This window comes from Adiantum capillus-veneris, chromosome 6 (assembly GCF_014529385.1).
Source record: "Adiantum capillus-veneris isolate H3 chromosome 6, ASM1452938v2, whole genome shotgun sequence".
In the NCBI taxonomy this organism is placed as follows: Eukaryota; Viridiplantae; Streptophyta; class Polypodiopsida; order Polypodiales; family Pteridaceae; genus Adiantum; species Adiantum capillus-veneris.
In genome coordinates this window covers 158,680,304-158,824,482 of record NC_140936.1, presented here as the reverse complement: position 1 = coordinate 158,824,482, position 144,179 = coordinate 158,680,304, and the positions used below count along the sequence as shown (strand labels likewise).

The 144,179-nt window shown below is 43.4% G+C and overlaps 3 protein-coding genes across 6 annotated transcripts in view; 1 reads left to right on the top strand and 2 right to left on the bottom strand.

The window, feature by feature from the left end:
• The window catches only part of LOC147456589 (Glycosyl hydrolase family 47 protein), a 141,321-nt gene extending 132,816 nt beyond the window's left edge, over positions 1-8,505 (bottom strand). Inside the window, exon 1 of one of the 3 annotated variants that reach the window (XM_086515019.1) lies at positions 8,186-8,505. In XM_086515019.1, the coding sequence (XP_086371145.1) occupies positions 8,186-8,275 (90 nt within the window). In that variant the 5' untranslated portion in view covers positions 8,276-8,505. The remainder of the gene's footprint in view (positions 1-8,185) is intronic. The other 2 variants (XM_086515018.1, XM_086515017.1) reach the window with 2 other exon arrangements.
• A 36,204-nt stretch (positions 8,506-44,709) lies between these two features.
• On the top strand, positions 44,710-52,516 carry LOC147456588 (autophagy-related protein 8-like). Of its 2 annotated transcripts, none has more exons than XM_086515015.1 (5): positions 44,710-44,866; positions 44,975-45,030; positions 51,951-52,003; positions 52,075-52,204; positions 52,280-52,422. In XM_086515015.1, the coding sequence occupies exons 1-5, from the start codon at positions 44,827-44,829 to the stop codon at positions 52,286-52,288; spliced, it is 288 nt and encodes a 95-aa protein (XP_086371141.1). In that variant the 5' UTR covers positions 44,710-44,826; the 3' UTR covers positions 52,289-52,422. The 2 variants fall into 2 exon arrangements, with proteins under 2 accessions (XP_086371141.1, XP_086371140.1); XM_086515014.1 differs by having other exon boundaries at positions 44,713-44,866; positions 52,075-52,193; positions 52,280-52,516.
• A 4,080-nt stretch (positions 52,517-56,596) lies between these two features.
• LOC147456587 (uncharacterized) lies at positions 56,597-117,432 on the bottom strand. The gene is made up of 2 exons (XM_086515013.1): positions 117,112-117,432; positions 56,597-56,969 (listed from the first exon to the last, which is right to left on the bottom strand). The coding sequence occupies exons 1-2, from the start codon at positions 117,289-117,291 to the stop codon at positions 56,742-56,744; spliced, it is 408 nt and encodes a 135-aa protein (XP_086371139.1). The 5' UTR covers positions 117,292-117,432; the 3' UTR covers positions 56,597-56,741.
• Between the last annotated feature and the right edge of the window lie 26,747 nt (positions 117,433-144,179).

Genomic DNA, 144,179 nt, shown 5'->3' with positions numbered 1-144,179 from the left:
CGACTTTTCCAGTGCCCCCAAATTGTCATACGGAAGAGCCTGCAACATGGGCATTGTAGTAGGTATCATCGGCACATCTTCGCCATTAACATTTTGCGTCAGAGGTGCCATATCTAGCTGCAGTCCAGAAAAACCAGCCATGCCAAAATGACCCTGTGGCACCCCAAACTTGCCCTGGTTGCACTGAAAACCTTGCTGCATGCCGATACTACCATACATGGGGTTTGGTATCATGCCTTGCATACCCCCAAACACTATTCCTAGCATGTACGGCTGACTTCCAGGCGCATAACCAGCCATACTTTGGGACACAGATCCACCCCCGAAATACCCAGGATGTACTGTGGGTGGTGGAAAAACTGGATGCATTGCCTGGTAGCCAGTTCCCTGTCCATTCAAGACAGCATGCGGGCTCTAAAAGGTGGCGGGCTGAACTGGCATAACCTGTGGAATAGGCGTCCTAACCACCTGTTCAAGGACGGGAGGAACCTGTTTTGGAGCCCTCGACTCCGCAACATGCGAGTGTTCCCTATCCTACTGAGTCGCATGAAGTACTTGGCTTGAGCATCAACAAGCTCCGTTCGCGGTGTAGGTTGCCTATTTTGCTGTTGCACTGGTGGCGCTTGCAAAAACTCCATAAACCTTGGATTGTGCACCAGTTGCGAAAAGACATTCACCGCGGCAACTAACTGAATCTTGGACACATCATCCTCAAGTTGCCGAGTCATAAAGCCCTGTACTACTGGAGGGACATTCACATCAACAGGAGGTACAGACTGATGTGGCCGTGCGCTCTCGCCAATCTCAAACACCATAGGGATTTCATGTCTCTCCTTCGAAGAGAAACCCTCTTCCATAATGCCTTCCCTTTGTTGGCCATAGTGTCACCCCGCGTTCCTGTACTCTGTATCTTTACCCAAAACAACCGAGGCTCACTCTTTAAGGAAAAAGTTATTGATGTCCCGCCATCGGAACCTTGAAACCGGCATGTGGGGCGGTAGGCTTTCGCTTTCACCCGAAATTCTTTACTTTACTTTAGACACAGAGAGAGAGAGAGAGAGAGAGAGAGAGAGAGAGAGAGAGAACATTTGCAAAAGAAACCTACGACGGGAATTAACACTTAAGTACACACACTGCTCGGAAGCTAGAATGCTCCGCGCAGACGCCGACAACTTGTAGGCCCCAAAATTGGCGCCCCTTTCGGTACTTCTTAAGAGGGTAAATTAAAAAGTAGAGTCCTGGGAATTCTTTACCTATATCCATCTAGATACCACCTGTTTTGGCCAAATTCCGGTAGCATAACAACCCCAAAACTTGCATAAAACCAATTTCCCTGCTGGAACTCACTTCCACTGGCATAAACCCTTTGATTCCTACCCAAAAACAATAAAGTCAGCACGCTGTATTTACTGGTTTTTGCCCTGTTTTCAGCCCTAAACAGTCCCCGACCTGTCCTCTGTCAATGGGACACTCTTCCCAATGGTCCTGCCGTCCGTACGGCTGGAACAACGTATACACAACGCTGAAAACGCACCTGTTTGGTGAGGTTATGACCCTCCCCGGTGCCTGCTTTGGAGTAGCAATTAGCTACTCCTGTTCCTGCTCAAGGAAGCTCTTGCCTCAGCACAAAAGCATGAAACCACACAGTTGTACATCAGTCAAATGAAGAGCCCTCTTGTGGGGCATCACATAACTGCACGTAGGGGAGAGAGAGAGCAATATGTAGTGTGCAGGTCATCACTCCTAACACCACACTGTACATAGAGAGGAAAGCAAGCATTCCATAGCTCTTAACCTGTGACAGGAAATTACAAAATGAGCCTCCCATCTATAACTTCAGCGCTACCTCTTCATGCATGAGGAAAGCGCATTAAAATGCGCCACTTGGCACGATTACAAGCATTTTCCCGTTTCGGGGTTGCCGCCTAAACATCTCCCGACTGGTTGCCCAGTTGACTTTGCGGCAGAGTTGTAAAATGTTCCCCTTGTCATTCCGAAGGTAATGACGCGAACACATTTCACGGCCCAAAAATGCAGTTCCCTAATTTTTAGGAGATGCTTCCGTTGGGCTCCCACAAGTCTTCTGACCACCTATCCCCATTGGGACCGCATCCACAAATGCAATGTGGCCCAACTGTCGGGTACTTTCCTTTGGTGATCCCACCTTGGCTTTGTGCCTTTATTGAGTTCACTTCCTAGAATCCACCAACTTGCTAAGTGCAACGAGGGACCTACACGATCTTGAACTGAGCCTAGACATCCTCTTACTATACGAATTCCAATGCCGACCAACTTCCCGTCTGCGGTTGAAACTACCGTTCACATTGACCTTACAATGTCCGACCATTTGCAACTTCAAAAAGAGGGTCTCAAAAATAAAACAAAAATCATTGGAAAGAAACCAATAACTAAGGTTAGCAATTGCCACATCCTCGTGACATAGTTAACAACTGCCACGTCCTCGTGACCCACAGATCATCAACTATTAAAACTGCTTCAATTCATGCCAAATTACATCGAAGTGATGGGCAAGTTGTCTTGTTGCGTGCTTTAGATATGTATTACATATTTTTTATTTTTGAAAAGGAGCAAGTAGACATTGCATGGTGTAACAGACTTCGACACCCAAGTTGGAAATCTGGCACAACACACGAGAGAATCAACACTTCAAAAACTTTATCACAATTTAATAGAATCAACACGGCCCAGCGTAGTTCCGTGCCCGGAGGTATTGGTCCCCAAAGTCTGACCCTCTATTCGGTATTTATTTTTGTATTAATGCTTTAGCAAAGTTACAAAGTCTTGAGGGTCCTCTCTGCTCAGCTGCTCATCAGCAAACTGAGGGCAGGAGGCCCTCTCAATATGTATTTAAAGGCCCCGGCCTCAAGGCCTCTCAAAAGCAGTACATGAAAAGCTTCAACTCAAAAGCATCTTTCTCAAAAGCTGGCGCAGCCCAAAAGCTACAGCGCAAATCGCGAAAATCCGTACACTCTACCACGTCAGCAGTAAAACATGGGGTTCCGTACTGTTATGCCACGTAAGCATTTTCTGGGACTACCACATCATCAGTTTGTGACATATCCCCCTCTCGAAAGAATTGTAATCGCCCTCGATTATGCCAATAAAAATAGACATAAGCCATAAACTAGTTTAGTAGACACTGACTCTAAGTACCGATGCAACGTCCGTACAGTCTACCACGTCAGTGTAAAACATGGGGTTCCGTACTGTTATGCCACGTAAGCCTTTTCTGGGACTGCCACGTCATCAGCTTGTGACATACCCCCCTCTCGAAAGAATTGTAATAGCCCTCGATTACGCCTGTAAAAATAGACATAAGCCATAAACTAGTTTAGCAAACACTGACTCTAAGTACCGATGCACTAGACGACACAAATCCAGCACTTGCACAAAGACGGCAATCACTAAACATCAAATCATATTCAAATCAAATCACATAGAACCCATCGAGATCTAGGACCATGATTCCTAGCAACGTGTTTAGTAATCACATCTAGATCCACACCGGACCTCATCAATGTGGGATTAACTAATTCTTACTGCGATCATGTCCATAGAATCTTAAGACCAAAATGCTGGCAGCTGCAATCATTTCGTCTTTCAAATATGCACTCAACACAATCATATGAGTGAGCACACATAAATCAGATTCATTTTCCAGGAATTCGCATTTCAAAGTACTTCATTCAGAAAGCCATAAAGCAGAACACTGTCAGCATATCACTATCCCTGAAATCCAAAGGAAAATCAATGACTTTATTCCATCTCGGTAATCTGTGACAAAAAAGAGAGTAACTTCCCTCTTGTGCAGTCCCATTTGCACCAGATTCAACCGTGCTGCTCTACGAGATCTTTCGAAATAGACGCAGCTAGATCAAAAGCCTCAAGGTAAAGTTCTAATATCTTGTCACGTGACACATCCAACCCTATGTGTCCATGGACAAGCTACAGCATGACCAGGGTTCAGTTCAGTCAAGTCAGTTTAGAATAGGAAGTGATCTGGCACTTTTGTGAGTCTCTTCGCAGACCGTGCATGTCCAGACACTTAGATTAGATGCATATCCTCCGGTTGCACACAGCATGACCATCAGATTCCAGTTAGAAACCATCAATAGCATTTTTACAGTGCATAGACCTATTTTTCCTATTTTTGACATTTTTCACTTATTATTTTTTAAGTGACTTTTGTTGGAGAGTAGGTAGGGCAATTTTGCTAATGAAATATATAGGCAAACCAGAGTTAGCACTTTCTAGCAGAAGAGACAGCAGGAGCACACACTCAACAGGCAACTTCTCAGCAGAACCCCCAAGAGGCCTAGCATTTTTGCTCCACAGCATAAACCTAGCGTTTTTGGACTAGATCAGCCAATGTTTTTGGATCTTGCAGATTCCTGGCAATAGCAAGAAGCAAAAGCCCCAGCGTCAGAAGATTCACCGTAGCAAGACCATTTTCAGCCTAGCGTTTTTGCCTCAACCTGAAGCCCTCAGCGTTTTTGCAGATCTTCGCGACGGAATCAGCCCTAGACTCAGTGTTTTCAGTTTTCAACAGTTAGAACCCGCAGAACAAGTCCCGAACCTCGCAGATCTCACCTTCCCGCAGCAGCAGATTCTCGCCGCATGGTCAGATCCCTCGTACTTTGCAGATTCAGCCCAGAAAATGCAGATTTCAGCATCTCCGTTTTCAGCGCATCGTCATCGACATCGAGTCAGAATTCAGCAGATAAAGAATTGCAGATTTCAGGCATTAGCATTTTCAGTTTTCAGCCCGTCTCGTCGTCGACATCGTCGGCAAGTCCACGCATTGTAGCGATTTGTGCAATCATAAGTAGACCGCTCTCGCCATAGAGAGTGGGGCCTTCGGAGGAGGGTTTGACAACATTCTGGTGTCGTATTCTTCTCTCTATCTCTCAGTCTTAGCACCTTCATTCACAGTGTTCACCACTTTGTTTGTGTCCATTGCACTCTCTCACTAAAGGAACGGAAGGCTCTCCCTTCCGTAAGTAAAAGGAACCTTGAGCACAATTCGGAGCACTCATCTTGAGCAAAGTTCAACATTCATTCCGTTGCACCTTACATTGGTATCAGAGCTATGGCAGTGTTCTGTATCACTCAAGGAAAGAACCACTTTTTTTTTTTTTTGCTTGTTGTGGTCGCACGTACCCAAGTTCGCTTGGGCATGTCAATTCATAATCGTGTTTTTGAAGAGTGACAGGAAACCGAAGAAAGAAGGGCTTGTCCAGTCTCCCCTTGTGCCTCTTTTCACTCATTAAGAGCGGACCGTGCACTTAACGGCCGGCCAATCGACGTGAGGTGGGAAAAAGCAACCTTGGTGTGAGCGCAAGCCCACCAAGGGGTGCGCCCGCGGAAAAGAGTAGAACTCGGGTGAAGAAAAGATCCTTCTCTAACACAGAATGCAAGCGAAAGAAGAACCTCAAGAACCCAAGTTCCTTGTGAACTTAAGAACCCACGACTTCAGTGGATGGTCATCACTCGAAGCGGAATGGATACTTCGCTTTTAAGGTGATGAGCATGAGAGAGGCGAAGAAGAATTTTCCCCACTAGGAGGTTTTTCCGACCCTCCCCCCTCCCCATCTACGCCGAGGATTGCACTAACTCCTATGGAGGAGTTGGAGCAAATGTTTATGGACAGGAAGTTAGAACGAGAAGCAAGAAAAGCAGAAAGAATGGCAAAATTTGATCGTGAATGCAAAGAAAGAAAAGCAGAAATGGATCGCAAACACGCAAAAAGAAAAGCAGAAAGAAAGGCAGCCATAGAGCGTGAGCATGAGCAAGCGCAACACATGCAAGAGTTGTTGCGACTCTTTTCTCAAGTGCAGGCACAAATGCAAGAGATTCGGGAAAAGGAGACTCTCTCAGTCTCTTCTTCTCCAAAGCATGACAAACAGGATTTGCATGATGATAAGCATGATGAATTGCATGATAATGATGAGCATGCTGATTTGGATGATAAGGACAAGCACGATGATTTTCATGAAGATGATGTGATTGTTCACAAGGATGATGTGTTAGTTGATACTATTTCTAGTGAAGCTAACCTTATTGCAGATTCGATCAATCACGAAGAACCGATCTTATCTCTCGAGTCAAGGTCCAAAGAACCCCCTCAGGAAGAACCGATCTTGGCTCTCGAGCCTAGGTCCATAGAACCCTTACAGGAAGTACTATGTGTTCAAATGATTTGTCAGCACGCATTGTTCGAGTGTTTCATTCGTAATCGTTTCCTGTATTTTAATCAGCGTCTTTATGTGATCCCTTTTCCTAGGCATGACATATTGTACGTTGAGTACGTTTCACTCATCAATGAGCACGGATTTATGCAGATTCTTCATGAAAAGCTGAAAAGTATGCATTCAAGGAAGTCACATTCCATGTCTCTTCCTTGGTACGACACAGTGGTAGAAAGAGCAAGAAAGTATGAGCACCAAGCATGGGCATTCCGTTGTGAATTGCCACAGTTGATTGATGTAGATCAGAAAGACAAGATTCGATCTCATTGTTTGCGTGTGTGTGGCGAATGGTTTGGCACTCCGTCTCTTTGTTCATCTACATTGCATGCACAGTCTTTGAAAAAGACAAGATTTTTTCCAATCACTTTACATGGAATAGATATGTTCATGTTTTTGTGTTGGAAGTGGTTTTAAGAATTTTCAGCCTCGGAGATTCCTAAAGAAGGTAACCGCATGACTCTAGAAACTGCAGAACGCTTGGGCCTCACATTGGCTCAGCTTGGAACTCCAGTCACTTCCGGATCGGCATTCAAGGGGTTGACCACCAATGCAAAGTCGTTTCTCTCTCTAGGAGAAGATGCACCGGAGTTATTCAAGGGTTGCATACAAAAAATAACTATAAGAAGCCGTTTCTTATCGGTACCATCGAAAGAACAAGCCGTTTCGAATTTGATAGCTTTCCCGGTCTTGTTCTATTTCCCGTTCCATGTGACTATGGCAAAAGCAGATGACACTAGCAGTGGCAGTTTTCTATGCCAAGGGGCTATCCATCGAGGGCATGTCCCATGTATGCCAGACCCATCTTGGGCACTTGTATATGCATCTTGTTATCAACATGGAGAGCCTTTCCCAAAACTCTCTCTCTCTTTCTCATTTTCAGATGTCGTGTCTCTCTCTACCTCTGTGATCTCTCGTCTCTACCATTGCCTTGTATATGTATGGCATAGCAGGTTTCTCTTGAAGCAGAGAGGTCCTACAAGAGTAGAGCCACATCAATGTCGAGGCGTATATCGGATCGGAGGCCAGTCCATGTCATCACCCCATATTCGTTGCCTAATTTGACACAACCATGATATGCAAAAGACTAGCTAGCTCCATCCGGTACCAAACTAAGGGTGTCAGATGTCATGCACAGGTGGGTAGGGAGTGGGAGTGAAGAGTCCCCATAGAATAACAGTAGGGTTTTAAAAAGCCTGCTCTAGTTCCCTCTGACTGACTAACTCATGTTGTAGTCAGATCTCACTGATCTCCCTTTGATGTACTCTTTGGCCAGGTATCCTGGTGCTTGCTCGGGATCGTTTGCTAGAGTGTACAAGTGGCTGGAGAAGAATCTATCCTTTTCTCTCGACTCCAGGGTACTCTGAGTGTGGGTTTTCCTGAGAAAAGAGCTGTGTATCGGGTCCAATGTTCTCATCTGCTGGGCATTTGCATACATAATGCTCCTCGCCCTCCACCCAACTCTACATACCCTGCAAATCCTCTGGATTCTGCTTATGTTGGGTGCTCAAAATATGGGAAAAACGAAGTTCTAACACAGCAATCTCATCATCATAATCATGATAATCGTAATGAAACTGGGTTCATTGAGGTATCATTCCTACATGTGAAGACACTGCGTGTTAAACCTGAGTAAATCAAAAATTCAGCCTGGCATAGAATGGACTGAATGTAATAATATTGATACATGCACGGAATGCAGCAATGTAGGCTGTCTATGTAACAAGAAGAATCCATGGACAGCCCAAAAAAAAAAGCAAGTGAGCCCCTGCTATGCTTATTTGACTGTACAAGAAGCAGCTTCAATGCGACGTAGGCAGACAATCAGACACTCTGTTTGCAGAATGTAATACAGCAATAAAGGCCTTGAGCATGCGTGAACAGGAAGCTTCGGTTTAATGAAGAAAGGAAAGTGATACCTCATCGCGAAGCTGCAGGGCCTCCTCGTGTGTAACACTGGCCGCGGAAGCGTGGCCTGTGAGGAGGAAGATGATCAGTAGCGGGATCATCACTTCGCACTTCGGATGGTATCAGCTACTCTCTCGTGAGTCGTTAGCGAGATCATCACTTCGCACTTCGCAATGTAAGTGATCTCCCCAATGCCGTAATGTCGGCTGGCCCACGGGCGCACTTCGCAGAGGGAATCTAGGATTCCAGAGCTCAAGGGTCGCGCGGGTTTGATCTTCGCCATCCGATTGCCACAGTGAACTAAGGACAAAAACGACGCCCCAAGTTCACCCATAGTTCTCCGGCCTTGTACATGAAAGCCCTACTCTCATGCTAGCACACGTCGGTGTCCATGTCGGCACGGGAGACATTGACATTCTAGTTTACCCACCCTTAGTTCGCCCCTAATTTATCGTTAGTTTACCCACCCCTAGTTCAACCTGGTTCAAAGCCGTTTCATGAACCCAAATTTGGGCCCTAGATCCCCTATGGGCTAGCCCCGATGTGATATAGTGGCGAGGGTCTCAGCACCCCATATGCACCGCTCAATAAACAAGGTGAAAGTTCACTATGACCTACATAAGGCTATTGAAAGGAATTCAATATTCTTTGAGAGAGAGAAAATGAGAAAGTGACACTAGCATTCTAAAACATTTCTTGTCTCAATCAAGTATTAAGTTTTTCAAAAATAAGTGTAACAATGTACGATTTAAATTACAATACATTTTAGAAGCATAAAAAATACTAACTGGAAAAAACACTTGGAAGCATTGTAAGAAATCGAGAAGAAAACAAAGTGAAAGAGGATGGGAAAGATTGGGTGTGATCCAGTGCTCAATGCCCCTCTTTAAAGAGGGAGGTAAACAAATGTCAACACCCTTTAACAAAGAACCACAAAAAATTGCTGAAAAGTAAGTTCGTCATCATTAGCTTGTTGTGTGGCACTTTGATGGTGCAACAGTGGGCAACGCTCTCTACATGCCCCCTCGCCTTCATGACATGCTTCGTCTGTGGTGATGCCTCGATCTGCCATCAGTCGCCCTGCCAATTGCCATGTTGTCCCACCATGCCTCCCTACAAGAGGTACTGCATAACATCTCGCACATATATAAGAGCGCCCACAATGCCCACGCTTGAGTACCATTGGTCGTAGTTCAACCATTAACAACATATAAGACCATGGGCTAGTGTGAAGCTAGCTCAAGGGTTGCCTATATTGGCATATGTCTAGGTGGAGAGCTAGGCTTCATTGCCCTATGCCTTCAAGTGGTAAAAGAGCTAAGAATAGGCATGGTCTTTTCATGCATGCAAGCCGTGCAGAGAAGGGCAAGGATCTCAACAAGTGTCGCCGTGGAGAACATCCCTTGGGTGTTTAACTCTCCAAATCGACAACTCCTGCTATTTACACGTTCGTGCCACCATGGGGGAGCTTTTTTAGTTTTATGGCAACGAGATCCAAGCTTTGTGGCGACCTCTCTCTCTCTCTCTCTCTCTCTCTCTCTCTCTCTCTCTCTCTCTCTCTCTCTCTCTCTCTCTCTCTCTCTCTCTCTCTCTCTGTGCAGCCTTTGTTCGATGCCATCGTTGGCCTTGAGAGATTTTTCTTCCTTGGCAAGATCAAGAATTTGACCATTGAAAATATTTAGGGGTGCATGTACACCCCGTAGTCCCAACGGTTGTGGAATGAAACCTTGCAAAATCCTCTCAAGAGATTCTTTGAATTCTCACGTCTCCAACAAAGCGACGTTTTTTTGCATAACCCAAATATTTTGAACAAAAAAATTTAATAGTGCTACAATTTGTCTGGGAGGTAATTTGGATGGTTTTCCATGATTTTTCGAAGCTTGGAAACATTTTAAGTGAAGTGCCATCCTAACATCGAAGTTATTTTGCATTTTTTGCACGAACTCTCATGATTTTTTGGCATGGTTTGTTCTTTGGCTGTCTTCGAATGTCGTAATCGACATCGAAAGCGATTACAACGAGTTATTTTGACTATTTGGGACGACCAATTGCCATCTAGTGTAGTGGTTGCTCTTCTGCTTTTGCTCTTGCATTTCATCATGCAATTCTTGGAACAAGGTATCCTTTTTCTTACTGATAACACAACACGGTTGCACTATGGATTCAGACATAGACATGTATCATAGTTTTGTTTTTGAAATCAGTGCACCCGTTTAGCCTCTTGTTGCCCCGAAGCCGGCTACCTCACAGAGGATGTCAGCTCGGCAACTAGCCTGGAAGATAGCATAGAACTGCTTGATATGCAAGAATTTAGAGCAATACAATTACACATGTCTATTTTGGAGTCTATTTTTGCATAGTTGAATGCGAATGTGAGTAAAATATATGATTTCCTTGTGCGATTCATGCAACAGTCTGCCAAGGGTCCCTATTCATGAGCAGCCTCGGGTTTCTTTGACTCTTGTGCCTGGAATAAACACCCATGGTCTGTAAGAGCAAGGCTCCAATCTGGATGGGTTGACCCTTCTCTCTCAAAAAAAGGTGGATGATTTGTTGGAAAACACTAAGCCATCGACCTTTCGAGAGGAGTAAAAGAAGTGCAACAAAGATACGGTGAATATATTCATAAGCAAATGGGATGAAATCCACGATCTTAGAAGAACTCTGCGGATGCAGTCAAGGTACTGCAAACAAGTCTAACACTTGAGGATAAAGCCTATAAATGGTGGATGTCTCTCAAGCAGAAGGGCATCATACCACATACATGGGCAGCCTTTGAGGATGTGTTTAACAAAGAATTTATGCCCACCAATGAAACAGATAGAAATCACACTGCATGGGAGAGGTGCTCTATGCGTAAGCATATGACATTGCTTGAGTACATCTCACACTATCGTGATGTGATCCTCAAGTTGAAGGGTTTAGACACCTTCTAGTAGGTGCATCAAAACAAGAAAATGTTGCTAGTAAATTAAAAGGACTTTTAATGGAATACAAAGATGTATTTTCAGAAGACTAATCATTGGGGTTACTATGGACACGTTCCATGCAACACGGCATATATGTGGTTACATGTAGCAAGCCCATTAGTAAACCATCCTACAGAATGGGTCATTCTGAGGCTATTGAGGTGGAACGTCAGTTTGATTACTACCTTGGTAGGGGGTTCATTCAACCTAGTTCTTCACCTTGGGCATTTTCATTCTCTCGGTGAAGAAAAAGGATAGTTGTATGCGCATGTGTGTAGAATATCATGGTTTAAACACGATTAGTATTAATAATAAGTATCCATTGCCATGTGTGTAGAATGGTTTAAACACGATTAGTATTAATAATAGGTATCCATTGCCATGAGTGGATAAGTTTTTTGATAAACTCACCATGTTTGTATTGTTACAAAAAAAGATTTGTGGTCAAGGTATCATTAAGTACCACTTTAGGCTTGCTGATATACCTAAAATTGCTTTCTAAACAAGGTTTGAACACTATGAGTTTTTGGTTATGCCCTTTGGGTTAACCAATCCGCCAACTACTTTCATGAAACTTATGGATAGTGTCTTGAAACTATATCTGGGAAAATTTATCATCGTTTTTCTCGATGACATTCTAGTGTACAATGCCCCTGAGAAAGAGCACTCACAACATCTGAAGCAGGTGTTTGATTTACTATGACACAACAAGTTATGTGCCAAAGAATCCAAGTGTGAATTTTTGAAAGATGAGATTCACTATTTGGGTCATGTAATTTCGGTTGACGATTGTCATATGGATAAATCCACAATGGATGTCATTCGTAAATGGCCTTCTCCCAAAAATCTAGAAGATTTGCAAATTTCTTGCGATTTGCAGGTTTTTCAGTTCGTTAAAAACTATACTTGAATTTCTCTTCCTATGATGGACCAACTAAAAGCCAAGGGAAAAAACTTTCAATGGGGAGAAGCTCAACAACAAAGTTTTGATGCACTCAAGGTTGCTCTAGCTACTACACTCATTTTAGTTATTGTGGACCCTATGAAACCTTTTGTGATCGAATAGATGCTAGTAATCGTGCTATTGGAGCAGTCCTTCTACAAGAGGAAAGGCCAATTGCATTTGAAAGCACGAAACTTAATCCTACAAAACAGAGTTATTATGTTTATGAAAGAGAATTATATGCATTGGTGTCTTCTTTAAAAACATAGCGACATTATATGTATGGGGCTCAATTTGAAATTGTGTGTGGCCATGAAAGTATAAAATGGTTTACACCAAAAACTAATTTGAAGGTTGAAAGGCCAGGTGGGCTAAGATTATTGAGGAGTATGACGCTAAGCTCTAGTATCATTAAAGACGATACAATGTGGTAGTTGATGCTCTTAGTTGTATGCCTTAGATCAACTCTCTTCTCTTTATAGAAGTTTGAATTGAGTTTTTTAAATCTTTAAAGGGTAAAATATGAGCATGATGATGCATACTCCAAGGTGTGGAGCCATATGAAAATGAGGGATCCTTCTAACTCTAATGCTGGTAGTGTGTCTATTTCCTCCAAACCCAGCTCTCCTCTTTTGAGTGATGAGCTACAAGGATGGAAGAAATTTTCCATAGATGAGGGGTACCTGCTCCAAAATGGAAGAGTTTGTGTACCCAAGGATACAAACATCCGGTGCCAAATTCTTTATGATAGTCCTAGTGCAACGCACCCAAGCATAAAGAAAACGTATGCACTCACACGACGATAGTCTCACTAGCCATGTTTACATGGGTATGTTCAAGATTATGTTTTGCATTGCCAAAAATGTCAAGTTAATAAAGAAGAGCGCCTAAAGGCAAGAGGTATCTTACATCGAATGGCCCAAAATGAGTATCTTTATTTAAGACCTGCACAAAACCTATCAAATATTACTTGCATTTTGAAAAGTGTACTAAAAAAACATACCTTTGAAATTAACAATATACTTTAATTAACATGGCACACCTTACCTGCATAATTTGGAGCATTAAAAAAATACTAAAATTTAATTACAAATAAAGCCACAATTCCAAATGAGTTATATGTGCAAATGAGGGTTTGTTGTGCCATATTTTTACTAGTAACAGAGGACTACAAAAAAAAGCATCAATCTAAGTCCTCATCTAGAGGTACATAAGTTTGATCATTATGACTGTACAAAAACCAAAATCAAATTAGATTAATCAATAACTCAAAATGATTATTACATTATCCATTAACTATACTTACCTCTTGTAGAGATCCAATTATAGAGTCAAATTGCTCACGAGAGATATGATTGTTTCCAACAACCAACGCCAAGTATCGGACTCCGTGTTGAAGGAGTACGAGCAGAAGTGCGACGCGAGAGAGAGTACGAGAAGAAGAGCACGACGATATGGTGAACTCGCTCTACTGTAATGTGTAGAGCATAGTGAGTTCTTATTAGGTTTTTACAAAAGAATATGTGTACATACCTGGCGGCCCGCCCACTTACCTGGGCGACCACATTGGGCTTTATACCCCAACAACCTCCCACTTAAAGTCCAATGTGGTACTTTAAGTGTGAGAGAAGCTACTATACAAGCTAATATACAAGAGATGTAGAGAAGTGATGTACTACCCTACACCTAACTGCTTGCGAAAATGCGCAAAGCTCTCTGAGGGAAGTCCTTTTGTAAGTAGATCAGCAGGATTTTTTGTGGTGTGAACTTTTGACAAGCTGAAGTTGCTTATCCTCAAACATTTCCCTGATGAAATGATACTTCACATCCACATGCTTTGTCTTTGAGTGATAAACTGGATTGCGAGCCAATTGTATAGCACTTTGACTATCACAATATAACACAGGCATCTCTTCTTTGATTCCCAAATCTATTACTAGTCGATTAAGCCAAATTGATTCTTTGCATGCCTCTGATGCTGCAACATATTCAGCCTCTGTAGTAGACTGATTAACACAATCTTGTAATCTAGAACGCCATGATACTGCTCCACCAGCCAATGTAAAGACATACCCTGAGTAGACCTTCGGTTGTCTAAGTCACCTGCATAATCTGAGTCTGTAAAACCCTTTACACTTAGCTCCTAACTCCCATAGCATATACGCATACTCTTTGTAGCTTTTAGGTATCTCAATATTCCTTTCACTGCCTCCCAATGTTTCTTTCCTGGGTTTGACATGTATCGACTTACTACTCCCACTGCAAATGCAATGTCTGGGCGAGTAGCAATCATTGCATACATCAAACTACCCACTACAGACGCATATGGAATCTTATCCATTTCAGCATGTTCTTCCTCAGACACAGGACAATCTTGTTTGCTAAGTTTCACATATGGTGGCAATGGAACACTCAGTGCCTTTCCCTTCTCCATATTGAAACATTGCAAAACCTTGTCAATATACTCTGTTTGAGATAACCAAATCAACTTCTTTGATCTGTCGCTCTCAATGCGCATACCAAGTATATGACTTGCCTCACCCATGTCTTTCATGTCAAACGATCTTGCCATCTTTGACTTCAAAGCTGAAATTTCTTCCAAGTGCTTGCCAACAATCAACATGTCATCCACATACAAAATAAGGATCAGCCAACTACCATCCTTAGCCTTCTTTGTATATAGACAGTGATCGAACTCACTACGTTTTTAGCCTTGAGAAAGCATAAACTTGTGGAATTTATGGTACCATGCCCTCGATGATCGTTTTAAGCCATAAAGACTCTTTAACAATTGGCATACCCAATCTTCCTTGCCTTTCTCAACAAACCCTTCTGGCTGCTGCATGTAAATTTCCACATCTAAATCACCATGCAAGAACGTTGTCTTGACATCCATTTGGTGCAACACCAAATCTAATATGGCAACCAATGGAAGAAGCATCTCAATGTAGTCATCTTGACCATCGGAGAGAAGACTTCATCAAAGTCAATGCCTTGTTCTTGCTTAAAGCCCTTGGCAACAAGCCTTGCTTTGTACTTTGGCTGACTATCATGAGCGGTGATCTTATACCTGTAAACCCATTTACAAGGTAGAGTCTTTTTGCCCTGTGGTAATTTAACTAGCTTACATGTCTTGTTTTTATGCAGAGCTGTCATCTCTGACTGCATGGCCAATTGCCAATTCCCGGAGTCCTTCATTTGCACTGCTTCCTTGTAACATGAAGGCTCATTGCAATCAGTCAACATGACATAGTTCATAGATGGAACAAACTTATCAGGAGGTCGCGTGACACGTCCAGATCTACGCACAATAGGTGGCTCAGGCTCAGCCACAACCTGTGGTTCCACTCTATCCTGTCCTTGCTCCTCTTGAGCCCTGACATTTTGTCTTGCACGTGCAGGTCCATCTTCTTGGAAGACAACTCTTCTAATCTCCTCAACCCTCTCTGGTTTAGAATGATATTTGGATTCATTAAAGTGAACATCATTGCTACGGAAAACCTTTCTGGATTCGGGATCCCAAAGTCTGTACCCCATCTCACCAGAATTACCATAGCCTAGAAAGATGCACTTTCTACTCTTTGGCTCAAGTTTGTTCCTAAATTCCTTTGGAACGTGAGTATATGCCTCACAGCCAAAGACTCTGAGATGCTTGTATGAGGGCATTTTGCCTGACCATACCATCTCTGGCACTGAATCCTTCTGCAAAACCTTGCTAGGAGATCTATTTACAAGATGAACAGCTGTTGATACAGCTTCATCCCAAAACCCATTTGGCAGCTGTGCATTAGACAACATACTTCTGACCTTCTCTTGTATGGTCCTATTCATCCTCTCAGCAACACCATTTTGAGGAGGATTGTAAGGAGCAGTAAGTTCACGTTTTATACCTTTTGACTCACAAAAGTCCTGAAAGGCCTTTGAAACATACTCTCCACCATTGTCAGTGCCTAAGCATTTAAGCTTCTTGCCACTCTGATTCTCCACAAGTGTCACAAACGTTTTGAAAACACTAAACGCTTCATCCTTGTGCTTGAGAAAGTAAACCCATACTTTCCTCGAGTAATCATCTATAAATGTCATAAAGTAAGAAGCTCCCCCTAGAGATAGGTTAGGTATAGGTCCACACAAATCACTATGAACAAGTGCCAATTGTGTATCTCTTCTACTGCTTCTATGCTTATGTGGCTGCTGTGTTTGCTTACCATACAGACAATGTTCACAGAATTTAAAATCATTAAATGAAAAGCCAGGCAAATAACCAGAACGAGACAAGATTTCCATTCCCTTCTTGGACATATGTCCTAACCGGCTATGCCACAAAGAAACGTTCGGCTGCTCGGTTACATTGATTACATTTTTAGAGACATTTGATACATAAATCATGTAAAGTCCTCCAGACTTTACTCCATGTGCTACTGTCATAGAACCCTTGGATATCTTCCACATGTTCTGTCCAAAAGTGGTGACGTAGCCAGCATCATCAAGTAAACCTGTGCTGATCAAGCTCTTTGTAATTGCGGGAACATGTCTCACATTCTTCAGCGTGAAAGAAGAGCCATTCTGAAACTTCAATTGAACATCTCCAACACCTAAGATCTCACATGTCTGCCCATTGCCTAGCCGAACATGATCTTTAGTGGTCACATAAGAGGTAAACCACTCCTTGTTTGGAGACACATGAAGTGATGCCCCTGAGTCTATAATCCAGTCACTCAGTGCATTTCCATCGGATGCTATAAGAAGAGCTGAGTCCATTGTATTCTTCAAGAAGTAGATGTCTCCTGACACTAGACTGTCATCCTCTGCAACAGTGTTTGTCACATTTATTTCTTGAATCTTCACTGAGGACTTGTTCTTCTCACCATGGTCTTTAGCTTTCTCTTTGCCTTTTTCTGCTTTCCATTCTCTGTAGTCTCTTTTCATGTGACCCTTCTTGCCACAATGGTAGCATTCTATGTCACTCTTGCCTTTAGCACTGCAGGACTTGCTACGAGACTGATTCCTCTTTCCACCTTTGTACTTTTCTTTGGTCCTTCCCCTGACAACTAAGGCTGTTCCTTTGCCTTTGTCCATTGTCTTTCTATTGGTTTCTTCAGTAAGCAGACTTCCTTCTACACCTGCTATGTTCAAACCATCTGGAGGTGCAGAATTACTCAAAGCTGTGCGAAAAGTGTCCCAACTTTCCGGCAATGTGATCAACAGGAACATAGCTCTAACAGGTTCATCAAACTTGACACCTTGAGCTGACAACTGACTATAGATTGTGTTGAATTCATTCAGATGATTGGACATAGGTGTCCCTTCTTTCATCTTCAAGTCAACAAGCTTCTTAAGCCAGTATACATGTGAAGCTGCACTCTGCTTCTCATAAAGATCACTCAGCTTTAACCATGCTTGATAAGCCGACATCTCGTCTGCTACATTGAAGTAAACGCTTTCTGCCAAAGTCAGCATATGGTAGAAAGTGCCAATTCATCCATTTCGCTCCATTCATCTTCGTCCATATCTTCTGGTTTTATCCCCTTGAGCTTTATAGGTTTTATCTGCTTCCTTTGTACCAACACGTGCCAAATCTGCTTCTTCCACAATGGGAAATTGGTTCCATCCAGCTTCTTGATATTGTAAAGAGCAGTGTCCTGTGATCCAGCCATAGCTACGCTTCACAGTAGTTTACTTTCCTTGGAAAAATTCGGCAGAGTTTCCCCTGTAAACTAACCTCTAAACCAATATCAACCTGTCAAATGAACCAAGAAAGCGTCAGATTCTGCAGAAATTTTGGCAGAGTCTCCTTTGTAAAATGGCTCCGGTGTACTAAAAACAGACCAAAAAACAGCTCAAAAAACCACTGTCTCTCTAACACTGTAAGCTGTGGGTAAACCTGTCCTGCACCTGTACTGTCTCTGACTGTCCTGTCACTGTCATGTAAGCATAGACTGCGACAATGCCTCAATGGCAGTAAAGCAAAGATGCAATCCCAACTGTCTAACTCACAGTCAATACATCCTAGGCTCTTATCTAAGGGTGCTCGAGGGATTGCTCCAAGACCTGTATCACCGAAAGGATCTCAACATTCGAGAATCCCCCAGCTCAATAAAACCTCACTCGACCCTCAACAAAGGCTGCAGTAAATCTGACAGTACATCGACTTCCCACAAAGTCATACAACCACAAATTTCCCACTGTATGATGTAACCGCTGCGGCGGTTGTTTGCTGCGTGACTCACAGCCAGCAAACCCTCAACAGACATACATCATGTTTGACAATACATCCCATGTGGAAGTACTTGCAATGTCAGGATGAAATCTCGAATATCAAGCAGCAAACACAAGCTACCTGATGAACTAGTGGATGTCACCTATTGTCTGTGTGTAGATGCGCCCGTGTCGTATGTGACACGCCTCCAAGAACTGTGAGCCGTCCTTCGATGTGTAGACAGCCACAAATCAACACTCTGGGAGTGTCGATATCCTTAGCACCTGCAGTCGTAGGCCAAAAACCCCAAATTTGCAGAGTCGGATTTGCACCCGCTGAGACCACGTAGTCAAAAATGACCTGCGCAGAACTTTGTCGAAGCCAAACGCTGACCGAGATGACCTCAGAATGAAATTCTGAGCACACTAAGCCCTACGGGTTTTCCCACAAGATTTGGGGCCGTGTCTTTGCCTGTCGCATTTCACTCCAATCTGAGCTGGTGACTCTAGCCTCTTGGAGTGCTGCCCCGAGCCTCGATCTGAGCTCTGATACCAGTTGAAGGAGTACGAGCGGAAGTGCGACGCGAGAGAGAGTGCGAGAAGAAGAGCACGACGATATGGTGAACTCGCTCTACTGTAATGTGTAGAGCATAGTGAGTTCTTATTAGGTTTTTTCAAAAGAATATGTGTACATACCTGGCGGCCCGCCCACTTACCTGGGCGACCACATTGGACTTTATACCCCAACACGTGTGTCTCTCTCAATACTTGACCATCTCTTTAGTAGGATGGGTAAGAGTGATATTTTTGTAAGTTAAAAACAACCAAAAGAATTCATACGCTGAAATATATCCTATACAAAACTTGCACAATTAAAAATTACTTACATATTTATCTTTCCAAGCTACTTTGCCTCCTGAACCATAGTGCGTGTGGGCGTTTTCCTTACCCCAGTTGTGTTGCCACCACGATAGCTCCGCTCTAGATTTGTGACATGGTTGGCCGCGGCATGTGTACACTTGATTGCTTGTCTTTTAGAAATTTCTTGATATACCCCTCCAACCATTGCATGGAGAAACCCTCATTGGAGGGGTTTCGAAAGCGAGCATGCAATGATTTTTCAAAATAGCGTGCATGATCAAGATGTTGCTCTTTGATATTAATAAAACAATTGTTATACGTCGAGTATATAAGAATCTACAAGTGGCGTCTAAATACTCTACTCTGCATAGTGCCAAAATCGACCATGCCACCAACTTGACCCTATAGTAGCATCTTTGTGTATCTGGCACGAGCACGTCACATTTCTCATCCTTTTCCATTGGAGCGGCACGCTTTGAAATATGTGACTTTGTCCTCCCCCCCCCCCCCCCCCCCCCCCCCCCGGTGCTACAACCAAAACAAGCATCCCAACAAGAGTGTCCGCCGCTCTGCCTGTCATGGCGCTTTGTACCTTGAGACAAATGCCTGCGAGTGTTGCTAGAAGATGTTCGTTGACCACTTGTGGATTGTCAACGAGGCTCGAGCAAAGCAGGAGTAGAATGGAATTGTGTAGATCCTTGCGATGAAAGGGGGGTGGATCCCTGCGATGGAAGGGGGTGGGTCGATAAGAAGGAATGGTAGAAGTGGGTGTTGTCAGTCTAAGGCTTTGGACGTATAAAGTCCCTCCTTGACTCCCCCACGGTGTGGTCTGCTGTGAAAGACCATAGGCCGCTAGCTTTTATGGAGTGTAGCACCCAAACAAACCCTGTGTCGAATGCAGGTAATCCTCTCGCAAAGAGAGTGCGCACTGTAGCTCCGGATCCATCATTGACTAGGAAACCTTAGATGGATCAGCTCCACCAAAATCGTTAGAGACCCCATGTCTACAAATTACAAGAAGATAGCTACACTCAAAGCTCGCCTTTAAGTAACTACAAATAAACATAAATCTATTGCTTTATCTTACCGACTCAAGAGCCGAATCCATTCGAGGCAACGGCCACCCTGGAGGGGGGCGAGTTACGAAGTGAACCAACCAAAGGAAGAAGACAAGGGCTGCTCCCTAGTAGGTTGTCTCTCGTCTGACATCTACAAAAGATTTGTCTATACCTAATCTGTTTCTATCTATCTACATCGCTTCTCTATCCTATACACGTAATCGACACCGTTTCTCTACACCTAATGGACATTTCCTCTCTCTCTATCTATCTATCTATCTATCTATCTATCTATCTACAACTAATCTACACCACTTTCCTATCCTCTACACAGTAATCTCTACCTAATCTACATATCTGTATCTATCTACCTAAAGCAGATAGAGAGGCAGATCTCTATTCTCTAGACCTAATCCAAGGCAAGAGAGGACATAACAAGAGGTAAATAGAGATAGATAGAGAGTGCATAGAGATAGAGGGTAAATAGAGGTAGATAGAGAGCGTAGAGAGAGAGAGAGAGGCAAATAGATTTTTATCCATCTATCTACCTCTTGATGTACACCTAAACTCTACCTATTCTACACACCTCTATCTCTCTACCTAAGGTAGATAGAGAGGGCATAGAGAAGGAGGTAAGTCAAGCTAGATAGAAGGGGCATAGAGAGAGAGGTAGATGGAGAAGGTGTAGAGAGAGAGGTAGATAGATTCAATCTATCTACCTCTCTCTCTACACCTAATATCTACCTAATCTACCTTCCTCTATCTCTTTACCTAAGATAGATAGAGAGGGCGTAGAGAGGAAGGTATATGAAAAGAGAGAGAGAGAGAGAGAGAGAGAGAGAGAGAGAGAGAGAGTAAATAGATGTATATTAGGTGTAGAGAGAGAGGTAGAGAGGTTTTTATCCATTTATCTACGTCTCTCTCTCTCTCTATGCCTAGTCTACACACCTCTACTTCTCTACCTAATCAAGGTAGATAGAGAGAGAGTAGAGAGAGAGGTAGAACATGTATAGATTAGGTGTATACACGCTCACTCTCTCATATACACATATACATATATACATGCATACATATATACTATTAGTCCTAAGTAGGGCTAGTAATGTCAATAGTCTAGTGGAACCTCTTTAAATATCATCACAATCTCAATCGTGGTAAAACCAAGGATACGTGATGGTAATCCATACATGAGTGGATCAAGGACCGCAACACCACAATTAAAAGGGGACTATACTCAAGAGGAAACGTTCAACTGTTGGGTGTTATGCTCCCTTACTTAGTGATTACATACATGCATATATCTACACACTCACATAGATACGCATATACATGCATACATATCTACACATTCACATATGGACATATGTACAAGGTTGCATATATACACTTATAACTAAATATATAGACCTAGAACATACTATTAGAGCTCTCTCTATAATCTCTCTTTTTGTCTCTCCATACCCTCTATCCCTCTTTTTGTCTCTCTACTCTCTCTATATCACTTCTCTACCTCTACCTAATCTTCTGTTAACTTCTCTCTACCTACTCTCTTAATCTATCTACCTAAACTCTAGACTCTCTCTCTTATCTCTTTTGTCTCTCTCTACACTCTCTCCTTATACCCTCTTTTCCTCTCTCTCTCTCTCTCTCTCTCTCTCTCTCTCTCTCTAAGTGCCATCTCAAGAAGAGAAGTCACTTGAGGAGGATGCAAGTCCACCCAACAAATAGGGACACGACCAACTCACGCTTGCAAATAATCTTTTGGAATTGTAACGGGTATCCATGGAATGCGGGAATTGGCATTGATGAGCTTACTGTTGAAATTAGGGTTGCAAAGAAATGCACACAGCTTGGAGAAGACGAAGTAACCAGAGTGATGCGCGTATATACAATGCCCGGGGGAAAAAACCTCCTATAGAGGGAAAAAATGCCCCGGCGGTCCTAGTGTGTTCACACACATCACTACCACATGTGTATGGTAACAAATCCCCCCTGGAGTGATGCGGTGAACGAGAGCTAGCACATGAGTAAAGGGAAGTGCCATGCCCTGTGGACATGATCAGTCCACAAAGGGGAGCAAGCCCAAAACTTTGCGGAAAGCTTCAAGCTTCTCACGAGACAATGCCTTTGTGAAAAGATCTGCAAGGTTGTCCTGTGTTGGCACATAAGCCAAGCTGATCTCTCCTGCTGAGAGCCTCTCCCTGACATAGTGGTAATTCACCTCAATGTGCTTTGTGCAAGCATGAAAAACTGGGTTCCTCGCAACTGCCAATGCGCTCTGACTGTCAGTGTAGATAGTGTTGGCAGTTTCCTGTCCAACACCCAAATCAGCCATAAGGCGTCTGAGCCATACACACTCAACCGTAGCTGTGAACACTGCCCTGTACTCATCCTCACAACTCGAAGCTCAACCATGATATACATGGACTGCCAAGCATGAAACAAAAACCACTTGTGGACACTCGCGTGTCAAAACAACCAGCCCAATTGAGTCCGAAAAAGCATGTAAGTCTGGCGGAAATGATCCCCCCTTGGGATAAAACAAGCCAAGATGTAAAGTGCCACTAAGGTAGTGGAAAATCCTCTCGACAACCTGCCAATGCTTAGACCCTGGGCTATGCATAAATCTGCTGACCTGTGAGACTGCAAACTGAATATCCGGCCTCGTGTTGCATACATAAATGAGGCAGCCAATAGCAGTTTGGTAAAGAGTGACATCAGCACGATCGCCAGCATCATGTAGACTCAACTTCAAACCTGTTTCCATGGGAGTGGCAATAGGTTTGCAATCCTCAAGTCCAAACTTACATAGCAATGTCTCTATGTAACTTTTCTGACACAAGGCAATACCACCATCACACTGCTTAAACTGTATACCCAAGTAATGATGCAACAACCCCAAATCTTTTATTTTGAAAGTAGCATTCAAATCAGCCTTAAATTCAGCAATATGTCTCTCATTTGGTCCAGTGATCAGCAAATCATCGACATAAAGAACCACAATGAGAAGTACATCACTCTCATGCTTTACATACAATGTGCTTTCTGTTGGACTGTTATTACGAAAGCCTCGTTTGACCAAATGAGTGTCAGCTTCCTCATACCAAGCAGAAGAGATTGCTTCAACCCATACAAATCCTTCTTACATCTGCACACTTTGTCCTCTTGTCTTTTTATGAAAAAACCGCGAGGCTGCGTTACATAAACTTCCTCAAATATGTCACCATTCAAGAAAGCAGTAACAATGTCTGATTGATGTACATCCCAACCAAAATGAGCTGCCAATGCAAATAGAAAACGCACAGTAGTCATACAACAAGTGGGAGCAAAAGTCTCTTCATAATCTATGCCTTTTTGTTGTGCATAACCCTTTGCAACAAGTCGAGCCTTATGGCGATCGATCTCACCATCCGGCTTGTGTTTCGACTTGTAAACCCACTTTGTACCACTGGCCTTTTTGTCAGGAGGCAAATCACATAAAGTCCATGTGTCATTTTCTATAAGTGCATCATATTCTGATTGCATGGTAGCCATCCAATTTTTTGAATTCTATGCTTCATCAAAAGACAGAGGCTCCTCAACATCATGTAAGCTAGACACAACCAAAGCATAACAATCTGATGCATAAGATGCATGGCAAGAGCTTGAACGAGTACGACTAGACAAAGGTGCATCCAATTTACTGTCACGCAAAGTGTGCACCATCCATTTTGGCATACCTCTAGCCTGCTCATTTTCAGCCCTTTCCTCATCAAGTACATCATGTACATCTGTATCAGTAGTAGGCTGATCTGTAACATTTTCAGAAACCCCCATAGGCTGTACATTTGCCTCATTGGAACTTACATTCGTATTTCCACCACTGAAAAGAGGAAACAAAGTGTCATAAATGTCCTGTGAGCTTACATTACTATCTCTAATACATGACAACAAGGGTTGAACAGAATCTTCCACAAACACTACATCCCGTGAAACCAAAATACGCTTTGTTTGCGGATGATATAACCTGTAACCTTTTCTTTCAGCACTATAACCAACAAAAATACATTTATCATCAAATTTTCTACGCTATGTTTATGGCACCAAAGCATATGCCAAACAGCCAAAAACACGCATGTGCTCAATAGAAGGCTTTCTATCATGCCATGCTTCATATGGAGTAATAGACTGCAAAGCTTTCATAGGACACCTGTTAAGTACATAAGTGGGACACATGATGGCCTCAAGCCAAAAAGAATGCGACAAAGCTTGACTTTTGACCATACATTGTGCCATTTCCGTCAATGACGTGTGTTTCCTCTCAGCAACACCATTTTGCTGAGGTGTATAAGGCACTGTACATTGGTGTTTTATCCCACAACTAGCCAGAAATGCATTGAATTCATGAGACATATACTCCCCCCCTCGATCGGAATGGAGGGTGCCCATAATACATTTCGAGACATTTTCAGCCATAGCCAGAAATTGTTTGAAGCGCATAAAAACTTTGGACTTCGCTTTAAGCGGAAATACCCATGCATACCTGGAGTAATCATCAATGAAAGTCACAAAGTAAAGGTAATTGCCCAAGGACGGAGTTTGCATGGGCCCACAAACATCACTATGCACAAGCTGTAACCTGCGTGTGGCCTGAACTGAACCATCCTTTGGAAACTTAGAACGCTGCATCTTACCCAAAATACAGCCTTCACAATCATGTTTGACAAGTGCTTCAAGAGGCGGCAAAGAAGCAACCATATCAGATTTCTACAAACGCAGCAAACTGGAAAAATTCAGATGACCAAAACGTGCATGCCAAAGTTTTGCATCTGAAATAGCCCTTGAATCTGCAACAGTATTTGCAGAATTTTGTCCACACTTGTCATACAAAGTGAGCTTATACAGCCCACGGCACAAAAGGCCAGATGCAACAATTTCATCATCAAAACTGAGATCATGAGCTGTACATCTGTCATCCACAAATTTGACTACAAGTCCAAGTCTACCAAGTGCGGATAGAGAGAAGAGATTCTTCTTGATCCCAGGTACATAAAGTGCATCAACAAGTGTGAAGGAACTGCTATTTGCAACAGTAAGCACAATCTTTCCAACTCCTTGAACCAAATAAAGAGGCATTGTTGGCACAAGTGACTGAATTCCCATGAGGGACAGACTCGAGAGAGGTAAACAATTCACGATGTGAGGTAATGTGCTTTGTAGCACCATTGTCAAAATACCACACATGTGAATCTGCAGCAACTGACAAGCATGCATCATGGACCGTAGGATTGTAAGTGCACTCTGCGCTAAAAGCCCATTCTGCATCAACATCAGCATCACAGAAGACTCAACAATGGCTGCATTTGTAGTGGAACCAGCATTTGCAGTGGAACCACCCTCTTTCTTCTTAGCCTCTTTGGCCTTCAACTTAAGACACGACTTGATCAAGTGATCATCAGCTTTACAATAATGGCAACGCATCTTCTTTTTGCCCTTATCACCAGAATTGCTAGACGAAGTGCTGCCAGCAGAAGCATTGGGAACATAAGTTTTGCCACTCGCAGCAGAACCATAAGAAGTGGCTGCATTGCTGTTACCACCCTTTCTTTGAGAAGCAATAAAAGCCTGTTCAACTGCACGACGTCTAGTCCTGTTTTTTCTGGAAAGTGACTCTTGCAAGAGCAATGTGCATAATGCATCAAACTTGACAACTTCTCGATTTCCTTGGGTCATAAGTCTCCAAGTACTAGCAAAAGTCTGGTAAGAATCTGGTAAGGCATCAAGAACAATCTGCACAAGGGAACTTTCTAAAATGACTTCACCTACAGAAATATGCTGCTCATTGATATCCTTGACACTAGCAAGGAAAGTTTCCATATCATCTTCCTCATGCATAATCTTCGACTCCAGCTCTTTACGCAACAAAGAAATTTTAGCCTCATTGCGACTTGCATAAAGACCAGCCAATATATCCCAAGCCTGTTTTGCACATTTTGTTGAACGGATGTGAGGAACAATGGTGCGCTTCATATACAACGCAATCAATGCATGAGCCTGCGCATCCTTTACATCCCAACGAGCTTGTTCTGTCATAGGCAAAACAACTCTAATAGCAGCAATCCTTATAGCAAGACCTGCAACATCCTCAACATCGCCTACATCCTCGAACCAGGATGTACATTAATGCCCTGCACAATATTTCAGACGCCTTTTGACACAAGAACGTGTTGCATCATATAAGCCCACATAGGGTAATTGTCCCCGTCCAACCTGTCCTCAGCAGCAAACATCTTGAACACATCTGTGTTGTTGTTGTCAGCCATGGTAAATGTTGCACCTAATGTGAAAACTGCCCGAAAATAGGAGAATCGGAGCGGGAACAACACGTGCTATATAGCACAATCCGTAGAAGACTATAAGGCACCTGTTATGCAGAAAACGGCACTGACAAAAATTCTGCACAAAATGATGAAATTGCTTGTGCAGACCTGCCTGTAGTGGAAACGGAGGCCGAAATGAGCCCGAATAAAAAATCTGAGCAGACCACGCTCTACGAGCTCTCCCGAAATATTTTTCGACCTCGAACACTCTCCAAAGCTCACTGAAATTGGAGAAAGTAAGCAGGCGTGTACTGGGGCAACTGGTGACTAAGCCCGGGAGGACGCAACCTGCTCTGATACTAATTGTTGGAATTAGGGTTGCAGAGAAACACACACAGCTTGGAGAAGATGAAGGAAGCTCAAGGCACACAATAGAGAGTGTGTTACTTAGTATGCAATGGAAAGATAGATAGCCCTAGAGTGATGGGCGTATATACAATGCTCGGGGGAAAAAACCTTCTAAAGAGGGAAAAAATGCCCCGGCGGTCCTAGTGTGTTCACACACATCACTACCACATGTGTATGGTAACACTTACCAATGACTCCAATGTGATACTTCTTGTCGAAACATGGGAGCATGATGCGCAACGAATTCTTGGATTTGACAAATACAATGTGCATTCTTTGATGTGGGCCAAAAATGCAAAGCAACGTAGAGGCCAAGGAGGCGTAGCATTTATGACCAAAAAGGGTTTGAAAAATGTTTCCATTGTCAAAGAAGATAAGTATAAACACTACTTATGGCTGAAAATCAGCCCACCAAATGGTCAAGTCATGTTTGTGGCTGGTTGCTACGTTCCTCAATATGAATCCAACTTTTATGCTCGCTTGGATATGGATAGAGATCAGCCCTTTGTTGAACTAGAGGAAAACATCGCTCATTACAAGGAACATGGTGAAGTCATTTTCTTTGGAGACATGAATGCTCGCACAAATACGTTACAACACGACACCCAACAAGTTGACATGCCGCATGTCTCAAGAAGAATGGATGACTTATACATGTATAATCGAAGTTCTAATGATGCAAAAGAACTAGATCACTATGGAAAGTCACTTCTACATATGTGCAATAGTATCGGAATGCTCATTGCAAATGGTGTGTTTCCATGGCAAGGCACCAATGAATTTACATATAGAAAGCACAATGGTGATAGTATGATTGACTATATGTTGTTTTTGGAAGCCACTCTAGAATGCATACAAAGCTTTACACTTGGTGAATGGAATCCAGAATCAGATCGTAGGATGTTATGTATTGATCTCAAAAGTGGTAAAAGGCCCGAGCATGTAGCCTCCAATCATGATGTGAATCATTTTGTACCTACATCGAGACTTCAAACGAGCACTTATATGTGCTAATATGGTGGACCAAATGTTAAGCATGATAGAGCATCGAGAGAGCCCAACATTAGAATGCAAGTGGAAAGTTTTCAAAGAAGTAAATTGCTCTTGTGTGAAGGAATGTTTTTCAGTGAAACACGTCTTGCAAAAGGTCTAAGAAGAGTAGCACCAAGAAGAAATGGTTTGACATGGAATGTAGGCAAGCTCGAAAACACTTGCTAAGGTTGGATGCAAGCAAAGACAAGGAAGTTTACTTGAAACATTCACACACAGAAAAAGCACTTGTTCAAAAGAAGAGGAGAAGGTGGGAAGTCAAAAAACAACTTCTTTTAGCGCAAGAGAAAGCACATGCATGTGGCAAGTTTTGGCAAAATCTAAAAGGCAAGCGCGTTGAGAGTTTTGGTGACTTGACTCTTGAGGATATGTATATGCATTGGAAGAACCTCTATGAGCAACCCAATGTTAATAAGATGGTGTGTTGTAGCTCCCTTCCATTTATGCCTCCCTTCTTTACCATTGAAGATGTATGCCGCGCACTTGAGAAACTTGCTACCCGCAAGGCAGGGGACCTTCAAGGTGTCAAGGCTGAAATGATTAAATGGACAAGAAAAAAAACACGATATTGGATATGCAATATGTTTAACCTTGCACTTCAGCACGGTATGCCGCATGATTGGAGTGAAAATTGGATCAAACCTTTGCACAAAGGAGGAGATGTAAACAATGTGAACAACTATCGCACTATAATGGTTGGTTCTTTGATGGCAAAGTTATTGGATGTATCATGGAGATGAAGATAAGTGAATGGGCTAAAAAGAATGGCAAACGTGCGCTTGGCCAAGCAGGTTTTCGAAAGCATCATAGCACTATTGATCACCTTGTCACTCTTCGAGTTCTTATGGAAGCGTCTCGATTGAAAGGAAAAAAGTTGTATTGTTGCTTTGTGGATTTCAAGAAAGATTTTGACATGGTACCGCGAGGAAATATTTGGAGACGTATGCAAAGCCTTCAAGTGCCGAGAGACTATATGCATGCAGTCTTTCGCATCTACCAAAAAGTGATATGTCGACTACATATGGGAGATGGAATTTCAAAAAAATTTGCAAGCACCATTGGTGTCAAACAAAGATGCCCACTTTCCCCAACCCTCTTTGGGCTACTCATTGATGAATTGGAATGCAGGGTTCTTGATTTTATGCAGTAAGAAGGCATAGAAGAGGTTAAGATCGAAAATGCGGTGATCATGCTTTAGCTTTATGCCGATGATGTAGTGCTCTTCGCACATACCTTAGAAGATGCACAAAAGCTTATGAGTGTCTTGGAACGCTTTTGCCTACATAGCAGGTTGGTCGTGAATGGATCCAAAACCAAGGTTATGCTTGTAAAGACCCTCAATGACGAAAATCCATGCATTGTATACAACAATGAGCAACTTGAAGTAGTAGATCACTTCTAGTACCTTGGCCTTGAGGTTCCATCCAATCATAAATGGAACGATTGCGCAATGTGTCGCTTGGAAACCGGAAAGAGGGCTTATTATGCATTTGAGAACATGTGCAATGCTAGAGAGATCAAATGTTGGGCTCTCAAAAAGTACCTCTTTGACACATTGGTGACACCGGTGCTTCTTTATGGAGGGGAAGTGTGGGGTGGAAGCATCGGGAAGTCTACTTGGAAAGAGTTTGAGAATGTCCAAAAGCGTATTCTCACCAACTTTCTCCAAGTCAAGACACAAACACCCTACATGCTCTTACTTCTTGAGTCCGGATCGCTTCCTATTGAGGTCTTGGGCATGCAAAGGGTTGTGGAGTACATGCTTAAGACACAACGTAGCCCTTTGTATTGACTTCCTAGAGCATATGAAGCAAGTCAAAAGGTCCAAAAGACATGCAAGATCAAAATACTAACTTCGGGGTGGATGCTTGACATCAAGAAATGGTTTGGAAGATGGGATGCATGTCACTTGGTCAAGGATGCTTCGATCAACTCCCAAGTTAATGAGGCCTTCTTACAACGCCAATGTATCATGGCTTGGGAGAAATCTGGAGGTTCTTGCTTCAGCCATTACACCACACACGTTGCCCCAAACTACAAATCTCTCTTCTTGGAACGAGGTATCCGAACCCATCCCTACATCCTTAAGCCAATCCCATTGAGTGCGATTTGCACCATTGCCTCCATTCGTCTTAGCTCCCAATCTCTACGTTGCGAGACAGGACGTTGGGGCACTGGCGAGGAGTCTCATCGACTTTGCAGCTTATGCCCTCGTCGAGTGCAAGAGAGTGAGTACCACACACTACTTGAGTGCTCATCTTTTGGCCACATTAGGTCCTATTTTTCCCATATATTCAGCCATGAGATTTCCCTACATACTTTCGTCTCCCAACCACGATGTGGACTCTCTATTGCGACGCTCATTTCATCCATTTTTGAGCATCGAGTCACTTATGACCTCCACTCACACCACGTGACATGTTCATTTGGTCCCATAGGTCATATTTGACCTTCAAGGACGATAATAGAACTATCTATCTATGTCTAACCATCTCTCATCACATTCTCTCTCTATAATCTCTCTACTCTAACTCTACACACCCACTTTCTACATTCTCTCTCTATACCCTCTTACTCTCTTTTCCTTTCTTTAATTTAACATACACTATTTTAACACTTTTTCTCTCTTTTCCTCTCTCTAACTAACACTTTTCCAACTCTCTATCTTTTCCATCCTCTAATTAACAAAAAAATCTCACTTTTTTTAACCCAATCTTTCTTTAAACTCTCTTTTTTCATTTTTCCTTTTAAATGTTTGATGCATTATAATATTTATACTTTTTGTCTATTTTTTCTACTCAATTTTTCTCCTCAAAATTATTATAAACACTTTTCAAGCAAATTTTCACTCAATTTTTTTCATAAACTTAACCTAAACATTTTTCAAGCAAATTTTTGCTATAACTTAACACTAATTGATCAATAAACATAAATCTACATCACTCTATCTTTTCCTCCCCCCCTCTCTCTCTCTCTCTCTCTCTCTCTCTCTCTCTCTCTCTACACTAATCACACACAAAGCAAGCAAGCAAACCGCAAGCCTCTACAACAATCAAAGAATGCAAGCAAACCTCTACCAAATCATGCAAGAGGTAAGAGGTCTCGAGCTTCCTTGTGGTCGAGCTCCAATAAACGACGGTTTATGGTTCTCCCCCAAAGAGAGCTTGTGTGTTTTTGTGTGTGTGTGTGTGTGTGTGTGTGTAAAGGAGAGAGAGGAGGGGGGGGGGGGTGAGCCTTGTGTGTTCATATGCCAAATTTTGTTGTGGATGCAATATTTGCTCAAATATCGTGGGTGATATTGGTAAATGTGCCATAATGCAAATAATTGGAATTTAAAACCTAGAGATAGGAAAAGTGCAACACCTGGGAGTGAAGAGAGCCCTGCAAATATATAGGAAACAACACACTACAAGCAATAAATCAATAGATCTACATAGTTGGCTAATCCCACAACGCATAATTGACGTTATACACAATCTGAAAGATACACAGAGCGAGAGAGAGTGAGAGAGCACGGACCGATGCACCTCCTAGAGCGGAGCGCTACATTGGCATGACGAGAGAGGAGAGATAAGATGAGAGAAGAATAGCACAAGCACTGGCTGTAATCTCCCCTGGTGCAAAAGTGATTATTTTCCTCTTGCACATATTTATTTATAGATTTCTTGAATGGTCAAAATGGATACAAACTGCTCGGTCGGACATAATGATCATTGCTCATAAAGCGCACTTGAATAATAAAATGTACATAAATGTAATATCCTTTCACATAGGCTATACATCGAGCAAGCTTTTACCACATGTCAGTTGTAGTAAAGATATATTTATGGATTTCCATTACATACCTCTCCGTTAGAAGACAATTATCCTCAGTTGCTAAGGAACCTACAAACTATATTTGTCAAAATAATTGTTAAAATCATGTGTCAAAAATAAAACTCTAGATTTAAACAAATGAATTTACTTATGCATATCACCATACACATACTGCATATTCTAATGTCCCATACCACAAGAATAGGTAGTATATGTCATATCCTGATGCATTATCATCAATTCTCATAAATTTCAAATCCAATTTCATAAACAATGTTGACAACCAATGATCATAAACCATATCCAAATCCAAGTTTGATTCCAAATTCAAATGCAAATCACTTTTATTACACATATATCCAAATAACAAAATTGTATTAGGGGTAGTAGTGGCCAACCATTTTAGCATGATTTTGTGATTGGTGTTGCCTAAATCAGCGAATCTACACCAATGAAATGTGTTGCCTAAATTGGCAAATCTACACTTGTAATGGAAATGGCCTATGAACTTCAAGAATAACGAAATTAAGAAAATTAGAGCGAGCATTTTTATGAAACTACTTTGAGAACATAGAGGGTGAACTTAATTAGCGGTAGTAACATAACCATTATACTTAATTAAGTTGGCATGAACAATACTTTTGCAAGAGAGAGAATTAGAGAACTTGACAACAGTTGAGGACCGGATTTATGTGGAGCCGGTCCCCCCTCCAATAGAATTTTGTATTATAAATTCTCCCATAAAGAGAGACTTGGTACAATACAATCTTGTGTTCCTTGTGACCTTGGTGATGCTATGAAGATGGAAAGCTTCATGCATCACGAACATAACAGAAACTTTGTAAAAGTATTAACCATCCCCGGCCTCAATCCCAAGGCCTCAAATACCTTTGAAGGTGGAGAGAGCTAGCGGGGAATGAGGGTACGGAAGAGGAAGAAGAATCATTCATAGGAAAAAGAAATAGTTCCTCACATATCATTACTCTTCTTGCTAGCATACATAATAGCATAGTAATGAAGATGGAGAAGATGGAAAGCTTAAGCATTGAAGCATGGCTCTTGGTTGGATTTGCATTTCATAGCCAAGAGTGTTGGTACAGGCTCTCAACTTCTCAACAAGCTTGGAGAAGGATATGGAGTTCTTGCACTTTCACCAAGTGAGAATGTGTAAAAAATGAGTGTGTGAGAGGGTGTATACCCCCAAGAACCCCCCTTGCTTGCTTTGGTCGACCCCTCCTTGTAGCTCAAGCTTGAAGCTCATTGGATCCCTCTTAAGCCTAGCCAATCACATGCACAATGCATTTCAAGCAACATTGATAGTGTTTGGGCAAGTGTCCTCCTTATCCCTTTGAGAGAGCGAGCTTGAAAATATATAGATTTTTGTTGAATTGAACTAGAAGCTTATTGGACCCCTCTTAAGCCCAGCCAATAGGATTCAAGCACACCATGTGGCTAAGCATAGGGAGATCTTGACATATGTCCATGTGTCCCTTGAGAAAGGGAGTGCCCTTTGGGTGAGTGGGAGGTTAAGTCAAAGATTCCCCTAACTTTGGGGCTTTCCCCCTCCTTTGTAGGGTCTCTTTTTGACTCAAGCCCCTCAAGCACCTTACCCCCCCATGCATGGGAAGCTTCTCAAGCACCTTACTCATTAAGCATGACAAGCAACCTCAAGTACCTTAGTCAGCAAGCACGACAAGCACCTCGAGCACCTTACTCATCAAGCATGACAAGCACCTCAAGCACCTTAGTCAGCAAGCACGAGAAGCACCTCAATCAACTTAGTCACCAAGCACCTTAGTCAACAAGCACGAGAAGCACCTCAATCACCTTAGTCACCAAGCACCTCAAGCTTGGGCCGGGTTCCCATCTCAAGCACAACCTTAGCTTGCCTAAGGTCTAAGGACTTTTAACACTAAACTTTGGAATGAAACCTATTTTAGGTGACAAGTATTTGAGGCCCCTTTTACACTTTAGTCCATGAGTGGTGGCTATCACTTCTTGCATGACCCTTTATAGGGCGAGTTCTCACTAGATATATACAGTGAAACCATATTGGCAAAAATAATTAAAACACTATGCAAATAAAAATAGACGAGAAATATTATTTGGCACCTTCTCCTCAATTCCCAAAATTCCATTCTACACAATGTCAATCTTACTATTAGTAAAAATAAAAAGACAAGATGTAATTAACCATTACCTGCCATGACAAGAAATTCATAGTGTTCCATTTGTGTTGTGAATGCAGTTTTGTAAACATATCTTGATAGGGTGCCCTGCAAGGAGGTTCACTATCGAGGATAATATCAATTTTATGGTCTTCAAGGCATGAAGATAGTATCCCAAGAGGCAAATCATGCACGAAACTATCTTTACACTGTGAGAAAAACTCATCATGTGAAGAGTGATGTGGAGTTTTAGTTTTAGCAAAGAATTGGTTTACAAACACTAGGTATATTTTTCCTTTCTTTTGAATTGCTTGTTTGGCTTTAGTATGAGAAAATAGTGGAAGTTTTTTATATTCGAGGATTGTTTGGATGGAGTAGGTTTGTTTTTGTCAAAATTTGTGTTTTGTAATGGATTGGTGGGTCAAATTCATATCGGAAAGGCATCCCCAAATCATATCAATACCATGCAATGGTGCAACTAGAAGGTACGTATATGTGAACAATCACCAAAGATCATTTCAAGAGTAACTTGAGTTTTACAATTGAAACATTGATAATTAAAGACATGCTTGACTTTGTAGGGTGAAGAGAATTGAGAGAGAGAATTTTTTTGTGCCGATCGTGCACATCATATTCGGGATCATAGCCCTCATTGTAATTGACTTCGACTTCATTGTCTTCGAGAATGTCATCTTTGATGCGGTTAACTTGTGCACAATTTGGACGGTTGTTGTTGAATGGTCTTTGGTTGAGATCCCGTTTGACTCCATTGCGTTGGCCATTGGAATGAACATTGCTTTTAGTAGCGTTGTTTGGGCATTTATCTGCATAGTAGCCAAAATAAAAACATTTAAAACATTTCAACTTTTTATTAACCTAATTTGAAGGCTGATTAGGGCGGAGTGAGGGCGTTGATTGTTGGAAGAATTTTGGTGCCCCTCTGCTACATGTGGTTGTTGTTGTTGCAATGGGATTGAGAAGGTGTAGGTACGACTTTGGTTCCTATTCCTATCAAAGTTAGGAGAGAAAGGAAATCTCTTGTTTTATGATTAGTGTTAGTGGGTTGATCAGTGGACAGTTGATGTCGACCTTTCTTCTTCTCCGCATTAAGTGCCTTAATAGATTTTCAGAGTGAATTTGGATCAAACATACCTACCTTAGTACCAATTTGTTGTGCTAACCTAAATATATACTTATGCTTTAGTTTCCTGATGTGTTCAATGGCTTGAAGCTCAATGATACAATTCCAGAAATGAATTCCAATGGCGATGTGCTTTAGCTTTATATTGTGTGGGTAGGAAATGGGATAGAAACAAATTTTTAAATGTATACCAAGTGCAATGTCTTCTATTGTGATGTTTAGTGGCATTCCACCTTAGCGTAGCGATGTCAGTGAGGTGATTTGATGCACATTTAACCATGTCATACTCATGAAAGCCTTCATCATGAAAATAGTCGTTTAGTTGACTAACCCATGTGAGAACAATGCTTGCATCTTTAGTACCATCAAAATATTTGAATGTAAAGGCCTTTTTGCTTCTTTTTTTTTTGCTTTAGAGCGGTGCAATCTTGGCTCATGTAGTGTGCAAAAGCTTATCTTCTACTTCCCGTCTTTACACGCGCAAGTGATTGTTGTACATTTGTGAGTTGTTCAACAATAGAGGGTGCTGTGGAAGGTGAGCCATGATGGTATACTTTTCTTTCATTTTCCTTTCTATTTTCTTTCTTTTTTTGGCCTGTCTCTCTTTATATTCTCTCTTTATATATATATATATATATATATATATATATATATATATGCATTTTTTATTATATTGAATGGTTATTTATATATATATATATACATACATATATATATATATATATACACACACACACACACATATATTTATATTTATATATATATATGGATATGATTGGTGTGTAGAATAATAATTAAATAAAAGAAAAACAATTTTTTTTTCTTAGATGTATATTTGAGGGTGACGTGCAAACCTGAAGTGCAGCACGAGAGCAAGTTGGAATATGGCAATCAATTGATAGATCAGTAAGCAAGAAGATTGAAATTTTTGTGTTCGAGCCCCCTTGTCCCTATAGATGGCATTCAACAAAAGAGTTCGCAAAATAACAAAGCGTTCTTGAAAATCTTGTAGACTTTGTCAATGCTGGATAGCTAATCCCTTGGAGTCAAAACTCTTCAGGGTCAAAATACTTACAAACACTTTGGATGAGTTTTGAGACTCAAGTTTGCTAATCAAATTGATGAGCAAAGTAGCAAGTGAATATCTATATATATATATATATATATATATATATATATATATATATATATGGTTTATTGAAGTTTTGTTGGGCAACCCAATTAAGGGTAAAAGTGGATGACCGAACTAAAATTGGGCAGAAGATCTTGAGGTTAGGCCCTTGTTCTGATTAATTGCTTGGGGTCAATTGTCCTTAAAGGGTAGTTTTTTTTGGGTGCCCATTGGACGAGCGACCAAAGGTGGTTTACTAGAGCCATACTTTTTAAGCTTAAAGTGTGTAAGGAATTGGTGGCAGCAAGTTGGCATGCAAAGAACGATAGCGCAATGAGGAAAAGCGGCGAGGGTGACAGGCACAGGGAGTCTCAACTTGGGAGATAGAAGAGAAAACTGATGGCAAGGCCTGGGCACTCAAAGTGTGAGCTTCAAAGGAGTTTTTGTGGAGGTGACAATTGAGGTTGAGGGTACAGAAGGGTTGCTTTCCATGGTGATTAGGTAGAGAACAAGGATCTTACCCTTGTGGTCATGGGTTCGAGCCTTAGGGGTGGTGAAATTTCCTTGTGGTGGATTGGCTTAATGCAGACTACTCTATCTGCAAGCGAAGATGTTGAGATCGATTTCACGTAAGATGGATGTTCTTGGAGACTTCTTTTGTGTTTGTCCCTTCCAAGAGTGTGTCCGGTACTCTTTAAAATTTTTAACCTTTTACTGCTTCTTTCTCTTCTTGAACCAAATTCAACTCATCTTAAGGTCGTTTCAAGCACTCTCATGTTGAATTTAATCCCCACGCAGCCAATTTTTTTCAAAATCTTCTTCTTCTCGTTTCCTTGCCCACATATCTTCACAAATACACCAAGTTTACGTGTTGATTTGAATTGAGGGTTTGACATACTGGATTACAAGGGTCAATAAGCATGACTGGTTGGTTGATTTGCCGATCAAGCTTTGATTTGCAAGTCCGATGCTACCAATTCAAAAATTACTCCTTAGAAATTGAAAATCAACATGTTGATTGCTACAAACCTTCGCTCTAATACCATTGTTTGGTTGACCGAGAGAACGGAAGCTAGAACTATTCAATCTTTTCTCACACACATAACCATCTATCTCAACACCCAAGTACTCACAACTAGACAAGGACACCCACACACACACACACACACACACACACTTATGGCTAGTTTTGGCATGTTGAATTTTCCTTGGTATATTTTGTTGGGATTGTTGGCCGGGGGTGCCCTTGGTGTATAACCTGCTTGGATTGACTTGAATTTAAAAAGAAAAATAAGTGGTACCTAATGGTATCTAAACCTTGGTGTTAATTGGGGTGGACGTTTTGCCTTGCTAGATTCTTGGTTTGATTGGCTGAGCTTTGAACCCTAGGTGAAATGATGGCTTGAATTTACTAGAGGGTGGTACCTTAATGGTACCTAACCCTTGTAGTTAATAGGGGTCATGTGCTTGTGGCGGGTTTCATTGCTCTGCATACCCTGTCACGTTCCACTTAAACTCATGGTGGCTCCCTCCTGGCGGGTCTACGCTACTATTCTATCTCATCCCCCCCCCCCCCCCCCCCCCCCCCCCTCTCTCTCTCTCTCTCTCTCTCTCTCTCTCTCTCTCTCTCTCTCTCTCTCTCTCTCTCTCTCTCTCTCTCTCTCTCTCTTCGTGTGTACAAGGCGACATTACTGGCTACCTCTACCTCTTGATGTTGGGCCCGCCTTACAGTGCAGGTGGAATGTTTCCACTAGCTCTGAACGCTCTCTTTCCCTCTCTCTCTCTCTCTCTCTCTCTCTCTCTCTCTCCCCCCCCCCCCCCCCCCCCCCCTTCTCTATCGGTACTTGGCGGCGTTGCTGCACCATTCACCTAATGAGGTCAGGCCCGCCTTACAACTGTGAAGGAAGGTGCTACCTGATCCATACCCTATAAAAGGTGAGCTTTACATGATCACTTAGAATTGGTAGTGTGTGTGCGTACTTGGGTGTAGTAGTCTGCATATTAGAACTGTATACATCTTTTCCTACTAAGGGGTAGTGTTAAGTATTGAATCTATGGCAAAAGGCAAGGAGAAGCAGGCCATTGTGGAGCTGGCTGCTCCGACTCAATCTCAAGTGATTTTTGGCATTAAAATGGACTGCTGTTCAACCATTTGATGGATTGTAATTCTCTAATTGGTATTCCTCATGCATATGCATGGCAACTTATGATGTACCATTTTTTTATTTACTGCTGCCCGATTCATGTGGTGTGATTCACTTAATGTTATGATACTATTCCTCATGCATATATTGTAATGTTACTTCTATTGAGCCTTTTATGTCTATGGCACGGTTGGTTTATTCACCTTTAGGAAATTTATTGATGAATCATAAAGAAGTGCACCGTTGTATTTGCGGCTTTGGTTTGTGATTTGCTTTCAAAGTGTAGGGTTTTTCTGTCAATGCACATATATGGTCCTATCATTGGCTTGGGTTGTTTTAACATTGAAGGAGGGTAGCCTCCTGCAATACTGGATGTATGGTGTCCAAAAAAAGGCTTAAAATTAGGATTGAAGGTCTTCTTAACACTTGGTGAAGGACCCTAAATGGTAAGGTTGACCTACTTGTTGGGTGAGAAACAACGGCCTGGCATAGGTATGAACCGGTCAATAGGAATGTATTTATAATAAAAATCATTGAATAGAGGTATCCTCTTGCAATACTGGATGATTGTTACCTTGAACCTTTGTTTAGGTTAACATATGCTAAGTGGCGTCCTTCTTAACACGAGAAGGAACTGTTTAAAATAAACTGCCGTCGTAGGTATTCTTCTATTGATGTGCTTATGGGTTGGATACCGGGCTTACTATTCTTGCTCAATTATGGTCTATGCCGTCTGAGTATTGTGATCCCTTGAAAATTTGCTCAACTTGGCCGTACATTGTTTGAGCTTCTAGGTTTGGTATTGAGCTTACTATTCTTGCTCAATTAAGGACTATGACGTTTGAGGACTGTGATCCCTTGAAAATTTGCTCAACTTGGCCATACATGGTTTGAGCTACTGGGTTTGGTACCGAGCTTACTATTCTTGCTCAATTAAGGTCTAGGCTGGCTTAGTTTTGTGATCCCTTGTAAAACCGCTCAACTTGGATGTACATGGTTCAAATGTTTGGTAGGGGGACATGGTTATATTGATTATGGCCGAATATGGTTGAGAATATGGTTTTATAAAGTTGTGGATTATGGTAGATAAGGTTGCAAATCAACTGCCCATGAAACTGTAAGTGGTTGGTTATTACATCGAGGGTATGGGCCATGGTGGCTCTTTTTCCTAGTTTTTGGATGAAATATGGTACCACGGAATATCCCTTCTATGTGTTGTATGTCTTTAGGGGAATAGCACTTACACTTACTACCTTACATGTGGTTTCGACTCTGTCTAGGGAGGAGTAGAACTTACTAACATCCTTTTATGTTACAGGTGACTCCAAAGTATAGATTTACTGCACATACGAGATGGTTTCATAATTGAGTAGCTTCACTTTTCTTATTATTTATCTTTGAAAGCAATTTAGTTGGGTGACATCTATAACATGTGGGATACCCATGCATCACCAACATACGGTGCCAATGCTAACTGAAAGTTGTGTTGTTTCCATGGGTGCAAGTGAGGGTTACCTTCTCAACTATGGTTTTCAAAGTTCCTTGGCTTGAAGATGGCGGACTTATATATCTTTAGGCTCTTAATTCTCTTATACTTGTGTATAAAGTCTGTTATGTACTATGAATGGGAGTTATACCACCTTTTCATTGACATAGTTTCTAGTGTCCTTTGTAATTTGAAAGGATTATTTGGTGTTTATGTTATAATTGTTACTTGAACACACACACACACACACACACACACACACACACACACACACACACACACATAATAGACCAGACGATAAAAGCATGTAAGAGAAGGAGATATAGACATGATTTCCACACATACACTTAGCATAAGAGTGAGAGAGGAGAATCTTGCACAAGAATGGCCTAAAATCCTAGCCCCCAATCTCCATAGCACCTCTTGTGGAGTTGAGTATTTAATTTTTATTATGAAACCTATTTTAGGTGGCAAGTATTTGAGGTCCCTCTTTATACTTTAGTCCTTGAGTGGTGGCTATCACTTTTTGCATGACCCTTTATAGGGCGAGTTCTCACTAGATATATACAATAAAACCATATTGGCTAAAATAACTAAAACATTGTGCAAATAAAAATGGTTGAGAGATATTATTTGGTGCCATCTCTTCAGTTCTTAGAATTCCATTCTACACAGTGTCAACCTTACTGTTAGTAAAAATAAAAGAACAACAATTGTCATAATCATGCATTTAGGAATCAAATGAAAGATCTCTATGAGTTGTGCGCATCTATGGTGTCACTTTAATGTTTTAAAAATGTCTAATATGTTTTTGTAATAGTATCTTGCTCACCAACTATCCTCGCTAGTCCCGAAGAAGATGATGGAGATGTTATTTGCTAGGCATGAACTGTGCATGAAACTTTGTAAGTAAAATTCTTCTAGGGTAAAAGCCCCTACTTAAGGACATTGAAATCGCACAGGAAATTGCTGGAGCGACACTCTGATGACTTTGACTGGCATAGGTGCAAAAGATGTAGTGGATCATCCTCTTCCTTGCAACTTGCGGTGGAGGATGCAGGTTTTGCAATAGGAGTTCACAATGTTTGATGAAAAAAAGGGAAGGTAATTACCGATTTACTACACACCCAAGGCATTTAAAGGATAGCTGTGCACGGGTCTTATCCACCCTCCCTTATGAATAGAAATGCTCTAGCTCATATTTCCTTCTCCACTAATTTAAACAGAGGTGGATGCTTACTGCAGGGTGGTATGTTTTATTATAGGAGCCTGTCCGCTTATGGGGACTTTTACCCTAAACAAAAGCATACACATTTTTTTAATAGCTTTGCATATTTTTGTGATGCTTCTACAGGATGAAGAAGATATGTTGAAGAAGGAAGAAGATGATGCTTTTCAATGAGAGGACTCTGTTAGTTTATGTTTCAGATTTAAAAAGGCCAAAACTTTCATAAAATTAAAAGGTATCCTTGGCTTCAAAAAAATTAAAAGGTATTCCTCATTCAAAGATTCTCTCAATAACAATAAAAATGATGCGTTAGTCTATAGCACGTAGCAATGGGCAATGACGAAGCACGTAGATTTGCAACAATATCAGTTGGACGTGAGAAGGAAGGATACAAAATTGCATGCAAGGGGGGGGGGAGAGAGAGAGAGAGAGAGAGAGAGAGAGAGAGAGAGAGAGAGAGAGAGAGGACACTTTAAAGAGAAGGAAACTCTAAAGGAAAAATAAAGGAGAAGAGAAACACAAATGTCGACCACCTCTTTATATGGACACAAAAGTTCTTCTGACTTTCGACCTTCCTATGTCTTTTGATTTTCCACCTTCATATGTCTTTTCATTTCCTAAACTCACCCTTCACTTATGCACTTGATATGTTTTGAAAGATTTATTATTTTTCCCAAATTGGGGAGACCTAATGTATTGATAAAAAAAGGCCATTATGTTGGCATGATGAAAAGGCCACCTTATCGACAAGATGATGTATCACGGTGGTATTTAGCTTGTTGTAAGCTTTTACAATACAAAAGGCTCTATTAGCGGGGGAGGAGGGGTGTTGGCCATTCTAACCCTCGATATTGTGTCATCTCTTCTCTCTTTCTCTCTCTCTCTCTCTCTCTCTCTCAATGGTTGTTTATTTGTGCAATTGTTTTCTTCTATCAATTTGATTATGTTTTACCATGTAATGTGAATATCTTATTGATTGTTTACAAGTGATAGTGGGAGTCGATTAAGGACATTTTGTTACATGGGCCTACTACGTTTCACTTTTTGAGGTTATGTTCCTGCCAATCATCTATCACATTAAATAAAACTCACTTTGGTGGGGTTCTAAGTTTATGAAGGTGCTTGATAAATAGTCTATTTGATGAAATTTTATGATTTTACTTTAGGAAATATAGGATAATTTGGAAATCTCACAAGAAGTTGGTTAAGGACTTTGAAGACTTATCTCTCATTTCACCAACATATCCAACAAGTACAAGTAGTAGTATGACACACACACACACACACACACACACATGATGAGAACTTTTTATGTCATAAGAGACCTCAAGGAGCTATGCAAAGAGTCTTGAACCCAAGAGAAAACTTCAATAGCCATTCTACCACAATTATTGTATAGTTTCGAAACCATGGTGCAGGTAAAGTAAACTGAAGGAAGCAATGTACAAAATTCTAAAACAAGCAAATCGATAAAGCATCAATGGATTGCAATTTGAAATGAAGAGCTTTACTGACCTGAAATGTTGTACAGATGATTTTGAACTGTCCAAGCTACACGCCGATCTTTGACTCAAGCTACAGAAAAGGAATGTGAATAATTAAACATTTCATCCTGCAATGAAGCGCCATAAATTGAATACGCTAAGTATACAGTGCACGGCACACAGAAGTTTCATACAAAAGTATGGTGAAGAGTTGGCACTATGGTCTCTCTAAGTATTTATAAATTTATAAGAAACGGAACCCGTGCCCTGCCTCATAGCGTTTATGTGTTGCGCCAAGAAAACACATAGTCATGGGGAGTTGGATGGAGATAACGAACCTTGCAGTGTAGTCCAGCTGGAGTTATGCATGTGGAATCAAAATGTCCAATGTTGTGAGTATATGTTCTCCTTGCCAGACACAAAATACACATTAGGATAAATGCAAGGCATGTAGCATATTGATTAGGCTTAAAGAGAAATAGATCTATTTTTATTGCGAGTATATGTTCTTTCTGCCAGATATTTCATCTTTGTTTGTTATTCTTAAGAATTGAAGACGAAAGACTACTTTTCTTTTCCAAGCCGATGTAGAATAAGTTCTCAAGGGAGAGTTTTGAAATCACTGGCTGACATGGGGACTAACAACTTGACAAAAATCTTGTTTGGGGTTGATGCCCTCATGTCTAGGAGATGAGCAACCACAATTGGATCCCATGCCCTTGCTTACAACTTCTTGATTAAGAGCTTTGTGAATATTTGCATATACTTTGTCTGACAAGAAACAGTTCCATCTTTCACAAGCCATAGATAACCCAAAACCCCTAAAAATCACCCACAAGGAAAAACAAGACGATGTTGGCTTTGCTCACGCATGAGCTTTAATAGAACCATCAAATGCGGAACCTACCTGTTCACATGAAAGCGAAGAGCCATGAAGATAAGCCTACCTTTTTGACATTACAAGAGCATAGAGTCTGCAGGCCAAGTTCCTCCCTATTCATTCCAGCATTATAAGGTCGACAATGTGATTGTTTGCCTCATTGGCACATTGGAGTCGGTCTTCTTTTGCAGTGAAGCCTCAATACCTAATACCTAGCGATCATAGCAGCTTTGTGGGCACACAGCAAGCTGGGCATAATCGGAAAGGAATACCGGTTATACCTCGCAGATCATCAAGCTGGAAAGTATTTTGGATGCTTGCCGAGTGATGAGCACTCTCAAAGATTAGATATTTCGTGCGATCAAGCCATGGCAAAACTAGTTATATTTCGCAGATCATCAAGCTAGAAGGTACTTCGGATGCTTGCCGACGTGATGAGCACTCTCAAAGTTTAGATATTTCTTGCGATCAAGCCATTGCAGAGGTCTATTCTAGTGCGATCAAGCCATGACAGAGCTGGTTATATTTCGCAAATCATCAAGCTAGAAGGTACTTCGGATGCTTGCTGACGTGATGAGCACTCTCAAAGTTTAGATATTTCGTGCGATCAAGCCATGGCAGAGGTTGTTCTAGTGCTATTGAAACAGAAGATATCAAATTTAAATTGATGATCAGTTGGCATAATCTGGAGTCGAATCACCAAAAGTCATTGCGTTTGCAAAAGTCATGGCAAAGGTCTGTTCTAGTGCTACTGAAACATACGATAGTAGATATTAGATTTCAATGGATGATCAGTTGGCATAATTTGACCAAAAGTCATTGCATTTGCCTATGCCCGAACTCACTACGTAGGGTCTCTCTCTCTCTCTCTCTCTCACTCTCACACACACACACACACACAGAGAAACCTGCTGCTTCTGAAACAGACGATAATAGATTTCAATCGATGATTAGTTGGCATAATTTGGACTCGAATTATAAAAAGTCATTGCGTTCTAGTGCTATTGAAATAGACGATAGAAAGCACTACGTAGGGTCTCTCTCTCTCTCTCTCACAGACAAACCTGCTGCTTCTGGGGAACTTGCGAGCTGCCTGCGTTGCCTGTGGAGATCTGTCTGCGAACGCCGTTCTACGTGCCAAGCTGCTGTCGGCGTTTTTATTATTAAGCGGGTGTTTCAGCTATTTGCTAGCGTGAAAAGCTACGGATGAGAACCTGCCACGTGGTGGCTTGTGCGATGAGATACGTGGAAAAGAACCTTTGGCTCACCAAGTAAAAATAAAATAAAATAAAGGCCTTGTCTTCAAGGCGAATACAAACCGTGAATCAGAAGAAACTCTAGTTATTTTCCACCTCGCTTTCTATTCCTCGATCTCCGTAGATCGTCATCGTCCACTAGCAGCACAGACACCATGAGGAAGGAGTTCGCATTCAAGAAGGAGTTTCCCTTCGGTACTTGTCTTTTCCTCTGCGTGCGTGCGTGCGTGTGTGTGTGTGTGTGAGAGAGAGAGAGAGAGAGAGAGAGAGAGAGAGAGAGAGAGATCTTCATCTATCTTGCAGAGGAGAGGACTGCTAAGGCCAGCCGCATGCGAGAGAAGTATCCTGACAGAGTCCCGGTAAGCTCGGTCGCTTCTGTTTTCTTACCATTTGAATTGTGTACATTTGGGAAGTTCTCAATTTTTACATCTGCACCCATGTAACTGAGATGCTATAAGAAGCTTTTTGTGCGGACCTATGTCTTTATCAAAGATGCCATAAGACCTAAGTCTTTACACTAGGAGCTGGATATTCAGCTAACAGGACATGCCAAAGCCAAAGGCCCCATCGGTACAAGTAGTATCATGCTGTTTATGATTTATTCAACTAGTGTTGTTATTGCCATGAGAAGACTCAAAAGCTCAAGAAATTTGTATGTCTCCATAGATAGGCGAGTAGTGGCTATGATAGCACGTTGTGAGGTGGACCAACTAGTGCAAAGGTGGAGAGGGAAAGGAGAAGACGGTATTGAATGTAAGCAAGAACACAGTAGAAGAAAGGGGCGAATGTAATGGATTGTGGTCATTGGAGTGTCTTGCCTTGAGTTGAGATGTAGGAAAGCGTCGATCAATTATGTTCCAGCTTCCAAGCAAACTTCAGACCAATGATTGGACAAGAAATATTGTACATGACAAGCCAATCGCTTGAAACAATCGTAACAAGGACGCACCGACAACAATGGCCACTTGCAATACGATGAGTTTTTTTTTATAAAGATGAGGCCATGAGGCTCTAAGGAGGGTTGATTAAGAATTGCATTTGGTCCATACCATCGTGTTTTTCAAAGCGATGCGTAGATATCGTTGATGATAGGTAAGTCACATTTGGAGAATTGGGTGTGTGAGCAAGTGAGTTGATATGGGCTTGACAATGATGAGTGGCTTTGAGAATGGGGCTTTTTATTGATGCTCACAACGTATGGTGTTGCTGGAAATGTGTAAAAGAGGCTAAATGTGTTCCTTATAAACCTAATGTTGTAGTGCTTGGCCTTCGTCTGAGAAGTAGAAAGTACCGTTAATTCTAGTGCGAGCAAATGTACTGAGATTGGACATGAAAGGATTTTGGTCATTCCAATGCTTGGCCTTGAGTTGAGATTAGGAAAGCACCAGCCAAGTGTGTTTCAAGTAACTTTCAGTACCGAGTTTGTTCGAGAAGTTTTGGCTGTGACAAGTCAGTGGCTTGAAATAGTGGTAACATTGGAGGCTTGACAACTTGCCATATGTCACAAGACGGGCACCACGTGCCAATAGAAAAGAATAGATTGAACAAACTTTTAGCACTTCAATAACAACTGAACTGAAAAAGAGTGGCTAAGTTCCACCCCAGAGAGTATTGGCCCCAAACCTTGGCATCCCTTTTGGTATTTCTTTATATTACTTGAACTCAGTACTCCACCCTCTACACCTTTGTAGTGAAGCATGCCAAAGAATGAGCCCTTGGCTCATACTTAAAGGCCCTTGGCCATAAAAAGCAGTTACATGAAAATCTTTCAAACTCAAAAGCAACTGATCTTCAAAAGCAGGTGCTCAAAATTTGCTAGTGCAAAAGCAAGAATCTGTACAGCTCTGCCACGTCAGTAGCCAATGTGAAACGCGAAAATCCGTACAATCTGCCACATCAACATGCCTGCGCAAAAATTCGGAAATCTGTACAGGCTGGCACGTCAGCAGTCAACGCAAAATTCGGGAATCCGTACTTGTCTGCCATGTCATCAGCTGGTTACGCTGTCTTTACTTCGTTAGCGTAGAAGGCAAATTCGAAAATCAGGAAGCAGCTTTGTCCACGTGGCTGGCATAACATTCACAAGCTTTTTTAATCGCAGGGCTTAAAAATAAAAGCGCGCTCCGAGAGAGACAAGAGTTGCAACAAGCTGCAGCGTTCTATTTCGCTGCGCGACCTGCCATCACCTTGCGGGAGCCTCTTGTTGTGCCACGTCTATACCCTGCGCATATTCAGCACATCCCCCATTTGCTGACGGCCCTTGGCACAACCCAACTGTGCGCTAGAAAATTGCAAATTGTGCACTCACTGTGCTGCTCGCTGGTCAGTAACCGCAGCCATTCACCCTGTTTTGCTGTAGCAGATTGCTCGATTGAGATAGGCTCAATTTTGGCCTCCCACATGGTGTGCAATCACACACAACCTGAATTTTTTGGTATTTGTGTCAAATTGTACCTGTTGCTGCGTGCACAGCTTGCAGGCAACAATTCGGAGGTTTCTCTGAAGGTTTGTCTTTGTCTGTGTGTGTGTGTGTGTGTGTGTGTGTGTGTGAGAGAGAGAGAGAGAGAGAGAGAGAGAGAGAGAGAGAGAGAGAGAGAGAGAGAGAGCACAACCCTTCACTGGACGCAAATGGTGATTCAAACTCCACCCAAAGATGCCCCAGCTGCTGTTGACGACCCTAAGCTGGATCTTTTAGAAGATGATGTGCATCGCGCGTAGCGAGAGTGAGATTTTTTTTTTTGTCTGTGTGCTTTTCGAGTGCTACAGAGGAGAGCATGGAGGGGAGATTTTTTCGGTGAGGAGATTTTTCTGTGTGACTGCTATCAGAAGTGACAGTGCAAAAGCTTGTTGCATGGCAAGGTGTGAAGCCGATGGTGAACGTGTCTGTCATTGCCTTACGACAACTGTAGGGGATGGACCATTTAGGTGGATACATGTGTTTGTTGTGTGCGGCCTCTGACCGGCTTGCGCGAGACAGACCGCGATAAATGGTCAGAGGTGTGATGGCATGGTGAGAGGAGTGTTGTGCATGTGTAGGTACAAGCAATGCAAGAGCTTACGATAGGGGCTAGGTGCAGGCAAGAGCCAATGATGGCGAGACGTAGGGAAGCTTGGATAGTAGGAAGAGGGAGATTTTTCTTTTCGCGTGCTCGCGCCATTTTGGAAGGGTCCTTGATCCAGGGCATGGGAGCTACAGACTCCCAATTAGCAACTCTCGGAGTTTTGGGGGCCATGGATCAGGAGTGCAAGGCAGCCTGCACTTGGCTACACACGATGAGGTTGCAGGAGGAAGAAGTATGGAATTAATGCGTCACAAGGCTCTCTCTCCTTCTTGTCCGTTGGGAGGTATTAGTCTGTCATAGTCAGGAAGCTTTTCACCCAATCGATGGCAAATCAGCAACGAAAGTAGAGGAGAAGGGTTAGCCGTTGGTGGGTAATTGGAGCATGGATAGGGGAGTGGCGAGGGGTGCAGCGCAGCATCGTGAGACCATCTCTTCGTCTCTCCTTCCCAATGACGTACGTCGGAGGCCATGTTCTCTCTCTCTCTCTCTCTCTCTCTCTCTCTCTCTAGCCATGGACTTGCAGTGCAAGCTTTATGAAGAATTCTCTCTCTGTCGCCCGAGTGTTGAGAGGGCGTCCCAGAGTGGACTGGACAGGATAGAAGGTGGAGGATGATAGAGGGCACGACTGCAAGACTAATTCGTGAGTGCTCACGGTTGGGGAAGGCACACAATGGTGACTGCTGCAGCACGAGGGACCGAGCAGAGGACAGAGCTACGCGATAGGTGTTGAAGTTAAACTTTAATTTTCGGCATCTTCGTGAGATTCGCTTTAATATGTAAGGACCGAGTAGTAGTAGGAGTTTAATTAGTTAGTGTAGAGGCTGCTTACCTTTTACATGTTTTCTGTGCCAAATTAAAAATAAAAAAGAAGAGAGAGAGAGAGAGAGAGAGAGAGAGAGAGAGAGAGAGAGAGAGAGAGAGAGAGAGAGAGAGAGAGAGAGAGAACATGACCACACACTCACCTTTCACGTCTAAGCTCCATGTTGCCCTCACACACACAAAGACCCCTCACACACAAAAAGACAAGCCTAATAAGTAAGATCACCTCATGAAGACTCTCCTAAGTCTTGTCTCATGATGTAATTGAAGGCCACTCCTTTCTGAGATAGAGAGCTAGCCATCACCACAATGGAGTTCCTTGACAGAAGCATGGCAAGCCGAGCCACCTTTGATGTTGTCGCGCTTGAAAGAGAGAGAGATCCAAGGCACCATACGGAGAGAGATCATGCATGTAGCGATCCTTGAAGGATGTTGTAATGATCGTCATCCACGAAGATGGCCCGGTAAGCCCCTTTCAGAGGCCTTGAGAATCTTCTTGCCGAACATGTCGTCTGGCACAGAGAATGCCTCTAGCTTTATTTGTTTGAAAGGGTAGCCCTAGTACTGGATCTCCTGGACGAGGGCTTCGGCCAACCTCGTGTTGTGTGCCTTCACATTGCAGCCAAGAACTCGAGGGCTTCATGAACAAGGTTGTACTCTGTACCCAGGGCCTCCTCCTCCGACTCGAGCCTGGGCCACCTCTTGCAGGATACACCAGGGTGGCATCAATGTCTACCACCACATCCAACGCCTCACCCTTCTATTTATGGCTTCCGTGTAGTCCATAAAAACGCAAAGGAGCTTATTGTTCGCTTGGAATGCACTGATTGCGGGATATACAAAACATGAGTAGGGTCAGAAAGCTCTAGGTTGTTTTTAGCTGATGCAAAGTGAGGGCCTCTGTCTAGATGCAATCACCTATGCGTGCCAAATGTATGCCAAATGTGGTGTACTTCACAAAGCACAAATCTTGCTTTGGAAGCTTCTCTTCTTGTCCGGAAGGTCGTCTCTTGGAGTGCATTGATTGTTGCGGAATATGCCAATAGAGACAGGGCTAGGAAGCTCAGGACTGTTTTCGACAGATGTAAAGGGATGGCATCTCACCAAGTGCAATCACCTACACTTGCATCTTAAAGGCATGTGGCATTATGCGGACGTTGATAAAGGCTATTGAAAAAAGACGTCGTGCTTGGAAATGGCTTGGTTGACATGTATGCCAAATACTTACGAGGCTCAAAAAAGTGCTCGACGAGCTTCCTGTCCAGAATGTCATCTCTTGGAACGCACTCTCTCTCTCTCTCTCTCTCTCTCTCTCTCTCTCTCTCTCTCTCTCTCTCTCTCTCGCAATAAATGCGTTAAGACAGAACTAGAACTATTAATCTGCTTCAGACTGTCATCTTCGTATCTACTCCTACGCACTGCACACTGCAATGTAGCTAACGAAGCACTCTACTTTGTGTGTGTGAGGGTCCAGCTTTATTTTAATGCCTTTATGTCACTTGGGCCCCATCGGATGGGGTTCCCTAAGTTGGTAGGACTTCTTCTTCTTCTTCTGCTTGTTTTCTTAGGGTTTAGGTCCCTCGGCCGTGATCTGAAGGTTGGCTTCGTTCTTCAGTGACTTGACATGTCAGCAGTTTGTGACACCATAGAAGGAGTTTTTCTTCATTTGTGACCATGTCATTTTCAGCGTTTACTGGTAAAAGTATGATACGTGAGTCGCATTTTCAGTATTGGGTGTAATCAAGATGATGAATGGTGTAGGTTTCATATTGATGAATGCCTTTGTGGGCAAGATTTCATGTATTTTGGTGGATATAGTACTATTCATATATGGCATATGAATGCACAATGAGAAGTTCGTAAAAGAAGTCAATGCACAGTGGGAAGTCCTTAAAAGAAGTCAATCATGCTCCCTGCAAACCTATTGTTTAGTCCATAATTTTACTTTTTTCAACCTTGTAGTTCTTGGCCTTGAGCTGAGATCTTGAGAAGCGCAAGGAAATTATGCTCAAACAAACTTCAGTACATAAATTGGACAAGAAAAGATTGTGATCATTGTACATCGCCTTGAGTTGAGATGTAGAAAAGCGCAGATCAAGTATGTTTGAAGCAACTTTCACATCACGTGCACACGGGCTTGATGCTACACGTCGCAAAAGGTTGCCCAATACCGGCAGCTTCATTGGTGTCTTGACAGCTGAGCAACTCAGCTTCCGGCTTCAGCTGTATTTCCAGTCTCTAGATTTCCACCTTATCGGCCTGGAAGTAGCCTCCCTAAGGTTTGAAGTCATCAGTCTTGTAGGTCTATATTCGTAGCCAAGTAGTAGTTAGATCTAGCCTTCAGTGGTGTAAGAGATGGAGAAGCTGATAAAAGCTGGGCAGTTACTAGGGCAAGAGGATGAGATTAGGGGTAATGGATTTTGGAACAGCGGCCTCTTTCTATTATCATCTGTTTAACTAGTGCCAAGTCGTCGTTCAGTAGCTTCAAGGGTGGCCCTTGACAGGGTTGGTTGGGAACTCCTCTCTCTCTCTCTCTCTCTCTCTCTCTCTCTCTCTCTCTCTCTCTCTCTCTCTCTCTCTATCCTTCACTCTATTTACATATGATCAATCCCACCCCTCATGTGTCATAAGAGGATCCTAGAAGCTAGTTGTTTTTCTTTCTTTTTATGCCTTATATGGCAAGACGCCTGGAGCAGAAAGATGTATTGATATGTCCTATATAGCAATACTCCGGGCATTGGCAACTGTGACCGCTTGCCATATGAGTAGTTTTCCTCGAATCTCGATCATGCCCCTTTAAGGAGGGATGGGTTCTAGATGTTTAGAGATTGTTTTTGGTCATTACCGTCATGTTTTTCAGAGTGACGTGTAGAAAATGGCGATGATAGGTGAGCTACATTAATAGACCTGGGTGTGTGTGAGCAAGTGAGTGGATATGCGCTTCATATTGATGAATGGTTATCTTGGCAAGATTCCATGCATTTTGGAGGGCCTGTTCATAATGTATGAATGTGCTGCTGTAAGTCACATAGTTTACTGTTGTCATGACCATGAGTAGTCCTGAAGAGTGATGGTTAGAAATTAGAAATTGTATTTTGTAATTACCATTGTGGTGGGTAGAAAAGGGTGATGATAGGGTGTTACATTTTTTGATGTGGGTGTGTGAGCAAGCGGAAGGATATCGAGGGATTTAGTTCCTCTCATGACGTATGGGCTTGCTTCTGGAAGTCTATAAGGGACGCCAAAGATGTTCCCTACAGACCTTTTCAAGTCCATAAATTCTGGTTTTTCTGCTTGGTTTGCTTACAACTATGTGTTTCACAGTCAAATTGCATTAGCAGTCACGTGGCATTCAAAAATGCAGTTTAAGGATCTTCTTTTATTGCCTCTTTGGATAGGTGATTGTTGAGAAGGCTTCTAGAACAGATATGCCAGATATGGAAAAGAAGAAGTAAGTATTTCTGTATTGGTTGGAAAGGTCACTGAGGGCAAGAAATCACCTGGTTTGCCATAATTTCTCAGGTTCCTTGTTCCAGAGGATTTGACAGTGGGCCAATTTGTGTATATAATTGGAAGAAGGCTCCACCTGACCCCTGGCCAGGCATTGTTTATATTTGTGGGGAATGTACTGCCACCTATCAGTAAGCAAAATGTATCTTCTGCTAACTGAAATTTTAGGTCATTGCTGTTGACTTACTCACTTAAGCAGATAATTTTCTCTTTATAGCTGCTTTGATGTCGTCCATCTACAAGGAGCACAAGGACGAGGACGGTTTTTTGTATGTTCATTACAGTGGTGAGAAGACATTCGGCTAGATGGATAAAGCATGCTGGGCGGGTGTACAGTTGTGTTTAGCTCTTTTGGAAGGCTCTTTGTTTGGATCATGTTTGCTGATACTGACAATTCCCCGAGGGACATCAATCAAAAGTCTTACCACTGTGGATGAAGCTTCAAAGCTCCGTTTATGGCCCTCCAAAGGGTTCACACATGCACAACTCGTGCTTTACTTTTGTGTTGATGACAGTTAATACCTTTTGTATATATTTGTAAAGCTAATTGGATTTAGTAATATTTTTTTGTGCAATACTATGGAGTTTAGAATACTTGTTGGTGCAATCTATGAATTTGATCGGATTGTCTTCTTGCTTCTTTTATTAACGCATATAGTTTCGTTGAATTGGTGCATGCCGCAAGTGTTCTTCCACGTTTCATGTGTAGATGTAAATGAGAAAATTGAGCCAAGAAAAGATTGCTTTTGTATCAAGCGGTTTCATCATGATAGTATGGATCAAAGGTTTGTATTTCTCTGATTATGCGGTGCACTCTTTGGAAGCGAAGTGATGGACCACTACTAGCCATCGACAGTTCTTAGTATCGATATGCAATATTGTTTTAAAGCCTTTAACATCATGCATCGTCTTGCTATCTTTGAAGATGGGTTGCTTTTTAGTGTATTATTGGTAATATCTGTGTAGCGGTCTGTTTTCCGCATGGGTTTGACAGGCAACTCCTTGCAATGACTTTGAAACTTGCACATTAAATTAACAACTTTCTCTGCACGCACGGTTTATGTCTATTATCTTACCCCTTCACTTATCTGTATCAAGGACTTGAGCTTGTCGCAAAAAACTTTTTGTTTGTATTGCAGACTTGGACAGTATTGCCGCTTTGCCTCTACATTGTTGCTCTTGGTCTTCAAAGTTATTGAAACACAAGCACAGAGGCCTTGGATCGGGATCTTAGCTCGGGTAAGGTGGCGGTTGTGTAGCTAGAGCTTTTTTCAACCAATTCTCAAAGCAAATAATGAGATTAAGGTGAGCTGAGCTAGGTGTAAGCTAGATGCATGGGAAGAAAGGATAGCATGCCATCAAGAGGCAAAAGGTACGCTTGGCATACTCGCTGACTGAAGCATGCCTGCTTAAACCTCCGTCAACATTTAATGTCTTGAAGAGATCAGAGTGCGAATAATTTTTCTATTGCTTTACCTGTGAGATGTGAAAATCAAACTTAAATGCCCTTAAATGATGCAAAATTGTTGAAGCCGAGATGTGATTTCTGCCTTCATCTCAATGTAATTGGTTAGCATATCAAATTTTATTTACTTCTAGGGTGTCCAAGGAAAAGTGTAAATGCCTAGGAGGCATAGATACAAGCTTCAAATTGAGATATCGCATTGAGAGACGGTAGTGAGCAACCCTTACTGATGTCAGCAGCCACTCGTGATATTGGCTTCGCTTCTGTGACGATTTTTTGATAATCATGTATCTTGAGTCTACTCCTTGTTTTGTGATTGCCTGATGCCAGGCGCACAATTGACTCTCGTTCTCATGTACATTGCAAACAAACTGCTAGACCAATTCTTGGTTAGTACTGCAAAATTTACTTAATGAGGTCATTATTCTTGTGTGGTTCTCATCATTCATGTGACTGGTTGTTGCCTCATGGCAGGCGACCGCTTATCGTACGTTTTATTGTACTTACAAAGAAAAAATGCAAAGGGTTTGAGAGCAATTCTTGGTTGGTATACGCTTTCTTAATGAAGTCATTATTGTATTTTGTGGTTCTATTCTTATATTCTATTACACATGCAATTTTTCTTTGTTTGTGCAATCCTCCCCAAATTTTTATAATACCTGGAAACGTACCATTCCCATGGAAGCATGCAAATTTCAATACTGCATTCTTAGTGTTCAAGAGAAAAATATGGTACTACTTAGTCACCACACATCTCGATGACCGATACACCTAACTTGCCTTTGATCTCCTATCCCCTCCAAGAAGATAATCAATCTAAATAGTTTATCAAAATAATTTGTACAAAATCAAGCTTGTATTACTTCGCCATGACACAAAGTTATTGCTTACAAACAATAGACATCTCCACACCAATGAGAAAAAGGACACAAAATTGGATATATATAAATATTACATTGAAACGGTTAATTTTTATACCAAATTCCATAGGAAAAATTATCTGTCTTTAGCCATAGATTTTGATAAACCCAATGAAATTTGTGGCAAAAATAGCTTGGTGGTTAAAGAAAATCCCTATAGTTCTTACAATGGAACTCAACTAGAAAATTTGTTGCTTTTTGTAAAATGGAACAATAAATTAACTTTGGATGCTTACCATGACCAAATACTGAGGGCCTTTGGATGTTACCTAATTTCCCCATAAGAAGTGGTCTTTTAGCTCCAAGCTCAAGCAAGGATTTCCAAAAGTATGGCAAGTATCATAGGAGTATTAAATTTTCCAAAACCTTGAAAGGACACTTTTATGTCCTATATAAAGTGTTAACATTGTAACCATAAAATTGACTTTTCTATAAAAATACAGGCTGTTGAAGGAGCTATTTGCAAGTGGTTGTGAGCGTTTGGAGACAAGACAGCCTGAAAACAAAGCCTGGAGTGTGAAGTTATTGTCGCGCGCACGAGAGAGACTACCTCTGAAAAGTGAGACAGAGCACGAGGAGGGTTGAGATGGAGCGTGCACTGGTTCTACAAAGTCGTTTGGTTCTACAGAGTTGATTGCAAGCATTGCTTTGAACATACTCTCTTGGGATGCTTTAATTAGTGGTAGACTGGTTAATGAAAAGCATGAAGCTGCAACAACCACGTGGATCGATGAGAGAGCAATTTTTAAAACGAAGCAAATAAAAGTATTGAGTAAAAATATTGCATGGGCAAATATATGCTAGAAGCCCTTAGAAGGTGCCAATTTTCCTAATATGGTCAAATGATATGGAGTAGAAGGGAACTCTAGAGCACTCCACCTCTTTTTTCATAGTATGATGGGCCAAAAGATACTTGTTTTATGCCAACGAATGCATTCTGAGGCCATGATATGATTCTTTTCAGATATGTTAATTGAACTCCATAGCTGAACACACAGATAGCATAAGAGAAGGGAGAGGGATTATTTGAAATTTAGGATAGGATTCTGAGCCAATTTCCCTTTCAAATAGTACCAATAGGTTATTGTTGTGTGGCACCTTGAGCAAAAGGCAAGGAACTTGCTATTTACAGCCTACACATAGCTCAATAGAACTCCAATGGGGCACCACTCCCTACCATTTGGCATTGTTTGTCAAAGGACAATGAATCATCACACAAGCCACATACAGCTATCCTGTTCACACTAAAATGCCAACATGCTGGATCGGTGGACATTTTAAGCTTTAGTTTGTAAGTTGAATATGCATTTATAAGTTTACTACTATGCCTCTATACGCCAGGCCGCATAAAATTCATTTGCAAATTGTCAAAACCATGCATGGTTGCAAAAAGACTGAATTCATGTGCCTGGTTTTAAAAATTGAAGGAAATTTTTGGTTTGCTATTACTTGTACTCATGGGCATGCGTGCTCATCACCAAGATCAGAGGAACTCTTAAGGTAAGAGCCTCTAGATATGATCACTGCTTTTCTCCATGTAAATTTAATTATACTTCTGCTGAGAAAATCTTGCCAAGAGGACTCAAAACCTAATTGTCTGAACATTCCATTTAAAGAAGACTAAAGTTCTCGCTACATCTATTAGGAATATACTTCCAATTCTCGGAGAAAACACCAAGACAATCATTGGTTCACCATCATTCTTACCACTGGGCAAACAATAATCACTTTACCCAAAACAAATATATTCAGGCTTCACGTTTCTTCTTACTCTCCTACCCATTAACCAGAGGACTACTCTTTCAAAGAATCTAAAAAATTCCTCACCAGTGACATATGATTACAAGGTTGCAATTAAATTAATACCTTGATACGTCTCAATCTAAGAGATTCCACCATTCTTCCTACGACAATTTTCTCAGACCCTAGAAGAAGCCAGACCAAGGAAATCGTCGCTATTTGCAAGGTACCATTACAAGCATGCTAGAAGAAGCCATTCTTTGCATTCACGTTTTACAATGAAAGTGCCACTACTGGTTGCTTCTTGTTGATCCAAGAAAAGACTCTAGAACCAAGTGAGAAACGGTAACCAATTTGGATTGGAACAAGATAGCAAACACAACAAGGCATACTAACAAGAAATCAATAGTTTTAGGATTGAACTGAATCAAATGCATTAAGAAGATAAATTGCACTGCAATGATAGCTCTTGATAGAGATCAGAGTCGCTATGCGAAAGAGTTATAGCCCTCACATCCTATTAACAATTTTTCACTCTGTAATCCATTCAGCTTTCAGCTCCAATGTACACCACTTGAGGACTCTACAGACTGATGCACATTGCCATTTAGTGTGCAGAGAGGACCTTTCAGTTTAACAGGTTTTGCTGGTGACTTCACTTCAAAATTAGAGGAACTACCAGAACCACCACAAGAGGGTTGAGAAACAACTTCCTTCAAAAACTCCTGCGCCACATCGCCATCTTCATCCATCATGAGCTTTTCTGCGTACCACTGCAAACCCTGCAATTGCTTTCCATTCAGTCACTTTTCATTAAGTGAAAAAAGTTATACAAATGACGACACCCAAAAGAACTCAGTGGTACAATTCAACATCACGTATAGCAATTCTTTTTTGGCCTTATGTAAGCCATGGAATTCTTGGGAGCAATTATGGACCGTTGGATGAAGTGTGTCGATCAGTGCCACATAGCAACTACATCATGATAGCAAACTTGTTTTCTTCCTATTTCTTACAAAGAGGGGCATTAACGAGGCATCGTCTTATGTACATGTAGGCCAATGTGAGAGATAGTTGACGATTGTTTTCCTATTTCTATAAAGAGGGGCAATAAGTAGTAGTAGGTTGCATACACTTTCTCATCCTCTTATGTAGGCCATTCTGACTTTTAACCTTGTTTTAGGTGCCGTTACTATGAGTGCTGTTTAGCAGATAGTAGCAAGGCCCGGGACATGAAAAACCGTTAGTAGCTTCGAGGAAATACCGTTGCTTTCCAAGTTTCTTTTTGGTTTTCTTGAGGAAATGATTTCTCAGTAGCTTTGAGGAAATATTGTAGCTTTACCAAAAAGCAAGTTGCTTTTTGGTTGCAACTTGCTTTCCGTGCTTTTGCGCGAAGGAGTCTTATTTCGGCAGTGCATCTATGCATGTGAGTGCATCCAGAGATGCCTAGAATCTGTGTGCACAAGTATTGAGTAAATTTCCTAAGGCTTGTGAAAGAGATTTTGAAGGTAGAAGTCAACTAAAGAGAGAAAAAAGCGCTTCTATAGGAGAAAAAACAAGTAGTGATTTGTTCTTTGAGAGAACATCTTGCAAAGACATAGAGATAGAAAATCTGCCGCCTTCATGGAGTTTTGATAGTGATCATATTGCTCTTGTTTGAGGAGTATTTCCCCCCTCTTGGATCATTAAAGAATGCATATGTTAGGAGATCTAAGAGAATAAAAACAAAGAAATAGTCTTGGTCTGTCACAAAGTGATGGCGTGGCATGGCCTGAAGGACAAAGCCCGGATAGAAGGGACCTAAACCTCTTGGGAAGAAGCAGAAGAAGTTTCGACCAACTTACAAAACTTAACCGAGTGGCCCAGAAGGGGTTAGGTTTAAAAAACTAACCCATAAGTTGTACCAACTTATGCACCCCGGTCGAGGGGCCTAAACCCTTTGAAAAGAAAGCAGGAACCCCAAATTTGCGGCAAAGCCATGATGACGTGGTAGCGTATGGACTCCCGCGATTTACGGGTTGACGTGGTACAACGTACGGACTCTCGCGTTTTACGGCCAGCTTCTGGGACAGCTTTTGGGGCCCAATACTTTTGAAAGAGAGCTTTTAATGTAACTACTTTTGGCCAGGGGCCTTTAAAAGTGTGTCCAGGGCCTCACTCTTGGCTGATTAGCTTGGGAGCATCGCCAGAGAGAGGACCCTCGGACGTGGTACTTTTTGAAGCATAATAATAGAGAAGGGTGCCAGTCTTTGGGGCTAGTACATCTGGGCACGGAACTCCACCGTGCAATGTCGTCTCTTTCTATTTTCAGTTATGTTCATTTGTTCCCAATTTCCCTCACGTGTCTTGCAATAGATCTTCGGCTTGGGGTGTCCAAGTCTATTACAGTGGTATCAGAGCTCAGATGATTCTTCTTCTATGAAGGATCCGATCCCTTTTCCCACAACACACATGAATTCCGAGAGTGAATCTGGCAAGGAGGATACAATTATCCCTATCGCTTAAGGAAACCAACGGAGGATCTAGTGGGAGTAGAACTTCTTCCGAGATCTTGGCAGAAGAGTACGGCCTTCTTCCGCCTATCGACATCGAAAAGATGGAAGCGCAATGGCAGCTTCAGGTTGACAAATGTGCAAACCAGATGCTCAAATATGCCAAGGACCCGTGGTATGCGAAACTTCTGAAGAGTCATCCACTTGATGAGATTCATTCGAGATGGCACGTGACCATTCACTCATCTCTAAAGTCGGTCATGAAGCAGAAATCTAAACCTAGTGAAGACAAGCGAAGACTGTACTCGCAGAGTGAGTTTGATAGTGCAGTGGAGCAGTAGGTCAACCAAGTTAGAAGAGCTCTTGAAAGAAAAGTTGTGGAGCGGATTACCCGGGCTACTTAGGTCGGAAATCCACATTCGATGTAGTTAGCAGATCAAAGAAACACGTACACTTCGAGGATGATCCTAGTTCATCTTTGTCTTCAGAAAGCTTTGAGAGTTCCTCTTCCTCCGACTCCAACGAGGAGGACGGGAAGCACCGGAAGCGCAGAAAGACTCGGAAGAGCAAGAAGAACTATTGGGACAAACGATCCAAAATGAGCATATCCCGAACAGGATCTCCGAAACACCAAAACATTCTTACAGTCCTAATGAGGATACATCGTCCTCAGACAATGCTGATTTGGATAGGTCAATGTTTGGAAAAAGGCGGAGAAGGTTACAGATTGAATCAGTTTGACATCTTGAACAGCGAGTGGGAAGACCAAGGGTTTTAATAAGGGTGGACAAGCAATTACATTTGACACTTTTTCGGGCTACAAAGACACCCACAAAGCTCTTGCTTTCATCCAGCAGCTCGAAATTATTTTCTCAAGAGGGTGCTTGTCCGAACACTCTTAAGATACGACGAGTGTCTTCCTATCTGAAAGGCAGCACCCAAACTTGGTGATCTACCTTACTTTTGCGAAAGGAAGAACCCACCACATGGTTAAAGTTCAAAGAAGTTTTTACCTCTACATGGCTCACCTAAGAGCACGAAGTGGATGTTATTGCAGCATGGAACCATCTTCGGATGACCAAAGAAGACACTCTTGATGACTAATGCCATCAATTTTGGGATGCTTTTCTACCAGCTTCATCCTTCAAAAAAATTAGCGAGTGGAGCGGTTTTGTTGCGGTTTGCCCAAGGAGATCCGGCGATATTGTTTGCAAAAGAAGGTGGATGCCATTCAACAACTTATGGGTCATGCCAAGCAAGGATTTGGAATGCACGCCGGTACATTGACGTACCCAACAGACAGGCCACTGTCTGCTCAACGAGGGCCACACCAACCAAATGGTAACAAGAAGGGGAAGCAACGAAAGAAGAAACAATCAGGCCCAAGACTTTTGGCCGAGCAGCGAGCTGAATACTACAAAGAGGGCAAATGTTATGGATGCGTGGAGCATGGCCACGTTCTTGCCATGTGCCCTAATAAAGCGTCCAATGATCAGGCCAAGGACAAGCCACAAAGTTCCAAAGCGGTAGAGGAGCGAGCAAAGAAAGAAAGGACTGATACGGAATTTGTGGGGATTGACCCAAAGCAAATACGGAGCTCTGCAGAGCGTGAGCAAAGTACGAGATAAGGAAGCCCTCATTGTCTTCGATGGAGGAGCCAAGGCCACCTTCACCTCGAGTGAATTGGCGGCTTCGCTTGGAATCACGCCCGAGGAAATGGGACCACCAGCCAAGGCAATTCTAGTGACGCCCGAACGGGATGTTGCCATTACACCTCTCATAGGCAAGCTTCGGTTGCATTGTCACGTTCGTGCTACGTGCTGAAGGGCTCAACCCCCGGACTTCCCCCCTAGCGCCCCGTGGTGAGGCGATTCAACGTCATGGATCTTCCCCGCCCCCCCTCAAGGCTACCCCTAGCTGTCAATCCCTTTAGTGACACCCAATGTGATTTATAGATGAGTCTCTCTAGACTCCAATGTCTACTTTCTATGACAATTGAACTATCTATGATTCACTTACGCTTTAATGTTGCAAACTTTACCCTTCCCTTTTCTCTATCAAATTTTTGAACACGGCATTGTGGTTGATTACAGGGCCAGGAAGGCAACATTGAAGAATGAGAAGAGTAGAGATATTATTCTTGATGTAAAATTAAAGGGCAAGTCCCTCCGACTTGTATCGGCTTCGACCGTTTCAAAATTAATAAAATCCAATCTTTTTGTTTACTAGATCTACTTGAATGAGTTAAATGACAATAAGACGTCAAATATGTCTGACCTAGAAAAGGACCGACAAGACTTTCTTCAAGCTCAAGCCAATTATTTATCTGAGGGTTTGACTGGAGAGTTACCTCCTCAGCGACTTGAAGATCACGCTATTTATTTGATTCCCGGCAGCACACCACCGAACCGGCCACCTTACAGAGTAAGCAGAGCCCAGAATGAGAAATTATAAACCAAGTGAAAGAGCCTCTGGAAAAGGGTCTAAATTCAGCCGTGCACATCACCTTATTATTCGCCCGTGTTGTTGGTATTAAAGAAAGATGGATCTTGGAGAATATGCATTGACTACAAAGCTCTCAATAAAATCACCATCAAGAAAAGGTTTCCAATACTGAGGATCAATGATATACTCAACAAGTTACAGGGTTCTACATGCTTTAGCAGAATCGACCTAAAAAGTGACTATCATCATCACGATTGCTCCTAGAGATGTATACAAGACCGCGTTCAAGACGTCCTTTCAATTGTTCGAGTATTTGGTGATGCCTTTTGGTCTCACAAACGCTCTTGCAACGTTCAATAGGACGATGGACAGGATTTTTCGAGAGTACCCGTCGTATGTGGGCAGCTTTTTCGACTACATCACCATATTCTCCAAGAGTGAGGCCGAGCACAGACACCATCTCTTACAAGTTTTCTAGGCACTTGCAACAACATAGATTGGTGGTTAATGGGTAAAAGAGCGAGTTTTTCTTACTAGAGATACACCTCTTGGGACACATTGTGTCACAAAGTGATGATGTGGCATGTCCAAGTTATAAGTGTTTCAACTTATGGGGTCTAGTCCAATGGGACGAGGGGACACTAGACATTTAAAAGGACATCGAACTATTGACGTGGCAATGTTGTAAGGACTTCCTAAATTGAAGCGGAGTGCTCACGTGGCACAACGTACGGATTTTCGTAAATTGCGGCACGATTTGCGGCAGGAGCTTTTGGGGCAAGGCTTTGAGCCCGGATGCTTTTAGAACTTGGGGCTTTTGATGTACTGCTTTTGGGCCAGAGGCTTTCTCCCACAGATTGGCTTGAGAGCATTGCAAGGAGGAGAGGACCCTTGGACATAGTAATTTTGCCAAGCATTAATAAAAAAGAAATACCGAAAGGGACACAAGACTTTGGGGCCAATCTCTCTAGGCGCGGAACTTCACCGTGCTGTATCGTCTCTCTCAGTTTGTTCAAGTCTATTAAGTTGTTTTTAGTTTTTCTCACGTGTTGCATCAAATTCTCGGCTTGAGGTGTCCAAGTCTATTATAGTGGTATCTGATTTTTCCTTCTACGGAGAATCCGATCCCTTTTATTGCGACACACATGGAGACAATTGGTGAATCCCGTCAGGAGGAAACTGTTACACTTGACCATTCCGGTTCGGGTGAAAACATAAAAAAGATTCAAATGGACGACGACAAGGATAAGGGCAAGAAGCGAAAAGATTACAAGGAGGGTGGACAAGCCTTAAAATTCGATACTTGTTTGGGCTTTCAAGATACCCATAAGGCCCTTGCTTTCATCCAACACTCCAACGTGGCCTACTCTGGAGGACGCTATTCATAGCACTCCAAGGTCAAGAGTCAATGGCTGCATCTTATCTCAAGGGAAACGCGCAAACATGGTGGTCTACCCTACTGTTACGAAGGAAAGCACCAACAAAGTGGCTACAGTTCAAGCCGGTTTTTACCTCTTCTTGGCTCACTCAAGAGTACGAACGTGACGTGATGACCGCTTGGAATCATCTGCGAATGACCAAGGAAGATACATTGGACATATACTGCCAGAGAATTTGGGATACTACCGACCTCTTCTTTCAAAAGGATCACCTTGAAGCGGTTGATTGAGCGATTTTGTAGTGGTCTACCTAAAGAGATACGGATTACTCTTTGCTGCAGAAGTCCGAGTCCATACAACAACTAATGGGGCGTGTCAAAAAAGGGTTTGCAATGCACGCGGGTACTCTTGCGTACCCCACTGATCAGCTCTTGACAGCAAGGACCAAACAAGAGGAAAGCTTCAGAAAAAGAAAACTTCAGGCCTCCTTTAGGCCCTCAGATGTCAGCAGAACAACGAGCTAAGTATTTTAAGGAGGGGAAGTGTTTTGGGTGTGGAGAACACAGTCACGTGTTGGCCATGTGTCCACAAAAGGCACCCAAAGGGCAGCCAGAGGAAAAGCCAGAGTGTTCCATAGCATCAGAAGAGCATGCACGAAAAGGGAAGATGAAAGCAGGACTCCTACCCGATTTTGTGGGGACAGACCCGGATCAGATGGACAAAAGTACTAAACTTTGCAGAGCATGGGGCAAAGTGCGAGACCAAGAAGCCCTTATTTTCTTCGATGGAGCCAAGGCCAACTTCATATCAATCGAATTGGCGGCTCAACTTGGAACCACACCAAAGGAAATGGGATCACTGCCAGAGGTAGTTCTAGCGGCACCCGGATGGGATGTTGCCATTACACCTGTCATTGGCAAACTACGGTTGCATTGTCATGGGTATTTAGGACACGAGGACTTTTACATCATGCCTTAGGAAGGGTGTGACAAGAACAATGCACTGGTCGATTATAGGGCAAGAAAAGCCATCTTGAAGAACGAGAGGGTAAATAGATTGTACTTGATGTAAAACTGAAGGGCAAGTCTGTCCTACTTGTATCAACTTCAACCATTTCCAAATTAATAAAATCTACTCTTTCTGTTTACTCGATCTTCTTGAAAGAATTGAATGAATATCAAAGGTCAAACATGTCCAACCTAAAAAAGGAACAACAAGATTTCTTGCAAGCTCAGGCTGACTGTTTCTCTGAAGGCTTACTAGGAGAATTACCTCCTTCACGTCCTAAAGATCACACGATTGACTTATTCCACGCAGTACATCACCGAACTGGCCACCTTACCCAGTTAGCCGAGCCCAAAATGAAGAAATAATGAACCAGGTGAAAGACTTCTTGAGAAGGATCTGTCACGAGGACATGGCAACTGTTAACTATGTCACGAGGACGTGGCAATTGCTAACCTTAGTTGTTGGTTTCTTCCCAATGATTTTTGTTTAATTTTTGAGACCCTCTTTTTGAAGTTGCAAATGGTCGGACATTGTATGGCCAATGTGAACGGTAGTTTCACCCGCAGACAAGAAGTTGGTCGGCACTGGAACTCATATAGTAAGAGGATGTCTAGGCTCAGTTCAAGATCATGTAGGTCCCCCCGTCGCACTTAGCAAGTTGGTGGATACTAGGAAGTGACTCAATAAAGGCATAGTGCCAAGGTGGGGTCACCGAGGAAAAGTACCCGACAGCTAGGCCACATTGCATTTTTGGATGCGGTCCTAGTGGGGATAGATAGTCAGATGACCAGTGGGAGTCTAATGGAAGCATCCCCTAAAATTTAAGGAACTACTATTTTGGACCATAAAATCTGTTCGCGTCGTTACCTCTGGAATAACAAGGGGAACATTTTAGAACTCTCCTGCAAAGTCAATTGGGAAACCAGTTGGGAGATTTTTAAGCAGCAAGAACGAAACGGGAAATTGCTTGTAAATGTGCCAAGTGAAACCTTTTCGTGCACTTTCCTCATGCAAAAGAAGGTAGCGCTCGATTTCTAGGTGAGAGGGGTCTCATTTGCAAGCTGTCACAGGTTAAGAGCTATTGACTGCAAGTGTTTTTTGTTGAGGCAAGAGCCTCTCTGAGTAGGAACAGGAGAAGCTAACTGTTGCTCCATAAGCAGGCACTGGTGAGGGTGATAACCTCATCGTACAAGTGCGTTTTCGTTGGTTATGTGCGGAATTTGGACTGTTTTTCAGCCATACTGATGCCATAACCATTGGGAACAGTGCCCCACTGTTAGAGGACAGTTCAAGGACTGTTTAGGGCTGAAAACAGGGCAAAAACCAGTAAATACAGAGTGCTGAATTTACTGTTTTTGGGCAGAAATCAAAGGGTTTATGTCAGTGGAAGTGAGTTCCAACAGGGGAATTGGTTTCAGGCAAGTTTTGGGGCTGTTATGTTGCCGAAATTTCGCCATAACAGGTGGTATCTAGCTGGATACAGGTAACGAATTCCCAAGACTCTTCTTGTAATTTACCCTCTTAGAGTATAAAGAAATACCGAAAGGGGGGCCAATTTTGGGGCCTACAGGTTGTCGGCATCTGCTCAGAGCATTCTAGCTTCCGAGCCTTGTGTGTGCTTAAAGTGTTAATTCCCGTCGTAGATTACCTTTTCAAAGCTCTCTCTGTGTGTAAAGTAAAAAATTCCGGGTGAAAGCAACAGTCTACCGCCCTACGGGCCAGTTTCATGGTTCTGTAAGGTGCAGCGGAAGTGAATGTTGAACTTTGCTCAAGATGAGTGCTCCGAACTGTGCTCAAGGTTCCTTTTACTTATGGAAGGGAGAGCCTTCCATTCCTTTAATGAGAGAGTGCAAGTGATCACAAACAAAGTGGATAAACACTGTGAATGAAGGTGCAGAGACTGAGAGATAGAGAGAGAAGAAAACGACACCAGAATGTTGTCGAACCCTCCTCCGAAGGCGCCACTCTCTATGGCGAGAGCAGTCTACTATTGATTGCAAAAATCTCTACAATGCAATGGACTTGCCGACGATGTCCACGATGACGACAAGACGGGCTGAAATCTGAAAACGCTAATGGCTGAGATCTACAAATCTTTATTTGCTGAATTCTGACTCTACGTCGATGACAACGGTGATGACGACGATGCGCTGAAAATGCAGATGCTGAAATCTGCGTTTTCCGGGCTGAAACTACAAACTGCGCTGGATCTGACCGTGCGGCGAGGATTTGCTACGGGAAGGTGAGATCTGCGAGGTTTGGCACTTCTACTGCGATGTCTCACTGCTGAAAACTGAAAACGCTGATGCTTCTTGGTGTTCCGTCGCGGTGCATCTGCAAAATGCTGGATGGTTATGTTGATGCAAAAACTATAAAAGACTTGGACACTCCAAGTCAAGAATCTACCACGACAACACCAAATAACCACTTCAAAACAGTTCACAGTTCACAATTTATTCGATACAGACCCAACGGAGTTCTGTGCCTAGAGATATTGGCCCCAAAGACTGGCGCCCCTTTCGGTATTTCTTTTTGTATTAATCTGAGTTCATAGTACAAGAGTGCGGGCAGACGCTCACACTCGGACTCTGTGTCCAGATGCTCTGAGTTGTGAGAGGTCTGCTCACATATTTAAAGGTACAAGGGTTGCTAAAAGCAAAGCCCCAAAAGCTGAAATCAAAAGCTTCAAAAGCTTTAAGTAAAAGCTTTGGCAATAAAGCAAAAGTTCTTTGAAACCGGCCCGTGGGGCGGTAGACGTTAGCTTTCACCCAATTCTTTAACACTTGACTTTACGACACAAAGCACTGACTTAAAAGGAACCTGTTACTCGGAATGGGATTACACTTCAAAACAAAAGCACAGCCAGGAAGCTAGAATGCTCCCAAGCAGACAGCGACACCTGTAGGCCCCAAAGGTTGGCGCCCCTTTTGGTATTTCTTTATTCTTTAATAGAGGGAATAAAACCTGTGATTTCCTACAAGCTGTCCCGCATAATCCGGGCTGAATTCCATCTGTTCTGGCCTGATTTCGGTAGCATAACTATACTAGGATGCTTCACAGTCAGTATCCCCATGCAATAAATGACTTTCCCGACGCATACGGACACTTTGCAAAACCTGGCGAGAATCTGCAGCACGCTGAATTCTCTGTTTTCTGCCCCGAAAATGCGCCAGATCACCTCTATAGCGGTCCCTTCGCGTCCCCGAACCTCTTGCGGGTATTAGGGACCGTTTAGGGCCGAAACCCTAAACCTGCAAAAATACACAACAGGCTGTAATTCCCTGTTTCGGGCTCCGTTTCGTGTGCCGGTCGCCTCCATAGCAAGTCCTCGAGCTCCCGCACCTGTAGGGCTACTTGCCCTTTGAATCGGACGAGATTTCTCACGTGAAACCTCTCCGAATTCACCTGTACATGCGGGGGATTAGCCACTAGCTAATCCAGTACCTGTGCAAGAGGCTCTTGCCTCGGCAATCGCACATGAACCCACACAATTGTACATTGGTCAAATGAGAAGCCCACTAGAGGGGCATAACATAACTGCTTGTAGGGGAGAGAGAGAGAGAGCAGTTCATAGCGTGCAGGGCATCACTCCTGGCACCGCACTGTACATAAGAGGGAAAGGAAGCGCTAGCTCTTAACCTGTGACAGAGAGCATGCAAATGAGCCTCCCAGGTATAAATTCAGCACCACTTCTTGCATGAGGAAAGTGCACAGAAATGTGCCACTTGTCACGTTTACAAGCCATTTCCCGTTTCGGGGTTGCCGCCTAAAAATCTCCCAACCGGTTGCCCAGTTGACTTCATGGCAGAGTAATAAAATGTTCCCCATGTCATAACGGAGGTAATGATGTAAACACATTTTCAAGTCCAAAATAGCAGTTCCCTAGATTTTAGGAGATGCTTCCATGGCACTCACACTGGTCATCTGACCATCAATCACCACTGGAACCACATGGAAAAATGCAATGTCGGCCAGCTATCAGGTGATTTACACTCGTAGCCCCACCGTGGCTAACCTTAGTCAATTTGCCCCAACTTTAGTGTTCACTGGCCGTCCAACCTAGACTCTCACTGTCCGCCTCACACCATGCAACTCGGGCATTGGCATTTCGAGAGGGGTGCTTTAAAACAAGTCAAATAAAATTCCCCCAAAAAGTAAAGTTGCTACAGACTCGTGACATACCCCCCCCTCTTGAAATCGCGACGTCCTCGTTTGCATGAATATCAATCCATTAGTGTGTACAGCACTTCGTGGACACCGTATCACGACTGTCAACCTTTTCGTGTGTACACACCTGGTTAACATGGTACGAGACATACATGCTCATAGTTAACACTCTTGTATATTCAACACTTGTTAACTCACGTATGGTCTACCTGTGAGACTGTTCATTGACATAGTGGATAGCTTTCACACTGTGCCACTGGCTTTAATAGAGTCCATAACTCTTCGAATCCTTTCAAGCATAATAAACCAGCGGTTTAAAAACGCGTCAACATGTACTCATTAGAAGCAATTATTGTACTCTTGACAACTGACAAGACATACTTACTTCTATAGCACTGAACAGACTTTTGAACAAAACTTTTATTCCCCAAGGGCAATTGCCAAGCAGGGTACACCTCTATTGCATTAAATCCATAAATACATGAGAAGTGCTAGCTCTTGGATCACCCCCCTCTAGAGCAGGTCTCTTTCCTTTTGACCTTTGCTCTACTTGAGTTGGAGAATACGTAGGTGGTAAACCAAAGGCTTCAAGGTGAAGTTGAAATACATTTGGTGACTTTAACAGTTCAGTCTCTTCCATCCACTTTGCATCCATAGGTGGATAGTTCTTGAACTTCACCAAATATCGCCTTATAACCTTGCCTTTGACTTTTCTCTCCTTGTGTGCCATGATCTGTTCTGGGACCAAAATTTCATCAAGCTCTTCAACTTCTGGCTACTCTTCAACTGGCACATCACCAATTAATGGTATGAGAAGACTCACGTGAAAGGCATTGTGAATCTTCCAGTTCTCAGGCAATTTCAACCTAAAACTTACGTCACTGATCTTCTTTGTTACTTGAAAAGGCCCATAGTAAGGCATACTAAGCTTTGTAAAGAGACTTTCTTTACCTTTTCGCTTCTTTAAACATGCCTTTTCAAACCGCAACAATACCCAATCACCAAGTGAAAACATCAATTCACGACGATGAAAATCAGCAGCTTTCTTTTGCTTTGCCTGTGTCCTTTCAAGGGCATGCTTTATCTTCTGGTACATTTCATCCATATTCTGTACATATTGATCTGCCTGAAAGATCTTTTCCTTGGTATGCAAAATGGGAGGAACTTTCACATGACCTTCGACAATTTCAAAAGGTGCTTTGCCTGTCGAAGAATGCACTGTATTATTGTACGCATATTCAACCAACGGCAAATACTGCTCCCACTTCGCCTTGTGCTCTGACACATACCACTTAAGCAGATCCAAGACAGTAGAATTTGCCTCTTCTGACTGCCCATTTGTCTGTGGATGAAATGACAATGAGAACTTAAGCGTAGTGCCCATATTCTCAAATATGCCTCTCTAGAATAGACTTGTCATCCGTGGGTCACGGTCACTGACAATCGACTGTGGCATACCATGGTACTTAAAGATATTCTAGATAAAGAGACGTGCCATCCGATCTGGTTTTATGTTCTTCCTAATAGGAATGAAATGAGCTTGCTTGGGGAATCTGCAAATAATGGTCCAGATTCCATCATTCCTTGTCTGTGTTCTTGGAAGATCAAAGATATAATCCAGAGCTATGCTTTCCCATGGTTTATCTGGAATCGGTAGTGGTTGTAACAGTCCTAGTGCCTTTTGCCTGTCAAACTTGACCTTTTGGCAAATCATGCATGCTCGCACAAAGGCATCCACATCTCTCCTCAAGGTAGGCCAATAAAATAATGTCTCAACCGCTTTCACTATAGCATCTATACCACGATGCCCTGCATAAGGTGGGACATGACTCTCTACCATGACCTTATATCGCAATGGCCTAGTGACACAAAGTCTGCCATGCATCATCATAAAACCATCTCTGAGGAGATAGTGCTCATGACGTTGTCCTTCCTGTAACTGTTAGAAGATCCTTGCAAAATCTTCGTCATTCGCATACTGTTCCTTCATGTCATCAAGCTCATGATGATAAGGAATTGACACAGCTGAAATTTGTGGCTTTCTTGATAACGCATCAGCCACAAATTCTTCTTGCCCTCCACATGCACAATCTGGAAGTGAAACATGGAAAGAATGTTTACCCATCGCATATGCTTTTCCGATAGCTTTGACTGTGTCAGAAAGTATCGCAAGGTCTGATGATCCGTTTGGACAACAAAATCAGCACCTAGCAGATAGTGTTTCCAACTTAAGAGGGCATGAATCACAACCAGTAACTCTTTTTCATAGACCTGCATGGTCATCTCTGGCCCTTGCAAGATTCTGCTCTCATAGGCTACTACCCTGCCATCTTGTATTAGCAATGCACCAATGCTACTGCCACAAGCGTCACACTGAACCACAAATGACTTCTTGAGATCTGGCAAAACAATGACTGAATCTGAAGTCATCTTTTCCTTTAAGAGATTAAAAGCTGAAGTCTCTTTCTGGGTCCATCTGAAAGTGACCTCTTTCTTTTGCGAAGCATGTAAAGGTGAGGCAATCTCTGCAAAGTTGCGAATGAATCTTCTATAGTAAGAACATAGCCCTAAGAAGCTGCGGACATCATGCACAGTCCTTAAAGCTGGCCATGTCTTGATTGCTTCCACCTTCGCAGGATCCATTCGGACACCATCCTTTGACACAATGTGTCCGAGAAAGTGGATCTCTTCCAAGAAGAGCTCGCTTTTCTTGCCATTGATGAGCAATCTGTTCCTGCACAACTCTTCAAACACAATGGTCAAGTAATGTTATGCTCCTCTTCATTCTTCGAGTAGACTATCATGTCATCAAACAATGTGCCAACAAAGTTCTGATATGGACGGAAGATCCTATCCATCATCCTATTGAACGTAGCAGGAGCATTCGTAAGACCAAATGGCATCACTAAGAACTCGTAGAGACCAAATGTTGTTCTAAACGCAGTCTTGTGCACATCCTCAGACCTGATTCGAATATGATGGTACCCACTTTTAAGGTCGATCCTGCTGAAAATCGCCACACCCTCTAGGTGGTCAAGAATATCATCAATCCTTGGAATAGGAAACCTATTCTTGATGGTATTCTTATTCAACGCACGGTAGTCAATACACATGCGCCACGAGCCATCCTTTTTCTGTACTAAGAGCACTGGAGAGCAATAGGGTGATCAGCTAGGCTGAATCAGCCCTTTCTCTAAGAGCTCCTCCACTTGGCTCATAATCTCTTTCCGTTGCGCCTCACTAACCCTATACGGTGGCCTATTTGGTAGGCTACAACCTGGCACCAAATCAATCGCATATCCTCGGGCCTCTCCGGTGGTAGTTGAGACGGTAATGAATCAGAAAAACAACCGTCAAACTTTTGCAAAAATGCTAACTTGTCTTTATCTAACACAGATAAATCTGACGGGCAACTATGTGAAACATCACGTGCAAAAACCAAGTATGCAAAAAGATGATTCTTTATTACAAAAGTGATAGCAGAAGCAGATACAATAGGGACTGACTCTCCTTTTAGCTTTACATCCAAGATGTGAGTTTTGACCCTATGCTATACAATGATCTTTTTGTTGTAGGCATCCAAGACTCCATGCACTCGGAACATCCACGGGATCCCCAACAAGACATCACATCCTTCCAACGGCATGATGTAGAACTCTTCTGTGTCCACATACGACTGAATATGCAAACGTAGCTTTCCAATGATGGGAGTAACGCACCCTGAGTGGCCAGGACATGCCAATCTTGCCTCTGCGGTATACCCCATCTCTTCAGCTCTGATGCCCAGTTTCATAGCTAATTCTGGCGTGATGTTCGCTTTGGCACCTGGATCAAAGAAGATAAGTGCCATCTGGTCTCTAACTTTACCCCACGCTCTGCATAACTCACAGGCATCTGTACTAGGCCTGTAGCCCAACATGTCTGGCACTAAACCTGCCGAGGGCATAGACTTCTTTCCTTTCCTGTCCTCTTTGTCATCTGAGTAAACTGGCCTTTTCTTTTGTGGACAGTTGGTTGCAAAGTGACCAGTCTGATCGCATATAAAGCACTTGTTTTCAGCCATCAAGACCTTCTTTTCCTCGGGCGTCTTACGCATAAAAGGCTTCCTTTTCTGCTTCCTTGCCTGTGCTCTAGAAGTCTCGGCTGAACCTTTGCCTTTATTGAACCTAGCTGGCCCCTGGGACGCTTCAGGAGCTGCTCTCGTAAAGGGCTGCTTTGCTGAATTTTTCTTTTGCTGCCCTCCTTTCTCCTTGCTCGGAAACCCACTATCTTCTCCTTTCAAAAAGGCAAGACCAGTGTTAGCAACTTCCATGAGCTGAGTGAGGGTAGCCACTCTGTTCTTGGTACAATAATCGCGAAGCCCTTTAGGCAACCCACAACAGTACTTCTCTATCTGCTCTGTCAATGGCACAAATCTGTAGGAGGTCACTGAGAATAACGCTTTACAGAACCTCCTATTGTACTCCAGCAAGCTCTTGCATGTAGCCGAAGTAAGCTAGTGCCAATCTGTCATGACGTCAGCTTCAAATTCATCTGATAGCCAAGCAGATGCAAACATTTGCTTGAAGTAAACCCAAGTGGCAGGTGCCTGTCCTTGCATTAACAATGTCGTCCACCATGTGAGCGCATTGTCCTTTAAGAAAGTGGCAGCTTTCCTTACTTTAGAGGCCTCCGTAAATTCCCTCCTGCATAAGCTGTATCAAACTGCTGGAGGAAAGTGAGAGCCTTTGCTTTATCCTCGAAGCCACTAAAGGTGCTGAACTTCACAGCTGCACCTCCTCCTTTGTTTGGTTTTGGCTTCTCTATTGGCCCCAAATTGTCATAGGGAAGCGTCTGCAGCATGGGCACTATAGTAGGGACCATCTGTGCCCCTTGGTCATTGAGATTCTGCATCAAAGGTGCCATATCTGGCTGCTGTCCAGAAAAACCAGCCATGCCAAAATTGACCTGTGGCACCCCAAACTGGCCCTGATGGCTCTGAAAGCCTTGCTGCATACCAATGTTACCATACATGGGGTTTGGCGTCATGCCATGCATACCCGCAAACACTGTTCCAGGCATGTACTGCTGGTTTCCAGGCGCATAACCAGCCATACTTTAGAACACGGATCCACCCCCGAAATACCCAAGATGTACCGTGGGTGGTGGAAAAACCTGACGCATTGCCTGGAGACTGGTTCCCTGTCCATTCAATGCAACATTTTGACCCTGAAAGATGGCGGGCTGAACAGGTAAAACCTCTGGAGTAGGGATCCTCACCACCTGTTCATGGACAAGAGGAACCTGTCTAGGAGCCTGACGTGACTCCGCAACATGTGAATGCTCCCTATCCTGCTCAGTCGCATGGGGGACCTGGGCTTAAGCCTCAACGGGCTCTGTACGCTGAGGGCATTCCCTTGCCTGCTGTGACTTTAATGGTGCTTGCAGATAATCCATAAACCTGGGATTCTGCACCAACTGAGTGAAGACATTCACAGCAGCAACTAATTGTGTCCTGAACGCATCCTCTTCAAAGTGCCCAATTATGAATCCTTGAACCTCTTCTCGTTGTGCATTCACACGAACAAAAGGCGTAGACAGTGGTGGTCGTGAACTCCCGCCAACTTCATGATGTAAAGGAATAACCTGTCTACCCTAGGAAGAGGAACTCTCTTCTCTAGCATTATCTGTCCTGTCAACCATAGGGTAATTCCAAGTTCTTGTGCTTGTGTCTTCGCCGCAAACCAACCAAGGCTCACTTCTTAAGGAAAAAGTGATCTTGTCCAGGCGACGGAACCATGAAACCGGTCTGTGGGGCGGTAGACGTTAGCTTTCACCCGATTCTTTAACACTTGACTTTACGACACAAGGCACTGACTTAAAAGGAACCTGTAACTCGGAATGGGATTACACTTCAAAACAAAAGCACGGCCAGGAAGCTAGAATGCTCCCAAGCAGACAGCGACACCTGTAGGCCCCAAAGGTTGACTATGCTAAACCAAAAGTTTCAAGGTAAAGATTCACATTACGAGGAATATCTGCTAGGTCTTCCTCCTCCATTCGCTTCGCATCCATTGCGAAGTAGGTTTTGAATTTAACCAATAACCGTCAGTTCGCTTTACCTTCTTTCTTTCTTTCTGTGCCAATTTCTGTTTTCGAACGAGTATCTGCTCGTTTTCGTCCAATTCGGGTTGCACATCTAGCTTCCCATCATCGGGCACATCGCCTTCAAAAGGCTTTAAGAGACTCACATGAAAAACATTGTGAATCCTGCAAGTGATTTGGTAGCTTCGGTCCAAAGGAGATATCATTTATCTTTTTGGAAAATCTAGAAAGGTCCACATTCAAAGAAGCCGCTCCTTTCCCTTTTTTTCTTTCTCGGGGGTGCCTTCCCATAATGTAAGAGCACCCAATCATTCTCCTTCCATTTCAAATCGCGACAATGGCAATCTGCTGCCTTTTTCTGTCTTTCCTGAAATTTTTGCAAAGCCTTCCGGACCAAGTCCCTCATGAACTGGTCAGCTTCAAAGAAAAATCTTATCTTTCGTGCTAAGGAAGGGTGGAACCTTCGTAGCAAATTCAAGAATCTCAAATGGCACCTTCCCCATCAAAGAGTTAATCGTGTTTCTGTAGGCATATTCCACCGAAGGTAAAAACCTTTCCCAAGTAGTCTTCTGATCCAACAAAGAAGACTTCAACATATCCAGTACCACTGAATTAGCAATCTCTGATTGCCCGTCAGTCTGCGGGTGGAACGAGAACTGCAACTGCGTGCCTATGTTCTCCCAAATAACCGTCCAAAAAAAAACTCGTGAACCTGGGGTCCTGTCGGAGACAATCTTCTTAGGCATGCCATGTAATCTGAAGACTTGGGCAATAAACAGTCGTGCCCACGCGGTGTTCTCGGGAGAAGAAATCCATTGCAATACTTTCCCAGGGGCGGGTGGGTATGGGTAAAGGCTGTAACAATCCCTGTGCTTTATGCCTGTCAAACTTGACCTTGTGGCATACCAAGCAACTGCGCAATTGTCCACACCCTTCTTGAGTCTCGGCCAAAAGAAGTATCTCTCTATCCCTTCCAAGGTGGTAGCAATGCTGCAGTGACCCATAAAAAAAAACGGACAGTGGCATTCTGTTAGAACCTTTTCCCTCAATGGCTGTGTAACGCACAACATGGTTTTCTTCATCAAGTAGCTATCCCGAATGCAATAGTCCGCTACCATCTCCCCTTTCTGTATTCAACTGAATACATCTGCAAAATCTGTATCTATGGCGTACTGACCGACCAATACCTCGAAGTTTTTATGATGAATCGCGGCAATAGCCAGAACCAACGGCTTTCGGTACAAAGTATTTGCCACCAATTTCTTCCGTCCCTGCACATGGACAATCCGAAAGTAAACCGTGACAAGATGTTTGCCCACCGCATTTGCTTTTTCCGAAGCTGCTTCCGTGACAAGAAGTAGTGTAAACTCCCATCATGTATGAAAACCGTAAAATCGGCTCCGAGTAGGTAATGTCGCCACTGAATAAGAGCATGGATAGCCGCCAAAAGCTCTTTCTCACAAATCTGTGCTGTCAATTTCGGCCTTGAGAACAATCGGCTCTCGTAAGCATTGACATTGGCCTTCTTGCATTAAGACCGCATCCAGAATACGACCATAAGTATCACAATATACTTCAAACGACTTCTGCAAGTCCGGCAAAGTCAAAACTGATCCCATAGTCAATTTCTCTTTCAAAGTCTGAAAGGCAGTCACCTTTGTGGGTCCCCACGAGAAAGGGACTCCTTTCTGTGTCAAGATATGCAAAGGGGAAGCAACCTCTGCAAACTTTCGAATGAACCGCCTGCAGTACGAACACAGTCCCAAGAAGCTTCTAACTTCCTAAACATTCTTCAAATCGGGCCAATCACCGATAGTCTCTATCTTGGCCGGATCCACCTGCACTCCTGCTACTGACACAATGTGTCCCAAAAAGTGTATCTCTAGTAGGAAAAATTCACTTTTCTTTGCATTAATCACTAACTTGTGATCTCGTGATGCCTGAAAGAGCTGAAGCACATGACCTCTATGTTCTGCCTCATTCTTGGAGAAAACAATGATATCATCAAAGAAAGTGCCAACAAATAGCCTGTACTCTCGAAAAATCCTATCCATCCTCCGGTTAAATGTCGCCGGCACATTGGTTAGGCCAAAAGGCATCACCAAAAACTCAAATAACCCAAAAGTCGTCCGAAAGGCTGTCTTGTAGACATCTCCCGGTGCGATTCTGATCGGATGATATCCACTCTTCAAATCAACCCTGCTAAAGCACGAGGATCCCTATAATCTGTCAAGTATATCATCGATCCTAGGAATCGGAAATCTGTTCTTGATGGTGATTTTGTTGAGAGCTCTATAATCGATGCACATTCTCCAAGATCCGTCTTTCTTCAAAACCAACAACACTGGAGAGCAATACGGTGAAGTACTAGGCTGGACAAGACCCTTTTCCAAGAGGTCTTTCACTTGGTTCATAATCTCTTCATTCTGTGCTTGGCTCACACGGTAAGGTGGCCGATTCGGTGGTGTGCTTCCAGGAATCAGATCAATGGTATGATCTTTAGGATGAGCAGGTGGTAACTCGCCTGGCAGGCCCTCTGAAAAGCAATCGGCATGAGTGTGGAGAAATCTTGGCGTTCTTTTGTTCAAGTCAAAACATATTCGACCTTCATCCATCGTTCAGTTCTCTCCCAAAAAAAATGAGTAAAGAAACTGAAGTTCATCAAGTACAATCCTTTAGCCCTTCAATTGTCAAAGTCGCGTTCTCGGCCCGGTAGTCAACCACGACGTTGTTCTTGTGGTACCAAGGGATTTCAAGTAGAACGTCTTAACCTTCCAAGGCAATTACGTAAAACTCCGCGTGCCCCAAACACCCCTGTCATTGCAAACGAAGTTTGCCAATGCTCGGTGTAATGGCAACATCCCGTCCGGGTGCCACTCGACCTACCTCCACCTATGGCCTCAGCCCGTCGGGCGTAATTGCGAATCGAGCCGCCAATTAACAAGAAGTTGGCCTTGACTCCTTCAAAAGAGCTTCCTGATCTTTCCTTTTGCCCTAAAAACGGCAAAGTTGTACTTTCATTTACTTAATTCGGTTCGGGTCCCATGCAATGTGGTACCAGTGCTACTTTTTATCTACCTTTTCTGCCACGTCCCTCAGCTGCTTTAGAACTTTCTGGCCTTTCTTCATCCTGTTCATTCGGTGCCTTTGCCTTTTTAGGGCACTTCACAGAGATACGTCCAATTTCCCCCCATCCAAAGCACTTCTCTTCCCTGATGTCACGAGCTCTCTCCTGAGGAGTGAGCCTGGGTTGTGCATCCCTTTTTTCTGGGTTGCTCTTTCTCTTTCTACTTTCATTTGTCGAAGTCTGTTCGGCTCTTTGTGTCATGATCTCATAGGTGAGGTAGGTCAAACTGCCCGAGTGAATGGCAAAACCCTGTTTAGTATACTCATCAACTCCTAAATGGAAGCTGACTTTTGTTCCAAGCAATGATCTCGGATCTCTGTAGGTAGACCCAAGGTAAACCGCTCAATCTGTTCCTTGAACGAGATCTTCTTAAATGAAGAGGCGCGTAGAAAAAAAACTCCAAAATCTCTCACAATAAGCGTCCACTGTATCCTTCTTGGTCATCCAAAGATGGTTCCAAGCAGTTCGTATATCACGTTCATACTCTCAAGTCAGCCAAGAAGAAATAAAAAGCCTCTTGAATTTCAGCTATTTAACTGGCGCAGTCTTGTTTAATAGAAGCGTGGATCACCAAGTTCGAGCATTCCCCTTAAAGTAAGAGGCAGCTCTCCGAATCTTAGAGTGCTCTGAGTAGCAACCTCCCGCGAAGGCAATGTCAAATTGGTGTACAAAAGCCTTAGAAACATCTCTATAACCAAAAAACGTGTCAAATTTAATTGACTGTCCACCTTCCTTAAACTCTCGAACTTTCTTGCTTTTGTCTTCCAGAAAGTCATACTGGTTAGCTTTATAAAAATTCTTCTTCTTTGCATAAAAGTTGCTATCGTCAGAGTCTGAACTGTCTGTAGACGAGTCCCTCAGTAAAACTGTCAATCATGGGGCGAGATTTAGACTTCTTTGCCTTTTTCTTGCCCTTTCCCAAGCGTTGCTTTTTGCTTCGCTTTTTGCCTTTTCGGTCTTCTTCGCTCGAGTCAGATGAGCTAGAAGAACTGTCAAAAGAAGAACAAGAACTAGGTACTCCTTCAAATCGAACACTCTTCTTCTGCTTTCTTGATTTTTTCAAAAGTAGACTGACGATCCAAATTACCCGGGAAGTTAGTGCCTTTCTTCTGCTTTTTGTCGTGCTTTTTACCTTTGTTTTGCGCGTCAAAAAGCTGAGCAATTCGTGCATCAACCACCTCTTCTAATTCCTTCCCTGTATACTTCTTGGGAGTAGGAGGTTTCTTGAGAGCGGGTTTTCGGGGTGGTTCTGTGGTCTTCTGCCACTGCGTGTGCACCTCCTCCAAAGAGGTCTTGCTCATATATTTTGCCATTTTCGGGTCCTTGGCAAAATTAAGCATCATCTTCGTTGCGTCGCCGATCAATCGCTGACGCTCCATCCCTCGACGCTCCGCCTGAGTAGGCCGAGGCGGGCCATATTCCTTGCTTGGATCTTCGTTGTGATCCCTTCCTGCATCTCCGGATGCAGAGGGAGTCGACTGATCTTTGCCTGAAGCCATAGGTGTCGCGGGAAACAAAAATTGAGATCGGATTTCCCGTAGAAGAGAAATCGGTCGTGCTCTGATACCACTGTAATAGACTTGGACACTCCTAGTCAAGAATCTACCACGACAGCACCAAATAACCACTTCAAAACAGTTTACAGTTCACAATTTATTCGACACTGCCCCCGGCGGAGTTCCGTGCCTAGAGATATTGGCCCCAAAGACTGGCGCCCCTTTCGGTATTTCTTTTTGTATTAATCTGAGTTCAAAGTACAAGAGTGCGGGCAGGCGCTCACACTCAGACTCTGCGTCCAGATGCTTTGAGTTGTGAGAGGCCTGCTCACATATTTAAAGGTACAAGGGTTGCTAAAAGCAGAGCCCCAAAATCTGAAATTAAAAGCTTCAAAGCTTCAAGTAAAAGCTTTGGCAATAAAGCAAAAGTTCTTTCTATCTCTTTCTTTTAATTAAATAAAGCAGGGCTTTTTAACTCTCTCTCTCACAAGCTTTATTTGCGTAAAATGAAGCACTGAATTGCGTAGGAAAAACAGCCCACGCAAAAAGTAAAAGCAATGCCAAAATCTGCCCAGCTTTCCATAAATCACACTGATGTTGGTACAGCAGGCCACGTGTCAGCACGCCACGTCAGCAAATCAGGGTTAGGGTTAGGGTTAGGGTTTCAACAGAATTAGGGCTAGGGTTTCAGCAGAATTAGGGTTTCAAACAACCACGTCATCACTTTGTGACAAAAACGCTAGGGCTGAATGTTGTCTGGCTCTGGAAATCTGGTAACGCTAGGGCTGATCTGCTGTTCTGCTACTGCCGGGGCTGATCTGCTATGCAAAACGCAAGGGCTGCTCTTGCTTGTTGCAAAGCGCTAGGGTCTGCTGGGAGGGAATCTTGCTGAGAAGGTGCCTGTTGCACAAGGGTCTTCCTGCTGCCTCTTTTGCAAGAAAGTGCTAGCGCTGGGTTTGCTTATATAGTTGAGGTTCTAAATTGCCCTACCCAGTTCCCTAAAAGTCACTTAAAAATAATAAGTGAAAAATGGCTAAAACAGGGAAAATAGGTCTATGCACCGTAAAAATGCTCCTGATGGGTTCCGATGGAAATCTGATGGTCATGCTGTGTGCAACCAAAGAATATGCATCTACTCTAAGTGTCTAGACATGCACGGTCTGCGAACAGACTCACAAAAGTGCCAGATCACTTCCTAATCTAGACTGACTGAACCCTTGTCATGAAGTAGCTTGTCCACGTATACTTGAATGTGCACGTGACAGGTTTCATTCCCGGGATATAAATCACTTTTTCCTCAAGAAGTGAGCCTTGGTTGTTTTGGGTAAAGACATAGAGTAGAGGAACACGGGATTACACTATGGCCAACAAAGGGAAGGGCATTATGAAAGAGGGTTCCTCTCCACAGGACACACAGGAAATTCCTATGGTGTTTGAGGTTGGCGAGAGTTCACGGCCCCCCTGTCAGTACCTCTTCCCAATGTGAATGTTCCTCTAGTACAGGGCTTTATGACTGGGCAACTTGAGGATGATACGTTCAGGACTCAGTTAGTTGCCGCAATGAATGTATTTTCGCAACTGGTGCAAAACCCAAGGTTTCTTGTCACAAGACAGGCACCACGTGCCAATAGAAAAGAACAGACTGGACAGACTTTTAGCACTTTAATAACAACTGAACTGAAAGAGAGAGACGACACGCGACACGGAGTGACGGAATTCCACCCCAAAGAGTATTGGCCCCCAAATCTTGGCGCCCCTTTCGGTATTTCTTTATATTGCATCAACACAATACAAGCCGGTACTCGAGACTTTGCACCTTCTCCAGGAAGCATGCCAGAGAATGAGCCCTAACCTCATATTTAAAGGCCCTTGACCTGAAAAGCAATTTTTCATGAAAAGCCTTTTAACTTAAAAACATCTAGTGCAAAATCAATGCCAAAAAGCTGCCAACGTAAATCACGGAAATCCGTACAACTGCCACGTCATCAACCAACGCAAAACGCAGAAATTCGTACAGCCTGCCACGTTATCAAGCCAACGCAATTTTTGGAAATTTGCCATGTCATCAATATTTGTGTGTGGGCGGGTCCTGCTTTATTTTAATCCTTTATGTCACTTTGGGGCCCATCGGACGGGGTCCCCATAAGTTGGTAGGACTTCTTCTTCTGTTACTTGTTCTTCTTAGGGTTTAGGCCCCTCGGCCGGCATCTGAGTTGGCTCCCTTCTTTAGGCTTTGACACGTCAGCAGTTTGTTACATTTATGGAGTTCTTGAAAGAGAGTAATCGTCCGCGATTACAGCATATCTACAAAACAACTCAAGTTAGCTCAAAAATTTCCGAGGGACAATCAGTTTGCTCTTTTTATTAAGGAGTTAGCTTCTCCTTTCTGCTCTCTTGATCAAGGAGTTAGCTTCTTCTTTCGGCTGTTTTGATCAAGGAGTTAGCTTCTCCTTTCTGCTCTTTTGATCAAGGAGTTAGCTTCTCCTTTCGTCCAGATCGGAACTCTTGATATTCCGGCGTAGTACAATTAGCCATCACACCCAGACCGTAGTGATCTTCCACGGGTGTCTTGATGCACTAAAAAATTACATACCGAGGCAATCTCATCCAATTAGGAATATTTGGTACCTGGCACATCACAATGCAACACAAATGCTTACATATGCATGTTACAAGACATAGAAACATAAAGTCGCCGATGAAAACTCCTCCTGCATAACCTAACAAGGTCCGGGCCGGGAGATATTCAACGACTCCCTCGTCACTCCTCCCGCATAACCTAAAAAGGTCCGAGCCGGGAGATATAGAGGCCTTTTACAACCAAACACCCCTGAGACCGCAGCCTGCATCGTTTGGAGGTGCTGAGAGTAACCACTGCTCAGACTTCTTATACCCCTCCCGCATAACCATCCAGGTCCGGGCCGAGAGTCACAACGACAATACTCCCCCCGTAAATAACCACAAGGGTCCGGGACATGAGGTAAAAAAATAGCACTTTTCAATCATTCAATACTCCCCCCACAAATAACCACAAGGGTCCGGGCCAGGAGTATGAACAAGCATTCTCAAACATAATTTCTTACTACTCCACCCGGGAGTAAACTCGCCAATCATTGATACCAGTATTACAACCAGAGTTAAACAATTCAAATTGGCACCGAGACGGGTTCAAAACAGATACTATCCATTTCAAACAAATTCCAAACAAGATCACCAAACAAGTTCTCAAACAGATTTCAAACTTAAAAAGCAATCTCGACATCAGCCGAGCTCGAAAAGTCGACTGACTTTCGATCCTGAAACCTGCACCAAAAATTAGGGTTAGGTTCATTCCATAGGGTCGTAGCCGAGCACAACATGGTCCATCAGCTCGTGTTCTTTGGCAGTGATGGTAGTCTCAAGATAGCAATCACACTGGATCTCCAAGTTCATTTGCTCGTGAAGAGACATCTACTGGGAGATGTCGAGAAACTTCAAGTTATAATCTGCTAGGGTTTCCATGGCAAGCATTTGAGGATACCCCACTCTGCCAGAAGTTGCACTCCAAAGGAAGATGTCAAAAACCATATAACTTCGAGCAAATTTTTTTTTTTCTTGAAAGCTTGCCAAGTACTTGGAGTATGCTGCTTGGTAGCCTCTAGACATCAACATCTGCATGGCACTGCTTCTAAGAAAAACAGTGGCTTGAAACAAATTTGGATCCTTCTCTTGCAAGTGATCTTAATTGGCTTATGCCCCGTAGGACATGAGCGATGAAGACGGGAGCGCGTCCGATGCGCGATGAAGTAAGGGTGGGAGTGGCTAATAAGTCCGGGTTGGACGGCGAAGATACCTCAAATAAAATTCCAATAGCTCTGTCTGCTCTTTTGTAGGACCGGTATGCTTTCAGAAAAGCACATGCCTGATGCTCTGATGCCACTGTCACAAGATAGGCACAACCTGCCAATAGAAAAAAACAGACTGGATAGACTTTTAACACTTTAATAACAACTGAACTGAAAGAGAGAGACGGCACGCGACACGGAGTGGCGGAATTCCACCCCAGAGAGTATCGGCCCCAAACCTTGGCGCCCCTTTCGGTATTTCTTTATATTGCATCAACACAATACAAGCCGGTACTCGAGACTCTGCACCTTCTCCAGGAAGCATGTCAGAGAATGAGCCCTAACCTCATATTTAAAGGCCCTTGGCCTGAAAAGCAATTTTTTATGAAAAGCCTTTTAACTCAAAAGCATCTGGTGCAAAAGCAATGTCAAAAAGCTGCCAACGTAAATCACGAAAATCCGTACAACTGCCACGTCATCAACCAGCGCAAAACGCGGAAATCCATACAGCCTGCCACATCATCAGGCCAGTGCAATTTTTGAAAATCTGCCATGTCATCAATATTTGTGTGTGTGCGGGTCCTGCTTTATTTTAATCCTTTATGTCACTTGGGGCCCCATCGAACGAGGTCCCCATAGGTTGGTAGGACTTCTTCTTCTGTAACTTGTTCTTCTTAGGGTTTAGGCCCCTCGGCCGGCATCTGTAAGTTGGCTCCATTCTTTAGGCTTTGACACGTCAGCAGTTTGTTACATTTATGGAGTTCTAACTTCTTGCAAGCGCCACCAGTGCCACAGTAAACTAGGCAACCTACATTGCGAACAGAGCTTGTTGAGGCTCAAGCCCAAGTACTTCATGCGTCTCAGCAAGATAGGAAACACTCGCATGTTGCAGAGTCAGGGGCTCAAAAACAGGTTCCTCTCGTCCTTGAACAGGTGGTCAGGACGTGTAACAAACTTGGATACCCCAAGTCAAGATTCTACCGCGACACAACAGAGATTCACTGCAAAACAGTTCACAATTCATGCTTGAGTCGACACGGACCGGCGTAGTTCCGTGCCTAGAGAAATTGGCCCCAAAGACTGGCGCCCCTTTCGGTATTTCTTTTTGTATTAATCTGTGTTCAAAGTGCAAGAGAGTGGGAGGGTGCTCACTCTCAGACTCTGCGTCCAGATGCTCTGAGAAGTCAGGCCCTGCCCACTTATTTATTGGTACAAGGGATGCCCAAAACCACAGCACCAAAAGCAGTAAGTTTAAAAGCTTCTCGAAAAAATAAAGCAATTTATCCCAAAAGCTGCTAATTCAGCCAGGGTAGACTTCAGCCAGCGCAAAAGCAAGATTTACGTACTCATGTCCGTACATTGTGCCACGTCAACATGTCAATAGATTTCGCGCCAGAATTTCTGGAACTGCCGTACAGTTGTTAGATGCAGCGGAAGTGAATGTTGAACTTTGCTCAAGATGAGTGCTCCGAACTGTGCTCAAGGATTCCTTTTACTTACGGAAGGGAGAGCCTTCCGTTGCTTTAGTGAGAGAGTGCAAATGATCACAAACAAAGTGGATAAACACTATGAATGAAGGTGTTGACACTGAGAGATAGAGAGAGAAGAATACAACACCAGAATGTTGTCAAACCCTCCTTCGAAGGCCCCACTGTCTATGGCGAGAGCGGTCAACTATTGATTGCACAAATCTCTACAATGCAATGGACTTGCCGACGATGGGGACGACGACGAGACAAGCTGAAATCTGAAAACGCTAAGGGCTGAAATCTACAAATCTTGTATCTGCTGAATTCTGACTCTATGTCAGTGACGACGTGACGACGATGCCCTGAAAACGCAGATGCTGAAATCTGCGAATAGCGGGCTGAATTTGCAAACGCTTGCTGAGCTGACCGTGCGGCGAGGATCTGCTGCGGGAAGGTGAGATCTGCAAGGTTTGGGGGCTGCGGTACGGAGTCTATACGCTGAAAACTGAATACGCTGAATTGGATCGCGAGCACAAAGAAACAAAAGCCGAATTGGATCGCGAGCGCAAAGAAAGACGGTTAGAGCGTGAAGCACAGAGAGACCAACGCATGCAAGAGTTGGTCCTACTATTTTCCAATGTGCAGGCGAGATTGAAAAGAATCAGGAGAAGGAGACTCTCTCAGTCTTTTCTTCTCCAAAGCACGACACATATGATTTGCATGATCAAGATGTGATTATTCACAAGCATGATGAATTGCATGATAATGATGTGATTATTCACAAGCATGATGAATTACAGGATAAAGATGTGACTGTTCACAAGGATGATGGTTTAGTTGATGCTTTTTCTAGTGAAGCTAACCTCATTGTAGATTTGATCAATCACGACGAACAGATCTTGGCTCCCGAGTCGAGATTCAAAGAACCCCCACAGGAAGTATTCTGTGTTCGAATGATTAGTCAGCACGCATTGTTCGAGTGTTTCATTCGTGATGCTTTCCTGCATTTTAGTCACCGTCCTTATGTGATCTCTTTTCACAAGCATGCCATATTGCAAGATGAACACGATTCACTCATGAATGAGCACGGATGTATGCGGATTACTCATGAAATGATGAAATGTTTGCATTCAAGGAATTCACATTCCATGTCTCTTCCTTGGCATGACGAAAGAGCACAAGAAGGATTGAGCATCAAGCATCTGCACTTCCATTGTGATTTGCCACAGTTGATAGATTTAGATCAAAAAGACAAGTTTCGATTCCATTGTTTGCGTGTGTTTGATGAACGGTTTGACACTCCGTCTATATGTTCATCTACATTGCATGCACAGTCTTTTAGGAAGACTAGAATTTTTCCAGTCACTTTACATGGAATGGGTATGTTCATGTTTTTGTGTTGGAAGTGGTTTGAGGAAATTTCATCCTTGGAGATTCTTGAAGAAGGTAGACGCATAAGTATAGACGAAGTTGAAGCATTGACGGAGGCACAGATGACTTTGTGTCGCTGCCCAAAGAAGCAAGCGTTGCAGACCTTTTATGAAGTTCAAGTATCGCACGACCCACGCATCAGAGTGGGTTGGCGAAGAGTCCTTCACAAGATTCCAAACACTGTTAGCGATCTCCCTCGACGCCATACAGTTCGGTACCAATACCTCACTTTAAAAAGGAGGGGATGTCACGTGCACATCTAACCCTATGTGTACGTGGACAAGCTACTTCATGTCTAGGGTTCAGTTCAGTTAGCTTAGCTTAGAAAGTGTTCTGACACTTTTGTGAGTCTATTCGCAGACCGTGCATGTCCAAGCACTTAAAGTAGATGCATATCATCTGGTTGCACACAGCATGATCATCAGCATTACCATCAGATTCCACCAGGAGCATTTTACAGTGCAAAAAACCTATTTTTCCTATTTTGGCCATTTTTCACTTATTATTAATAACTGACTTTGTTGGGTAGGGCAATTTGGCTAAGACAATATATAAGAAAACCTAGCGCTAGCAGTTTCTGGCAGAAGAGGCAACAGTCCACAACTGAAGTGCACCTTCTTAGCAAGACAGGCAAGGGGACAGCGCGTTTTCAGCCACCCAAGATCAGCCAGTGTTTTTCATCAATAGTAGAAGAAGCCTAGCGTTTTCAGCAGTTGCAAATCAGCCTGGCGACAACAGACTCTACAACGTTTTTGCAGCAGATGAGCAAATAGGCCTAGCTTTTTTAGATTAGCAGGATAGCCCAGCGTTTTGCAGATTCTCGGCGACAAAGCCCCTTTCTGCATCAGCGTTTTCAGTTTTCAGCGTATAGACTCCGTACCGCAACCCCCAAACCTCGCATATCTCACCTTCCTGCACAACAGATCCTCGCCACATGGTCAGATCAGCAAGCGTTTACAGATTCAGCCCGCTATTCGCAGATTTCAACATCTGCGTTTTCAGTGCATCGTTGTCGCATCATCGTCATCGCCGTAGTCACCGACATAGAGTCACAATTCAGCAGCTACAAGATTTGCAGATTTCAGCCCGGCTCATCATCGTCGACATCGTCGGCAAGTACATTGCATTGTAGCGATTTGTGCAATCGATAGTAGACCACTCTCACCATAGAGAGTGGGGCCTTCGGAGGAGGGTTTGACAACATTCTGGTGTCGTATTCTTCTCTCTCTATCTCTCAGTCTCAGCACCTTCATAAATAGTGTTTATCCACTTTGTTTGTGATCGTTTGCACTCTCTCACTAAAGAAACGGAAGGCTGTCATTCTTTCTTCGTGTTCGCGATCCAAGATTGCCTTTCTTTCTTTGCGCTCGCGCTCCAAGGCGGCACGTTGCGCTTCTCGTTGTATCGTCCTGTCCATCATCATCATGACCAAAGCCTCCATAGGATTTGGTACAATCCTTGGCGTAGATGGGGAAGGGGGATGTAACAGACTTGGACACTCCAAGTCGAAAATCAATCGCGACAGCACCAAATAACCACTTCAAACAATTCACAAATCACAATAGATTTGCACTGGCCCGGCGGAGTTCCGTGCCTAGAGATATTGGCCCCAAAGACTGGCGCCCCTTTCGGTATTTCTTTTTGTATTAAAAATCAATGTCAGAGTACAAGAGCGGTTAGGGTTTCACTCTCAGACTCTGCATCCAGATGCTCTGAGAAGTGAGGCCCTCACCGCATATTTGAATGTTACAAGGGATGCCCAAAAGCAGAGCCCCAAAAGCCTGAAAGCAAAAGTAACTTCTCTCTCTCTCTCTCTCTCTCTCTCTCTCTCTCTCTCTCTCTCTCTCTCTCTCTCTCTTACTGAGAGTCAAAAAATAAAGCAATTTAACCCCTCTCTCTCTCTCTCTCTCTCTCTCTCTCTCTCTCTCTCTCTCTCTCTCTCTCTCTCTCTCTCTCAATATTATGCGTAGCCAAAAAGCAACTGAGAATGCGTCGCTCATGCTTCTTTTCAGCTTTCTGTGATTCACGCCGCAAAATCCGGAAGCCTCCGTACACTGCTGCCACATGGCACTGCCCCGCCTGATTAGGGTTTCTAGTCAACAGTTAGGATTAGGGTTTCCAGAAATTAGGGTTTCTGGCAGAAATTAGGGTTTGCAGGAATTTTAGGGTTTCCGGCATAATTTAGGGTTTCTGATGTCAGTAGCCACGTCATCACTTTGTGACATACCCCCCTCTTGAAAGCATTATAATCGACCGCGATTACGCCTGCAAAACCGACAAAAGCCATAAACCGTCTTAGCAGACAATGACTGTTAGTACCTACGTACTAGGAACACACATCTAGCACATGTACCAAATCAATAGTCACATCACAGGACATCACCAAACATCACAGGACATCACATGGCATTCAACATTCATTCGGATCTTAGAGCATGATTTATCGGCAATGTAGCTAGCAATCACATCTATGTCCAATCGGGACCTCATCGATGTCCGATTGACTAACCCCTATTGCAACCATGTCTATTCGAGATCAATCAAACCAAAATGCTACAGTCATTTCGTTTATCAGTTCCTGCACTTAAGAGAAGTCAAGAACAAATTAGTATCATAATCAGGAATTCCATTTCATTAAAGTCATACAGTAGAATACTGTCAGCTTTTAGTATCCCTGAAGCTCAAAGAGACATCAATGACTCTAGTATGTAGATCAAGGCATCTGTTGACAAAGGAGCGGAGCGACTCCCCTCTTGTGCATCCCACTGCACCAGATCTGCGGCCAAGCTGAATTTTGGGTTCCGGTTGGAATAGACTATTCTAGACCAAAAGCATCGAGGTAAAGTTTCACAATCTGAGGAGTATTTGCCAGGTCCTCCTCCTCCATCCACTTCGCATCCAATGCAAGATAGTTCTTGAACTTAACCAAGAACCGCCTTTGGACTTTACCTTTATTCTTCGTATCCTTATGTGCCAAAATCTGTTCAGGAACAAGGATCTCCTCGTTTTCTTCCACTTCGCGTTACTCATCAGGCTCCCCATCATCAAGCACATCACCCTTAAAAGGTTTCAAGAGACTTACATGGAATGCACTGTGAATCCTCCAAGTATCTGGCAGTTTCAATCGGAAGGAGACATCATTTATCTTTTCAGTGATCTGGAAAGGTCCCTTAGGCGTGCCTTCTCAAAACGTAAGAGCACCCAATATCTTCCTTTTTCTTTCTTAGGCGTGCCTTCTCAAAAAGTAAGAGCACCCAATCATCTTCCTTCAATTTCAAGTCGCGATGATGGCGATCCACTGCCTTTTTCTGTCGTTCTTGAGACTTCTACAAAGTCTTGCGAACCTTAGCAAAAGCCGTATCCAAGTCTCGCATATATTCATCCACTTCAAAGATCTTATCTTTCGTGCTTAGGAAGGGTGGAACCTTCGCAACACCTTCAACAATCTCAAATGGCGCCTTCCCCGTCAAAGAGTGTATCGTGTTATTGGAGGCAAATTCCACCAAAGGTAAGTACTTTTCCCATTGAGTCTTCTGATCAGAGATATAAGACTTCAATAAATCTAGAACCACTGAATTTGCAATCCAGATTGCCCATCAGTTTGCGGGTGGAACGATGACGAGAACTGCAACCGCGTGCCAGTGTTCTTCCAAATTGCCTTCCAAAACAAACTCGTAAATCTGGGGTCTCTGTCGGAGACAATCGTCTCAGGCATACCATGTAATCTGAAGATCTGGGCCACAAACAGTCTCGCTAAGTGATCCGGCTTGGCTGTTTTCTTCACTGGAATTAAATGAGCCTGTTTGCTAAATCTATCAATAACAGTCCAGATACCATCGTGACCACTCTGTGTTCTCGGGAGATCAAAAATGAAATCCATCGCAATACTTTCCCAGGGACGGGTGGGTATAGGTAAAGGCTGTAACAATCCCTGTGCCTTATGCCTGTCAAACTTGACCTTCTAGCATACTAAGCAACTGCGCACAAACTCTTCCACATCCTTTTTGAGTCTCGACCAAAAGAAGTATCTCTCTACCCGGCCGATGATCATCGAGCTCGCTGCTGCTGTTGCGCTACCCACTCGCCATCGCAACCTCCCCCTGCCCCTCCCCCCCCTGCCCTCGCGCGCCACCGCTGGCCATTCCCCCCCTGCCCTCGCCGCCCGCACCTGCTGCGCGTACGCTAGCGCGCTGTCCAGCCTGCCCGCAGCCCTATGCCCGCCCTGCCCACTTGCTTGCCAGCTTTCCCCCACTCCCGCCTGCCGCCCCGTTTTCTGCCTCAGCCCTCCAGCCCCGCCTCCCAATCCTTCCTCACGACGGCCATCCTGCTCGTCGGGCCTCGCCAGTACCAGTGACGGGTTCGGTCCTGCAAAAGCTTCGTTTTTCGACTACGTTTCTCCGCCCCTCCCCTACAGCAGCAGACACAAATGGAGGCTCCAGCTTCGCCACAGAGGGACTCTGATGAAGCCCCCTCGCCCGACCCCGCTGAGCCCACCATTCGACTTGCTCTCTCGCCTACAGAGCAAGCGAGCCTTGCCGCAGAGGTAGAGAGATTGCAGGCGACTTCGGTCATCTGCAAGGTTCTCGGCACTCGACCTAGCAGAGGAGGGCTGCGAGACCTTCTCCAGGCCCGCCTTCTCTCAGAGGTGGGCAAGATCTTGGATGTCCAAATTCTCGGACGGGGGTACTACCAGATTGAGTTCAAGACTTCCGAGATGGCTTCCAAGGTCATTGCTATGAGTCCACTGGCCATCCGAGCATCAAGCGCCCACTTTCGACAGTGGCGACATGGTTTTGACCCGTCTTCGGATGTGCTAGTAGAGGAGGCAGACATCCCCATCTCAGTCTGCTTTCCGGGTTTACGGAGGGAGTACCTTCCACTTCTCTCCAGGATTGGCTCCGCCATCGGGACAGTCCTGGAGACACCTCGTACGGCAGCATCAGTAGCTGCCAAGGCGGCTGGCATCCCTTCAGTTCGAGTTTTGGTCAGAGATACCCACACGCTCCCGAAGGTCATCCTTTTGCCTCGGGTGAGTGGGGGTTGGTTTCGACAGAGTGTGGAGTACTCGGGTCTCCCGAACCAGTGCTTCATTTGCACACAGATGGGCCACCTAGCGAAGGCCTGTCCACGGAGGAGACCACGACCCGCACCCCAGCCTCAGCCCCAACCTGCCAAGGCTGGGCCGCAGCCACAGCCAGCGACACAGAGCACAGATTCAGCGCCACCCTCCGAGCCTGGGGCTCCAGCGGAGGAGGGGTGGCAGCAGGCCCGTGGCCGTCGACGCCAGGGGCCACAGCGTCAGCCTGGCACTCAGAGTGGCCCCCAGGTGCCTACTCAGCAGCAGTGGGTTCCCACGGGGAACCGCTTTGGGCCTCTTGAGCAGGAGGAGCCTCCTTCGCCAGCCTCCACCTCCGCTTCACCCTCGCCAGCCGCTCCGCCTTCCGATCTCCCCTCCTCCTCCTCATGCCCTCCCCCGCCCTCTGCTACCGCTCACCCCCCACCTCGCCCCCCCCATGTCTCTGCCGCCCCACCCCGCTTCTCCTCTCCCCCGCCCCCCCCAGCCCCTTCTCCCCCTCCTCCTACTTCAGTACCTCACTCGGCTTAGGAGACTGGACCCTCGCCGGCGGCTAGGAGATCTCTTGGCAGCGCCTTTGCCACGAGTCGCCTAGCGAGAGAGGGTCAGCCCTTCATGCGGCCCCCTCTGCAGATTCAGACATCTTCTCTTGCAGCTATCCCGCGTGGTTTGACGAGCATCGACCTCCGACGCCGCTGGGATTTCTTCGATTACGGGTTTACTCGTTTTCTTGGCGACTCCGCAGCAGACCACGAGGTAGCCTGCTTCAGAGTCCACGCTTTGTTCCTCGCCGCTAGGGGGACAGAGGCCTTGGACTCAGCAGTTGGTTTCTCCTTCCCCCTCTGTGGCAGGACTGAGACAGAGTGGTCCCTCGACTCAGTGGTGGGATGGTTGCATACACAGGTTCTCGAGTTCTCTCACCACATGGGAGAACTTGGCGTTACAGATTTGCTGCAGACATTGTGGCCACTGGCCAAGTTTGCGGTGACACCCCCAGACTCAGCAGGATGTAGACACATTGTGGTGTACTTTTTTGCTGATACGCAGTGTTTGCCTTGCTATGTATTAATTCATGAGGACTCCTGGACAGAGGAGGTTGCTTTACGCACGGCTCGCTCTACTTGGGCTTGGACCAGGCACTCACTGCAGTCTCGCCTATCTAGAGGACGCTCGGATGCGGATTACTCCCCATCCAAGCCTGCTTCGAAGATAGCTCGTCTTGCTGCTGCGGCAGCATCTATTCTCTCTCGCTCCCCATGAGGATCGTCTCGTGGAGCGTGCAGGGACTAGGTGGGCCCCAGTTTCAGCGACAGCGGGGCCGATTGCGTCAGGAGCTTCAGCATTGCCTTGTGGGAGGAGAGATTGATCTCCTTATGCTTCAGGAGCACCATTTGTTTGAGAGCCGCATTCGGCGATGTGGTCAGATTTTGCGTGGACGCTATGATACCTTTTGGTCAGCTGCTTTTGGACCTGGAGGCATCCAGGGTGGGGTATGTATGACTATTGCGGACTCACTTCAACAGGCCATTGTGGGCAAAGGGATTATTGTACCAGGCAGGGCTCAGTGGATTACTCTACAGGTTCAGGGTAGCCTTGTGGGTTTCCTGAACATCTATGCGCCCAATGTGGCGAGTGCTCGTGCAGAGTTTTGGTCACAGATTGTTGAGTCTTTGCCACAGGTTGACCAGTGGTGTGTAGGAGGGGACTTCAACATGTTGGAGGACCCTTCTGACAGGATCGGAGGCAGCCATGCTACTGTGCATGGAGTCGAGTTAGCAGCTTGGGAGAGGTTTTGTATGACGCTGAGGGTCTCGGATACATGGCAGCATTCTGGCTTTGTGAGGCCTCCAGAGAGTCTTGCCTTCTCTAGATCGGACCGCAGAGTGGGAGGAGTGAATCTATCGCGCATAGATCGCTTCTACACTAGTGACCACTTCAATGACTTGGGGGGATCAGTGGGCATCCTGGCAGGGACATCCTTCTCGGACCATGCACCAGTGATTCTCACAGTGGCAGATAGGCAGAGGAGTGGGAGCACGATGCTTCGCATCCCAGAGCGGGTCTTGTTGGACTCAGCACTCAGAGAGAGGGTCGAGGCTCTATGGACAGAGGGCATGGACAGCCAGGCTCCACCTGCAGACAGAGTGGCCTCAGGCCTAGCTCAGCTTAGCCACTTCTTTCTCCAGGAGTCTCTGGCTCGACGGGCTGCAGCGAGAGAGGAGGTGCAGCGTCTCAGACGAGGCATTGCTTCACTACAGAGGACGCAGGAGCAGCATCCAGACAGTCCATGGTTGGAGGAGCAGTTACAGCAGGCTCGACAGGAGCTTGCTTGCACAGAGGAGAGGCGCCATGAGTTTGCCTTTCATCGACAGGCATCTCAGTGGACTCAGGTGGGTGACAGGGTGACAGGTTGTTTTTTTGAGACAGTGGGACCTCGGCACTCGCATGCCAAGGTCAATCAGTTGAGGAGACCCGATGGGTCAATTGTTTGTGAGCCTGAGGATATGCGTGCAGTCGCTACTGACTTTTACCGTGAGCTACTGTCGGCTGAGCCCGAGTCAGAGAGACAGGATGTATGCAGGGAGCAGGTTTGGGCACAGATGCCCTGTCTTGTGACTCAGGAGATGCGGCAGAGGCTTGAGTTACCTCTTCAGCTTGAGGAGCTGCACACGGCTCTTAGGGCCCTCCCTCGTGGTAGCTGTCCAGGTGAGGATGGGCTGACTCCCAGCTTCTTCTTGGAGTACTGGGACCTGCTTGGCCCAGATCTTTGTAGTGCCTTTCAGTACATTCTGCACACAGGAGTGATGCCGGATAGCATGAGTGAGGGTCTGATTTACCTCATTCCTAAGGAGGGTGGCTCCTTGGATGAGATTCGACAGTGGCGCCCCATCACCATTCTCAACTCAGCCTACAAAATTCTTGCCAAGGCTTTGAGTTTGAGGATTCAGCCACTTTTGGAGAGCCTTATACATGGGACTCAGACAGGTTTTGTCAAGGAACGCAGTATCCTTGACAACATCTTCACTTTTTGGGAGGCTTCTGCCCTTGCACGGCTCCGTGGGGAGGACCTTGTGATTCTTCTTCTCGATTTTGAGAAGGCATACGACAGAGTCGACTGGGACTTTCTAGAGGGCACGCTACGCAGGATGGGCTTCTCAGAGGCTTGGATCAGAGGGGTGTCAGCTTTGTACAGACACGCTCACAGTCGGGTGCTTTTGGCAGGAGGTAGAGGTGAGCGCTTCATGCTCACACGATCGGTCAGACAGGATTGTCCTCTTGCCCCCTTTCTCTTTCTGTACTATGCGGAGGCGATGAGCAGATTTTTGGTGTCACAGCAGGTTGGTTTGAGGGGCTTAGCACTCCCTCTACGGGGAGATGAGCTTCTGGACGCTGAGTTTGCCGACGACTCAGCCTTGTACTTAGAGGGCCAGGAGGCCAATTTACACAGATGTGGGCAGGCTTTGGAGACCTTCTGTTGTGCATCGGGCGCACTGATCAACTGGAGAAAGACAGTGGCTTTCTCGGTTGGTAGTGCTCCTGTGCCAGATTGGATGCCAGGAGAGGGTTTTAGGTGGATTCCTCCAGGGACTGCAGTTCGGTACTTGGGTTGTCAGGTTGGTTTGGATTTGTCCCCCGAGCAGCAGATTGCTCCTCTTCTCCTGTCCATCAGGAGAAAGCTGTTACATTGGAGCTCAGCCCGACTTTCGCTGGCTGGTAGAGTAGTAGTTGCCAACCAGGTGTTGTTGGCGACTATGTGGTACATCACTTCTTGCTGGATCTTCTCGAGTTCTTGCATCAGCCAGGTACAGAGGCTGATCAGGAACTTCCTTTGGTCAGGTCGCGACACTCAGATTGCCCGAGCCAAGGTGGCTTGGTCGGTCATCACACTTCCTTGTTCTCGGGGAGGGCTTGGGATCATTGATCCAGCACAGCAGAGCAAAGCCCTTCTCGGGAAGTTCTTCGTCAGAGGACTTCTTCCAGGCGAGGAGCCCTGGAAGGAGTTCTTGTTGCAAAGGCTTCGTGCCAGGGTGCCTCAGTCAGGAGGCCCTTGGCAACCTTCGACCAGATGGATCTTTACAGAGTTGCGTCGAGTTGGTTTGAGCAGGAGACTAGAGGACCGATTCGCTGTGAGTCTGCTTCGTTCTTGGGAGCTATTACGGCCTGGCCTAGAGCAGAGACAGCCGACGTGCACGGAGGAGCGCCTACGGCAGCCCCTCGTCTAGAACCCCATGGTTAGCACTCAGCGAGGCCACTTGGTTGGGAGTAGGCCTCATGTTTCTTGGGGGTCCCATGGCAGCAGGTCCAGCGCGCTCTCTAGGTGACTGGCTAGAGTTCACAGGTTTGTCAGATGAGGTGCAGGTTGTCCAGCTACAGGGCATGAGAGGGGTTCAGAGCATGTGTCAGGACATCTCAGAGTCAGTTCTAGCTGACTGGCTCACGCCTCTCGAGCCAGTGGCACCCCGGTGGATGGGAGCCTTCACACGACTGGAGGTTCTCATTTCAGTCAGGGCTTGCTCAGAGACTGTCCCAGCCCTGTTCTTCGAGTTTCAGGGTGGGGGACAACTACAGAGAGTTGCAGTAGGGGCCCCGCAGATAGCAGAGTGTTGTTTCCAGAGGATCCGAGTTGTGGGCATCTGTGGGAGGACTTGCGTCATAGACCCTGACCCAGCAGCTCTTGAGACAGGACACTGGAGGCTATGGGCTTGGGAGTGCTGTCCACTGGCACGAGTACAGTGGGATCCTGGTGAGTGGCTTTGGAGGGACCCATTCTCTTCTACAGACCGCCCAGGAGTCCCTTTCTTTCAGTACACTGTTCGGCTTGGACGTCATATACTTGCAGCACAGAGTGAGGCCCGCCCCGCTGCAGCACGTCATTGGCAGGAGGAGGGTCTCACAGTTGAGTTCTTGGCAGCTTTTTGGCAAAGGCTGTGGGACTCCAGACAGCCGAGGCGCGTCACCTTGCTCCAGTGGTTGGTTGCACACAGAGCCACAGCAGTAGGGAGCTGGCTTGTACATAGTGGTCTCTCGGCCGCATGTACAGCCTGTGACCAGTTGGTGGAGAGTCAGCGTCACTGTCTTTGGGACTGTCCCTCGGCCCAGCAGGTGTGGCTACGAGTTCTTCGGCTGATGCCTGCCCTCTCCACGGCTCGACAGTACACTTGGGGGGCAGCGGCTTGGTCCACCCTCACGGGCCCGGCACTTCAGTTTGAGCTATCTTCCACCAGCAGGATGATAGTGATACAGGGGGGTCGACCTACACTCCAGCCTGCTACAGACATTACTCCACAGGAGTGGAGCAGTGAGAGAGCGGAGTGTTGGGAGCTCATCAGTGGCCTAGCTCTCTGGTTCATCTGGCGGGCCCGTTGTTTCCGCATCTTTGAGGCTCGCCTTGTACCACCAGCAGAGACTGTTCGTGACTTTTGGCTAGAGCTGATCCATACTCTCAGAGGACAGCTTGAGGGACTACAGGGCAGCTCCGACCGCATGCAGGAGCGCCGCGAGGCTTTCCTTCGACTCTGGCGTCCTGGGCCGTTCTACTCCATGGTCCAGGGGGTGCTCAGATCGCACTACTGTCCACCTGTGTGGCTTTTCCCTCCTCCCATCTCTTGATTTAGCCCCATTGTACATATGCTGTTTTTTCATTGGGAGAGTCTCCCCACCATGCTTGTTGTAGCCCTCTCTTGCAGAGGTGGATGTAGCCCTATGGGCAGTTTTCATTAACTAATAGAAGGATCTGTTTATTAAAAAAAAGTATCTCTCTACCCCCTTCATGGTGGTAGCAATGCTGTGGTGACCCGTAAAAGGTGGACAATGGCATTCAGTCATAACCTTTTCCCTCAACGGCTGTGTAACGCACAACATAGTCTTTCTCATCAAGTAGCCTTCTCGAAGGGAGTATCCAGCTACTGTCTCCCCATCCCGTATCCGTGTGAAAATATTTGCAAAATCTGTATCTGTGGCATACTGATCGACCATATCCTCGAAGCTCCTATGATGTATCATGGAAATAGCCAGAACCAACGGTTTCCGAGACAAAGCATCTGCCACCACATTCTTCTATCCCTGCACATGGACAATCTGGAAGTGAAACTGTGACAAGATGTTCGCCCACCGCATATGCTTTTCCGAAAGCTACTTCTGTGACAAGTAGCGCAAACTCTGATGGTCTATAAAGATAGTAAAATCCGCTCCGAGTAGGTAATGCCGCCATTGAGTAAGAGCATGGATAACTGCCAAAAGCTCTTTCTCATATATTTGTGCTGTCATCTTCGGCCTAGAGAACAATCGGCTCTCGTAAGCAATGACATGGCCTTCTTGCATCAAGACCGCACCCAGACTACGACCACAAGCATCACAATATACTTCAAATGACTTCTGCAAGTCTAGCAAAGTCAAAACTGGTCTCGTAGTCAATTTCTCTTTCAAGGTCCGAAAGGCAGTCACCTCTGTGGATCCCCACGAAAAAGAGACTCCTTTCTGGGTCAAAATATGCAAAGGGTAAGCAACCTCTGCAAACTTTCGTATGAACCACCTGTAGTACGAACACAGTCCCAAGAAGCTTCTAACTTCATGGACATTCTTCAAATCGGGCCAATCACGGATAGTCTCTATCGTGGCCGGGTCCATTTGCACTCCAGCTGCTGAGACAATGTGTCCCAAAAAGTGTATCTCTGGTAGAAAAAATTCACTTTTCTTTGCATTAATCACTAACTTGTGATCTCGTAATGCCTGAAAGACCTGAAGCAGATGATCTCTGTGTTCTGCCTCATTCTTGGAGAAAACAATGATGTCATCAAAGAAAGTGCCAATAAATAGTCTGTACTCTCGAAAAATCATGTCCATCATCCGGTTAAATGTCGCAGGAGCATTGGTTAAGCCAAAAGGCATCACCAAAAACTCAAATAATCCAAAAGTAGTCCAAAAGGCCGTCTTGTAGACGTCTCCCGGCGCAATTCGGATCTAATGATATCCACTCTTCAAGTCAATCCTGCTAAAGCACGAGGATCCCTGTAACTTGTCGAGTATATCATCGATCCTGGGAATCGGAAATCTGTTCTTGATGGTGATTTTGTTGAGAGCTCTATAATCGATGCACATCCTCCAAGATCCATCTTTCTTCAAAACCAACAACACTGGAGAGCAATACGGTGAAGTACTAGGCTGGACAAGACCCTTTTCCAAGAGGTCTTTCACTTGGTTCATAATCTCTTCATTCTGTGCTCGGCTCACACGGTAAGGTGGCCGGTTCGGTGGTGTGCTTCCAGGTATCAGATCAATGGTATGATATTCAAGACGAGCAAGGGATAACTCTCCTGGTTGGCCCTCTGAGAAGCGATCGGCGTGAGAGTGGAGAAAATCTTGACGTTCTTTATTAAGTTTAGACATATTTGTCCTATCCTTATCGCTCAATTCTTTCATAAAGATCGAGTAAACAAACAGACTGGTTTCATTAATTTTGAAATGGCCGAAGCCGATACAATAGGGATAGACTCGCCCTTCAGTTTTATATCAAGTACAATTGTAATGCCCTTTTCTGTAGTCAAAGTCGCTTTTCTCGCCCGATAATCGACCACGGCGTTGTTCTTTGAGTACCAGGGAATCCCTAAGAGAACGTCACAACCCTCCAAAGGCATTATGAAGAAGTCCTCATGCCCCAAATACCCCTGACAATGCAACCGAAGTTTGCCAATGACAGGTGTAATGGCTACGTCCCTGCCGGGTGCCGCTAGAACTGCCTCTGCAAGTGGTCCCATCCGATCGGGAGTAATCTCGAGCCGCGCCGCCAATTTCGGTGAAATGAAGTTGGCCTTGGCTCCTACATCAAAGAAAATCAGGGCCTCTTGATCTTTCACTTTGCCCCAAGCTCGGCAAAGTTTTGTACTCTCATCCATGGTATCGGGATCGGTACCCACACAATCTGGAACTAGTCCTGTTTTCATCTTACCTTTTCGTCCACGTTCCTCAGCTGCTCTCGAACTCTCAGGCCTATCGTCGTCCTTATCATTCTGTTCTTTCTGTGCCTTTTTAGGGCACTTCGTGGAGATGTGTCCCTGTTCCCCGCATCCAAAACACTTCCCCTCTTTGATGAATCAAGCTCGCTCCTGAGGAGTAAGCTTGGGTCGTGCATCCTTTTTCTCTGGGTTGCTCTTTTTCTTTCTACTTTCATTCCCAGAAGTTTGTTCGGCTCGTTGTGTCATGTTCTCATCTGTGGGGTAAGTCAAACTGCCAGAGTGAATGGCAAAGCCCCGCTTCGCATGACTCATCAACTCTTGAATAGAAGCTGACTTCTGCTCTAAGCAGTGATCTCGAATCTCTATAGGTAGACCCAAGGTGAACCGCTCAATCTGTTCTCTGAACGTGATCTTCTTGAATAAAGAGGCGGGTAGAAAAGAGCTCCAGAATCTTTCACAATAAGCATTGATTGTATCTTTCTTGGTCATCCGAAGATGGTTCCAAGCAGCTCGTACATCTCGTTCATATTCTTGCGTCAACCAAGAAGAAATAAAAAGCTTTTTGAATTTCAGCCACTTAACTTGCGCAGTCTTGTTTAAAAGAAGCGTGGACCACCAAGTACGAGCATTCCCCTTAAGGTAAGAGGTAGCTCTCCCAATCTTGGAGTGCTCTGCATAGCGTCCTCCCGCAAAAGCGATGTCAAACTGCTGTATAAAAGACAAAGCCTTCAAAGCATCTGAGTATCCTAAAAAAGTATCAAACTTGATCGAGTGGCCACCTTCCTTAAACTCTCGGACTTTCTTGCTTTTGTCTTTGAGAAAGTCATATTGGTTGGCTTTGTAAAAATTCTTCTTGTTTGCATAGAAGTTTCCATCATCAGAATCTGAGCTGTCTATAGACGAGTCCTCAGTAGAACTGTCAGGATCTAGGCGAGATTTAGCCTTCTTTGCCTTTTTCTTGCCCTTTCCGAAGCTTTGTTTCTTGCTTTGCTTTTTACCTTTTCTGTCTTCTTCGCTCGAATCTGAAGAGCTAGAAGAACTGTCAGAAGAAGAAGAAGCTCCTTCAAATCGAACGTGCTTCTTCTAATTCTTTGCCTTGTCAAAAGTCGACTGACAACCCAAATATCCCGGGAAGTTGGTGCTTTTTTTCTGCTTTTTGCCGTGCTTTTTGGCTTTCTTTTGCGCGTCAAAAAGCTGAGCAATCCGTGCATCAACCACCTCTTGTAATTTCTTCTATGAATACTGTTTGTGATCAGAAGGTTTCTTGAGAGCGGGTTTCAGTGGTGGTGTAGTGGTTTTCTGCCACTGTGCATGCACTTCCTGAAAAGAAGTCTTGCTCATATATTTTGCCAATTTCGGATCCTTCGCAAACTAAGCATCATCTTTGTTGCATCGCCGATCTATTGACGACGCTTCATCTCTCTTTGCTCCGCCTGAGTAGGCCGAGGCAGGCCATACTCTCTGTCTGAATCTTCGTTGTGATCCCTGCCCGCATCTCCAGATGCAGAGGGAGTCGATCGATCCTTGCGTGAAGCCATAGGTGCCGCAGAAAAAAAAAATTGGGGATCGGATTTCCCGTAGAAGAGAAATCGGCCATGCTCTGATACCACTATAACAGATTTGGACACTCCAAGTCAAGAATCAATCGCAACAGCACCAAATAACCACTTCAAACAATTCACAGATTACAATAGATTTGCACTGGCCCGGCGGAGTTCCGTGCCTAGAGATATTGGCCCCAAAGACTGGCGCCCCTTTCGGTATTTCTTTTTGTATTAAAAATCAATGTCAGAGTACAAGAGTGGTTAGGGTTTCACTCTAAGACTCTGCGTCCAAAAGTGAGGCCCTCACCGCATATTGAAATGTTATAAGGGATGCCCAAAAGCCTGAAAGCAAAAGCATCTTCTCTCTCTCTCTCACTGAGAGTCAAAAAATAAAGCAATTTAACCCTTTCTCTCTCTCAATTTCATGCGTAGCCAAAAAGCAGTTGAGAATGCGTCGCTCATTTTTTTTTTCAGCTTTCCGTGATTCACGCCGCAAAATCCGGAAGCCTCCGTATACTGCTGCCACGTGGCTCTGCCCCGCCTGATTAGGGCTTCTAGTCAACATTTAGGATTAGGGTTTCCAGAAATTAGGGTTTCTGAAAATTAGGGTTTTTGGCAGAAATTAGGGTTTACAAGAATTTTAGGGTTTCTGCTGTCGGTAGCCACGTCATCACTTTGTGACAGGGGAGGGTCGGAAAAACCTCCTGGTGGGGAAATTCTTCTTCGCCACTTCCATCCTCATCACCTCAATGCGAAGTTTCCATGCCGCTTTGAGTGATGACCATACACTGAAGTCTTGGGTTCTTAAGTTCATAAGCAACTTGGGTTCTTGTGGTTCGTGGGTTCTTGGGTTCTTGAGGGTCTTGAGTTCTTGAGGCTCTTGAGGTTCTTTTTTAGCTTACAATCTGTGTTAGAGAAGTATCTTCTCTTACCGAGCTCCTCTCTTTCCCGCGGGCGCACCCCTTGGAAGCCTTGAGCTCACACCAAGGTTGCTTTTTCCCACCTCACCTCGATTGGCCGGTCGCTAAGTGCACGGTCTCCTCTCAAGGGGAGGAACAAGGGGAGGTTGGACAAGCCCTTCTTTTTTGGGTTTCCTGTCACTCTTCAAAAACACGATTAGGAATCGACACACCCAAGTGGACTTGGGTTACATGCGATCGCAACAAGCAAAAAAGAAATTGTGATTCTTTCCTTGAGTGATACAGAACACTACCAAAGCTCTAATACCAGTGTAGGTGTAGCGGAAGTGAATGTTGAACTTTGGTCAAAATGAGTGCTCTTAACTGTGCTAAGGGGTTCCTTTTACTTATGGAAGGGAGAGCCTTCCGTTCCTTTAGTGAGAGAGTGCAAATCATCACAAACAAAGTGGATAAACACTGTGAATGAAGGTGCTGAGACTGAGAGATAGAGAGAGAAGAATACGACACCAGAATGTTGTCAAACCCTCCTCCGAAGGCCCCACTCTCTATGGTGAGAGCAGTCTACTATTGATTGCACAAATCTCTACAATGCAATGGACTTGCCGACAATGTCGATGACGATGAGGACGACGACGAGACGGGCTGAAATTTGAAAACGCTAAGGGCTGAAATCTGCAAATCTTGTATCTGCTGAATTCTGACTCTATGTCGGTGACGACAACGCGACGACGATGCGTTGAAAACAAAATCTGCGAATAGCGGGCTGAATCTGCAAAAGCTTGCTGATCTGACCGTGCGGCGAGGATCTGTTGCGGGAAGGTGAGATCTGCAAGGTTTGGGGGCTGCGGTACAGAGTCTATACGCTGAAAACTGAAAACGCTGATGCAAAAAGGGGGTTTGTCGCCAGGAATCTGCAAAACACTAGGCTGTCCTGCTGATCCAAAAACGCTAGGCTGATTTGCTCATCTGCTGCAACAACGTTGTGGAGTCTGCTGTCGCCAGGCTGATCTGCAACTGCTGAAAACGCTAGGCTTCTTCTACTATTGATGAAAAACGTTGGGTGATCTTGGGTGGCTGAAAACGCTATGTCTCCTTGCTGGTCTTGCTGAGAAGGTGCACTTCAGTTGTGGACTACTACCTCTTTTCCCAAAAACTGCTAGCGGTAGGTTTTCTTGTAAGGTGCAGCGGAAGTGAATGTTGAACTTTGCTCAAGATGAGTGCTCCGAACTGTGCTCAAGGGTTTCTTTTACTTATAGGAGGGAGAGCCTTCCGTTCCTTTAGTGAGAGAGTGCAAATGATCACAAACAAAGTGAATGACACTATGAATGAAGGTGCTGAGACTGAGAGATAGAGAGAGAAGAGAATACGACACCAAAATGTTGTCAAACCCTCCTCCGAAGGGCCCACTCTCTACGGCGAGAGCAGTCTACTATTGATTACACAAATCTTTACAATGCAATGGACTTGCCGACGATGAGGACGACTACGAGACAGGCTGAAATCTGAAAACGCTAATGGCTGAAATCTGCAAATCTTTATCTGTTGAATTCTAACTCTATGTCGGTGACGACGGGGATGTGACGACGCGCTGAAAATGCAAATGCTGAAATCTGCGTTTTCCGGGCTGAAACTGCAAACTGTGGCTATCTGACCGTGCGGCGAGGATCTGCTGCGGGAAGGTGAGATCTGCGAGGTTCGGGACTTCTACTGCGGTGTGTCTGTGCTGAAAACTGAAAACACTGATGCTATTCTAGGTTCTGTCGAGATGGAACTGCAAAACGCTGTGCTGCTATGCTGCTCCAAAAACGCTAATGATTTGATGAGTCCTGCTGTCGCCGGTTTGCCTGCAAATGCAAAACGCTAGAGCTGACCTGCAATGGAAGAAAACGCTGGCTATTCTTGGCTGCAAACGCTAGGTCATCCACCGGGGGGGGGGTCTTGCTGAGAAGGTGCATTGCTGGATGTCAGGTCCCTGCTGCCTCTTCTGCCAGATTGTGCTATCGCTAGGTTTCTATATATACAAGCTTATCAACTTTTCCCTACCTAGTTCCCAACAAAAGTCACTTAAAAATAATAAGTGAAAAATGGTTAAAATAGGGAAAATAGATCTATGCACTGTAAAAATGCTTCTGATGGGTTCTGATGGAAATCTGATGATCATGTTGTGTACAACCAGAGGATATGCATCTACTCTAAGTGTCTGAACATGCACGGTCTGCGAACAGACTCACAAAAGTGCCAGAACACTTCCTAATCTAGGCTGATTGAACTGAACTGAACCCATGTCATGAAGTAGCTTGTCCACGTACACATAGGGTTAGATGTGCACGTGACATTTCTTATATATTGTCTTAGCCAAATTCCCCTACCCAGTTTCCCAACAAAGTCACTTATTAATAATAAGTGAAAAATGGCTAAAATAGGGAAAATAGGTTTTCTGCACTGTAAAATGCTCCTAATGGAATCTGATGGTAATGTTGCTAAGTGTCTGGACACGACCTGCAAAAACAGACTCACAAAAGTGCCAGAACACTTCCTAAGCTAAGCTAACCGAAATGACCCAGACATGAAGTAGCTTGTCAACGTACACATAGGGTTAGATGTGCAGGTGACAACAGTTGCCACCTCAGCATTGCGGAAGTCCGAGTCTGCTGTGCTTGTATCTGGGACAGTGCCACATCGCCAGTTTGTGACATATCCCCCTCTTGAAAGCATTGTAATCGCCCTCGATTACGTTTGCAAAACAAACAGAGGCCATAAACTATCTTAGCAGACACTGACTGTTAGTACCGACACAGTAGGCACAACACATCTATAGCACATGTACCAATCGACAGTCACATCACAGGACACCACATGACAAATCACATTCCAAATCTCAGACCCTGATTAATTGGCAACGTATTTAGCAATCGCATCTAGATCGAGTCAGGACCTCACAGATGCCCGATTAACTAATCCATATTGCAATCATGTCTATAGACCGAAATGTTGCAGTCATTTCATCTATTAGTTCCTGCACTCAAACAAGTCAAGTACAAATCAATCGGTATCACTTGACAAATCACATTCAAAATCATTTCAAATCTAAGACCATGATTAATCGGCAATGTATTTAGCAATCGCATCTAGATCGAGTCGGGACCTCAGAGATGCCCGATTAACTAATCCATATTGCAATCATGTCTATAGAGATTTATGAGACCAAAATGTTACAGTCACTTCGTCTATTAGTTCCTGCACTCAAACAAGTCAAGTACAAATCAATCAGTATCACTTTCATTATCCGGAATTCCAGTTCATAAAGTCATAGAATACTATCAGCTCAGCAGTATCCCTGAAACCCAAAGGGACATCAGTGACTCTATATCAAAAATCGGGGCAATCTATTGACAAAAGAGAGGAGTGACTCCCCTCTTGTGCAAACCCGCTGCACTAGATTCGCCCATGCTGAAATCGGGGTTCTATCGGAGTAGACTATGCTAAACCGAATGCTTCAAGATAAAGTTCCACAATCTGAGGAGTATCTTCTAGGTCCTCCTCCTCCATCCACTTCGCATCCAATGCGGGATAGTTCTTGAATTTAACCAAGAACCGCCTAATCACTTCACCTTTAATCTTTCGTCGATCTTTATGTGCCAGTATCTGTTCTGGAACGAGTATCTCCTCGCTTTCCTTCACTTCGGGTTGCTCATGTGGCTCCCCATCATCGGGCATATCGCCTTTAAAAGGCTTCAAGAGACTCACATGAAAAGCATTGTGAATTCTCCAAGTATCGGGCAGCTTCAGTCTAAAGGAGACAACATTTATCTTTTCTTTTATCTGGAAAGGTCCATAGTATCTCATGCTAAGCTTTGGAAAAAGCTGCTCCTTTCTCTATTTCTTTCTCAGGCGTGCCTTCTCAAAACGTAAGAGCATCCAATCGTCCTCCTTTAATTTCAAATCGCGACCGTGTCGACTTGCTGCCTTCTTGTGTCTTTCCTAAGATTTCTCGAAAGCCTTCCAAACCTTGGCAAAAGCAGTGTCCAAGTTCCTCGAGTACTGGTCGGCTTCAAAAATCTTATCTTTCGTGCTTAGGGAGGGTGGAACCTTCGGAGCACCTTCAATAATCTCAAATGACACCTTCCCCGCCGAAGAGTGAATCGTGTTATTGTAGGCAAATTCCACCAAAGGCAAAAACTTTTCCCATTGAGTCTACTGATCTGAAATGTAAGACTAATATAAATCCAGTATGACTGAATTTGCAATCTCAGATTGCCAATCTGTCTGCGGGTGGAAAGATGACAAGAACTGCAACCGTGTGCCAATGTTCTCCCAAATAGCCTTCAAAAACAAACTCGTGAATCGGGGATCTCTGTCAGAGACTATTGTCTCAAGCATGCCATGTAATCTGAATATCTAGGCAATGAACAATCTCGCTAAATGATCCGGCTTGACTGTTTTCTTCACTTGAATGAAATGAGCTTACTTGCTAAATCTGTCAATAACAATCTAGATACCATCGTGCCCATTCTGTGTCTTCGGGAGATCAAAAATGAAATCCATAGCAATACTTTGCCAGGGGCGGGTGGGAATGGGTAAAGGCTGTAACAATCCCTGTGCTTTATGCCTATCAAACTTGACCTTCTTGCATACCAAGCAACTACATACAAAATCGTCCACATCCTTCTTGAGTCTTGACCCGTAAATGGTGGACAATGGCATTCGGTTAGAACCTTTTCCCTCAACGGCTGTGTAACGCACAACATCGTTTCCTTCATCAAGTAGCCATCCCAAATGGAATATCCCTCTACTACCTCCCCATTTTGTATTCGACCGAATACATTTGAAAAATCTATGACCTCGAAGCTTCTATGATGAATCGCGGAAATAGCCAAGACCAACGATTTCCGGGACAAAGCATCTGCCACCAAGATCTTCTGTCCCTGCACATGGACAATCTTGAAGTGAAACTGTGACAAGATATTAGTCCACCACATCTGCTTTTCCGATGGCTGCTTCTATGACAAGAGATAGCGTAAACTCTGTTGATCAGTGAAGACCGTAAAATCGGCTCCGAGTAGGTGATGTCGCCACTGAGTAAGAGCATGGATAACCGCCAAAAGCTCTTATATATCTGTGCTGTCAATTCCGGCCTTGAAAACAATCGGCTCTCATGGGCAATGACATGGCCTTCTTGCATTAAGACCGCACCCAAACTACGACCACAAGCATCACAATATACTTCGAACGACTTTTGCAAATCCGGGAAAGTCAAAATTGGTCCTGTAGTCAATTTCTCTTTCAACGTCTGAAAGGCAATTACCTCTGTGGGTCCCCACGAGAAAGGGACTCCTTTCTGAGTCAAGATATGCAAAAGGGAAGCAACCTCTGCAAATTTTCTAATGAACCGCTGGTAGTAAGAACACAAGCCCAAGAAGCTTCTGACTTCATGGACATTCTTCAAATCGGGCCAATCACGTATAGTCTCAATCTTGGCCGGGTCCATCTGCACTCTTGCTGCTGAGACGATGTGTCCCAAGAAGTGTATCTCTAATAAGAAAAATTTACTCTTCTTTGCATTGATCACCAACTTCTGATCTCGCAATGCCTGAAAGACCTGTAGCAGATGTTCTCTATATTCTGCCTCATCCCTGGAGAAGACTATAATGTCATCAAAGAAAGTGCCAACAAAAGATCTATACTCTCTGAAAATCATGTCCATCATTCGGTTAAAAGTCATTGGAGCATTGGTAAGGCCAAAAGGCATCACCAAAAATTCATATAGACCGAAGCTCGTCCAAAAAGCTGTCTTGTAGACTTCTCCAGGCGATTCGGATCTGATGATATCCGCTCTTCAAATCGATCCTGCTGAACAAGAGGATCCCTATAGTCGGTCAAGAATATCATCGATCGTTGGAATCGGAAATCTGTTCTTGATGGTGATTTTATTGAGAGCTCTATAATCAATGCACATTCTCCAAGATCCGTCTTTCTTCAAAACCAACAACGCTGGAGAGCAATAAGGTGAAGTACTCGGCTGGATAAGACCGTTTTTCAAGATGTCTTTCACTTGGTTCATAATCTCTTCATGTGGGCTCGGCTCACACGGTAAGGTGGTCGGTTCGGTGGTGTGCTTCCAGGTATCAGATCAATGGTATGATCAGGACGAGCTGGTGGCCACTCTTTCAAAAAGATCGAGTAAACAAATAGACTAGATTTCATTAATTTTGAAACGTCGAGGCCGATACAATAGGGACAGACTCGCCCTTCAATTTCACATGAAGTACAATTTTTCCGCCCTTTTCAGTAGTCAATGTCGCTTTCTTCGCCCGATAATCAACCACGGCATTGTTCTTATGGTACCAAGGGACTCCCAGGAGGACAACACAACCTTCCAAGGGCATTATGTAGAAGTCCTCGTGCCCCAAATACCCTTGACAATGCAACCGAAGTTTGCCAATGACAGGTGTAATGGCCACATCCCTGCCGAGTGCCGCTAGAACTGCCTCTGCTTGTGGTCCCATCCGATCGGGTGTAATCTCGAGCCGTGCCGCCAATTCAGGTGAAATGAAGTTGGCCTTGGCTCCTCCATCAAAGAAAATCAGGGCTTCTTGATCTTTCACTTCGCCCCAAGCTCGGCAAAGTTCTGTACTTCCATCAATCGTGCTTGGGTCAGTACCCATGCAATCTGGAACCAGTCCTGCTTTCATCTTGCCTTTTCGTCCACTTTCCTCAGCTGCTCTCAAACTCTCTGGCCTGTCTTCATTCTGCTCTTGCTGTGCCTTTTTAGGACACTTCACAGAGACGTGCCCATGTTCCCCGCATCCAAAACACTTCCCCTCTTTGATGTAGTTGGCTCTCTCTCGAAGAGTGAACCGGGGTCGTGAATCTTTGTCTTTTTTTCTCTTTTTTTTTTGGAAAAAGTCAGGGCTGTATATTACTGAGTACAATATAATCCCCGGCGGATGCCAAAATAACCTATCACGTGGGGTGTACAAGCTGAATGTAAGGAGGAGAGCCACTATCATGACAACTCGACTAGAACAATCTCACGGTGGTCGGTGTGACGAGTGGAGGAGAAACCACCGAGGAGGGGCATAATGCCACGTAATCTGGCCACCTGTAAGTGTGAAGAAGAGTGGGGATCGTGCCCAACGACGAAGGAAGGCAAATCGGCGAGCCTCGGTTGCTCGAGATGTACCTGAGGAAGAATCCCACTGCCAAATCAGGGTGTGAATGATGTCCAGCCAAATGGCAGTGAGGGTATCTTGAAGGAGCTATGGAGCCGCACTTAGAATGTGGAGACAACGAGCTCTCCAAACATTCCGTAGTGTAATATTAGTGATGACTGAGAAAACTTCATCACGTGTCTGAGAATCCCCCTGCCAAGCAATCTATGGTAGCATAGCCAAAGTCCCTCGCCGATAACCAACCAAGGTAAGCATAAAGGCTGGATCTGTGTCTGAGCCCTCGTAGAAAAGATGGGGGCCAGGCATCGGCATCAACCATGAGACAGATCCCCAAGTAAGAAATCCATGTTGAACACCTGCTCTGCTAAGTAGAAAGCAAACTGCAAGCCACACTACATGGGAAGCTGAGCATGACCAAAGATAGTGTGCAGGTGACTCAAGTAGTCGCAAAGGACAGCGAGTACATAACGGATCATGACCCATAGTAGCTAGCCAAGTCCCAACTGGAAGTCCCGCATGTGCAATCATCCACATGAAAAAAGAAATACGACGACCCGCATGTAAATCCCAGATGGCGGACCAAAACTGCTACAGATAGGCATGGGAGAGGCCTGAATGTAACCAGAAACCCATATGAGTGGGCTGCTTTGGCTGCTGTCTCATCAATGCTAACCGTCCAATCCTGACAGTGTACTCAAAGAAGGATACAGGTGCACCGGTGGGGTTAGAGTGAGGCCAATGCCACTCTCTTGGGTCCCAATAAAGCTGAGATAGGGCACGATCCTCCCACACCCAAAGCCTCCAAAGTGCAGCATCAACGGAAGCGAAACGGGGGTCAACACAACGACGCTTCCCGCGGGAGCCAACTACTCTGATGGCCTCCCATCGAGCTCCGGGAAGGACAAGGTGCGGAGAGGTGGCATCATATGTCAATCTAGCATGAATCCCCTGAGACTCGTCAGTATCAACTGTGAACAGCATGGTGTCTAAACGAACTAATAAGAGAGTGCTCTAAGCAAAGAGGCCTTCCTAGCCACAATGGGGAGGCATCTGAACCGTGCCTCTCATGACTGCATCCCACTGTGAAGGAACAGCGGAATCAATCTCAAGTAGTCTGTCTGTCATCCCGCGACCAATGTCATAATGTTCTGCCACAAAATCAGCATCCAACATACGTGTCTCGTGAATCTTTGTCTTTCTTTTCTTGGGGGCTCTTTTTCTTTCTACTTCCATTATTAGAAGTCTGTTGGGTTCTCTGAGTCAAGATCTCATTAGTGGGGTAAGTCAGATTGCCAGAATGGATGGCAAAACCCCGTTTCGCATGACCCATCAATTCTTGAATAGAATTTGACTTTTGTTCTAAGCAGTGATCTCGGATCTCTGTAGGAAGTCCGCAGCAAAACTACTCAATATGTTCTTTAAACGAGATCTTCTTAAATGAAGAAGCTAGTAGAAAAGAGCTCCAAAATCTCTCGCACTACGCGTCCAAAGAATCTCCCTTGGTCATCCGAAGATGATTCCAAGCAGTTCGTATATCTCGTTCGTACTCCCGAGTCAGCCAAGAAGAAATAAAAAGCCTTTTGAATTTCAACCATTTAACCGGAGCTTCCTTGTTCAGTAGAAGGGTGGACCACCATGTTCGAGCATTTCCCTTGAAGAAAGAGGTAGCCCTCTAAATTTTGGAGTGCTCTGAGTAATGCCCTCCAGAGAAAGCTATGTCAAACTGCTGTATGAAGGCCAAAGCCCTCGAAGCATCTCGGAATCTAGAAAAAGTGTCAAACTTAATTGACTGTCCATCTTCTTTAAATTCTTTAACTTTCTTGCTTTTATCTTTGAGGAAGCCCTTCTGGTTGGCTTTATAGAAGTGCTTCTTCTTTACGTAAAACATGTGATCGCCGGAGTCCGAACTATCTTAGGATGAGTCCTCTGTAGAACTGCCTTTTTCTTGCCCTTGCCGAAGCTTTGCTTTTTGCTTCGCTTTTTCCCTTTCCTGTCTTTTTTGCTCGAGTCAGAAGAGCTAGAAGAACTGTCAAAAGAAGAAAAAGAAGAAAAATTGGGTAGTCCTTCAAATCATACACGCTTCTTCTGCTTTCTTGCCGATGCAAAAGTAGATGGACGACCCAAATAACCCGGGAAGTCAGTTCCTTTCTTCTGCTTTTTGTCGTGCTTTTTCGCTTTGTTGTTCGCGTCCAAAAGCTGATTGATCCTCATCTGAACTACCTCTTCTAATTCTTGCTCTATAAACATCCTCGGAGAAGGAGGTTTCTTGAGTGCAGGTTTGATGTGTGGCTCTCTAGCCTTCTACCACTAACAGTCTCGCTAAGTGATCCGGCTTGACTTTTTTCTTCATTGGAATGAAATGAGCTTGCTTGTTAAATCTGTTAATAACAATCCAGATACCATCGTGACCACTGTGTTCTCGGGAGATCAAAAACGAAATCCATTGCTATGGGCAAAGGCTGTAACAATCCCTGTGCTTTATGCCTGTCAAACTTGACCTTCTAGCATACCAAGCAACTGCGCACAAACTCGTCTATATCCGTAAGAGCATGGATAACCGCCAAAAGCTCTTTCTCATAAATCTGTGCTATCAATTCCGGCCTTGAGAACAATCAGCTCTCGTAGGCAATGACGTGGCCTTCTTGCATTAAGACCGCACCCAAACTACGACCACAAGCATCACAATATACTTCAAATGACTTCTGCAAGTCTAGCAAAGTCACAACTGGTCTTGTAGTCAATTTCTCTTTCAATGTCTGAAAGGCAGTCACCTCTGTGGGTCCCCACGAGAAAGAGACTCCTTTTTGTGTCAAGATATGCAAAGGGAAAGCAACCTCTACAAACTTTCTAATGAACCGCCTGTAGTACGAACACAAGCCCAAGAAGATTCTAACTTCATGGACAATCTTCAAATCGGGCCAATCACGAAATAGTCTCTATCTTGGCCGGGTCCATCTGCACTCGTGCTGCTGAGATAATGTGTTCCAAAAAGTGTATCTCTAGTAGGAAAAAATCACTTTTCTTCGCATTAATCACCAACTTGTGATCTCGTAATACCTGAAAGACTTGAAGCAGATGTTCTCTATGTTCTGCCTCATCCTTGGAGAAAACAATGATGTCGTCAAAGAAAGTGCCAACAAATAGTTGTACTCTCGAAAAATCCTGTCCATCATCCGCTTAAATGTCGCAGGAGCATTGGTTAGGCCAAAAGGCATCACCAAAAACTCAAATAACCCAAAAGTCGTCGGAAAAGTTGTCTTATAGACGTCTTCCAGTGCGATTCGGATCTGATGATATCTACTTTTCAAGTCGATCCTGCTAAAGCACGAGGATCCCTGTAGTCGGTCAAGTATATCATCGATCCTAGGAATCGGAAATCTGTTCTTGATGGTGATTTTGTTGAGAGCTCTATAATCCATGCACATTCTCCAAGATCCGTCTTTCTTCAAAACCAACAACACTGGAGAGCAGTACGGTGAAGTACTATGCTAGACAAGACCCTTTTCCAAGAGGTCTTTCACTTGGTTCATAATTTCTTCGTTCTAGGATCAGCTCACACGGTAAGGTGTCCAATTCGGTGGTATGCTTCAAGGTATCAGATTAATAGTATGATCCTAAGGACGAGCGGGTGGTGACTCGCCTGGCAGGCCCTCTGAGAAGCAATTCGCATGAGTGTGGAGAAAATCGTGGCGTTCTTTATCAAGTTCAGACATATTTGTCCTGTTCTCATCATTCATCTCTCTTAAAAAGATCGAGTAAACAAACAGACTAGATTTCATTAATTTTGAAATGGTCGAAGCCGATACAATATTTTACATCTAGTACAATGGTTCTGCCCTTCTCTGTGGTCAAAGTCGCTTTTCTAGCCCGATAGTCGACCACGGCGTTGTTCTTGTGGTACCAGGGAATTCCCAAGAGAACATCACAACCTTCCAAAGGCATTATGTAGAAGTCCTCATGCCCCAAATACCCCTGACAATGCAACCGAAGTTTGCCAATGACAGGTGTAATGGCTACATCTCTGTCGGGTGCCGCTAGAACTGCCTCCGCTAGTGGTCCCATCAGATCGGGAGTGATCTCGAGCCGCACCGCCAATTCAGGTGAGATGAAGTTGGCCTTGGCTCCTCCATCAAAGAAGATCAGGGCTTCTTGATCTTTCACTTTGCCCCTAGCTCGGCAAAGTTCTGTACTCTCGTCCATCGTGCTTTGGTCAATACCTACGCAATCTGGAACCAATCCTGCTTTCATCTTGCCTTTTCGTCCACGTTCCTCAGCTGCTCTCGAACCCTTTTCTTTCTTTTCTGGGTTGATCTTCCTCTTTCTACTTTCATTTTTCGAAGTCTGTTCGGTCCTTTGCGTCATGATTTCATCTCTGGGGTAGGTCAAACTGCCTGAGTGAATGGCAAAACCCCGTTTCACATGACTCGTCAGTTCCTAAATAGAATCTGACTTTTGCTCTAAGCAGAGATCTCGGATCTCTGTAGGAAGACCCAAGGTAAACCGCTCAATCTGTTCTTTGAACGAAATCTTCTCAAATGAAGAGGTGGGTAGAAAAGAGCTACAGAATCTCTCACAATAGCGTCCAATGTATCCTTCCTAGTCATCTGAAGATGGTTCCAAGAAGTTCGTATGTCGCATTCATACTCTCGAGTCAGCCAAGAAGAAATAAAAAGCCTTTTGAATTTCAGCCATTTAACTGGCACTGTCTTGTTTAATAGAAGCGTGGACCACCAAGTTCAAACATTTCCCTTAAAATAAGAGGCAGCTCTCCGAATCTTGGAGTTCTCTGAGTAACGCCCTCTAGAGAAAGCTATGTCAAACTGTTGTATGAAAGACAAAGCCTTCGAAGCATCTCTATAACCAAAAAACGAGTCAAATTTAATTGACTGTCCACCTTCCTTCAACTCTCAGACTTTCTTGCTTTTATCTTCCAGGAAGTCATACTGGTTGGCTTTATAAAAATTCTTCTTCTTTGCGTAGAAGCTGCTGTCGTCAGAGTCCGAACTATCTGAAGACGAGTCCTCTGTAGAATTGTCAACAACTGGTCGAGATTTACGTTTCTTTGTCTTTTTCTTGCCCTTTCCGAAGCTTTGCTTTTTGCTTCGCTTTTTGTCTTTTCTGTCTTCTTCGCTCAAGTCAGAGGAGCTAGAAGAACTCGAAGAAGAAGAAGAAGAAGAAGAAGAACTAGGTACTCCTTCAAATCGAACACGCTTCTTCTGCTTTCTTGCCGATGCAAATGTAGACTGACGACCCAAATAACCGGGAAGTCGGTTCCTTTCTTTTGCTGTTTGTTGTGCTTTTCTGCTTTGTTTTGCGCGTCAAAAAGCTGAGCAATTCGTGCATCAACCACCTCTTCTAATTCTTGCTCTATATACATCCTTGGAGTAGGAGGTTTCTTCAGTGCCGGTTTGAGGGGTGGTTCTGTGGTCTGCCGCCACTGTGCATGGCACCTCGTCGAAGGAGGTCTGGCTCATAAATTTTGCAAATTTCGGGTCCTTCGCAAAATTTAGCATCATCTTTGTTGCATCGCCGATCAATCATCGACCCTCCATCTCTTCGAGCTCCGCCTGAGTAGGCCGAGGCGGGCCGTACTCCTCGCGTGAATCTTCGTTGTGATCTCTTCCCGCATCTCCGGATGCAGAGGAAGTCGACTGATCTCTGTCTGAAGCCATAAGTGCCACGTAAAAAGGATCGGATTTCCCGTAGAAGAGAAATCGGTCGTGCTCTGATACCACTGCAACAGACTTGATCACTCCAAGTCGAGAATCTACCGCGACACCACAAGAATTCACTTCAAAACAATTCACATTTCACAATTGATCGACACTGGCCCGGCAGAGTTCCGTGCCTAGAGATATTGGTCCCAAAGACTGGCGCCCCTTTTGGTATTTCTTTTTGTATTAATCTGTTGCAAAAGTACAAGTGAGTGGGAGGCTCTCACTCTCAGACTCTGTGTCCAGATGCTCTGAGAAGTGGGAAGCCTACCCACTTATTTAAAGGGTTTACAAGGGATTCCAAAAGCAAAGCCCAAAAGCTTCAAAATCAAAAGCTCTCTCTCACAAGCTCTCTCTTGAGAGAATAAAGCAAAAGCTCTCTCTCTCTCTCTCTCTCTCTCTCTCTCTCTCTCTCTCTCTCAAAATTGCATAGCCAAAAGCTGGCGCTGCTTTTTCTGTACAACTGTTGCCGCAAAATCCGCCGCAAAACGCGAGCGTCCGTACAGCAGGCCAGGTCAGTATTCGGCCCAAAATTTCCGGGACTGCCCATGCCAAGGGAGGGTGTGTGAGTGCCCGGTCTGCAACCCTAGTATGCCACGTCACCATTTTGTGACAACCTATGACGCAAAATGTCAATGGCCAAGATGTGCCGATGATCCCTACTACAGTGCCCATGTTGCAGACAATTCCTTATGACAATTTGGGGGCACTGGAAAAGCCGAAAGCTTACAAAGAAGGTGGTGCAGCTGTAAAGTTTAGCAACAGTTTGATACAGCTTCTGCAGGAGGGAATTTTACAGAGGCCTCTAAAGTTAGGAAAGCTGCCACTTTCTTGAAAGACAATGAGCTTACATGGTGGACGACGTTGTTAATGCAAGGACAGGCACCCACCACATGGGTCTACTTCAAGCAAATGTTTGCATCTGCTTGGCTGTCAAATGAATTTGAAGCTGACGTCATGACAGTTTGGCACCAACTTACTTCGGCTACTTGCAAGAGCTTGCTAGAGTACAATTGGAGGTTTTGTAAAGCGTTACTCTCAGTTACCTCCTACAAATTTGTGCCATTGACAAAGCAGATAGAGAAATATTGTTGTGGGCTGCCTAAAGGGCTTCGAGACTTCTATAATAACTTATAAGCAGTAATCTTGTATCACTTTGGGAAGTCCACAACAAAATCGCTCGATTTGTTGCTTAAATGTGATCTTTTTAAAAGAAGAGACAGGTACAAAAGAATCCCAAAATCTCTCACAATAGATATCCAAAGTATCTCCCTTGGTCATCCGAAGATAATTCCAAGTGGTAATCACATCACGTTTGTACTCCTCAATGAGCCACGAGGAAATAAAAAGTCACTTGAACTTTAGCCACTTCGTCGGTGCTTCTTTTCTTAATAGAAGAGTGGACACCATGTCCATGCATTTCCTTTCAAATAAGATGCTACCCTCCTGACCACGGAGTACTTTGAGTAGCAACCTCCAAAAAAAAATCTATGTCAAACTTTAAACTATTGAATAAAAGTGAGGGCCTTGTGAGCATCGCGAAAGCTTGAAAAGATATCAAATTTTAGTGCTTGTCCACCCTCCTTGAATTCTTTGGTCTTCTTGCTCTTATCCTCGAGAAAGTCATATTGATTGGCTCTGTATTAGTGCTTCCTCTTTGAATAGAACATCTGGTCGTCACAATCCAAACTCTCAAAAGAGGATGAATCCTCCTTAGAACTGTCAGAAAAATTTTCCGTGGGATCTGCTCTTCTTGTTCTTACCATATTTCTGGGTCTTTCTTCGCTTTCTTCTCTTTCGGTCCTCATCACTTGAATCAGAGGAGCTATCTGAACTGTCAGAAGAGAATGAGGATGAACTGGAAACACCCTCAAAACATACGCGCTTCTTTGTCTTTCGTGCATTTGCAAAAGAAGACTGACGACCCAAGTAACCAGGGTAGTCTTCTTTGTCTTTCCGATCGTCGTCCATTAGGAATTTTCATACTTTATCCCGATCCGGAGTTGTCAGGTGGGTCGTCGGATTCTTGCGGGATTCTTCACCTCAATCCATGTGCGTCGCGGTAAAAGGGATCGGATTCCCGATGGAAGGAAAAATCGACTAAGCTCTGATACCACCGTAACAAACTTGGACACCCCAAGTCGGGAATCTGGCACAACATACGAGAGAATCAATAAAAACACTTCACAAACTTAATCACAATTCACTTGAGTCGACACCACCCCCCGTGTAGTTTGGCCCAAGACAGCCAGCGTTTTCATCTTAAAGCGCCAGCACATTTGAGTCTAGCCTCATTGTGGTTGCAGATCCCTTGCCATCGACGTCGCTAGCAAATTTTGGCATTCAGCCTTAGTGTTATCTTCGTCGTCGTCGACATGATCATCGTCGTAGACCCCTCAATACCTCGTCGTCGACATCATCGTCATCGACATAGATCCATCAGTACCTCGTCGTCGTCGTCGGCATCAACATTATCGACATACATCATCATCGACGACATAGACCCATTAGTACCTCGTCATCGTCGTTGCCATCGACATAGAACACCTCAAAACCCCAATACCTCCAATACCAGCAGAACCACAATACCCAGCATCAGTAGCATCTGTATCCATTAGCATCAGCATCTCAGCATTTAGTCACTGTATCAGCATTGTGCAAGACATAAAGAAAGTACTTGCTCTGGCAATAGAGCAAGGGGGCCCTTGAGGGTTTGGGACCCGACATTCGGTGTCGTCTCTTTTCTCTCTCTCTTGTGTCTCTCTCTTTCTTTTAGTTCAGTTCAATCTTTCAAGTGAAGTAAAGTGTCCCTTGTGTTTATGCGGAGTACTAGATCCGAGCTAAATCCTTAAACACTTTTGCTGCACCTGACACACACACCCACTATTCTCTCTTTTTCTTCCTCAATAAACTGTTGATAAAGCTTTATCTTATTCAAGTTCAATAGATTGATATTCATGTCTGCTCCCTGCTTTGTGATAGTTGGACTCCTGACCTAGATCATGAAGGGGTCCATAACCCTCTTCATGTGGTTTTGATGATGTGGCATTTAGTCCTTCCTTTTTTGGGTCGTCGGCTGCTTGTCTGTAAGTTGAGAGAGACTGGGCAGCCCATACATAGCGGACTCTCTATATCACAATGTTGAATCATCATAGAGCTGCATATACCACCATTTTGGGGTTCTCTCTCTCTCTCTCTCTCTCTCTCTCTCTCTCTCTCTCTCTCTCTCTCTCTCTCTGCCTATTGATGACAAAAATCGCATTGTCCGCATCCCTTTTCATGGTACTGTTGATGAGAGTCTCTAACTCCAACCTCTCTCCATGCTAATTTCTGTGTACCAAAAATTTGCAACTGCCAAAGCATCCATTGATCATATGCTATGAAAAAATTGGAACAAGGTAGACACATTGTTAACAACAGTTCTTTCCGACTGCAAAGAAGATCCACACATAGGCATGATCTATTATAAATATCAGAATAAGCTGAGTAAGTGCAACATAAAGCCAGAAAACACAAACAGGCAATGATTCAACTTCAAAACCATTGCATGTCTTAAAGAAGTATAACACAATGTCTGTACATCACGCTTGAATGAATCCTTGGGATAGCTCTAGGCTTGTAGTTACCTGGACACCGCCAGCTCCAGGTGTGCATTCAGACACAACAGGTACAGGAACTCTGCCTTTTACGACTCTTTTGGCACCGAAAGGAGCAGGAGGGGACGTTTCTGCACTTTGGTCTGCATGACGATTATCATCTTTGAAGAACCCAAAATGCCCAAAAATGCGCTTGAGAAAGCCAGCCATTGAATGGAGTAGATTAAGGTAGAGATCAGGAAATCCGATAGCGGTCTGGATGCAGGCTTCGTCCCTTCATCACAGACAGCAGCTGAGCTCCCTATCTCTTCCTCCTCCTCCCCTTCTTCCCCTGCGTTCTCTCCTCCACCTCCTCCTACGTCTTCTTCCTCTTCGTCGTCGTGAGGTGGATCACAATACACACACCCACGCGCGCGCGCGCGCACGTATATTATGGAGGCACTTACCTTTACAATGCTTCTATTTAATCAGATGTTTGAGGTGGATCACAATACCATCTGACTAAGGCCGGGTTCACATGGGGGGGGGGGGGGGGGGGGGGGGGGGGGGGGGGGGGCATGAGCTCTGTCAGCAAATCAAAATCAAGCAGGTCGGATGCCCTGTTCACAGTGAGCGGCGGAAATCTGTTTTATGTTTGACAGCGCATGGAAGAAACTCCAGCAATTCCTTCCACCCTCCCCCCCCCCCTTTGGCAATTAGACTTCCACCCTCCACATCATCTGACAACTACCACTTTTTTATTTTAATAAATTTCAAACCTTCCACTTTTCTATTTTAATTAATTTAAAACCTTCCACTTTTCTATTTTAATTAATTTAAAACCTTTCAAAACCCAATCTTTTATTGTTTATTCCATCGGGCTCCAATGTTCACAACAGGCGGCGGTAGAGAAACTACTGATTTTATTCTTCCACCCCTGTGTGAACGGATGGGCGATAGAAGAGTGCATTCCAAAGCACTTTTGCCTGGAAATGCCTCTTTTGAAGAGTGATTGCCTCCGCTTTAGTGTGAACCCAGCCTAAATAGAAGCATTGTAAAGGTAAGTGCCTCCATAATATACATGTGTGTGTGTGTGTGTGTAGCTGTTTAAATCTTAACTAATAAGACATAATTGAATTTTTACATTCTAAAGACAGTTGGCCAAGGAATAATGAGTTGATATGTACAAAAATAACTCAATATCAAAATTATTTAGGTACAATGATTGTAGGAAAGAGGTCCTCTTTCAATAAGGTTGGTAATAAAAAAACTTCCACGTTCCTTAGTGGGTATTTCATCACACTAATGTTGCTTGCCAAAGAAAAGAAAACCCTCCAAGATAAGATAGAGTCCTTACCTACATCCATCCAAACAAGACAACAATTCAGTTAGCCTTGGATGTGTTTTACAGGTATCAATGGACCATATCAGTTGTTATCCATGTCCATCTTACAGATTTTAATTACTTTAGCCAAGCTTAGGTTATTAGATTTTTTTAGCAGTCTTTACATATTCCTTCAAAAATCAGTGGTACAATCTACCTTCTAATCTGTGTGGTGAAGTCCAAAAAAGTTTAAGCCATAGCTTGGTAGCTATGCTTGAGTCCGTAGTAGCAAACATATACTTACTAATCAATAGAGTATCAAAAAAAGACTCCATTTTTTCAAGTGGAACCTCATTTCTCGAGCCATATCTCGGTATTTATGCCAAGTTTTGAGGGTACCAACCATATACTTACCTTCAAACTTCCCAAGTTTTCTCCATAGCTTGGTAGCTATGCTTACACTAACAGTAGCATCCATATACTTACCAATCAGAAATAGAGTATCAAGTGGAACTTTATGTCATGAGCCAAAGGTCGGTTTTTTACGCCAAAGCTAAGGATAATCTCCATATACTTACCTTCAAAACTTCAAGTTTTTAAGTCCTTAGTATTCAATACAGTTCGGCATTGTTCATCCCCGTTTTTCTCCAAGATACTTTCAAGTTTCCACCGTCATGGGTGCTAGATGGGTTAAGATAACCTTAACACCTTCTCCCCATATGAAATCATGAGGGAAGGTATTATGAAGAAGTCCAAGAGTTGCCATATTTCATACAACAGAAAAGCCAAACGTATCCTTGTCGGTGTCAGACAGAGTTTCATCACCAAAACAAACACAAGCTTTCAGAAAGTCCAAGGTTTCATTCACATTCCATGCAGTTACTAGCCTTAGCTTACAGGCCAGAGCTAAAATGCATTAGCTATATATTTACCCCCCTTTTTTTAAAAAAAACCCAAGTGATTCATCATACAAAAAATTGTAATGTCCGGTTACAGTTAGGCTTGCAAAAAGAAGAAGACCAGTGTCGGCTAAAAGAGAGCCCAAAAAAACCAGTGTCGGCTAAAACAGAGCCCAAAAAAAAGCCTGTATCGGCTAAAACAGAGCCCTTTCTTTTTTTGAACAAACCTTAGTTAGGTCGGTAAACGGCAAGACTTGCAACGGCTTAAGCCAAGCCAAGAAAACCAATGATGCACAGTTTTTTTCAAAGACCAGTCGACAGCAAATCTCCCCAATTCTTCCAATAGGTTCCATTAGATGTGCTTTCAATCAGTCAGAAGATGCCTTGCTACCATATCTAAGGGCTACAACAGTTTTTTGAAAAAAACCAGTTTACGTAGAGTACTGCCCAAAACAAATTCTTAAATTAAACCCCTAATGAATGTTATACAGTTCAATGTTATGCTATGAGAACTACTTCAAGTAGTACCAACATAATGTTTTAATATTCGAAGCAACAGATAACCAAAGCTCAAAGATTTTTTTCTCAAAAAGAGGCCTAGAGAAAAACCTGAGTATTTTGCGCAATGAGCTCCATAGCTCGGACAGTGAAGCAAACGGTATATTGCCTTTAGTCAGAACAACAAAAATACACACAGGCTAAGTGAGGGGCAAAGTGCACCCTCACCTTATTTATAGAGGTTGAGCTGCATTTTCCTGAGCGTGATCGATGAGAGAGGAAAGCCGCCCTGCTGTGTAGCGTCTTCAAGTGATGCACAGAAAGCCTTGCAAGGGGAGATCCATCCCCAGGATGCACAGGCCGCCTACTATTTGCAATGAGAGCCCGGCATTTTTACTCACACCCAATTCTAGGAGAGAATTATTATGCAAGGACATAGTCCCATAGGCCATAAGTGGCATGTAATTAGTTAGTATCCCATGAGCGCTTCAAAAGGGGGGGGGGGGGGGGGGGGAGGGTTTATGTAGGAGGAGGGAAAAATTAAAGCATTAATAGTACCACAGTGTGTGTGTGTGTGTGTGTACCCGCCCCAACCCAGGCACCAGACACAATGGGTCGATCGGTAGTAGGCCCATTGTGTATGGGCCTACTACCTTATCAGAGAGATGAGACTCTCTTTTTGGAATAATAGTCCAGGCCAATTATGCCGATGAGAGCTTGAATGATGGTGTTACGGATCTGATTGCAATTAAATCCGTTATGACAGTATTTTTTAATTAGTACGTAAATTTCTTCCCAGGCCAAGGAGGGTGTAGATGAAGAGTAGCAAATCAAGTAAAGAAGGCCAATACACGAGCAGATAGAGGCTTTGTATGGATTATTGCTATTTCTCTTGATGAATTCTATGTGAGGTAGCTTAAGAAGATCCTTTCTCCAAATAAATCTAAGGTCATATCCACCTGTAGATGGGGAGTGAAGGGATATTGAAATGTTGAGAAATAGGGCTGATTTGCAAAAGTTCCCAAGAGTCGAAATTTATGGGATGGAAGTAGGCTCAATTCTTAGGCAGTGGGGGTATATTTGATCAATCTCAGTAGAGAACATTCTGTAGTTAATACTAAGCAAGTCATCCATATATCTAAAAGTATGATTGAATAGTGGAAGTTTTCTACAGTTAGCTTCCATGTTCTTAAAACACCATTTGTACTCAAAAAAAGCCAGGTAAATGTTACACATAAGTGGTGAGCACGAGAAGCCCATAGGGATGCCAAGGCTTTGATTAAAGCAACAACCGCCTGCAATAATAGTGCAGTTATTCAATAGCCAAAAGATATAGGAGCAAAGTTTTGTCTCATTGAAGTGTAGAGGGTTTACGGAGTGGGATGCTTGAATCCATCTAGGTTTCTTGGCTAGGGAGATAAAATGATGCTTTCTTTTTTTAGCATTGGTAAAGGCTAAGTTAATAACCTTGGCTAAAACAGTCTTAAGGCCAAGATCCCCACTAAGTGGGATGTTTTCGTAGCATTGTGTAATATCAGCTGTAAAGATGTGGAAAATATGTTGAGGAAGGTTAAGTGTGACTTCTATAGTGTTTTTTGTCACCCAGAAGGGATTATATTGGATATTTAGGAAATCCTTGCAGATTTTCTGCTTCTCTGCACAAATGGGTTCTAATTCTGTGAGAATGATATCAAGGCAAAGAGTAATATCTTTGGTGATATCTGTGAAGATACAGTTGGAGGCATTAGATATCCATCTGAATTTATGTTTGTGGAATTTATATGTAGGAAATAGTACTGGTAATTTGGTGTTACTGATAGAGTAACCAAGCTGTCCTAAATGTTTAGAGATCTTGTTAGAGATATCTTGCGGTGTTTTGTTGGTATGACAGAATTCTTTTCCTGATACTCGATCCCGAGTTGCTTTCCAAGCAAGGTATTTGCACATAATAGTAGGATAGTTAGAGCTTTTGTCAAGCCCGACCACAAGCCATTTATCTGAGATTAGTTGAAAGTCAAAAGCCAAGAACTATCAGAAGAAAGCCACTTTCTAGGAAGTAGAGAAATTTTGTGAAGGAAGCATTCCTTCACTAATTCCTTTAAGGCCGGTAGGACTGTCATCTCCAGTCAGAGAGCACTGACAAGGTCAGTGAGGCAGCTAATTAAAGCTGATAGGGCAAGGTAAGGGTTTTTTGGATAGTTGGGTATGTGATTGAGTCCTTTGGCCAGTAACTTACGTATTGTGACATTATCGATAATGTTGAGGTCCTGAGTACAGACATGGTTCCCAAATCCTTCAAAATCCTTGCAGAATGAGGTAAATTGAATGCATGTACAGTATGGGATTGTTTCTTGTCTAAGAAAGTCATTATTTAAAACTAATCCTTTTATAGGATGATGGTATTTCCATCCAATGAGAATATTGTCAAGCAGTTTATGATTCCCAAAAAATAAGTCAAAGCACTCACAAAAAAGACTTTTTGGTAAGATCCAATCGACAAGTATGTTGTGAAACAGACAATGTATGTAGATAGCACCACAATTCGAATCATCTTTGCTGAGAACTTTTCTTCCACATGGGTTTGTAGAGACCTGCAATATATTCAGGGGTTAGATTTCAGGGAAGTTTCTGATTGCAGGGAATCTGCCTCTCCCTCTTGTAAAGCTACGAGACTTTCCTCGATTAGGTGAGGAGCTAGGTGTAAAAAATGAGGTGAAAGAGTTGGGAGACGCCAAAGAGTTAGCTCTTTTTAGAGCAGGAGAATCATCATCTTCTATACAAGGTTTAAGCAGATTAGTGATGAATTTGACTCCTTTGTAGTTAGCATAAGTGGTGAGGTATAGACCAGGTTCATCACCTTTAAGCTCTTTCAAAATATCATGCATAAGACCTCAGAAGATATCAAAGGCAATTTGTGCAATCACAATCTGCTTAGCCTGTCCACCTAGCCATGAGCAGATGAGGGATAGGTGAAAGTCGATTGGTTTCTCTGGCAATATCTTGACTAGCTTATAGTTCAAGAAGTTATGAGTTGCACCATCATCCACTAAATTACGAAACGTTGTGCGTTAATAGTGCCATGCATGCGAATCAAATCATGGGGGCCAAAGGTGGGCTGCCACATTGAAGCAGGCACACAACACTTGTGCTTTTCTTCCATATGAGGAACCTCTACAACACAATGTTTAGGAGATGAATCTAAATCCAAATGGTTGAGGATATATCATATTGCATGATCAAACCACATGATGCTTGATTCACAAGTAGCTTTGGGGTCAAGAAATCTGCAGGCACATTTCACATAAGGGCGGAAGATATTCCAAATAGACTCTGTGTAGAAATATGGGTTACTTTTTGCAAATTCCATGCTACCCTTGGTACGTATGTACAATCCGGAATTTGAGGGGCATTTGGAGTGGTCAATAAGATGAAGGTTAAAGGGGGATTTAATCAGTTCTCCCTTGTCCAAGAATTTCCCACCTTTAAGGATCTTGAGTTTACAGTCTTCCACTGTTGAGGCGGGAAGGTTGGCCAAGTATACCCAGGTTTCACTAAGAATAGGAGCCAGGAAGGCTTTGTTTGGTAGAACCCACAGTTGATGTTCAAATCCGAGAGTTTCAATTTCTATTTGTCTTATTTGGTAAGACAGGAAAGACTTTTGAGATTCTAGGTACCATCTCAAGGAGGTTAACATCATTGAGAGAGCAAAGATTATTTTGAAACTCTTTTACTGCTTCTAGTGCTGCACTATCTCGACAAAAAATGCCACCAGTTGGAGGGATGGAGGGGGTATTTGGGGTGCAGACAAACGAGGGGTTAAGCCCACAGAGTTTTCTAAGGAAATTTGACAGCTCAGCTCCAGATGAGGAGAACAGGGCAAGCTCTTGATGGTATTGTGAAGCAAGGACAGGAAGTTGGGCAATATATTCTGGTAGCAGATTAACACCTTCTAGGGGGTCTTTGTCCAATGTAGCCAGAATTTTTACACAGTCATTAAATGATAACATATGCAAGACATAAAGTTTTTTGTCTGAAACAAGAGCTGAGTCATAAATAAGCTGTGAAGCATCCAAACTGCTAATACATTTGAGGACCAAAGAGGAGGCCACAAAGAGGGGCTCCGCGGTAAGTTCCAATCCTTAAGATAAAGCAAGAGTCTGCAAAAACATTGAGGTCAGGGTTACTTTTTCTTGCCATAGTATGTGATACATAATTTGGCTTTCCTAGCAAGGAAAGGTCTAGTTCTAGCAGCTAGGGCATCCTTTGGTGTATGGTCTTTAAGGTAGAGCTTAATTTGATCAAGAATCTTTGCATGATTTTCAGGGTTGTGATTAGTACTCATGCAAGCTGTCATTCTATAACGTGAGCAGTCCTGAAACAGAGGTATTAAAATTAGCAAAGTGTCTATATTGTAAAGTCTTTTTGGTCCCGCAAACCTTCAACCGGCAAAGTCTGAGACTATGGTAGCCGTGAGCAGGGAACCAGAAAAGAGTCTAAAAGAGGCCACCTAACACCAGTCTACAATGAAGGATTTAATGACTGTGGGTCCAATTTAGAGCTCCATTCCTACGATAATTTCCTAGGCCAGCATCCCGGTTTCCCCGAAGAGAAGAAACCTTATGTATAGGATGTGTGTGTAGCTGTTTAAATCTTAACTAATAAGACATAATTGAATTTTTACATTCAAAAGACAGCTGGCCAAGGAATAATGAACTGATATGTACAAAAATAACTCAATATCAAAATTATTTAGGTACAATGATTGTAGGAAAGAGGTCCTCTTTCAGTAAGGTTGGTAATAAAAAAACTTCCCCGTTCCTCAGTGGGTATTTCATCACACTAATGTTGCTTGCCAACGAAAAGAAAACCCTCCAAGATAAGATAGAGTCCTTACCTACATCCATCCAAACAAGACAACAATTCAGTTAGCCTTGGATGTGTTTTACAGGTATCAATGGACCATATCAGTTGGTATCCATGTCCATCTTACAGATTTTAATTACTTTAGCCAAGCTTAGGTTATTAGATTTTTTTAGCAATCTTTACATATTCCTTCAAAAATCAGTGGCACAATCTACCTTCTAATATGTGTGGTGAAGTCCAAAAAAGTTTAAGCCATAGCTTGGTAGCTATGCTTGAGTCCATAGTAGCAAACATATACTTACTAATCAATAAAGTATCAAAAAAAGACTCCATTTTTTCAAGTGGAACCTCATTTCTCGAGCCATATCTCGGTATTTATGCCGAGTTTTGAGGGTACCAGCCATATACTTACCTTCAAACTTCCCAAGTTTTCTCCATAGCTTGGTAGCTATGCTTACACTAACAGTAGCATCCATATACCTACCAACCAGAAATAGAGTATCAAGTGGAACTTTATGTCATGAGCCAAAAGTCAGTTTTTTACGCCAAAGCAGAGAGTAATCTCCATATACTTACCTTCAAAACTTCAAGTTTTTAGGTCCTTAGTATTCAATACAGTTCGGCATTGTTCAACCCCGTTTTTCTCCAAGATACTTTCAAGTTTCCACCGTCATGGGTGCTAGATGGGTTAAGATAACCTTAACACCTTCTCCCCATATGAAATCATGAGGGAAGGTATTATGAAGAAGTCCAAGAGTTGCCATATTTCATACAACAGAAAAGCCAAACGTATCCTTGTCGGTGTCAGACAGAGTTTCATCACCAAAACAAACACAAGCTTTCAGAAAGTCCAAGGTTTCATTCACATTCCATGCAGTTACTAGCCTTAGCTACAGGCCAGAGCTAAAATGCATTAGCTATATATTTACCCCCCTTAAAAAAAAAAACCCAAGTGATTCATCATACAAAAAATTGTAATGTCCGGTTACAGTTAGGCTTGCAAAAAGAAGAAGACCAATGTCGGCTAAAAGAGAGCCCAAAAAAACCAGTGTCGGCTAAAACAGAGCCCAAAAAAAAGCCTGCATCGGCTAAAACAAAGCCCTTTCTTTTTTTGAACAAACCTTAGTTAGGTCGGTTAACGGCAAGACCTGCAACGGCTTAAGCCAAGCCAAGAAAACCAATGATGCACAGTTTTTTTCAAAGACCAGTCGACAGCAAATCTCCCCAATTCTTCCAATAGGTTCCATTAGATGTGCTTTCAATCAGTCAGAAGATGCCTTGCTACCATATCTAAGGGCTACAACAGTTTTTTTAAAAAAACTAGTTTACGCAGAGTACTGCCCAAAACAAATTCTTAAATTAAACCCCTAATGAATGTTATACAGTTCAATGCTATGCTATGAGAACTACTGCAAGTAGTACCAACGTAATGTTTTAATATTCGAAGCAACAGATAACCAAAGCTCAAAGATTTTTTTCTCAAAAAGAGGCCTAGAGAAAAACCTGAGTATTTTGCGCAATGAGCTCCATAGCTCAGACAGTGAAGCAAACGATATATTGCCTTTAGTCAGAACAACAAAAATACACACAGGCTAAGTGAGGGGCAAAGTGCACCCTCATCTTATTTATAGAGGTTGAGCTGCATTTTCCTAAGCGTGATCAATGAGAGAGGCAAGCCACCTTGCTGTGTAGCGTCTACAAGAGAGAAAAGGAAATTTTCCCTACTCTAAGAATACTTTTGCTAAGAGCAATGTAAAGTGATGCACAGAAAGCCTTGCAAGGGGAGATCCATCCCCAGGATTCGCAGGCCGCCAACTATTTGCAATGAGAGCCCGGCATTTTTACTCACGGCCAATTCTAGGAGAGAATTATTATGCAACGGCATAGTCCCATAGGCTATAAGTGTGGCATGTAATTAGTCAGTATCCCATGAGTGCTTCAAAAGGGGGGGGGGGGGGGGGGGGGGGGGGGAAGGTTTATATAGGAAGAGGGAAAAACTAAAGCATTAATAGTACCATAGTGTGTGTGTGTGTGTGTGTGCGTGTGTGTGTGTGTGTGTGAGAGAGAGAGAGAGAGAGAGAGAGAGAGAGAGAGAGAGAGAGAGAGAGAGAGAGAGAGAGAGAGAGAGAGAGAGAGAGATGTTTATTGATGTGGATGTGGCTTGGTATCTTTCTGTTATGTGGATCCACGGAGTCATAAAGGATTATGGTTCATGGTACATGCATCAACAAAGAGACATGCATCTGCAAGTCTTGCAGATTCTAGGTTGCTTATTGATTCAAAATAAGAGAACTTATGTGCGGCTAAAGTCTGCATTGGCCATCTCATCGTCTTCGGACCTTCATGTCTCAATTTTTGGAGCATTTTTTGTCTGCTTGCGCCCAGAAGAAAGGCCTATGATTCCTCGCTATGGATAAGCTATGTACTCCAAACCATTGTGGCGGTCTGAATATTCTACATTAGTGCTCTCATGTTATTGCAAGGCGGGCCACCTTGTTATTGGTACTGGTAGAGCAAAAACAGCCATGGTTGATGATGTTTGCATCTCTATGTCCTCATACAATTTCTACAACAGCTTTTGGGCATAGTCATCTTTCATATTGGGATGTGATTTTTGGCAAATTTGAAGCCATGATACATGGTTGCCCCCTTGCTTCCAATCTTGTAGCTGGTTGGAAAATAGTCACAAATGAATTGTTGTGGCATGCTCGAGATGACATGAGTGGCAATTCGCTCAAGATGGAGAGTTTGCATTGGAGTCAGGTTTTTAATCAGACTCTTGTTCAACGGTCTCCCACATAGGCTTATTTTCTCTTCCAAATGGCATTGAAAAGATATCATATGTGATCAACACCGATGGACAAGTGTTCTCGTTTAGATCTGATGCTCTTACTTTTGGTTTTGGAATGCATTATAGACACATGTGGAACACCATTAATGATCCGGTTGCATATCTCCCTTTTCGTCGCTTGTTGATGAGGATCAAATTTGTGATTGGTATTAGATTGGTTCTTCGATCCTCTCTATATCTGCGAAGAAGGTGTATTATCATTTGCAATCATCTTCCTGGATACAATAACATTGTAATAAGGTATGGAATATGAATAAAGGTGTTACATGGCGACGACGTAAAGTTATGAAAGTGTGGCATACTAAGGGAGCAATTGTTTATGTAGAGATGCATCATTGGGGTTCTCCTAACTGGCAAATTTTTGCACTCTAGAAGATTAGCTTCAATGTGTTCGTTGTGGTGCAGGCGCTGAGAATATTCCACATTTATTGTGGTCTTATTCTCATATGCAATAGTTTCTCTACATATCTTTGTTTGCGTTTCCCTAGGATGCATTTTTATTTCTCTAGCTTTTTGGAGTGTTTCCGCCATCACTACTTCAATCATATGAGTATTTTTTCGACTGGGTTAGATTTTGGGTATTATGGACGGTATGAAGAACACATTTTCTCATATTTTAGAAGATTCAAGCGGAGTGTGTACCCTTCTTCCAAACCTCTCTTCGATAGTCTCTTAAATTTGCATATGACTTGGATGAGCTCTCCCTCTAGCCATTATGAGCTCTACTTTGATTGTTTTTTATTTACCGCTTGTAAGATTTTCTATGGGTTTTCCTTGATTTGAGATTTCCCATTAGAAATTCAATCTATTACTACAAAAAAAAGTGTGTGTGTGTGTGTGTGTGAACTTGGTTAATGTTCTAATTGGCATGGAATATACAAAGTACATGCAGTAGGATGTAATTATTATGCAAGTTGACATTGAAAAGGCTTTTAACATTGTGTAGTGGGACTACATTGCAGCTACGATGCGATGTCTTGGATTCGGTCTTTAATTAGCCAATATCGTTTATTTCTCGTTTGCTTGCAGTTCGTCTTCCGAGATTCTTGAAGGTGAACTGACAGAATCTTGGCCTCTTAGCTTTTCAGTTAGACATGGTTGCCTTCTTAGTGCATTGCTATATGCTATTTCCACACACCATTTGTTGATGCACTTGATCATTTGTGGTCATCTTCATGGCCTGCAGTTATCGTCAGGTCACAACTTCTTTAGGCAGGCTTATGCCGATGACTCGATGTTTATGCCTCGCGCTGATGTTCAAGTGGTTATGGACGCTTTGGAGTTGTATGGGCTTGCGGTTGGTCTTAGAATAAAATTTCGCAAATCAAAACTTCTACCATTGAATTCTTGTGATTGGCATGATATGTTGTGGCCAAGAGAGATTGTTCCTCCAAATGTGTGGTATCCAATTGGATGGAATGTCATTCAAAAAGTGGATTGAGTTATGCAGCCCTTGAACGTTAATTTGCATTATTGGAAACTATCCACATGGCCATTACATGTTCGCTTGCACATTATTCAAAGTATCATGATGGCTTATGTACGATTCTATTTGCCATTGTTTCATTGGCCTTGACATTGTCTCACTTCTCTTATGTCATTAGTTATTTCTCATTTGTGGCAAACTTATGCTCACAAAAAAGGCATGCATTTGATGTCGATAGGGAAACTTTGCAATAGTGGTCTCATTATCTTAGACTTGCGCCGACATGCTCTTGCTAGGAAAGCTATGTTGTTACCTACTCTTGTGTAACAAACTCAGCCTTGGGCTCTTATGCTTGCCTGCTTGTCTCGGGCCTCAGCATCCCCCTTTGTTCATTGGTAGCCATCTCTTTGGGAGGTCGTGTTTGGCAAGATGGAAGGGCACATTCTCAGATGTACTGCTACCTCCATTTTGATTTTTGCTTGGAAAGAGGTTACAATGCATTTACCATGGCATGGTTGATAGAAACGGGAAGGGAATTTGCTTCGATTGGAGAGCCTTCATTGGAGTTGGGCATTCTCTCTTACTTTGGTCGACTGTTCGCCTCGCTATGCATACTTTCTCTCTTGTAATGGCCTTCGAGTAGTTGGTGATGTGGTTGATGAGGTAGGTTATACTTTTTCGTTTCCCCTTGCCGCTCCTTGTTTTGGTGTGCATTATCGTCAGCTCTGGAGAGAGCTTCAACACATGCTAGTTGACTTTTTGCATGTTCCGCCTTTTCTTGGTGGTGCTTGCATGACGGATTGGTTTATCTAGGACACACCCTTTGAGGTTGTGTCTGCTAATAAGGTTTATGTTCTTCTTCTACCACAGTCCTGTATTGTTGACCATTGTGCCCTATGGTCAATGCACAAGCCTGATACTACATGGTGGAAGAAACCTCTCTCTGCCATTTGGAAGATCCATTTTCCTTTGAAGGAGCGATTGTTTCTCTAGTGCTGCTTGCTTGGAGTTTTCCCAATGGGCTCTTTTCTCAATGCACATCATATTTGCTCCTCTCATTGTGTTCATTGCTTGGATGCAAAAGAGACGGTTAGTCACCCACTTTGGGATTGTTGCATTACTAGAGGCACAAAGTTGGCACCGTGTCTCCCCAAAATACTTTGGGAATAGAATTCATGCCTTGCCCTATAGTCTACTACATAGTCCATTACTACATAGGCATGTGAGTTTGAGAGAAATGACGAACCTAATAGGCTTGCCAATATGATTTGTTCAACGCTTTCCATAGATTGGCACAAATCTTTATATTTGCAATAGTGATAGTACAATAACTTTTATGGTTGATGAGACATGAGATAAAATTTTCAATGCAAAAGATGTGAGGTGTAATACTAGAACAATAGGGGCTACGTAATGGGGGTTTCCATATTGGCTACATAATATGGATGAGAGAGAGAGAGAGAGAGAGAGAGAGGCTATTGGGTGGGCCCACTAATCTAGTAGGTTATGTCATACAATGTGATTTATTTTGAGAGAGTATGTTGTCATACACTTTTGCACCTCTGTTTCTTAAATCTCACCATTGCAACGGTTAATTGTATGAATCTTCCATGCCAACTGGCTCTATTGATCCTCTTCATTAGACATCCCTTTATCTACAATCCTTCAAGGTCTGATCTTGTTATTTATATGTCACATTATATTCTTGTTTTTGTTGATAAAGTGCAGTTCGTTGGATTGACAAGTTTTTTAAAGATTATGATAATTCAATGTGGACTTGATCTACAAATAATCAACTCATGGGATTCATCCAAGTGGTGGCTTGCCTACTCCTCTTTCCTCATTTCAAAAAAGGATGTTGCACTAAACAAGTATAGATTATTACTTGTTTACTTTTAATATTTTGTTTTTGTTGGTAGCTTTACGAGCAAGAGTGAGAGAGAGAGAGAGAGAGAGAGAGAGAGAGAGAGAGAGAGAGAGAGAGAGAGAGAGAGAGAGAGAGAAAGAGAGAGAGGGAGAGAGAGAGATTGTGTATTGATAGCCAATCTTGGACACGAGATTGTGAAGGAAGAACTGACTAGTAGGCCATTTGTTCACCACTTGAGTATCTTAAATAGACCACATTATCTTGGTAATAACTTACGTTGTCAGATTGGAGGGGCCACTAAAATAAACCCATGGAAACTCTACACAAAACCAAGCATCAATTTCAAGCTTTCCAAATCATATGTAGACATGCCAGACACAAACTTACACACATAGACAATCAATCAACTATGCCAATATACTAGGATAAGAATAATTAGCAAGATGTTTACAAGATGTATATTTTAAACACAAAGAATAGAAGGAGAAGAAGAATCCACAAAATGGAATAATTTTAGCCCCCAAAGAGCTCGTCACAATTCTTTTTGCACTTGGGTATTTGGTAATTTTGTTAAAGTAACATGTGCCAATTTTAGGCTTCTCATACAAGCATATCATTCTCATCCACATATTTATAAGAGGTGCTTTTCATGAGCATTATTTTTAGGCTAACTTATGCAAAGCTAAGCTATGTACAAACTAGATTATTGGGTGGCGGCCATGATGACAACTATGACAAAATGTGAGATTGCTCCTTAAATCTCCTTCAACTCCAATCTACAATTCATTCATCCACACATTAACTACACCATTAACCACAAGAAAAGCAAGCAAGTATAGGCAAGTCTAGCTATCCATGTCTTCATGATTATGATAAACCACCAATCATGGTGATTTCCCAGGCGTCCCAAGTCAATCACTCAAGGGCCCGAACAAAATTGTAACATCCCTCGTACCACGGATAGCAATTGTCCTCAGTTAATTATAAGAGAAATCAACTACTCAATGAATGATGAAATGTGAATGGTGAAAGGTGGCAAAATTTTCAAAAGAATTTTCCAAGCATTCAATGGGCATCTTCCCTAGGGCGACCTTTAAATGTCAAAAGGTATCTATTGTATATTGTGCCAGTGCGAGTTGTGGTGGTTTCATGATCTGCGATGGTGTCGCGTGCAAGTCTTTCTTCTCAGTCAATAAGCAATTGTGATCCATTATAAATTGGATGACACAGTAGGGGTCCTTTAAATGGTCTCAATACACTGATGGGAATTGCAATGTGTATGTACCAATGAGAAGGCAAATCAAGTATAAATGAGATATTATTGATGACATGCAAAATGTAGAATGTTCCATAAAAACAAGGAGAAATTTTAACAAAAGCATTACAAAGACTTGAAAAGATGATGTAAAATTAGGTGTAGTGCTCATATTTTCAAAAAGAGTGGTGTAAAATGCACTACAAAACTTTGAATCTTGATAAGAAAATCATAACTTTTGGTCAGCCATGATCTGGAAAAACAATAATCAAATACAAGAGTGCATCTTGTTGTAAAGTGAGATTTTTGTTACATGGAATGAGATATGCTTATTTACTGAAACAATCACTGCCTAAATCATTTGATGCTTATGTGCAATAAGAGGAAAACTAGTAATCCATTGATTGAAACATGTGCCCAAGGTCTTTCCAAAAGGTAGTGGATGCAAAAGCCCTAATCTCTTATTTGTGGTCAACTTTAAAAAAATCAACATATATTTTAACATCAATATGCATAGTAAGCCAAAAGAAATCAGGACACAATTTTTTATGAGTGGGAGCAAGACCTCAATTACCAATATATGGCGGTTTATGTAGTTCTCAATGATCATGAGACAAAATGGTTGCGTAACACAAAGCTACTTGAAACACATAAATTAATTCTGAATTATCTGCTCCAAAAGCGAATGAGGTAGCGTGCTCATTTGTGTTGTGATCATGCAGTCTTAAAATCTTCATCTTGTGCATATATATCATGCAAGGTTGCAAATGATGGGCTTTGATAGAAAAATTATTAAGAGAGAGTAATCTATTAATGTATCTACTATCAATAATTAAACATTAAAAGAGCAGGTATTTGTGTTGGAATTAGGGTTGCAGAGAAACACACACAGCTTGGAGAAGACGAAGGAAGCTCAAGGCACACAATAGAGAGTGTATTACTTAGTGTGCAATGGAAAGATAGATAGCCCTAGAGTGATGGGCGTATATACAATGCTCGGGGAAAAAAACCTCTTAAAGAGGGAAAAAATGCCCCGACGGTCCTAGTGTGTTCACACACATCACTACCACACGTATATGGTAACAAATCACCCCTGGAGTGATGCGGTGAACGAGAGCTGGCACATGAGTAAAGGAGGTGCCATGCCCTGAGGACATGATCAGTCCACAAAGGGGAGTAAGCCTAAAGCTTTGCGGAAAGCTTCAAGCTTCTCACGAGACAATGCCTTTGTGAAAAGATCTGCAAGGTTGTCCTGTGTTGGCACATAAGCCAAGCTGATCTCTCCTGCTGAGAGTCTCTCCCTGACATAATGGTAATGCACCTCAATGTGCTTTGTGCGAGCATGAAAAACTGGGTTCTTCACAACTGCCAATGCGCTCTGACTGTCAGTGTAGATAGTGTTGGCAGTGTCCTGTCCAACACCCAAATCAGCCATAAGGCATCTGAGCCATACACACTCAACCGTAGCTGTGAAGACTGCCCTGTACTCAGCCTCACAACTCAAAGTTTCCATAGTAGGTTGCTTCTTGCTTAACCATGATATACATGAACTGCCAAGCATGAAACAAAAACCACTTGTGGACACTCGCGTGTCAAAACAACCAACCCAATCTGAGTCCGAAAAAGCATGTAAGTCTGGCGGCAACGATCCCCCCTTGGGATAAAACAAGCCAAGATGTAAAGTGCCACTAAGGTGGCAGAAAATCCTCTTGACAGCCCGCCAATGCTTAGACCCTGGGCTATGCATAAATTTGCTGACCTGTGAGACTGCAAACTGAATATCCGGCCTCGTGTTGCATACATAAATGAGGCAGCCAACAATAGTTTGGGAAAGAGTGACATCAGCAAGATCATCAGCATCATGTAGACTCAACTTTACACCCGTTTCCATGGGAGTGGCAATAGGTTTGCAATCCTCAAGTCCAAACTTACATAACAATGTCTCTATGTAACTTTTCTGACACAAGGCAATACCACCATCACATTGCTTAAACTGTATACCCAAGTAATGATGCAACATCCCCAAATCTTTCATCTTGAAAGTAGCATTCAAATCAGCCTTAAATTCAGCAATATGTCTCTCATTTGGTCCAGTGATCAACAAATCATCAACATAAAGAACCACAATGAGAAGTACATCACCCTCACGCTTTACATACAATGTGCTTTCTGTTGGACTGTTACGAAAGCCTCGTTTAACCAAATGAGTGTCAGCTTTCTCATACCAAGCACGAGGAGATTGCTTCAACCCATACAAAGCCTTCTTACATCTGCATACTTTGTCCTCTTGTCCTTTTATGACAAAACCGCGAGGCTGCGTTACATAAACTTCCTCAAATATGTCACCATTCAAGAAACCAGTAACAATGTCTGATTGATGTACATCCCAACCAAAATGAGCTGCCAATGCACATAGAAAATGCACAGTAGTCATACGACAAGTGGAAGCAAAAGTATCTTCATAATCTATGCCTTTTTGCTGTGCATAACCCTTTGCAAGAAGTCGAGCCTTATGGCGATCAATCTCACCATCCGGCTTGCGTTTCAACTTGTAAACCCACTTCGTACCAATGGCCTTTTTGCCAGGAGGCAAATCACATAAAGTCCATGTGTCATTTTCTATGAGTGCATCATATTCTCATTGCATGGCAGCCATCCAATTTTCTGAATTATGTGCTTCATCAAAAGACAGAGGCTCCTCAACATCATGTAAGCTAGACACAGCCAAAGCATAACAATCTGATGCATAAGATGCATGGCGAGAGCCTGAACGAGTACGACTAGACAAAGGTGCATCCAATTTACTGTCACGCAAAGTGTGCACCAGCCATTTCGGCATACCTCTAGCCTGCTCATTTTCAGCCCTTTCCTCATCAAGTACATCATGTACATCTGCATCAATTATAGGCTGATCTAGAACATTTTCAGAAACCCCCATAGGCTGTACATTTGCCTCATTGGAACTTACATTCGTATTTCCACCACTAAAAAGAGGCAACAAAGTGTCATAAATGTCCTGTGAGCTTACATTACTGTCTCTAGTACATGACAGCAAGGGTTGAACATAATCTTCCACAAACACTACATCCCAAGAAACCAGAATACGTTTTGTTTGCGGATGATACAACCTGTAACCTTTGCTTTCAGCACTATAACCAACAAAAATACATTTGACAGCCTTATCATCCAATTTTTTGGGTTGCACTTGTGGCACCAAAGCATATGCCAAACAGCCAAAAACATGCATGTGCTCAATAGAAGGCTTTCTATCATGCCATGCTTCATATGGAGTAATAGACTGCAAAGCTTTCATAGGACACCTGTTTAGTACATAAGTGGCACACATGATGGCCTCAAGCCAAAAAGAATGCGGTAAAGCTTGACTTTTGACCATACATCGTGCCATTTCCGTCAGTGACCTGTTTTTCCTCTCAACAACACCATTTTGTTGAGGTGTATAAGGCACTGTACATTGGTGTTTTATCCCACGACTAGCCAGAAATGCATTAAATTCATGAGACATATACTCCCCCCCTCGATCGAAACGGAGGGTGCCCATAGTACATTTCGAAACATTTTCAGCCATAGCCAGAAATTGTTTGAAGCACATAAAAACTTCGGACTTTGCTTTAAGCGGAAATACCCATGCATGCCTGGAGTAATCATCAATTAGAATCACGAAGTACAGGTAATTGCCCAAGGACGAAATTTGCATGGGCCCACAAACATCACTATGCACAAGCTGCAACCTGCATGTGGCCCGGACTGAACCATCCTTTGGAAATTTAGAACGCTGCATCTTACCCAAAATACAGCCTTCACAAACATGTTTGATAGGTGCTTCAAGAGCTGGCAAAGAAGCAACCATATCAGATTTCTGCAAACGCAGCAAACTGGCAAAATTCAGATGACCAAAACGTGCATGCCAAAGTTTTGCATCTGAAATAGCCTTTGAATCTACAACATCATTTGCAAAATTTTATCCACATTTGTCATACAAAGTGAGCTTATACAGCCCACGGCACAAAAGGCCAGATGCAACAATTTCATCACCAAAACTGAGATCATGAATTGCACATATGTCATCCACAAATTTGACTACAAGTCCAAGTCTAGCAAGTGCGGATACAGACAAGAGATTCTTCTTGATCCCAGGTACATAAAGTGCATCAACAAGTGTGAAAGAACTGCCATTAGCAGCAGGAAGCACAATCTTTCCAACTCCCTGAACTGGATAAGAGGCATTGTTGGCACAAGTGACTGAATTCCAATGAGGGACAAACTCGAGAGAGGTAAACAATTCACGATGTGAGGTAATGTGCTTTGTAGCACCACTGTCGAAATACCACACATGTGAATCTGCAACAGCAGCAGCTGACAAGCATGCATCATGGACAACAGGATTGTAAGTGCACTCTGCGCTAAAAGCCCATTCTGCATCAACATCAGCATTACAGTCTCCTTTCACAGAAGACTCAACAATGGCTGCATTTGTAGTGGAACCAGCATTTGCAGTGGAACCACCCTCTTTCTTCTTAGCCTCTTTGGCCTTCAACTTAGGACACGACTCGATCAAGTGATCATTGGCTTTACAATAATGGCAACGCATCTTCTTTTTGCCCTTATCACCAGAATTTCGAGACGAATTGCTGCCAGTAGAAGCATTAGGAATTGAATTTTTGCCACTCGCAGCAGAACCGTAAGAAGTGGCTGCATTGCTGTTACCACCCTTTCTTTGAGAAGCAATAAAAGCCTGTTCAACTACACGCTGTCTAGTCCTGTTTTTTCTGGAAAGTGCTCTTGCAACAGCAATGTGCATAATGCATCAAACTTGACAACTTCTGGATTTCCTTGGGTCATAAGTCTCCAAGTACTAGCAAAAGTCTGGTAAGAATCTGGTAAGGCATCAAGAACAGTCTGCACAAGGGAACTTTCTGAAATAACTTCACCTGCAGAAATAAGTTGCTCATTGATATCCTTGACACTAGCAAGGAAAGTGTCCATATCATCTTCCTCATGCATAATCTTCGACTCCAGCTCTTTATGCAGCAAAGCAATTTTAGCCTCATTGCGGCTTGCATAAAGACTTGCTAGAATATCCCAAGCCTGTTTTATAGATTTTGCTGAACGGATGTGAGGAACAATGGTGCGCTTCACAGACAACGCAATCAATGCATGAGCCTACGCATCCTTAACATCCCAACGAGCTTGTTCTATCGTAGGCAAAACAACTCTAACAGCTGCAATCCTTGCAGCAAGACCTGCAACATCCTCAACATCGCCTACATCCTCGGAACCAGGACGCACATCAATGCCCTGCACAATGTTCCAGACACCCTTTGACACAAGAACATGTTGCATCATATAAGCCCACATAGGGTAGTTGTCCCCATCCAACCTGTCCTCAGCAGCAAACATCTTGAACACATCTGTGTTGTTGTTGTCAGCCATGGTAAATGCTGCACCTGATGTGAAAACTGCCCGAAAATAGGAGAAACGGAGCGGGAACAACCTGTGCTATATAGCACAAACCGTAGAAGACTATAAGGCACCTGTTATGCAGCAAAAGGCACTGACAGAAATTCTGCACAAAATGACGAAATAGCCTGTGCAGTACTGCCTGTAGTGGACACGGAGGCCAAAATGAGCCCAAATCAAAATTCTGAGCTACGATTTGCGAACGCTCGCCAAAGCTCACTAAAATCGGAGAAAGTGAGCATGTGTGTGCTGGAGCAGCTGGCGACTAAGCCCGAGAGGACGTGACCTGCTCTGATACCAATTGTTGGAATTAGGGTTGCAGAGAAACACACACAGCTTGGAGAAGACGAAGGAAGCTCAAGGCACACAATAGAGAGTGTATTACTTAGTGTGCAATGGAAAGATAGATAGCCCTAGAGTGATGGGCGTATATACAATGCTCGGGGAAAAAAACCTCTTAAAGAGGGAAAAAATGCCCCGGCGGTCCTAGTGTGTTCACACACATCACTACCACATGTATATGGTAACAATTTGATGGTTTGTTGATCTATTTAATGACAAAATCAAAGCCCACAGAACAATGTTTCTAAACTTTAAGTGCATAAGTGTTGTACTTTGCTTCAGAAGGGTTAAACTTTTAACTTTTAAAAGCAATTAGGTGATTTTTTTGCATAAGTGCAACACTTATACCTCTTCCCCTAGCATCTGTTTCAATGGGCAAAGAATGTATAGGAAAAATTAGGTAGGATTAAAATAGGTGCATTGCTCAATAACTCTTTCAAAGATAGATCATGCAAGTCAATCCAAACATAAGGCGTAGTTCTCTTCAAAAGCAAAGTGAGATAATGTGTCTTGTACACCAAATTTCCTATAATAAGTATATAAGTCAAGAAATGATCTTAACTTATGCGGATTTATACAAATTGACAATGATTTGATAGTTTCAATTTTCTTAGGATCTACATGAATACCATCTTTAGAGACTATATTTTTTAATACTCAATGCTAGATTGAAATAAAGAACTTCTTTTTCAATTTAAATACAATTCATTTTTTTTTTCACCAAATCAAAAACATGTGTAATGTGCTCTTTCATCTACAAAGAAAACAATTCGAAAATATGGTGATCAATTAAAATACGATTTATCATACGTGTGAAAGTAGTAGGTGCATCAGTTAGTCTGAAAGGGCATAACAAGAAATTCATAATGCTCTGTTTGAGTTTTGAATGCAGTTTTGTAAATGTCTTCCTATACCATTTTTGACTCGGTGATATCTCAATTTGAGGTCAACTTTTCTAAAGATAGTGGCTGCTTTTAGTTTTTTTGACAATTTATCAACTCAAGGACTCGAGAGTTTGTTTTTATGTAATCTTGTTCAAGGCTTTGCAATATATACACATACAAAAGGTACAATTCAAGAAGAAGAGGCGCTCCATATAGTAAACCACTAGGCTTAATAAGTCCCCTATTTAGCAATTCTTGAATTTGGTTTTGTATCTCTTTGTGTGCTAGTGGATTTGCATGATAAGGTGCAAAACATGATACTTCACTTCTAAGAATGATGTCAATTTTATGGTCTTAAGGTTTAAAAGGTGGTAATTCAAGTGCCATTTTATTCATAAAACAATCTTGAAAATGTGTGAGAAATGGTTTGTGTGAGTCATCATATGTGGGTGTTTCATTGGCAGTTGCTTCAATGATAAGCACTAAGTACATCTTTTCTTGTTTACGCATTAACCTCTTTGTTGGCAGATGGACCAGACAGGAGCCCTCCTAGACGGAAACCTCATCATAAAGCCATACAATTTTGTAGTCCCACCAGTATTTTCCCAAAAAAGCTTTGTAATTATGAGGATCTCTGATTTTAAGCCAACTAATCTCTGAGTTACTCTGTGTAAAATTTGAGTTGTAAAGTCCACATCTGAGTCTAAGCCATGTAGGTCGGCCACCATTAGCCAAGAGAAGCCATAGGTATAAGCCTAATTTTTGTAAGTGGGAAAGGACACAATTATAATTATCAACATTTTGAAGTTTCAGAGCGTACGACTGAGAGAGGCTCCTCTCCCTGTCTCGTGCATTGTAATTCATTTTTCTTGAGCTCTGGTAATCCGAATTCAATTTCAACACTTGCATTGTGTTCCTTGTCTATTGCTCTTTAATTTAATTGATTGTTTTGAGTACGTTGATGGTTGTTTTTTGATGTTTCAACCATAGGAGAATGCTCCTAGACCATAGGGTGACCTTTCTGGTACTTTCTGTTGCAATTTTCAAGACCTTGATCATGCTGGTTTGTGATTTTGGTACCTTGTCGGATTGCGACCATATTTGGTAGGATAGTATCCCTAGGTGTCTTAGACCTCCTCCTAAAGCTTTGTTGCATTTTTACTTTGTTTAATTGCCAAAATGGCGTGACGACCGAGAGCAATGACATAGGACATAGGCACCTTGTTAGATTTGAGAGTAATAGATTTGCTAGTGCTAGAGATAGCTTTGTTCCGTAGGCTCACTTCTTGAGCCTGACACCCTCAAAGAGTCTCCATGCCCCATCCAAGTCGCTTCCCTGAGTATTGACATTATGTTAGTGCCAAATAGCTATGCTACAGACGTCCGTTACCGCGACCCACTAACATTGGCACCGTTTTGTCGGGGATAATTATCGTTAGGTGGTGAGTGACCTACTCGTAGCTTTTATTTTTGAGACCTTTCATATTGATTTTCATTTTGTTTACACCTTAGCAGTCAAGCTACTAGACTAAGGGTTTAGTGCCGTAGAGCCTAGAAGTCGAGGACTTGCTAGATCTACTCTTGAGAGGCATAGGGAGTTGTGAGTGAGATACTAAAGCATTTGATTCCGCATTTTTTTTAATGCTTTGAGAGTATTGTTCCATCATCCATTTTTCGTTTAGTTTTGTGCCGTTTGTTTTTTTTTGGTCCTAGAATTCATTTTAGCACTTAGGAGTGTATTAGGTAGCAACAAAAACCATCAAATTGGGTTGAAAAGTTCAAGGAAAAACTTGTCAAAACCATATTTTGGTAGGAAAGACCATAAACTCTAAAATTTTGGAAATTTGATGGTCAGAACTCTAAACCCAAAAATAAGCGCAGAAATTGGTTAAACAAACTAGGAAGAGTCGATCTAGAAAGTTGCATGCAAATTGGCGTAGGAACATGGTTCGTCATCCCAATTCCCTTGTGACTTTTTGACTAGAAATTGATACCATTAAGTCGAGTGCGGGTCCACATCATTGAATATACACTTTTGATGAAGAATCGACACAAAAACCTACTCAAATCAAGAAATGGTGACAAAAAGCACAAAAACCTTGGAAATTGACCAAATTGTGGGCCTTATTGACTTTTTGAAATCCAAATTCAAAAATAAGTGAAAATTTGATATCTATAGGGTGCAAGCATACAGCTGACCAAATTTCATGTTCAGATGTGGTCAAACGTGGATCGCGATCCATGTCCCCTTTGATCTTCTGGAGCTGAGATTTGAGCAGTGAGTAGCTGACAACATTTGGGAAACTTTTGCAAAGGAAACCATAGCAAAAAACTCCAAAAAGTTGACCAAATCATCAAAAGACCAGTTGCTAGTCAAAATTGCAGGGCATACATAAAAATTTGCTTTTGATTAACAAAAACATTTCCAAGTCCAAAAATAAATGGTCGAGTGGACTACTCATATTGTAAGTAATTATCAAGCCAAATCTAGGGTCTAGATCTGATGAAACATGGATCGCGACCCATGTCTCCTTTTTTATTTTTTTGTTTAGAAACCATATAGACTTGTAGCAGAGACCTGTACAAACAAATATCTAAAAGAAGAATAGTCTAAAAACTCCAAGAAGTGGGTCAAAGGAAGACCAAAGTACTCCAAGTCCAAATTCCACCAAATAGACTTGGGTTTGACTTTTGGGTAACTCAAAGTGATCCAAATCACATAAAAACCACATAGAAAGGATCAGGGGACTGTGAGGGACTTGTGTATCAAGTTTCAATGCAATCTGACGCAAGAGTACATGGATTGCGATCGATGTCCCCTTGTCACAGATTGAGCTCAGATTCATACCATAGCTAGCTCTAGTCCCTAGAAGCATAGTGGTCTATTCAAAATTCAATTTGGATTTGAATTGGGCAAATTGCAAGCAAAATTTGATTTTGTGTCAAAAGTGCCATAAAACTCTGCTTGGTTCAGATTTTGACTAACAGAGTGGCTGTATACTTATAGCCACCAAGTGATTTTTATACAAGTTGTGGAAATAAGAGTTTGTAGTTCAATTTGCCTTCCATCGGAAGATTGAATGCAACATAAAAGATAACATGTTAGGGTTTTGCAAGCGTAATTTTCTTGATGTGTTTGCAATCAGGGAAGTTATGTCAGAATAGAAATCCTACAATCAGAGAATAGTCAAGTTACATCTCGACAAAAGGGAGTGTCAATCAAGGAATTTTGCCAACCTTAGAGCCTATCCTAAAGGAAAGTATTTCTAATACATCTTCAGGGAGATCTTACACCCATGTGGTTAAGGGAATTGAGAGTGTGAGTTTCAAGGAGAAACCAAAATGGGAGCGGAACCATCACAAACAACACCAAACATGGAACTTTTGCACCTGCAATACCAATTTGAAAATCAACAAGGTGCACAAATTTACCAAGATGGTATGGATCGATATTGTGTGAAAATAGAAGAGAGACCTAGTGAGCTCAAGCTCATAGTGCCAGTAGATTATAGTGGCAATCAATACTATGATGATGAGGAAGGAAACATATATTTAGTTGTGCTTTTTAAAATCCTTTTATTGTGGACAAGTGGAGATTAACATACACTAAAGATAAGGTTGATGTAGAGCCTAAGGAAAAGCGCCGAAGCTCGACATTCCTAGTGCAAAGCTTAGGTGAGTAAATGTGGCTTGCATCAACACAGACAACATGCATGTGGGTTTATACAAGTACGATAATGGAGAGCAAATGCTCTATTACAGATGTGATGAACTTAATGTGAGAGAGCTAACGGAGGAAAAAAGCTTATATGTGTTTATGTATAAAGTGGAGAGAGATAAGTAATCATGGTGGATAAGTATGGTCGAAGGTACTCTGCAGTAGATTGCAAAGAACTCAAGGGATATATGTACTTTGGAGGGCCACTCCACCAGTACTATGTCACCCCCAACATGCATAGACCAACTGTCTCTAAAACGAGGCCGAAAACCACGAAAACAAGTCCTATGAGAACATGAGTGGAAGATTCTTTTAGTCGACCACATTTTTCAGAACCTAGACTGATGGGATCTTTGAGTTCAAGGGTTCCAATGACCACGCATCGGGGCAGTGAGGCTCCAGACACGATTTACACTATGAGGGTTCCTGACACTAGAACTGAGGGTAGAGACGGAAGATTTGAAGAGAGAGTAACTGACTAGACTCCCTCTAGAGCACCTATTAGTGGGCATGAGGCAAGATATGTTGTAGTAGGAGAGGCTAGAATGATGAGAATGATAGCAAAAACGCAAAGAATGTGACCCTCTCAAGTGGCAAAGTGTGTGACCAAAAAGTACAATGGATCGGGAGATCCATGATATGCACATGTTTCCCTCTTTAAGCAAGTCCGAAGGGCGAAACAAGTGGTGGATTTCTATACGCAATATGAGGATTTGGTTTGACCTTGGAAGGTATGGTGTTGACTTGGTTCCAGTCATTGAATAGTCGTCGCAATTTTCTTATTATCGATCAACTGTTGAGAGAATTTCCCAAGGAATTCTTTAAAAGAGGAATTGAGCACAACGCGGTTTTCCAAATCTATGCTTTTAAGCAAAAGGAAAACAAAAAAGTGAAGGGAGTTTCTCTTCAATTCAAACAGTACATTCAGAGATGTCCTGCGCGAGAGTTACCACAAATGATCGATTGTGAGTTCTCTTCATAGAGGGCCTTAGAAACGAGACTCAAAAAAAGGACATGTACCCAAAAGTGTGCACCACATTTGAACAAGTCATTAGAGAAGCATTGTACCTAGTCCTTGATAATTGCAAGACATATTGGGAGGTGACAGAGGATGTGGACAAAAACACCAGTAGTATCTCTTTCACCATTAGTGAATCAGCTAACGTATTGATCCTACCTTAACTACACAAAATGTGGATCAAATGGTCGAAGAAGTGATAAAAAAAATGAACCAAACATACAAACAAAATCCCAATTGGCAACCACAACAACCACAAGCAGTGAATGCACCAAGAGTATTTAAGTGGTGCGCCATTGAGCAAAAATACACAAACCATGATACAAATGAGTGCTTTTAGAACCGAAATTATGTGAGGGAAAGGCCATGTAGTACAAAAATTGCCACCAACTCCAAGGTACCAGATTGGACTAAAAAATGTAGCACAAGGAGGAGACAAAAACGCAACGTGAAGAGATAGAATAAAAGTGAAGATGACTTTAGAGATGGAGCTCAACCAAACAAAGAAATGACTCAAACGTGAACGAGAGAATAAGGAAAACACCAACGGAACGGAAGCACCAAAAACAATATCAAGAGATCCAATCTTGGTTGAGAAAGTGAACAAGCATTGAGATGCTATGTTGCAAGCCTATGAGGCTAGGTTGAAGAGCAACCAAACACTAGAACAAAGATTGTTGACCTATCTGCATCCTG

What these genes read in the sequence shown, in the direction of transcription:
- LOC147456587 (XM_086515013.1), bottom strand. Translation starts at nt 117,291, where the DNA reads ATGGCTGGCTTTCTCAAGCGCATTTTTGGGCATTTTGGGTTCTTCAAA. An exon ending in CTGGAGCTGGCGGTGTCCAG is followed by an intron (nt 56,970 to 117,111) that starts GTAACTACAAGC and finishes AAGCAATTGCAG; the next exon opens with GGTTTGCAGTGGTACGCAGA.
- LOC147456588 (XM_086515014.1), top strand. Translation starts at nt 44,827, where the DNA reads ATGAGGAAGGAGTTCGCATTCAAGAAGGAGTTTCCCTTCG. An exon ending in CCAGATATGGAAAAGAAGAA is followed by an intron (nt 52,004 to 52,074) that starts GTAAGTATTTCT and finishes ATAATTTCTCAG; the next exon opens with GTTCCTTGTTCCAGAGGATT. An exon ending in GAATGTACTGCCACCTATCA is followed by an intron (nt 52,194 to 52,279) that starts GTAAGCAAAATG and finishes TTCTCTTTATAG; the next exon opens with CTGCTTTGATGTCGTCCATC.